At 39.8% G+C, this 144179-nt stretch overlaps 1 protein-coding gene and 2 long non-coding RNA genes across 3 annotated transcripts; 2 read left to right on the top strand and 1 right to left on the bottom strand.

Moving 5' to 3' along the window:
- The first annotated feature begins 7789 nt into the window (after nt 1-7789).
- On the top strand, nt 7790-20829 carry LOC124262246. The gene is made up of 3 exons (XR_006894531.1): nt 7790-7803; nt 18841-18845; nt 20537-20829. It is a non-coding gene; the product is annotated as an uncharacterized LOC124262246 (long non-coding RNA).
- A 66320-nt stretch (nt 20830-87149) lies between these two features.
- Nucleotides 87150-137994, bottom strand: LOC124262261 (myomodulin neuropeptides 1-like). The gene is made up of 2 exons (XM_046696750.1): nt 137675-137994; nt 87150-88452 (listed from the first exon to the last, which is right to left on the bottom strand). The coding sequence occupies exons 1-2, from the start codon at nt 137733-137735 to the stop codon at nt 87620-87622; spliced, it is 894 nt and encodes a 297-aa protein (XP_046552706.1). The 5' UTR covers nt 137736-137994; the 3' UTR covers nt 87150-87619.
- On the top strand, nt 93668-110489 carry LOC124262263. The gene is made up of 3 exons (XR_006894535.1): nt 93668-93771; nt 94774-94775; nt 110478-110489. It is a non-coding gene; the product is annotated as an uncharacterized LOC124262263 (long non-coding RNA).
- Nucleotides 137995-144179: the final 6185 nt, after the last annotated feature.

The following is a 144179-nucleotide window of genomic DNA, read 5'->3' as shown; positions in this document are numbered from 1 at the left end:
ACGTAAAATCATGCTCACTCACTCACCTTGCTAGAAAGGTTCATTGTTATGTTCTAAATAAGGTATTTGCACATCCTTTCTGACTAACAGGATTCTTGCAGGTTTGGCAGCCTGTGTATGTGTTTCTTGATTTTTCTCACACTTGATGTGGGCCGAACACCTGAAAGTTACCTCATAAACTGTTAACGTTCTTGGAGGTTCGGTATTCGGGAATATATGCAATCAGTGTTAATGAACTGCCGCTCTTGCCACAGTACAGGATTATTTACCTTTGCAAGAGTCCTTACTCAATCTCTTATCTCGTGATCAGTGAATTCAACAAAAACTGTTAAAAGTAAGCAAAAACAACGATAGTTAAATTGACAAAATTAAGCTGTAGCTCCGAAATACATTAATCGATTCAAAATATTGCTAAGTGTTCATTGGAAAATTAGACCAAATACATGTGATATAATTAATTGATTAATTAATTAATTGTAACCTAATTTCGTGTAAGTTTATAAGTCAATACACATCAATACTAACGAATTACAACGGCAGTACAAAATGTGCCACTTCAACATTCAAAGTCAGTTTAATATAAAAGCAGTGATTATAGCAATAAAGACCGAGATGGTAAATATCACAGCACTTTAACAGTGGTCGAGCTTCAAAGTAGTCCTTGGATGAAAATCCAGGTTGAAAAGTGGCCTTCACACAACTATTCATCTTCTTGTAAAGTGAGATGTAATGTGAGACCTAAGCTGAGCGGGTTAGGCGGCTGACTTGTGTGCTGGCGATTAGGTGCCTGACTCCCATGTCCCATGCGGGATTCGAACCCAACAAAAGTACTAGAATCTGTACTTTACTAAGAAAGTGTAATCCCAACTATAACCTATGTTACCACATAACATTTAACCACATTCTAAATGGTATTGTTGAATCATTCAAGTGTACAAGTTACCGGCTGGTTGGTATGCTGGCCTTAAGTGGCGACTGAACGTATTTGTTTTTCAGGCTCGCTGACTTGGTTGATGCATGTCATCGTATCAGAATTGTGTAGATCGATTATCATGATGTCAGTCTGGGTAGCCTAGTGGTTAAAGCGTTGGCTCGTCACGCCGAAGACCCGGGTTCGAATCCCCACAAGGGTACAATTTGTGAAGCCCATTTCTGGTGTCCCCTGCCGTGATGTTGCTGGAATATTGCTAAAAGCGGCGTAAAACCAAATTCAGTCAGTCAGTCATGAAGCAGGAACATCGTACCTCATCAATTAACTGCAGCTTTCGATGATTTGTCTCGATCATAGAAGCATTGCCAAAATGTAATTTGCTTGTTATACAAACCAATACAATATGCATTATTATTGAAAGAAAGCATTTTTTCAAAAGAAGACCTGGGTTCGATTCCCCACATGGGTACAATGTTTGATGTCCATTTCTGATGTTCCCCCCGTAATATTGCGTAATATTTCTAAAAGCGGCGTAAAACTAAATTCACTCACTATGTCAAGTAGCACCTACCAAGGGGACATATGATATGATTTGCTCGCTTAGAATATGTATTTGTTATCAGTGGCATTCCACGATCACTCCAGCTATAAACCATTTGAGGAGCATTACTTTACATTCCATGGTTGCTGTGGTTCTTGTTCAATAAAGAGAGACGTGCTGCAGAGATATGACTGATAAACATATTTACCGTCGGTAATGAAGTGTGTAAAGCAGCTCTGTCCTGAAATAACATTCCCGTGGACGCCAGTCTGAGCAATGGCACGTTGGGATAACACGGATATTTGTGGCGACATTTGATTATTTATTTATTGATAATACGTTTACAGAATCAATTGATCATTTATCAAGAATCAAATCAAGCGTTCAGAAACAACGTTCATGGATTTCAATGGAACAGATTCATTGTCCAAAATAAGCTTGGTGTTACACTTAGACCTCTGTGAATGTGTATTCAGCAATGTAGTCTGATTGTTGTTACAGTGAGTGAGTGAATTAGTTTTACGTCGGCAATAATCCAGCTATATGGCGGCGGTCTGTAAATAATCGAGTCTGGACCAGACAATCTAGTGATCAACAGCATGAGCATCGATCTGCACAATTGGGAACCGATGACATGTGTCAACCAAGTCAGCGAGACTGACCACCCGATCCCGTTAGTCGCCTCTTACGACAAGCATGGGTTGCTGAAGGCACATTCTAACCCGGACCTTCACGGGTCGATTGTTCTCACACTGAACACAACTTAATCAAGATGTGTCACAAGCTTGCAGATCTCAATAATTATAACATTACGTCAAAGAGGTTCTTGGCTGAACCTATTTTGAGGTAGTGTTTGTATCAAGTCTCCTTTGAGGTCACTGTCTACTAACATAACAATGGCTATATTTCTTACGCAATTTGGTTCTCTAATTACAGAGAGACTTGAAACACATTACATTGTTAACAAGTTTGATTTTCATTCAACCCGAACGGGACACGTGCTGATTAATGTTAATAATTTATTCTTCTGTGAAATTAAGAGTGAGTGAATGTCTTTGGTCCAAAACTACCACAAACAACATTTCAGTTATATCATGGGTGTTATGGAAATAAGGGAGAAATAACCGACGCGACGGTCCCTCGACACTTGGTATGGCTGGTATACGAGCCTACCGTCCCTTCCGTAGAATGGCCTCGACTCGTCTACATCATCAACGCAGACTGCAATGGGCACGAACTGTGGCAGTCTGTGCAGAAACAATTACAGAGTTCAATTTTTTCGAAGTAAAGGAGAGCGACTGGCGCCAAACAGCGTTCAAGAAATTCATCCGTTCGATGAAGGAGGCGGCATGGTATGGGACAGCATGTCTAGACAGAGAACAACAAGACAGGTTATCATGGAAAAACCTGAATGCCCAGCGATGTAGGGATGAATAATTGTTGAGACCTTTTGTGGTACCCTTTAGCCGACAACAGCCAATAGGAGCGTTTTGCCAACGCAAGGCCTCATTCCGCTAGAATTGTTCGAGAATACCTGCACAACGTTAACGTCAACGTATTGCCTTGGCGCGTTCTCCAGACATGAACCCCTTTGAACATCTCATGGATGAGACAGCGTGTACCACCAGTGAACCGACAGGAACTTGAACAGACTCTCTTGGGCTTATGGAACTGAATTCCTGCTGACGTCATGAGGAGACATGTGTTGGCGTGTATGGATGCCCAGGGTGGTCACACTCGCTATCGATGACGTGTTCCCCACTCCTGTCTCATTATGGGACTCTTTATGCACTTTTTGAATAAAATCATTTGTGTATATTTTTCATTTTGACCCTCTTTCTCAATGAATTGCGGCAAATGCAAGACCATCATTACGATGACTTTTCAGTCAAATTATTGGAAAATATTTCTGTTTGTAAAATAATTATCATAAATCTCAAATATGTCTCTGTTTCTATTTTTGGGTCAAGTGAAGTCGGTGACAACTTTCTTGTGCCTGGTAGTTTGGTTAGGCAGCTTGTCGTAAGATGAGTCTAACGGGATCGGTTGGTCAGGCTTGCTGACTTGGTTGACACATGTCATCGTATCCCATTTGCGTAGATCGATGCTCATGCTGGTGATCGCTGGATTGTCTGGACCAGATTCGATTATTCAAAGACCGCCGTTATATAGCTTGGAATAACGAAACAAAAACAGTGGGGCAGTATACGTTCATCGGTTAGAAACAATATTGAGTTAAAATATAAAATGACATTATATTTACCCACAGTTTATTTTGTCCATCAAATTAGTACACATAGATTTATGGAAGACATTAAAGGTGTGAAACTCAGATATATCTTAAGCAAACTAAGGAAATACAGCAATCCTTGCAAGCTTATTTTGATACAAAAGGTACTCTGTTGAGAGTTTTATAAGCATCTTGTTGACCTTCAATTCTGAGAAAAAGAAGCAAATGCTCCGTGAATCAATTTTCTCGTATCTTATAGAAAATTTGTATTAATGAAGCATAAAAGTATCCGATGAGATTATATAATCTTTAAACCTTTGATTATTATTTTATTACAGAGTACCCGAAATACCTGATCTTGTAACTATTCACTGACAGACTTTGTGCTTCAAGACTGACGTTAAGAGACGAATGAAACTGTATTGGAAATGTACATCAATGTTCGTATAAGCCCATATACATGAATCCCGGGAAAGTGGAGAAGGTGATGAAAATAATGCCAGGTAATGTTCCATGAAATACAAAAACTATTCCTCAGTGCCAGAGTACAGACATATAAGCTGAAGTTAGTAAGTGATGTTGAAGTGATGAAACAAAATGAATATTTTATCTACAAACACATTTGATACATGTCATTACGTTGTATATTCACACCTTGTCTTGTTTATCTTGTTTGCGAAAAGGGTCCCGTAACACCCATATATTGCCTTCTTTAAATTTGGCAAGTGCTCATGATAGTCTGAAACGTATAGATGAGTCTTTGTTTCAGATTTCGCTTGTTTCAAATTATTTTTTCTATAATGGTACTTATGTGTTTAAATGACAAAAGCTAACATGTTATGGACATGTTTCAACATGAATATTTGACAAAAATATTTTATGAATCGAAAACTACCGTTATGTTGTAGATAATTTCCTGGCCATCATTTCCTTGTTCATATTGAATACACAATTGCACAGATCGACGCTGATGCTGTTGAGGGGCGGTGGGGTAGCCTAGTGGTTAAAGCGTTGGCTCGTCACGCCAAAGACCCGGGTTCGAATCCCCATTTCTGGTGTCCCCCGCCGTGATGTTGCTGGAATATTGCTAAAAGCGGCGTAAAACCAAACTCAGTCAGTCAGTCAGTCATGCTGTTGATCACTGGATTGTTTGGTCCAGACTCGATTATTTACAGACCGCCGCCATATAGGTGTAATAGTGCTAGTGCGGCGTAGAACTAAACTCACTAACTCATGTTAAATACATGATGGTGCTTGAAAACCTGTTTCATTGGTTTGCATTCTTTACATATCTTGTTTGCGGAGAGAGCGAATGAGTGAGTGAGTGAGTTAAGTTTTTCGCCGTTTTTAGCAATATTCCAGCAATATCACACCAGAAATGGGCTTCCCACATTGTACCATGTGGGGAATCGAACCCGAGCCTTCGGAGTGATGAGCGAACGCTTTAACTACCAGGCTACCTCACAGCACGTCAGTAACATGCAGGTATTGCCTCCTTTAAAATTTGACAACTGCTCATGATAGAGTCTGAATCGTACAAATGAGTGTTTGTTTCAGATTTCGTTTGTTGTTTTTCTATTATGGTATGTATGTGTTTATGCACATATTTCAACACGAATCTTTGACCAAAACTATTGTTGTCTTGAGATAATTAATACAACAAACATCACTTCCTGGTTCATGTTGAATACATGATTGTACTTGAAAACCTGTTTCGCGTTGTCAGCTCTGAGTGATTCTGAAGTGTCCTAGATGTCTCCTCTGTTTTGATGGATCCATATTTGGAAGGTAATGTCGAATATAAGAGTTTTAAAATCTCGTTTGTAGAATTATGAATACATGAACAGAGGACGATGTTAAGTGCCGAAGGTTTTACAATATCTAACAAGGAAAGGTCTTTGCAATGTATATGTCACTAAACCCATTGGTCACTTTAGAAATAAGATTTTATTGTGTGTAATAAAGCTTCTAGACGTTTTGTTAAACCTGTGTTTTCAATTATGTTTTACCCGTGAAGATACTGTTTTGTTTGACTGTAGTTCCCCAATACCTTTTACACTTAACCATCGTCCTAGATTCATTTTCAAAAATATCGTATGTATTTGTAACATGACGCCTGAAACTGATGTCTCTTTCTTCTCACCCTCGGACTTTTTGATGAAGCCAGATCGCAGAATTAAGTGGTAATGTTTTAGGTCTAAACGAGGTTTCTTATTCTCTCTTTGTCAGCGATCAAAGAGTTCAGTACGTTCTTTCCAATGGCAATATTCATTAATGCTTTGAAGCAGAATTTATTTTTCAATATCTGGTGTCATATTTTAAGCGCTCGAGATTAGCCTTGATGATAAAGTGTAGGAAATATGCAAGGAAGGTACATTGATGGGTATGTGACATAGATAATAGGCATAATGGCTTAACACGTCCTTGAAGAATGAATAAAGAAATTACTTTTTATGAGTGGCTCTATATTTCTTCAAAGAAATGTCATCAACTTTTGTCTTCTAATATGTCTTTAAAGTTTAGTATCATGTCTTCAATCATCGTTGAAAAATATTAGCTTTTGAAACGCTTTTTGCATATCATTCCACACAAGAAGGAGTCTGCGCATACAAGTGTATGCATAAGAATGCATGTTACAGACAGCTAGAAAGGGATGGCTTCTGATTATCCTACATGAACTGAAGAGTTTCATACGTCAAAAGATATGTTTGTTTCTAATTTTGGGCAATGACCTCATAGCTCACAAACGGATAACGTCCATGATTCTCTTTGCAACTTACAAGAATGCAGGTTCTCCAGTCGTGAAAGTTCACACAGTCTCTGTTAATACAAAGAATTACAAGTCTTGCCACTGGGCGAGATTATTCTCCTATGAACTGTGGATGCAACTCCTGAGATAACTGATCTGAGGCATCATTATCCTGCCTCTCAACAAGTGAGAATAGCACAGTTTGAAACATAAAAACTGGATGTCTGCAAACAGCTGTTAATTAGGCTAATGCAACGATGCTGACGAATGTTTAAACGCCGAATTATTGAAAATAAAAATATATTTTGGAAATAGTCATCTGGTTTTGAGTTGCCAAAATAATTATCATTATTTTAGAAATAGTTGATGTGACAATTAATTTTGTTGTGTGAAATACACTTCTGTTATGGTTACATATTCTGGTATATTCGGAACAAGTTCTCTTTTGAAACCCACATGATGAAACACTCCACAGATATCGAAAGTCATCCCCCATACTAGGCGTATAATTTCTTTTGCACGTCGGTTTAAGTGGTTGTGTTGAGGATTCATGTCGTGCATAAACCCAACTGGAATCAACATTGCACATGTCTTTTATGCTGTATTATAATACATCGAGTGCATGGTATTTAAGGTACCGAGTTCTTATTGGCAGTTAGTACTTGTTTGACACTTGTTAATGTGTCATTTCAGATGATTTACAGTTTTTTTATGCATTCGTAGTAAATATTTTGGTAAGATCTTTAGAAGAAATAGGTATCCTGCTGTAAATTATCGAAAAGGACATATATTTTGGAAATAGTCATCTGGTTTGGAGTTACCAAAATAATTTTCATTATTATAGACTGACTGACTGACTCAGTTTGGTTTTACGCCGCTTTTAGCAATATTCCAGAAACATCACGGCAGGGGACACCAGAAATGGGCTTCACAAATTGTACCCATGTGGGGATCGAACCCGTGACTTCGGCGTGACGAGCCAACGCTTTAACCACTAGGCTACCCCACCGCCCCTCATTATTTTAGAAGTAGTTAATGTGACAATTCAACATTTTTAGTGAAATACCTTTCTGTTATGTTTACATATTCTGGTCTAATCGGAGCAAGGACCCGATTTTTCGAAACAAACTAAAGTTTTTACTCAAATCTCAAACTGAGTTTCACAATTTGAAACAGCTAAATTTTTAACTCAACTGCATTTTTAAAATATAAAAGCCCAAACAACTTAAGTAATCTATCCACCAAACTCAAATTGTCTACTATAGTTGGAGTTAAATACCGATTTCAGTTCATTGAGTAAAATGCATTTATTTTCTGCGTTTTCATAAAGTTGAGACAAAGCTCAGACTTACGTTTGTTTCGAGAAATCGAGGCCTGTTCTCTTTTTAAACCCACCCGATTGAGAACCCCACAGATATCGAAAATCATCCACCAAACCAGGTGTATACTTTCTTTTGCACGTCAGTTTAAGTGGTTGTGTTGAGAATTAATGTCGTTCATAAACCAAACTGGAATCAACAGTGTGTGTTATTTAAGGTATCGAGTTCTTAAGATCGGCAATTTTGTGACGGAACAAGCGATTGGACAGGATTATAATTCCGTTTAAGAGATCGCAGATGTTCATTTTCTTGAGAACAATCCATTCGTGGACCACTAGTGTAGGATAGAAGAATTCCAAACGGTGTCTATGAACGTGTTAGGCCATTTCCATTGTAGAACGCATGTTTCTCCCTGGAGAATAGAACAGTCGTACATACCTTCAAACAAGTCTTTCCTTTGTGTATGGTACTGTGAAATTGACCTTTATCGATCAAATTTATGATGCCTTGAAGACGACTTTGTGTTTCCAGCGTAAAAGAACCATTTTCCCTACAAGTGACTGGATTTTACCATGATACCTACCCTGCCACACATTCAAACACACAAAGAGGTCTCTCAATATTTAGTTGAAAAAATAGCGACCCGATATACTTTCGTATGCCTCACAGTGTATCATATCAACATATACTCTCCCAAAAAAGAAACGCATCATGGAAATTGCAATTTCATGTAGCAATGAATTGAAACGTGATTCATTTTACAAAAGGTTTTGCTCTGTTTATGAGTCCTATGGTGTTTATGTTTTGAAACATCACAACAAAACGCACCATCCGAAAAATACCCGTATTTAACAGCATGATTTTCAATTTCGGCGTGTAGTGTCACAGAATACACAATTCACATGCAATGCACGTGAAAGTTGGGGATCAGATAATCTCAATGATGGGTATAAAAGGTTGATCGCTGTCTGTCGATTATTCACTGTATTTGGAATATTGTTGACGAACGCAAAATGCCACGTCGAAGTGAAGCCAACCGTCATATCGCCATTGGTTTGCTTGAAGCTGGCCAGTGTGAACGTGCATTTGCCCGACGCATGAATGTTCACTAAAGCACCATTTCACGGCTCTGGGAGAGATATCGCCGGCAGAATGCGGTAGCAGATGCCCCTCGTAGTGGGCGACCTCTAGCGGCGCAGGATCGCTACATCCGGCTACATCACCTGCGTCATCGAACCGCTACGGCGACCAGTACCGCTCGACAAATACCCGGATTGAGGAGGCTTTCTGCACAGACCGTCAGGAACAGGTTGAGAGAGGCTGGTTTACGTGTCAGAAGACCTTATTTTGGCCCTGTGCTTCGACAACAACATCGTCGACATCCAGTTCAATGGTGCACCAATGTTCAAGCCTGGAACCTACCGAATTGGCGTAGAATCTGGTTCAGTGATGAATCACGATTTCTATTGGAACGACGCGATGGAAGAATGCAGGTGTACAGACGTCGACGTGAACCTTTCGCCGACGCTTGCGTTCCCCAGGTGGACAGATTCGGCCGGGGAAGTGTTATGATGTGGGGGGAGATCACCTGCCGTAGGAGAAGTGATTTGGTGATGATCCAGGGCAACCTGACAGCTCAACGGTACTGTGGAGAAATCCTACGCCCACACCTCCTTCCAATCAGTGATCGCCAGAGGGAGTTGTTTCAACAGGACAATGCCAGGCCCCATACAGCACGTCACACTAGAGACTTCCTCCAGAACCACAACATCAATGTGCTCCCCTGGCCCACAAGATCACCGGACTTAAACCCGATCGAACATCTGTGGGATGCCCTGGACAGACGGGTGCGACGCCGTAACCCTCAGCCCCAGACACTTCAGCAACTCGCACAGGCACTACGCGATTGGGCAACACGAGATACTAAAACTTATTCGTTCGATGCCGAGGCGATGCCGTGCAGTTCTGGATGCCCACGGAGGTCACACGAGGTATTGACTTCGGCGCCACCACACGCCTCCATGTGACACTCAAACTGACTTTTCTCGAGTTGGTGCCAAAGACAGATAAGTCTGCATTCCCAGTGTGCAATTTCGCTATATTCATTGACTCATAAAGCCTACAAGATGTTTCAAAATAAACATAAAAATACAGTTGAAATTCCTATATGCGTTTCTTTTTGGGAGAGTATACTTCTACATCTAGTGGACAATAGATAGATTACTGTCAAACATGATCTTGACTAAATCACATGTATTGTCTCAATTTGTCAACAGCTACGACAAAAAAACCCAAACAGCAACAGCAAAATTTACCATAGAATTGACATCATGTAAAAGAAAACGGAACTTAATTTTATCGTGTTAAGTACATGATGATACATGTACAATTCGTGTTTCTGATCCAGTGGCGTTGTCACCTCTGTGTGATTTGAAGTATTATGAAATAAGACACCGAAGGAATAGCACAGCAGTAAACCGGAATTTTCGATTGATAAAATCTTTTAAAAAACAAATGCATTTGTACATGACATTTATGGCCTTCCCTTGAAGTACATTAAAGCAGAATGCTTAAAAATTTGTTGTTGTAATGGTGAAAGAAAAACGACTAAATGATGTATGCATTTTCGTACAGGAGGAGGAGAAGGCACAATGACGTGTCGTGACGGGACTTTAGAATAACTGATAGTGTGCTTCACATGCTTCATCTCATGGTCGAGATATCGTTAATATTTTTTCTAAAATTAGATTAGTTCAATCTTATTTCCTTTATCGATGAAGGCAGCCATCCAACTATGATCAATGATGTTGAGGATGAAAACTGCACAACAATCTACAACTATGGACTGCCTTAATTGACAGATTCTGTCTCCTTGTAAATGGTTTAGGCCACTGTGACAATTTATGTCTCCTAAGAAGCTGAAATGGGAAAACGTTATTTTATTCCCAATCAGAGCATGTTCTTGCCATGAGGTCAATATTGTTAGTATTGTCAATCAGTTGATGTGTTTTGCCCACCTTTCAAGAGATAATCTGTAAACTGGCAACGGTGGCACTAATGGCGCAAAACAGGGACAATGTGATCACTGTAACATAGGATTGTCATAGCGCCCACAGGAAGTTTTGTCACCATATCAGTCTCCCGATATAGTTGATGAACACTGCTTCCAGATTCCGGATGCTGTTCTTGTTCAGTAAGAGATGAGATGATGCATTGCATAGATACAGCTCATATTTACTGTCTGTAGTCTAATGTGTACAATAGGATGTCTAAACAGTTATATGTATGATACCACAGCTATTTGTAGCTACAGTTACGTCCTTAATGAATCAGTTTGCCATTTATCGGAAACCAATACAATATCACGAAAGTATTCCTTGCCAATGGGTTTCATTTAAGCAGAAGCATTGACCCTTTTAGAAGAAATGAAGTGTCAATGTCAATGACATTCTGTTCTGTTAATTCATTGGGCTAGCAATGGACAATTAAAGGGAAGGCTGTCTCATCAAAGCTGTGAATAACTATAAGCTGAACATGATTATATGAAAAGGGACATCTTGAAACAGGTTCTTGACATCTGCTTGTTGACATGCTCCAGATTATACACTCCTGAACATTGTTAAAAATGTAAAGTTTGCAGCTGAGAAGATGATGTATCGAAATATGGACGATTCTAGTTATAATTGTTAATCACATTGTCTAAATTTACATGCCAGAGCAGGATTGTTTCCTATAGTGGAGTAAGTGAGTGAGTGAGTTGCGTTTTATGCCTCTTTCATCAATATTCCAGCAATATCATGGACACCAGAAATGGGCTTCACACATTGTACCCGGGATCTTCGGGGAATATGGAAAATGCACAGCAAAGATCTATAACAGTTGGTAACAATAAGTAACTAGGGACTGGATTGCTGAATCAGTCGTATGATAAATGATAAATTTCATGACTGATCGTCAGTGATCCTTTCTCATAACTTTCATCTTTACTCTTTATCGTGTCTAATGGAACCTGTTTTGACAGGTAATCGAGACTAATCATTCTCTTTTTTGACGTTTCATATTAAATATTTTGGTTTAAATTCTATGTTTTATCGCTCAAACTAATGTTGAACAAGTAATGGAGCAGGACTTTTTGACATCACCAGTCTCGATTATCTGCCGAAACACATTCCAGTGGGCGCAAGAAGGCAAAGCAGTGGTGAAAACGGATGGTACAGGTCTCACACTTGGTCAATAATCGAGGATAGTCTGTCCGCGTGAATGTTATTCAGTATATTTGAAACATAATTTTTATATTTAAATATAACAATGTCCCCTGGTTTGCAACGGCAATTAAACCTGTTTGAATTTAATTGTTTGTATTTCCAGCTTAAAATGTTGAGGGCATTTTAATGTATTACACATGACACTTTGACAAAAGATATTTTTCAAAACTGACCATTCTCTTACAGCTAACGTTGATATAGTAAGAAAAGCGGCATTCTGCTTAGAAAACCTGCTTTTTCTCTTCTTGGAATACACTGTCAGCTCTATGTACCATAAACTATCATAAACGTCTACCATATTTGTGATGGATTCAATTTGAAGAGAATTTTCTGAATAGGATGCATTTTTTAAAACAGGCATTTACGAGAAACCTGAATACAATATTGCCAAGATACGGCTGGCAAAACATGTTTGCTGTCGCTAATGTTGTGTGTAAAGTAGCTATATCCTGAAATAACATCCCCGACGTATTACGATATCAATGGTGGAGGTATGATAATTCTTGGCATCGTGTCATTGTGGCTACATGTGGTTAAGTATTGATAATGTGTTTCATGGATCAACGCTCGTTTTAATCAGAAACCAACTGAAGCGTATGGAAATGTTCCTGTATGTTTTGTTGTTGTAAAGTAATTGAATCTGTTTCTGGGAATGTTTGCTACTCCAGAAAGTTTTCTCCTCTTAATCAATTGAATGTGTTTTATAGATATAGAGGAGACCAGTAAGACCTGTTCTGTTACATATTTAGATCTGTGCATAAATATTCCGAATAACCAAAATACACTAATTCTCAAGACCGAATGAAAAGAGGGATGACTGTAAATTTCAAATACTTAATTTTCACTTTATGTCTCAATATTCTAGGAGCTCCAGTCTCCTTTCATGTCTATATTTCACAACTTAAGTAAGGTACAATAGTTAGAGAGCATTGAGCATAGATCATTTCGGTGACATATGTAAACAAATTCCAAACAAATTGGAGATTCCACATAATATCAATTCATTTAGTCTGAGATACCTCTTCGGATACTAAGAAAGCCTTTCCTCGAGTGTACAAAAGATTATGGTTAATTTCCGAGGCAATGGTTTGTGCTACCATTACTAAACCCAGCAAGCTACCTCTCTTTGTATGGATTGTACTGGAGCATTTGAATGTACAATTACAGAGGGATGGACATAGGCTTTAGAGTCAAAGCTGTTAATCTAAATTTGATAATATTGATTCGTGATTTTGGCACATCTCTTCCACAGCTAACATGCTCGACGTGTATATAACATTATTTGATATGTCACGTATACGAACTTCTTTGATCAAACATTTATCATTTGAGGCCCTGTCAGCAGGAACAATTACAGACGCTTCATGAGGGCAGCCAGACAACTAGGATGACATTTGGCTAGGTCAGCATACGTTTATTCCAATTCTGTTTCCCCTTTCTCTCTACGAATGACAACATTACCGTTCGATTGAACGGGATGGTTTTCTCTTCTGGCCCAGTTTTTGGCATATGATTGGACAGCATCAGTAATGATTTGAAAGTTGTGATCCCAGTTGGAAGGAGGTTGCCCATGATGTTTGTGTCCAGATTTGAAAATAATCGATGAAGGCCCTTATTTGTCAACGATAGAGAAGACAAAATTTCAAGACACCGACAAGTATGAATACCAAAGTAAGAGATGTGATTACATTTGAAGTTCTGGCAGTTTCGGCTGCACATATTTTAATATATCATGATTGATGCATGTCGTGAAAAGGTGAAGCATGTCCTGTGGCAATAGCCACGCACCCAGTTGTATACAAATGTGTGTTTTACTCTACAGTAATAAGGAATAGCTTACAAAGATATCTGAGGTAATGGTTTTACGAATATCACAAGAATATACTTAATATAATATAGAATAACTTTTGCAAAGGCTCAAACCGCGCTCAGGAAGAATATGGTTAAAAACCGTGGAAATGCACTAAAACGCATCAGCCTGACAAAGAAATACGAAGGCAATAGGTTTTCTGTCTTGAACGGGTGATCAGGCTTCTCGGGTATTCGCAAACAAAATCTCCAATTCTTCAACACCAAGTGACACAACTAACACTCCCAGATCCAGTAGATCACGTTTCATACCCATGGGCCAGGGCCACTACATCCGGGTTAAGAACCATCACAACAATCTGTGGAATATCCTCATCCACATAGGTCTCTCATGCCACTGTTTGAGACTGCTGGCCACACCAGCGCAAGCCTACGTCGCATATGTCAACTTTATGTTGGCACTTTGACAGTAAATGGTCTGCCAAAACATATTCCTTTAGGCGTGAAAGGAACAAAACTATGACGGGGAAAATTATAGGAATGAAAATTATTAATGATACCAGGTGTTCTCGGAAACAGTAAACATCCCCAATTCTCACTAAAAAGAAAAAGTTACTGGATGAAAACGCTTGCCATAAACTTACGACTCTGGTGTATTATATTGTGCCATTCCATTTGTCCGGCAAGACACATTTAGAATTCTTTAATTCACTTTTCGCAATCCCATGCAGTTATCCATTATTTACCTCCAATCACACATATCGCCAGGCTTTAAACAAAAAAAAGTTGGTCACAATTGTGGAAGAACTACCATCCACAACCATCAACCAACCATGAACATCATATTTCTCCCTTCAACAACCACCAGTATCCTACAAGCCCTCTCAATGTAATGTCTCTCCTATCACCCTCGGGCTTTTCGATGAGACCAGATTGCAGAATTAAGTGGCAATTATGCGATGTTTTAGCTCCAGCCGGGGTTTCTTAATCTCCCTTTGTCAGCAATCAAAGACTTCATTATGCTTCTTCCAGTGGCAATATTACCTCATATTTAGAAGTAGGACTTCATTGTTCAATATTTAGTTTCATTATTTTCATCACTCGGGATTAGCCTTGATGGCATGACGACAGATCGAGAGATCCCAAAGTGCAGAAACATGCAGGGAAGAGGCATTGATGGGTACGTGGCACGGTTGGCGTAATGGGTTTTGAATGCCTCCAATGAGGAACAAAGAAACTATAGTTCAATGACTAGCACAACAGTTCCTTCTGAAAAATGTAATTTTGTCTCTCGAAGTATATTTTTTCAAGCGTACATTGTCTTGAATAGCTGTCTGCTTAACATTGTATTATTAAAGACATGACTGATTTGTTTGTTTATTGTTTAACGCCACCCTCAGCAATGTTCTAGCAATTGGGATACGACAGCATGCATCAACCAAGTCAGCGAGTCTGATCACCCGATTCCGTCAGTCGCCTCTTATGACAAGCATGGGTTGCTGAAGACCAGTTCTTATCCAGGTCTTCACATCCAGGTTGTTGGTAAAAAAATACTAAAACCCACCAAAACCCGATGAAAACCAGATGGGAAATAGAGATATATCAACGACACTGAAGGTATGTTAATATTTACGTATCGATTTTCGTATCTTTGAATGAACGTTTTATTAAGTTAATCATATCCAGATATTATCCAAATATCATTGCAACGGTGTATAAAGGCGGTCAAAAGGTTGATTACCCTCAGTGACATTCATCATTGCCATACATAGCCCCGTCCAGCGCTGTAAATTTATGTTAAATAAGATTATATCGATCGAGTCCTGCCCTCAGTTTGATCTTCTTTACGCATTTTCTTGCTGCAAAGGTACTTTGTTATATTCAAAAGAGTCCCGTGTGGCTGGCAGCTGTTCGCACGCCGAATTATTGAGACTGTGACAGAAAATGTTAGGTGCACATGTACTAGAAAATTGAAGAACATTGCATACTAAGAACATGTTTGAGTCAAGGCATTAAAGTAGTTAAACAATTTGTCCTAATAATAAACACATAGCCTTTTATTTTATTCTTTGGAAAAACTGATATAGTCTAATGGTTATAACTGAAATATATGGGACAAAATCCTTTCCACATGCATGAACAATCTCTGCTGAAAACGAGTCGAATGAAAATTCCGACAATATCATGAGCATGTGTTTATGAGTCACTATCAAAAGTAACGATGCCAGGTGCTCAGGACAAAAATGAGTGTATCCTGCGCCACCGGTGTCACCCACCATAAACACATGCAGAGGCTAGTCAATTGTTTATCTGGAAATACACGGGGACGTGCAGTAAATTCAAGATAGGGAATTGCATCGTGCATCAGTTTCGTCAGAGACAGGTCAAATACGGAAATGCCCTCCACATGTCTACCATAAAACGTTTTGAAAGCGTTTCAGTAGTCATGAGTGTATAACCTTGATCGAACAACTGAGAAGTCGGTATATATGACGGTTCTTGTGTAATAAGGGAAGACGGGATTTGCACCAGCGATTTGGCTGATAAACATATGGATGTCGTTAATATAGGATGTAAAACACCTGATCTGAAATAAGATTCTCGTTTAGTCCTGTCTAAACATTAAACACTGGCCTGGTATACCACGGGTGTTTGTGGCTGGATCTGATTCAGTGTATGAAATAAGGCCCGTCCGACCGCCCTGACGGACGGTCTAGATTTACCGCTAGCCAGCCCGATGGTCTGGTAACAATTTTAGATGTTCCATGCATCTGAGTAAATTCACCATATCTTGCTTGGTGTCTGGTCTGGTTAAATCCATTTTGGGCTGGTAACATTTTCAAGTTACCAGCCCTGATGTCTGGCTGGGTGTTTGGCTTATTTCATACACTGATCTGACTATTATTATGCTGAAGCAACTGGAACTTATCAGAAATTATCAAGTGATCCTTATCAGAAACCATCAAGTGACGCTTATCAGAAACCAGCAATTGTAAACCAAAAGACACCGTGTTCTTTAATCTGATTGGTTGAAAACATGATCGAATGGTATTCGATTCCGGAAATTGCAAGACTATTCACTGCGTATTGACACGTACAAGTATCGCACACACCATTGTATTGTTGCGTCGTCAGCAGTGGTGACGTCATTCAAATCATATTGTGACGTAAAGGCGGAATGACGTCACAAATGAGCAGTTCCAGATGCTAACGCCGTCGGTCCCAAATGAATTCCCGTCCTTCAAATACTCAATAACAACAGGAAATTGGCCAACACATGATGATAATCTCGTAACTGATCCTTATCAGAAACCAGCAATTGACCCTTATCAGAAACCAGCAATTGACCCTTATCAGAAGCCAAGAATTATTGACCTGTATGGAGTTACACATCGACCCCTGTTTATTTGGAGGCATGGACGGAGACGGGTTTCTCATACACCACAGCTTTTATCAGTCTGCCTTCATAATGAAATAACTATAGAATTACGTCAAGAGGATCCCGACTCAATTGCCAAGCAGTGTTTAAATCAGCCTCTTATGAGGCCACGTGTCCACTAACAAAACCATTTCAATATTTCTTACACAGTCTGTACTTTAATACTCTAATTACACAGAGAGTGTTCTAGTACATAACATCGTTAACCTGGTTCATTCTCATTCATCAGATCCTGCCAAATTCTTCCATGAAAATTATATACTGCCGATGAAAGTTAGTGAATGGGTTGGGTCAGAATTGCTTTAGTAACAGCACTTGAGTTATTTGTGACGTCATCGAAAGAAGCAGAGAGGAAAGCCCAAAATGTTGCCAAGGAAGACTGGCAGAGTGAGTCAAGTGGTTGTACCAGCAGCAGCAGCAGCAGGGTTTCATCTATATCCTGGGTGTCGCCAAAATGTGGGAGAAGGCTCCCAAATGACGCAGTTTGAAGAACTTTACCACATAGGAAAAACATCCCCATCAATTTCAGTACGCTTATACAATTAACATTTTACAATAGTTTAACGGAAATGACCATGAAGTGATATTAGAATCTCGCTTTGAGTTAAAAATCTGTCTTATAAGTGAGTTATACATGTCAAATAGCTGTATGTTTTAAAATTATCGTGCCATTCATTATTGCCAGCAATGTATAAAGGTTCCAGACTGACGCACACTTATGCCAGAGGCTATATCACCCCGATCATGGTCGCGATTCATCTACATGTAAAACACCTGCTACAAAAGTCTCTATCTATGAATGGGTCATATAAGCTCCGAACGTAACTAACATCCTGCGTTGTAGTAATATCAATAATTTCCACACGTTCTTTCTTAAGGCTTGTAGCAGTTCTTACTGCGGATTACTATCAGTACATGGGAACCAGACTGTCAATTATGTGATATCACTGTCAAATCTAGGAGCAAAAAGTCATCTCTTCAGGCTAACACACTAAAAAAGAGGTCCTTCAAACCTACAGGCTGTCTGATGTTCTCAAACTTTAAATAATCTGTACAAATAACTATCATGGCCAGTTCTCTTGGGGCGAGTGTTACATTCAATCGGAATTTACCCTGTATATTAGAGATTGCAATAGAAATGAAGTCCATGCAGGATAAAGTCCACATTCTTTTGTGTTAGCTACGATTTTGAATGTTTTGAGTAGAAACTGGAAACAGGGAAACACGATTTTAGTTTTCACTCTATATTCAAACTTTGTTTCCAACTCTATGGCCGCGGTCTGTAAATAATCGAGTCTGGACCAGACCATCCAGTGACCAACATCATGAGCATCGATCTAAGCAATTTGATCCGGAGCACCCGATCCCGTTAGTCGCCTCTTACGGCATGCATAGGCTGCTGTAGACCAATTCTAACCCGGATCTTCACGGGATCGACACGGAGAAGCGCCCAATTGCTCAAGTGTCTCAGTTGCCCTAAATCCTGAAACATTCACGCTCTTGGTTATGGCAGAACCTGCGTTAATGCAGCAGTAAAGTGTCACGTTAAGCAGTGAGAGAAAGTCACCTTGGACCAAACCTTTGCAGAGACCCCAAAATATCAGATGTTGGCGAATAACTGACTATGATATTGATAAATAAGGGAAAGGTGTGGATGAAACCTAATTACAAATATAACTTCGTGCTCTTATAAACCTCAGTAGGTATATTTGTCAATATTATGTCGAAAAATACTCCACCCTCACTCGGTAATGAATTATTGATGCATACATATCCATATCGAAATCTCCACAAATAGGACTGTGATTGATGCCTTCTCCAATAGATAATCAGTAAAACCTCCTGACGTATAACTGCCGGGAACGAGATGAAATATTTCAAGATATTTGATAATGATATATGAGGTTTTACCATGTTATAATATATATTTATTGCTCCATGTGACAAGATGTAGATACTATTTCGTTGTTATTAGTTGCATTTTCAGTTTGACCTTATGAAGAATAGTGGGCAATATTGAGAATTGTGAAATCGATTGCAATCTTGAATCCCACACATTCTCACCCGAGCTCAACTCCGAACACAGATGCACTTGAACTGTAATCACAGTAATAACCAAGGGTTGAAATGAAAAAATCTAATTCTAACCTTACTTCACATATTGTACAGAAAGGGTCCTCGAAATACATATGACATCCTTTGTCTTTCTGTGTGTAGGTTTGAAAGCTGCAAATATTATTGACATGTTTTAAAACGAATCTTCGACCTGAAAATAATTCGCCTTACAATATTAAAGCAAACCTTTTCTTAACTGGCATTGAAAAGCTGAAACTATTGGGAATGAATTTTCCTGCTGCATGTTGAATAAATGGTGATGCTTGAAATCCTGTTTTTCAACATCTAGGAATAACCTGTTTTGCAGCTCAGCGTAAAAACATTTCTCTTTTGTATGAATAAATTTGGATCAGCTCAGAGGTTAATTTGGAATATACGATTTTCCAAAAAAGCCTTTTTTGAGAAATATGAACTATTTGTGATGTGTACTCTGCGAAAGCCTTATCTGCAGATTTACAAACGCTGTTTTATCGTGTGCTAGTTGGAAGAAGTAAGTATTCGCTCCCTGACTGGACAGGCATGTGAAGTTGATAAGCCGCCAGTCTGGTGAATATGTAGTCATACTTTTCCAGCGTGAGAACTGCGAGTATCCTCATGTCTCAGCAAAACGTTGTGGGTTCATGACTGATATTACAGCAGTACGTATATGTTAGATCAGTTATATGACCCAATCTTACATACAAATCTTTGTAGCAGGGGTGTTATATGTAGATGAATGGAGAGTATGACCGGAGTGATATAGGCTATGACATATTTCATATAATGCACTTCCAACTTTCTGACTTGTATATATATTTAATGAGATATGAATGCTCACACCATCACAAAATGTCATATTTTACCACATGGTCAGTTTAGTTAACAGTTTAGTAAACGAGCCGATTTTACATCTTGAAGATGATCAAGCGAAACGTAGTCACCATTTGATGTCAAAGTATAGTTTATCAGCAATATTATTTGTGATACAGTTCCAACCAGCACACCCATCCCTATAATATATGGCCAATCCCTAATAAATGAGAATACAGAGTAACTTTCACGGCGCGCAATACTGACAAATAGCGATCCCAAGTCAAATATGACGTCAGGAACTGAAAAGGTCACCTGACCGCTAGTGGAATACGTATAATGGCCGAAGCTGAAACGTTTTCGCGATTAAAATATAAATGATAATACTTTTGCATTAAAAATTGGGGTACACGTTTCTGATGACATTATCTTTAACCCAGTCAGTTATTGCAATTTTCTAATATTCTGTTATAAGTCTGTGGTTATTATTTTCTTCCAGATGGAGACACATCCTGATAAAGTTGTGTTCCATGTAAGGACAGCCAGTCTACGTTTTTGCATATACATTCACTGGGATCGATGTTTAACTCCTTACGTATTTAGGGCAACGATTCTGGTCAATTGAAACCCAAGAACACTTATGTAAGCTTGAGTCAATTTCTGATAAAGCGCCAATTGATTCTGTAAACGTATCATCAATAAAAGAATAATCAGACGTGGCCACAAATATCCGTGGTATCCCAATTCGTCATTTGCCCAGACTGGCGTCTAAGGGAATGTTATTTCAGGATATAACTCCTTTACACATTTCATAACCGAAAGTAAAGATGTTTATCGCCCATACCTCATCAGCAAATCACGCCTCCCCTTATTGAACAACCAAAGGAACCTTATGGAAAGTAACGCTCATCAAATTGTCCATCGGAAGGGTGATCGTGAATGAGACCATTTCTGTAGGGGCTGCGCCTGTATCCTTTTGTGGGACCTGCTTGACAGACAGGCCTATATGGTTCGCGTCATAAGTGCCACAGATTTTAGAACACCTCGTTATGTCCAAAGCAAAGGATAGTCAATAAACATACTTCTCTCATCACCTGTACATGCATTGATTTTCGCATGGAAGTGGAAATGTTTTGTTGCTTTATGTAATGTCCTAACACAGTGTGTTTCAGTTTTCTTTGTACAGCACAGACATGCATTACTCATATCCAAACTGACTGTTTATCAATACTTGGTCATGCTTTAGAACAATTACGGCATAGTCAAACAACAAATCATCGTCAAAGATGTACATCTCCTTGTAACAACCAGCGGTATCCAACAAGTCCTCCTTTCTGATGTTTCCGTTCTCACAACCAGGGGTATCCAACAAGTCCCCTTCCTTTCTCACCCGGGGGAATTTTATGAAGTCAGATTGCAGAATTAAGTGACAATTATGCAATGTTTTAGCAGTCGGAGGTTACTTAATCTCCTTTTGTAATCGATCAAAGACTTCAGTATGCTCCTTCCAGTGGCAATATTCCTCTACACGTTGACGGATGACTTCTTTGGCCAATATTTGGTTTTAACGTTTTGTTTGCTCCGGATAAGCTTTGATGGCACTGCCACCGATGTAAGCGAAATACATTGCTAGTTATGTGACAAAGATAGCTGGCATCATGAATTGAATTTCTCCAGTGATGAATGTAATGTAAATGGGTGGTACAACTTCGGTTAACCTTTTACAATTTTGTTTGCTCCGGATAAGCTTTGATGACACTGTGACAGATGTTGGTTGGTTTGTTGTTTAATGCCGCACTCAGCAATATTTCAGCGGCGATCTGTAAATAATGGACTCTGGACCAGACAATCCAGTGATCAGCATCATGAGCATCGATCTACGTATCAAGTCAGCGTTGTGACAGTTGTTCCTCGAATGCATTGATGGTTATATGGCAGATATGAATGCGTACTGGTTTGAGAACTGTTTAAAATAATGATCGATGACTGATGCAATAGTGAATTGTCCTTACCATGTCTCTTTATTTTATTTCCAAGTGTTCTTTGTTTTTAATCGTGGCGTAGATATGAAAACATAGACACATGCTACGTTTTGAATCTCTTACAGCATATATCAAAAGTCATGGCGGATTTTAAACAAAAATATACATAGTAACTATTGATCGTTTTCACAATTGGAAATGGAATTTGGGGACAATTATTATGATGGGCACTGGAAACACAGAAGAAATGGTTAACTATTTATTTACATGACACACCTTAGCTTCATACTAAATAACATAAATATATCCAAATATTCTCTAAAGTATAACTGTAACACTTTCATCAAGGTCTTCCAAAAAATTGTTTATCCGTTTTGAAATTTTTCAATAACATACAAGCCTTCTAGCGTTTTGAATTTAAATGTCACAAAATTATAACGATCCAGTCTTGCACTCGGTTTGATCTTTTTTACGTTTATTCTTGCTGCAAAAGGGCTTTGTTATGTTCAAAATAGTTCCCTGTGGCCGGCAGCTGTTCTCACGTCGAATTAATGAGTTCTGTGACAGAAAATGTTAGGTGCACACGAACTAGAAACTGGAAGGGCATGAACATTACTCTTGACTTACACGCTATACGAGAATGTGGTCAGTCTATGTTTGTCTCGTTTCTATTCTCAAACTTGATATATATCATTAAACTTACAGTACCCCTTTAGACTATCGCAGGTTTGTGTAAATGAAGTGATTTAGCACTCTTGTACTTGGGCGGGATCATTTATCTCAGAACCGTGGAAGATTTCAACCAACCTGGAAACGGGAACTTTCAATGGTTTGTCTTATTGACGGGTGCCACCTGTGAGGCAGGATACGCTCGCCTTTTCGCCAACACCTGGTATCATCCCTTTATTGTTATACTTTATTATACTAACATTTGTATAGCGCTAATATCCAGCTCAGCTGCCCAAAAGCGCTTTGATTATTCCCTCGATCATTGGAAGTCAAACACAAACGACACATCGTATTATCAATCTCAACTATATCATAGTGATTCATAAACACACGCTCTGTTGCATGACACTGTATGATCACTGGATTGTCTGGTCCAGACTCGACTGTCTACGAACAACATAACACGGCTGTAATACAAAGAAATAGGTTGTAGTTGTGATATTCTAGTTGTTTTACTGTCCTTCGTCGACAGGTTTTTATAATATGCATATATTCCATTTCAATGTCACATATGTTCGCGTCACGATATGGCTGAAATACTGCCGATGTGACGTTAAATAATAACTCACTCACTCACACAAAGAAAAAGATACTGATATAGTCAGAATTGTACAATCGACTCACTTCTATTGATTTTTAGAAGTATTTACTGATTGCAATTTGATTTCTTTGAGACACCAATATTAATGGATTATTGCATGATAATCAATTAAAATGCAATTTGTTGATCACTTACGTCTTCAGTTATAGATTGTCAACCAAATGGTCCTCTTTGTGTTTCAAGGAATTGTCTTTGTTCTACATCTTTCATAATTATGTATTTAAACTTATTTCACATACCACTCTGAATGAATATAGTGAGTATTTGAAATGTTAAAAAATGGTTTTGACATACACCAAACATGATCAGGACATAATCCCTTTCTTTTCCGTTTTCACAGTTTCTCCTCACGACTCTTATGTACAATATACTGTCAGTTGTTTTAAAAGAAACACCACTATGAAGTGTTTAGGCGTGGTGCTAACTTTGCTTGCAGTCTGTGGCAACCCGTGTCATGTCGGTAAAGTACGACCTACAGAAGATATTTATATAGGGTTATTTCTATTACCAAATGTTGTCACTTTACAGGTCGCCTTTCAGTGCAGCCATAAACTTTTCGATGAGCATTGTTTCAAATTCCATATTGGTCCTGTGGTTCAATAAGCGTAGACATGATTTACTGTAGAGCTTTGACTGATAAACATATTAACCGTCGGTAATGAAATGTGTAAAGCAGATCTGTTCTGAAATAACATTCCCGTGGACGCCAGTCTGATCAATAGCACAATTGGGATAACATGGATATTTGTGGCGACAACTGATTATTTAGTTATTGATACTTCGTTTTCTTAACTGACCATTTATCAGGAACTAACTCAAGCTTACAGAATTTTTCGTGGATTTCATTTGAACAAAATTGTTTTTCCTAAATGATTATGGGGTTACAATTAGACCCTTCTGAATGTGTTTGCATAAACGTAGACTGGTTGTCCTTATATATTGAAAGGAACTTTAGCAGGATGAGTCTCAATTTCGCAGAAAATGAATGCAGTAACTATAGAATTAAGTTTAAAAGGATCTTTGCTCTTTTAAGACTCGTCTGAGGTCATTTGTTTACTAACAAAACAAGTGCAATATTTCTTACAGAATCAGTACTTTAGTATTCTACTTACACAGACATTTGGAACACCTTACACCATAAGCACATTTCAGTTACATCGTGGGTGTCATTAAAAGCAGACAGGCAGCTCCCAAAGCCTCTATTCAAAGCATAAGTTTGTACAATATGTTCTCGTATTATATGCTGAACAAATTACTTGACTCTTAGTACTAGTGCTACATGTGTAGCTTAACGCGCAAACCAAACAAATGGTATATGAGATAAACGCTGATAAAAGTATAAAGAAAGAATGCCATCAGTATGCCACGTTTATATATATGTTGGGTATTGAAGGTGTGTAACTCAGACAAAGCAAGCAAGAAACATGACCCAAACTCTGCAAGCCCATTTTTATGCAAAAGATATGACGTCTCCGTCTAGACATTTCAAGCACCTAGTTGCCCCTCAATTCTGAAAGAAATCCCAAACGCTCTGTGATTAGTTTTTGTCCTGATTTATGGCAGAATCTCTGTTAATGCAGCAGTAAATTGTCATTATTTAATGGTCAAATCTTTGATGAAACTTTTGCAGAGTATCCAAAATACCTGATCTTGTAACTATCCAATAACATACTTTATGATTGATGAATGAGGTTAAGGTGAGATTGAACCTAGATTAGAAACATAAATCAGTCTTCAAATAAAGTCATATACATGTATCAGAGAATGGTATCATTTCCGATAGTATCTCTAAAAATACTCTGATCTTTCACGGTTCCGAAAGAAGTATTTGTGGATATTTATTAAGTTCAATAAAAGTCAGAAGCGTGATCATATCCAGTAATGGATAAATTCCACCAAAGCGCCATCTCTAGCAGAGATGGTGATGAAAGAAGTAAAAGTTAATTGTTACATGAACTACAGAACTATTCCTCGCTGCCAAAGTACAGACATTTAAAGTGCAGGTGATTAATGTCATTTTCGTTGCACAATTATGACATTAAAATGGGACAATTTCGGAGATCTTACAACCCTCACATTCGCAATCATGCATGCTCTAATGAATGGATGAACTTCGACTTTAATCACAATTTTGTCATAAATACAAATTCCAAGCATTTCAAAATTAGGTATTGCTTAAACTTAGTAGTGATGAAACAAAAAGAATATAATTCCTCTTCATACGAATACATTTGGTTACTTGAGTACTTGACATATTTTACAGATCTTGTCTGCACAATAGGATCCTTAAAGGTCACATGCAACGTAAAACACAACTTTGCAGATTCTGATACCTTTCGGTATGGACTTACCGAAACAAATCGCCAAAAATGCAAATTCAACTTATAAAGTTGAAAAATAACGCGATGAAAAAAAACGCGCGAAATCTGAGTTCAAACGTTTCACTAATTTCCCCCAGACTTTTCTGGGGAAAACGGGTTTCAACAGCTGGGCTGCGCTCATAGCACGTGCGCAGTGAAATAGGTTCGCGCAGCTTCGAAGCGGGTTGTCCGGTGAATACTCGGTGAAGGCTTTGGTGTGAGCTATTTTTCTAATGTTTTGTTGATATCTCACAGGCGCGAGCTTTTTATATCTTATGACAGTAAATTAACTGTTTATATAATTTCACCACACGTTCTTCTTACCGAGTCACTTTCTCAGTTCGATACTTAAAAGCAATGTCATTATTTAGCGTTGACAGAATTTCTAACTGTGATATATAGATATGTCGTTGTCACAGACAAAACTCAATGTCTTGTTTTATTGACACCTGCGTGTCTGCCTGCCTGTCTGCTAATGACAATATTTAATACACAGCTGCTATCACTGACCACATGCAATTTGAACTTAACCCCAATCAGGCTATACACCATAAACAAAATGCATTGATTTATGGCCCGAGTTCGGTCTCTGTCACATTATGTAATTACACAGACAGGCAGGTGTGATAGTTGAACACTTGACATGTTATGATGTCTGTTGATTGCAAAATGTTATACACAAAAAATGAGCATGTATTTACAAAACCCAACATCTCTACATATACACACACAATAAGCCGTGAGGGCATACGCAAATGAACCAGCCGTTACACTTGAGTGCACAACCACCCGCTCTGACTGGGTTCGGTATCCCGGCTGCTTCGTTTCTTGGGAAGTAAACCGAAGTACACAATATTGCACTTTTGATTTGCGATTGTACGCTTATAATTTTGTTTATATGTTTTTTTCATAACCAGCAATGTATATTATATGTCACGAATAAGTGATACTTGTGTTTGAATTATGTTTGATTTTTTGGTTGCATGTGACCTTTAACATGCACGTAATGTCTCCTTTAACTGTGTTAAGTGCTCATTTTATCGTCGGGATCGTCCAAATGAGTCTTCCTTCTTGAGAGATTTCTTGTGCATGTGGAAAAGGTTGTATCTCTTTTTTGATTTTCGTCTTTACGACTTATATTTTTATAGCTGATATGTCTGCCATAAGAAGCTCCTTGTCGTAACTATAAATGAGTATTTCTAATACATCTCCCTTGTTTTGAACACCCCCGTCTTCTGTGGGTGTGTTGTGAAATGTCCGACTGTGCATGTGGCTATTTGTGATTTGTCAAGTGATTTTGTGTTGAGTGCAATGACTATGGAAACATGCTCATTTACGTTTTCCCTTGGTTTGAACCATATCTACAGCCTTAATTAGGCAAGGATTGACACCACCAATGTCGACTGTTGTGGTTCTTATCACATTCATCCTTCTTTTCGATAGTTAAGCCTCAGGATTTGTCTGTTTCTGGATGGTTGATTCAAACTCCAGAAAAGCGACTAATTAAAAGAGATAATGTAAGAATGTTATTCAAACTTTAAACGTCTTGACCTCAAAGCGTGGTGCCCAATATGCGAGTCATACCTATCTGGCCTTTTTGTCCAGAAAAAACAATTTAGCAAACAGCATCCGTTTTAAATACTTCTAACCGACCACTTTCGCTTTCTGACAAAGAAATATGAATTAAGATTATTTGTAATTTGTACTAGTAAGTTTGAATTAGCCGTGTACTTTTTACGCAAAATATTAGAATGTTTGACATTACAGTTGTTATGTCAAGTTTAATAATGATGTAACTCGTCAACGCGAGAGGATACTCAGTATTGAATGTCTGCGGAAACCATCAACAGTAAGATGCAGATAACACTAATATTCAATAATAACACCAGGTGTTCGGGTATACCTGTCCTGTTCTGTGAGTTGTCCGAGGAACTTACATGCAACCATCGTCATACATCTCCTGGTGAAAACCGTCAGCATCCTACCAGACCTCTTGGTCCAATGTTTCTCTTCTCACCGTCTTGCTCCAATGTTTCTATTCTCACCCCGGGGGCCTTTTGGTGAAGCCAGACTGTAGAAATAAGAGGCAATTGGACAGTGTTTTAGCTGTCGGAGGTTACTTAACCACCCTTTGTCAGCAATCAAAGACTTCAGTATTCTTCTTCCTTCAGTATGCAATATTCCTTTATACTTTGAAGAGGGACTTCACTACTCAATATTTGGTTCCATCAATTTTATTGTTTGGGATTAGCCTTGATGGTACTGTCAACGATGTAGACAAAATACATTTCAACTTATGTGGCAAAATTAGTTGGCGTAATGGTTTGAGAATTTCCCCAGTCATGAATAGAATGTAAATGGGTGGTACAACATTTCTTCCGTGAAGAGTTATTAAGCTTGAAGCAAGACCTTAGTTTATTTGTAGTTCAAAACATATATTGCCTTCTATAAAGAAGATGGATTAATCATATCGATAAAATATATCTGTAAGATACTGACCTATTTCTTAGGAAACTCACATTTCGTTTTCACGATAGGAAATGAAAATGGGAAACAATACGATAGATTCTCGAATGGAATGGTTAACTATTTACAAACACGACATTCTTTGATTTCAATGAAAATTTCGCCAACGTAAATGAATCTAACTTTTATGCGTGGTATAATTGTCAAAACGTTATTCTCTGTAGTGACATTCATTAATAACACACAATCCTAACAGCTCTGTAAAGTTATATGTTTTAAACATTGTATTAATCTGCAGTTTTGCCAACGGTATGATATTCTTTATGCACGCTCTTGCTACAAAGGTACATAGTTGTATTCTAAATAGTCGCCAGAGGGTGGCAGTTGAATAAATGAGTTTGTGGCAGAAACTATTAGGTGCACTTGAATTTGAAACTTGTGGCATATGCACATCATTTCTGACTTACACAATATCCAGGATGTTTGCAGCTTGGGCGGCCTGTGCATGTGTTTTCTCTCACTTGATATTTACCTAACACCTCGGGGTTACCTCATTAACAGTTAACTTTCTTGGAGGATCAGTATTCTGGAATACATGCAATAAGTGTTAATGAACTGCCACTCTTGCCGCAGTACTTAAGAATTGAATGTCAGTTTGTGTGTTTGCACTGAAAAATGAACGATGTCTAAGCGGTGTTCAAACTCGTGTGAACGAGCGAGTTTACGAGCGAGTTCACGCGCGAGTTTGAACAACGCTTTGACATCGTTCATTTTTTTCAGTGCAAACACACAAACTGACATTCAATTCTTATAATTTCGCAATTTGAAGTATACACATACGTTTTCCACCCACTTGTAGATGATCATTGTTTAGTGTGTTTTAATACCTGTAAAATGTTGTAATGCCATTCGGTTCAAGAACGTACGTATTGCAGCGATGTTTGTATACACAGCGATTTTTCTTTTACACATGTATCCCAACCCTTGAAGAAATAGTTCTCAAAGTATTCGATCTTTAAAATATAACAACAAATTCGTTATGAGGTTTGAAACTGCTTTAATAAGTATAATCAATAACAGTATCAAACAGAAACAAATATCAGAAGCAATAACAATACCATTTTAACAAACTGGCATTGTACCTTTTCACTTGTAAATACCTTGTTTGACCGCGTAATAATACACTGACCGACTTCGAAGTTGTGCGGCGTGGCGAATAGGAAACAGATCTTGTTGTATTCTATTTATTTGTGATTGTTTATTGTGAAATTTATTGAGCAGTTGTTAAACAGACCTCGGGGCAGAAAACCGCCGGATGAACCCGCAGACTGCGAGACATTAAACTCCTGTGAAAAGGAACAATGTTCGGCAATCCGTTTGGTAGTGACATTGCCAAACTTGGGGTGACTTGAAACTATTGGGGGTCCTTGGAACCGTAGCGAAAAACGTTCACACACGTATGAACGGTGTTTACACAAGTATGAACGATTAGAGGGGTTCAAGAGTAATGAACCTTGAAATTTAGATCACATGACCGCTCTCTCAACCAACCAGCGTTCGGGAATCTGTGTAAACTTGAAAGCACGAAATTATAAGATTATTAACCTTTGAAAGAGTCCTTACCACATCTCTTGACCAGTGAATATAACAAAAATTGAAACAAGTGAGCAAAAAACAACCAGAGTTAGACTGATAAAATTAGGCTGTGGTACCAAAGTACATTAATCTATCCCAAATGGATACTGTTTTGTATTTATTGGCAAATTAGAACATTAATTAACTGGAAATCAGTCAGTCAAAGAATTCAGTTTGAAACAAACAACAAAGAAATCGGATATAATTAATTAAGTATTGGTATTCTAATTTCATCTAAGTTCATAAGTCAAAACACTTCACTACTTAAGAATTACAACGTCAGTAAAAAATATTGTGCCAATCCAAAATTCACAGGCAATTTAATATAACAGCAGTGATTATAGTAAATAAAGACTGAGATGGTAAAAATTACAGCAATTCAACAGTGGTCGAGCTTCAAAGTAGTGGTCCGTGGATGAAAATCCAGGTTGAAAAGTGGCCTTCACAGAACTAATCGTGTTCTTGTAATGTGAGATGTGAGGTGAGATGGCGAGGGCAAGAGACCTCCCGAACTCTCTCCAGCTCTCTGGGTCAGACAAGACTGGAATATTCCGGAATGCGCCAAGACATTTCCTCACCGATATTGTCTCTTAATATGGAAATCAGCACACTACTGTTCTCTGCATCTCGACAGAAACAATGTAGCACAAGAACCCTATTCCACAATGAATACCACCGCCACAGTAAGCTAACAACATATTTTAACAATGAAATTTCACTTTCTGAAGACTAGGATTCTCTACTTCTGTTAACTTTTCTCTACTATAGTTCGTATCAGCCTTTGTGTGAACGGTTGCAGTGTTTCAAATCAAAGAAACAAGGAGAAACTGCATCCCTGACGGCGACTCCATCAAGTGTACAAGTTACCTGCTGTCTAGCAAGCTGGTCGTAAGTGGCGATCGATTATCATGATATCAATCAGTGCACTTTCTGGTCCAGAATTACTTAGTTACAGTCCGCGGTCATGGGACAGGAGCATACCTCATCGATAAACTGCAACTTGTCTCGATTATAGAAGTATTGCCAAAATGCAATTTAATTTTAAGACAAACCAGTACAATATGTATTATTATCGAAAGGAAGTATATCTTCAAAATTATTTCTTTGGTTTACACTTCCAGTAATTATAGTGATATTAGCATTTTCGAAGGTTCCATATTGGGAGGACTTTGTGATGTGAGTATTGTTTGACAAAGGTGAATGTAACACAAAGAGAAAACATTGTTAATCGTGACTATCGTGACTAAATACGTTATTGCAAAAAACAAGATATAAAATTGGGCCTGTAAAAGTAAATATTATCAGCCTGAACTAAGCTAATACACGTATTTTATGCACAGAGGAAGTAGCCTCGCGCAACTTCAGAATAACTGATAGTGTGGCCCATGTGTTTCTCCTCATTGTTGAAATATCGTGACGGTTATATTTTCCTGAAATATGATTTTTCAAATTTTGTTACATATCACTGTACGCCAAAATATGGTGAGGTTAAACAGAAAAAAAGGACGAAAGGAAAAATAAAACATGTGCACCGCTTTATTTGGAATGCATGTGTCCTTAAAATGTGTCAGGCCTTCAAGCCAAGTTTTTCTTTAAAAAAAGGGTATTGCATTGATTATACCTGTGCCGTCATTTGTCTGGGCCTGAAGGAATAGTTGCTCTGCTTGCCTGACAGTCTGTTTCACTTAAGGCGTGAACCCAAATCATTTATGTCAAGTAGGGGCGGTGGGGTAGCCTAGTGGTCACGCCAAAGACCTGGGTTCGATTCCTCATATGAATACAACGCGTGAAGCCCATTTCTGGTGTCCCCTGCCATGATATTGCTGGAATATTACCAAAGGTGGCGTAAAACTAAACTCACTCACTCACTATGTCAAGTAGGACCTACGGAAGGGCAAAGGATAGGATTATCTCCCTTAGAATATGTAGTTACGTTCCAGGTGGCATTCCATGATCACTCCAGCGATAAGGAGGATTACTTTGCATTGCATAGTTGCTGTGGCTCTCGTTCAATAATGAGAGACGTGCTGCAGAGATATGGCTGATAAACATATTTACCGTCGGTAATGAAGTGTGTAAAGCAGCTCTGTCCTGAAATAATATTCCCGTGGACGCCAGTCTGAGTTATTGGGATAACACAGATATTTGTTGCGACATTTGATTATTTATTTATTGATAATACGTTTACAGAATAAATTGATCATTTATCAAGAATCAAATCAAGCGTACAGAAACAATGTTCATGGATTTCAATGGAATGGATTCATTTTCCTAAATAAGCATGGTGTTACACTTAGACCCCTGTGAATGTGTATTCAGAAATGCAGGCTGATTGTTCTTACACTGAACACAACTTAATCAAGATGTGTCACAAGCTTGCAGTTTCAATAATTATAACCTTACATCAAAGAGGTTCTTGGCTGAACCTGTTTTCAAGGTAGTCTTTGTATCAAGTCTCCTTTCAGGTCACTGTCTACAACGAAACAACTACAATATTTCCTACACAATCTAGTTTTCAAGCAATATAATTCTCTAATTACAGAGAGACTTGAAACACATTGCATTGCTAACAACTTTGATTCTCATTCAACTCGAACGGGACATGCTAGTTAATGTTAAAATTGTATTTTTCTGTGAAATTAATTGGAATTTGGTCGAAAACGTCTGTGAACAGCATTTCAGTTATATTATGAGTGTAATGAACATAAGGGAAAAGGCCCCGTAAAATTTCCTTTTTGATTTGTGTCACAAGTTTTCTTGTTCTTTTTGTGAACCAATGACTTGCCTCGAGTATGTTTGCATTGAAATATGTCCCAGAGCTCCAGATAAGATTTAGCTCATGTGGGTACTGTACCCACTGTATTTTTTGTGGAGTGGGTATTATGAATGTTGAGTGGGTATTTCATTTTCCGTTACCCACTGCTTTCAAATATGAGCGTATTTTACTCACCTAAGTATTATGTCATTGAGTAAGTTTACTAAGCAGGTATGTTCTGCCTTATGTCATACCTAATCAAAACCAACTTAAATATAATGGAAATGATTTCATAAAAAATCACTCATCCAAACTGACAGTACAACACTTGTCCTATACTAACAGTACAACTTGATAGCAATCGATGTCTTTTTCATTACGCCAGCGATTTTTTAAAATATATTCCGTACGCATTTTTTAAAAACTTTTTGCGTATCTAACATTTTAAATGCGTAATTGGTACGCAAAAATTATATTTCAATGCGTAATTGGAAATTTTCTATGCGTATTTTACCCGGATACGCAGCTTATCTGGGCCTCTGTAATGTCCTATATTCTCTCTCGCTATTTCTCTATGTATATACTCCAAAAGTCATCACTTATAAAATAATGGTATAACAAAACAATAATGCTGGTACAGGTTTGAACCCAAGCAGAAAACAATCGGCAAAACGCAACATGGTGCCGATAACACCGCAGCTGTCCGAAAACTTATACGAATAGCGCATTTTTCAAAACGTGAAAATCGTTATTGTGGGACCTTGGTCCATATGCATGTGTATGATTGTGGCATAAACACTAATGTTGGACAGAGCAAGCATGCAGTAACCAAAAAACCACCACGGATATGCCACGAGTGCAACGAGACAGGGCGATCCGTATGGCCAGTATGAGGACTTAACAATAACAGCCGGCAAGAACCTTAAACTGCAACTAGGCCACCATCAGCAAATTGATAACCGCTACCAGCAAACAGGCCAGACCCGAGACAGCCCAAGATCGGGAAGACAAGAATCACGACATCGGCCGAAGACCACTACATCCGGCAGATGCATCTCTGGAACAGATTGGTGACGGCGACGTCAACGGCAGCGACGGCACTAGGACACGCCATCAGTAGACGAACAGTTCTGTAGACATGAACACCACTGAACATCTCTGGGATCATCTTGATCGTCAGCTGAGAACAGCGTGTACCACCTCCAGCAAACCGACAGGAACTTGAACATACTCTCTTTGACTTATGGAACAGGATTCCTTGCTCAAGTCTTCCGTCGATTGACGACGTCAACGAGGAGACATGTGTTGGCGTAGATGGATGCTATTGATGACGTGTCCCCTGACTCCTGTGTCATTAAGTGGCTCTTTATGCACTTTTTGAATGAACTGTTGTGTGTAATCTTTAATTTTGACCATTTGACTCTTTGTTTACGAATTGCGACAAATGCAAGACCAGCATTATAATTTTCAGTCCAGTTATTTGAAAAATTCTGTTGTAAAATAATTATCATTAATTTCGCATACGTCTTTGTTTCTATTTTTTGTCAAGTGGAGTCGGTGATTACTTACTTTTACCTGGTAGTTCGGTTAGGCAGCTTGTCATAAGAAGCGACCAAATGGGTAGGGTGGTGTAGCTCGGTTGATTGGTTGACACATGTCATCGTATCCCAATTGGAAATATACATCAATGTTCGTATAAACCCATGTACATGAATCACGGAAACGTGGAGAAGTGGTTGAAAATAATGCCAGGTATTTGTTCCATGAAATAAGAAACTATTCCTCAGTGCCAAGTACAGACATATGAGCTGCAGTTGTAAAAGTAAGTGGTGTTGAAGTGATCAAACAAAATGAATATTCTGTTTACTAACACATTTCATAACCTTCATTACTTTGCATACTTCACATATCTTGTTTACGGAGAGAGTGAATGAATGAATGAGCCAGTGAGTGATTTTAGTTTTACGCCGTTTTTAGCAATATTCCAGCAATATCACACCAGAAATTGGCTTCACACATTGTACCATGTGGGTATCGAACCCGGGTCTTCGGAGTGACGATCGAACCCTTTATCCACAAGGCTACCTCACCGCCCGTTTGCGAAAGGGTCTAAGTAACATGCATATATTGCCTCCTTTAAATTTGACAAATGCTTATGATAGTCTGAATCGTACAAATGTGTGTTCGTTTCAAATTTCGCTTGTTTCAAAGTTGTTGTTTTTCTTTTATGGTATGTATGTGTTTATGGACATATTTCAACATGAATCTTTGACCAAAACTATTGTTGTCTTGAGATAATTAATACAACAAACATCTTATCCTGGTTCATGTTGAATACATGATGGTACTTGAAAACTTGTTCCGCGTTCTCAGCTCTGACTGAATCTGAAGTGTCCTAGATGTCTCCTCTGTTTTGAGGGATCCATATTTGGAGGATAATGTCGAATATAAGAGTTTTAAAATCTCGTTTGTAGCATTATCAATACATGAACAGAGGACGATGTATAGTCCTGAAAGTTTTAAAATATCCAACAAGGAAAGCTCTTTGTTATGTATTTGTCACTAAACCCACTGGTCACAAATATGATTTCATTGTGTGTAATAAAGCTTCTAGACATGTTTTTTAAGTTTGACTAAACTCTCCCACTTTGTATGGAGGTACATGTGATTATTTGCGTTTTCAATTATACATTGCCCGTGAAGATACTGTTCAATTTGACTGTAGTTCCCCAATACCTTTCACACTTAACCATCGTCCTACATCTATTTGTAAAAATATCGTCATACATGTATTTGTAACAGGACTTCTGGAACTGATCTCTCTCTCCTATCACCCTCGGGCTTTTTGATGAAGCCACATCGCAGAATTAAGTGGTAATTATGCAATGTTTTAGGTCCAAACGAGGTTTCTCATTCTCTCTTTGTCTGCGATCAAAGACCTCAGTACGTTCTTCCAGTGGCAATATTCGTTAATGCTTTGAAGCAGACTTTATTTTTCAATATCTGGTGTCATATTTTAAGCGCTTGAGGAAGGAGCATTGATGGGTATGTGACATAGATAATAGGCGTAATGATTTAACACGTCCTTGAAGAATGAATAAAGAAATTACTTTTTATGAGTGGCGCTATATTTCTTCAAAGAAATGTCATCAACCTTTGCCTTCTAATATGTCTTTAAAGTTTAGTATCATGTCTTCAATCATCGTTGAAAAATATTAGTTTTTGAAACGCTTGTTGCATATCATTGCAGACAAGGAGGAGTCTGCGCATACATTGTATGCATAAGAATGCAAGTTACAGACAGCTAGAAAGGGAAGGCTTCTGATTATCCAACACGAGCTGAAGGGTTTCATACGTCAGTAGATATCCTTTTTTCTAATTACGGGAAGTTCCCTCATAGTTAGCTCGCGAATGGTTAACGTTCATGCAGGTTTTCCAGTCGTGAAAGTCCACGCAATCTCTGCTAATACAGTGAATTACAAGTCTTGCCACTGGGCGAGATTATTCTCCTATGAACCGTGGATGAACTCCTGAGATCTGACGCATCATTATCCTGCATCTTACTAAGTGTATTTATCACAGATTGAAACATGAAAACAGGATGTCTACAAACAGCTGTTAATTAGGTTAATGCAACGATGCTGACGAATGTTTACACGCCGAATTATTGAAAAAAAAAATATATTTTGGAAATAGTCATCTGGTGTCATTATTTTAGAAATAGTTGATGTGACAATTAATTTTGTTGTGTGAAATACCCTTCTGTTATGTTTACATATTCTGGTATATTCGGAACAAGTTCTCTTTTGAAACCCACATGATGGAACACTCCACAGCTATCGAAAATCATCCCCCATACTAGGCGTATAATTTCTTTTGCACGTCGGTTTAAGTGTTTATTATGAAGGATTCATGTCGTGCATAAACCAAACTGGAATCAACATTGCACATGTCTTTTATGCTGTATTATAATACATCGAGGGCATGATATTTAAGGTACCGAGTTCTTAAGACCGGGGATTTTGTAACATAACTCGGCAATTGGACGGGATGATATTTCCTTGACAAAAATCATATGTATTGTCTCAATTTTCCAACAGCTATGATAAAACAACATTTACCATATGAGTGAGATCATGTAAGATAAAAATGGAACTATATTTAATCATGTTAAATACAAGATGATGCATGTACAATCGTGTTTCTGATTCCGTTGGCGTTGTCAGTTCTGTGTGATTTGAAGTATTATCAAACAAAACACCGAAGGAATAGCAAAGCAGTAAAATCGGAATTTTCGATTGATCAAATCTTTTAAGAACCAAATGCATTTGGACATTGCATTTATGGCCTTCCCTTTAAGTACATTAAAGCAGATTGCTTAAAAATTTGGTGTTGTAATGGTGAAAGAAAAACGACTAAATGATGCATACATTTTCATGTAGGATGAGGAGAAGGCACAATGACGTGTCGTGACGGGACTTTAGAATAACTGATTGTGTGCTTCACATGCTTCATCTCATGGTCGACATATCGTTAATATTTTTAAAATAAAATTAGATTAGTTCAATCTTATTTCTTTTATCGATGAAGGCATCCATCCAACTATGAACAATGATGTTGAGGATGAAAACTGCACCACAATTTACAACGATGGACTGCCTTAATTGACAGGTTCTGTCTCCTTGTAAATGGTTTAGGCCACTGTGACAATTTATGTCCCTAAGAAGCAGAAATGGGAAAACGTTATTTTATTCCTAATCACAGCATGTTCTTGCCTTGAGGTCAATATTGTTTGCGTTGTCAATGATTGTGATGTGTTTTGCCTACCTTTCAAGAGCTGCAGATAACCTGTAAACTGAGAACGGTGGCACTAGTGGCGCAAAGCAGGGACACTGTGATCACTGTAACATAGGATTGTCATAGCGCCCACAGGTTTTTTGTCAGGATATCAGTCTCCCGATATAGTTGATGAACACTGCTTCCAGATTCCGTATGGATGCTGTTCTTGCTCAGTAAGAGGTGAGATGATGCATTGCATAGATACAGCTCATATTTACTGTCTGTAGTCTAATGTGTACAATAGCTATATCATGTCTAAACAATGAAAGTTATGATACCACAACTATTTGAAGCTACAGTTAATTCCTTTATGCATCACTTGGCCATTTATCAGAAACCAATACAGGGTCATGAAAGTGTTCCTTGCTAATGGGTTTCATTTAAGCAGATTCATTGACCCTTTTTAGAAGAAGGGCCGGTGGGGTAGCCCAGTGGTTAAAGCGTTCGTTACGCTGAAGACCCGGGTTTGATTCCCCATATGGGTATAATGTGTGAAGTCCATTTCTGGTGTTCCCCCGAAATATTGCTGAAGTATTGCTAAAATCGGCGTAAAACGAAACTCACTCATTCATTTTTGGAAGAAACGAAGTGTCAATATCAATGCCATTAATTCGGTGGACTAACAATGGACACTTAAAGGGAAGGCTTTCTCATCAAAGCTGTGAACAACTGTAAGCTGCCAATGATTAGATGCTGTATCGAAGTATGAACGATTGTTGTTATGATTGTTAACCACATTGTTTAAATGTACATGTACATTATTTAGGATATTTATTTAGGACATTTGGTAACAATACATTAAAAGCTCAAGGTATACGGACTGGTTTGCTGAATCAGCTGCATGATTTAATAATAGGTTTTAGGACTGATTGTCAGTGAAACTTTCTTATAATTTTCATCATAATTCGTCTTTCGTGCTTTATGCAACCTGTGTTGACAGATAAACGAGACTAATCAGTCTCTGGTGTTGACGTTACATATTAAATATTTTAGTTGGAAGTCTCCACAAGGCTGTATGACAATAGGGATGAGTTTAACTTTCCAATGGTCAACTTCCATTTCATGTCGAGCAATATTCAACACCTCCAGCCTTTGGTGTTTACATTTCACAACTTTTGACGTACAATCGAGCGTTTTATCAGGATTTCAAAGAGCGTCATGCCACACTTGCTCAGAAGTCGTTTGATCAAGGTTACAATATTCAAGGTCTCATTGAAGCTTTCAGAAAGTTATAAGACTTATTCAGGGCTTCAGACAGACTGGGGTCACTGTAGACAGACCAAAAATTGAACGTCCACGCATCACAACGTCAGCTGAAGATAGGTACCTACGTCATTAAGGAAGGAGAGTAACGCTTCTTTCGGCGTTTAGTGTATATCGTTAAACTTACAGTACCCTATAAGGATATCGCAGGTTTTCAAGTCGTGGCGTGCATGCACTGTGTTAATGAAGTGATTGACCACTCTTGCAAATGGGCGGGGTCATTAACCTCAGAACCGTTGAAGAACTTAACCAACTTGGAAACGGGAAGGGGGTGCCACCGGTGGGGCGGTATACGCTCACCTTTTCGCGAACACCTGGTATCATCATTATTTCATAGTGATTCAGAAACACATGCTCTGCCATCGTATCGCAAGGTGACAATCACTGGTTTGTCTGGTCCAGACGCTATTTGTTTATAAATAACATCATACAGATGTAATGCTGCTGAAACAATTATCTGCTCATGATATAGTCACAACTACACAATCGACTGTGCTTTTAACAGAGATTTCTTATGAATATGGAAAGGATTTTGTTGCTTCTATTTAACTAAGGTTAACGTTTGGAAATTCACCGTCAAATATACAAACTTGCTCGAAATGACGTCAACAAATGCATACGGAAAGCCAGATCTGATTACTTTAATGCAGAAATCACATCTAATGCTGATAATCCTAAACGCCTGTTTTGCACCCTCAATAAACTCCTTGGGAAGAATTCTGACGTAGTTCTGCCACAGGGAGACGATGTTGCTCTTGCAAATGATTTCCAAAATTACTTCTCTGAAAAAAACCCAAGACTTTGTCATAAGTTGGGTAGTCTCTGCGATGATGTCTCTTATAAAGAGTTCCAAGGACAACGCTTAACATCTTTCACACATGTGTCTGAAAATGACATTATGAAAATCATAACATCATCAAAACCAACATCATGTGAGGCAGATCCACTCTCAACCAAGTTCTTGCTGAAAGTACTAGACACCATTCTGCCTGTTATCACCAGGATTGTCAACCTCAGTCTCTCATCTGGAATAGTGCCCAAGTGCTTTAAACAGGCAGTAATTAAACCTTTGATAAAGAAGCCATCATTGGAACCCGAAAACCTCAGCAGTTACCGACCAGTTTCTAATCTTTCGTTTCTTTCTAAAGTCCTTGAAAAAGTTGTCAAAAGTCAGATGCTTGGGCATTTACAGAACTTCGATCTGATTGATAAGTATCAATCTGCCTACAGGACTGCACATAGCACCGAAACAGCTCTAAATGGTGTTCTGGACAACATCAAGATGTCCGTAGATGACGGAAATATTGCCCTGCTCGTTCTTTTAGACCCCTCAGCTGCCTTTGATACTATTGACCATGCAACATTGTTATCAAGGCTACAGATCGAATATGGACTAAACGGCACAGTCCTAAAATGGTCTTCATCATATCTAGAAGATCGTGTACAGTCTGTTCAAATTAACAAGGCACTGTCAGACAGACATGTCCTTGAATGTGGAGTGCCACAAGGCTCAGTTTTAGGACCAATACTGTACACTATGTACACCAAACCTCTGGGACAACTGATCTCTGATCATTGCATTGGGCGGCACTTTTATGCTGATGACTCCCAATTGGTGGATAGCTTTAAACCAAGTCCAGACAGTCAGCAGAAGGCCAAGGATAACATGGAGTCGTGTCTCAATGATGTCAAGTCATGGATGACAAACAACAAACTGGTCTTAAACGATAGTAAAACAGAAGCCATCATTATTGCCCCACGTCAAAGACAGCAGAAGTGTCAGCTTTCTTCCATTTCCATTGGACAATCCTCAATCCCTTTCTCTCCCTCTGTAAGAAATCTTGGTGTTTATTTGGACTCACATTTGTCTATGAAAAGTCATATCAACCACCTATGCAAAATATGTCACTTCCATCTCCGAAATATTGGTTCCATACGCAACATCCTAACCATGGAAGCAACGGCCACCCTCGTTCGATCTCTAGTTCTATCACGCTTGGACTACTGTAATAGTTTACTAATTGGTATCTCTGATGAACAATTACAGCGCCTCCAGAAAATACAGAATCAGGCTGCTCGCATCGTCACAAGGACAAAGCTATGCTCTCATATTACGCCAGCTCTCAATTCTCTTCACTGGCTCCGGATCCGCGAGAGGATTGAATTTAAACTGCTCTCCCTTGTTTATCAGTCTGTTAATAGCATTGGTCCAGCATACCTCCATGATTTGATAACCTGAAAGATCTCTCCTCTCCAGCGATCAACTCTTGCTAGTTGTTCCTGTGTGCAAACTCAAAACCATTGGTGCAAATTCATTTTCTCATGCTGCTGCCACTCTCTGGAACTCTCTACCATCGGATCTTAAAACCTCTCCATCACTCCCAGTCTTTAAGTCCAAGCTCAAAACTCACCTCTTCAAGAAATATCTATGACGTCAACTTTCCTGTACATAGAACCTGTATATATGTTATGCGCTTAGAGCATGTCCCTGGGTGATGTGGATGAGGCGCTTTAAAAGTACTCTTATTATTATTATTATTATTATTATTAAGGTTGCACAAGTATTGGAGCAGGGCTTTTTGACTTCACCAGTCTCGATTATCTGTCCGCGTGAATGTTCTTCAGTATATATTTACATAATAATATAACAATGCCTTGGTTTGCAACGGCAATTAAAACTGTTTGTCTTTATGTGTTTGCTTCCCTAGCTTAAAATGTTGAGGGCAGTTTTAATGTATTAGACGTGACACTTTGACAAAAGATATTTCTTTCAAAAGTAATCATTCTCTTACAGCTAACATTAATACACCAAGAAGAGCGGCATTCTGTTTAGAAAACCTGCTTTTTCTCTTCTTGGAACTGTTAGCCATTGTCAGCTCTATGTACCGTAAGCTATCATAAACGTCTACTATAGCTGTGATGGATCCAATTAGAAAGGAATTTCTGAACAGGATGCTTTTTGAAAACAGGCATTTACGAGAAACCGGAATACATTGTTTAGTAGAAAAGAAGACGATAATACGAAAGCAAACTGTACGCCCACCAAACCTCTTTATTATGAACGTTATATTATCTGCCTTTACGATTAATGTTCATGTGTCACTAAAACGATTGCTCCCTTCAGAAATTATCTTTCATTCCGCAACATACTCCTACGCCACATTTTGAGAAGAGCTGATAAAGGAAAATCTTATTTTATTCAATATATTCAGTGTTTATGTGTCATAAATGTATAACTTGTTCTGGCCACTATACCACTGAAATGCGACTAAAAATCTGAACTCACTCAATCACAATATTGTTGTGACGTCAGTTGTGATCAGCCGACCTTTAACGGTAGCAAAATGTTGGCAAAATTGCTTGCAATGACACCCGTGGACGCTAACGAGAGGTAAAGCGGTTATGTATTACTTACAATGATAAGGCCTGAGTATGAATATGAATTTGAGGAGCAATGCTTTATATTACAGGCTTGTTACCGTGGGTTTTGTTGGTAAAGGGAGACATGATCTATTGCCAAAATACAACTGGCAAACATGTTTGCTGTCGCTAATGTTGTGTGTAAAGTAGCTATATCCTGAAATAACATCCCGACGTATTACGATATCAATGGTGGAGGTATGATAATTCTTGCCATCGTGTAATTGTAGCTACATGTGGTTAAGTATTGATAATGTGTTTCATGGATCAACGCTCGTTTTAATCAGAAACCAACTGAAGCGTATAGAAATGTTCCTGGACGTTTTGTTGTTGTAAAGTAATTGAATCTGTTTGTGGGAATGTTTGCTACTCCAGAAATATTTCTCCTGTTAATCAATTGAATGTGTTTTATCCTGGGCTAGAGATAGAGGAGACCAGCGAGACCTGTTCTGTTATAAATTTAGATCTGTCCATGAATATTCCGAATAACCAAAACACACTATACTCAAGCCCTAATGAAAAGAGGGATGGCTGTAAATTTCAAATGATTACTTTTCATTTTATGTCTCAATATTGTAGGAGGTCCAGTCTCCTTTCCTGTCTATATTTCACAACTTAAGGTACAACGGTTAGACCGAATTAAGCCTGGATCATTTCGGAGACAGATGTAAACAAATTCCACATGATATCAATTCATTTAGTCTGAGATACTCCTTCTGATACTAAGAAAGCCCTTCCTCGAGTGTACAAAAGATTATAGTTAATTTCCGAGTCAATGGATGTTGCTACCATTACTAAACCCAGAAAGCTACCTCTCTTTGTATGGATTGTACTGTAGCATTTGAACATACAATTACATGGTATGGGCTTTAGAGTCAAACCTAATAATCTAAATTTGATATTACAGCTGATTCGTGATTTTGGCACATCTCTTCAACAGCTAACATGCGGGACGGGTATATAGCATTATTTGATATGTCACATATACGAACTTCTTTGATCAAACATTTATCATTTCAGGCCCTGTGAGCGGGAACAATTACAGACTCTTCCTGAAGGCAGCCAGACAACTTGGGATGACAGTTGGCGAGGACAGCATGCGTATCTTTCCAATTCTGTTTCCCCTTTCTCAGTTTGTGAACTCTACGAATGACAACATAACCGTTTAATTTAACACACTCTGAAAGACATTGAACGGGGTGTTTTTCTCTGTTGGTCCAGTTTTTGGCATATATTGGACAGCGTCAATAATGATTTGAAAGTTGTGGACTCCATTGGAAGGAGGCTGCTCATGATGTTTGTGTCCAGAATTGTAAATGATTGATGAAGGCTCTTATTTGTCAACGATAGAGAAGACAAAATTTCAAGATATCGACAAATATGAATACCAAAGTAAGACATATGATTACAATTGAAGTTGTGGCAGTTTTGGCTGTACACATTTTAATATATCGCTGTTTCATGTCGTGAAAAGGTGAAGCATGTCCTGTGGCAATGGCCACGCATACTTGGCCACTTGCATACAGATATGTGTTTTACTCTGAAGTAATAAGGAATAGCTCACAGATATATTTGCGATAATTGAGAGTATTTTGTTATGAATATTTAGTATTAGGTTTATATACGTTTTGTAACGTCTTTTATGATTGTCGTGGCAGCCAAATACAAACAAATCACACACTTGCAGACGGTTTTCATGTTAGGTACTCATACTCTAATACTCATTCGTCAAAAACACGGACGCTATCTTTAATGACCGTACCTTCCGGGGATGTTTTTGACTGCGCAACACCGACTCCTTAGACTTCAATGGGCAAGGCGAGTTCGAGACTTCAATGGGCAAGGCGACTTCGAGACTTCAATGGAGAAGGCGAGTTCGAGTCTGGCAAGTGAGACAGTGGCGTCGAGTGTTGTTTACAGACGAGAGTCGATTTAAAATATTCCAGAACGATGGCAGAGAACTAGCTCATCCATGCATTCGACAGTTTCATCCTTTCGGTGGGGGAGAGGTTATGGTGTGAGGCGGTAATTGTGAGGAACAGAAGACTGATCTCGTTATTGTGCAGGGAAACCTGAATACTGTGCAGTACAGAGGCCGGGTGCTTCAACAAGTTGTTCTCCCATTCATTCAGAACCAACCACAGGGAACAGTGTTTCAGCACGACAATGCCAGATCCCATACAAGACTGGTACAGGATTTTCTCAACCATCACAACATTGATGTTCTTCCATGGCCTGCCAACTCACCGGATATGAATCCGATAGAGCATCTGTGGGACCATCTACAGAGACAGAGAAGAAATCGTCAACAACCTATTGAGACCAGACAAGAGCTGGAGCGTGCCCTGATGGAGGAGTGGCAGAGGATTCCACCAAACGTCACCAGACGTCTGACGTCATCGATGAGACGACGAGTTACGGCATTCATTTAGGCACGTGGTGGTCATACCGGTACTAAGACTGTAATTGTTTCTTGCATGAACTTGTAGCGAACGTGACAATCATGTTTGACTGTTCACATATCGCAGGAAAACAACATTTTCGAACCCACCAATGTTCAACTACTGCTCACAAGCCACGTCGGTACCTTGTTCCAAATCCGTTGAATGGCCATCTGTAACCATTCTCCATATGAATATTATGCTTGAAGCCAGCATCTTGTTCTGTGTCTTTTTACGCATCATCAAACTGGACGTATACTTTAATTTGCCGCCTAGTTTATTTAAGAGTACCCCAAGGCACGTTTCACCCGTAATAGCGTTTATTGCCTATTTTCTTCTGTAAAATATTTATTTATATCATTCTGTCCTTGCTCCAGATTAGCTGCCTTTGACTTAACAAAGCACGTACACATAAAATGGATGTAAAACTAAATGTAATGCTTCAACGTGTTTTTCGACTGTTCTTGCACTTCATAAGTATTGGACCGCCTCCGTGATGTAGTGGTTAGAGCGTCCGCCCGGAGAGCGGAAGATCGCGGGTTCGATCCCCGGCCGCGTCATACCAAAAGACGTTAAAATATGGTACTTGTTGGGCCCTGCCTGGCGCTCGGCATTAATGGGTACAACAAGGACTGGTCAGCTCGGAGTCAGTATAGTGTGTCTGAGTGGGGTATTCATGCTTCACTGCGGCATGGTGTATCTCAGTGGGCTAGCACTATAAAACCAGCTTAAGTCTGGACTAGTACAAGCAGCTGCACATACACATACACACGCATGCACGTCGTCATATGAGCGAAATATTCTCAAGCACGACGTTAAACCCAATTTCACCTCACCTCATAAGTATTGTACGTTACATTCTCTTCTAGTGGGATTTAACGTTCTAGCGGGTTTACTGCTAGGAAGGTTTACGTTTTTCTGTATTTAAATGGGGAATTGGCACAATTGTCATTTTCCGGCATGGAATTACTCAGAAGCAGCCCTTGCGACTGATTTGTACCTAAATCTTACAAAGTCAGCAGTATTTCAGCTATAAATAACAGAGCCTGGACAAGGACCCTCGCTAACATACTCCAAATTGGAACACGAAAAGGTTGACGACAACATATGGGTGTTTTAAGCGTCATTTTTCAGTCTACGTACCATTCTTTGTGTGCCTCAGGTGATGTCAGAACATAGTCCTGTGTCAACACGCCTGTTTGTTCATTTTCAAAGTCCTGAAACAACATGACTTTTCTTGATTGATTTTAATGCATGATGCCCTTTTCAGTTTTCACCGTTTGTTCCCAGAAAGCGTGGGTCTGTACGTGTGTGACATGACTCAGTATGGTTTTAACACATCTTTTCTATTTCTTAGATTCTTCTGTATTATTTTGCGGTGTATAGTTTCTTTTGAGTGCTAGTTTAGTCGGAATCGTACAGCGGACTATGCTTGCAGAGATATTTTATGATTAGGGAAATTGATTTGTATGATAAAATTAATTTTCCAAGACTGCTCAGAGTATTTAGCGCCTAGACAGGATAACGAATTCAAGCTTATTGTTTCTGCCTTTGGTACCATCCAAGGCGACGGCTGTGCAAAATGACATGCAATGGAACAGTTTCATATAACAATGTTTTATCATATTCCGTGTATATTGTTTTATTACATAGCCAATAAAATCCAAAGGAAATCTGGGTACCAATTTCAGTGGTATTTTTTATCATGATTATTGTTTGAAAATGCTAAATGTGACACGATGTTGAAATAATTGAGTATCTGGAAGTAGTCCATGACTTATGAAACGGTAAAAGTATTTTACGGTGAAGACAATTGCCCACCTGGCTACAATGAGTGAAGCCCATTTTTGGTGTTCCCCTCAGTGATATTGCTCGACTATTTCTAAAAGCGGCGTGAAACTAAACTCACTCACTCACTCATGTGTATACGTGTCTATTTTCAGAGGCGTTAAACATTCTTTATAATGATGATGCTGATAATGATAATGAAGACCATCCATGTGTCCGCTACATTCTCTTCCAACCAGGTTCTATCCATCTATCCATTTGAGAGCTTATGTCTCTTTATCATCAAAGTGGGCATCTCAGTGGGACAAAAATAATTGTGTCCCTCGGCAATTTTCTTCGTTCAAAATCACAGCATGTTGGAACTATGACAGGAATTATATTTCGTCGTCTATGACGTCATTGTGTCGTCTGTGACCATTGCAACAGCTATAAGACACTCCCTGCCCAAAAACTGTATACTTAGGCGTTTGGGATTTTCTCAATGACATAGGATATGAATAGCTGTCACGGTAAAGTATACCACTTTCCAAGGCATCACATCAAGCACTTCCTGATAATCAAGAGAAGGAAGATAACCCATATATCATGCTGCTGTCGTTCTTGACCAGTTTTGTATTTTGTTTACGCCTCATTCAGCAACATTCCAGCCATTGGACACAGTCTAAACCAGACAATCCCGTGACTGAATCATGAGCATCGATCTTCACACCTGAGATACGATAACATGCATCAGCAACATACAAGTATTTCAAACAAAGACGATACCCCCAATATTTAAAGACTGTTTGTCTGTATATAGTGCCCGATGGAAGAATTCTACACCAACACCGAGTGCTGTAATGTAATAAGATGTTGAAACTTTTGTAAACATAATCATCATGGTTGAGTTATTTTGATTTTGATATTTCCAGCAAAAGGGTTGAATGAGTTAAAGCTGTAGAATTCAAGTTCCTTCACGGAAATTCTCCAAAGTCTTGACCAGCAAAACCATACACAGAATACATAACTAACGATCCACGACCGATGTTTCATTCACCAGTCTTAGTGTTTGTAGTAACTGACAATTGCAACAATGTTGAATCACTGGTAAAGATACCACGTTCTGTCCTGGCAAGGTTTGAACCGATGTCATTAAGGGCGAAAAATATAGTTCTCCAGAGTGGTTTTGCCTTACCAGCATTAAAGATATCTACCCCATATAAGGCGAGTTCCTGGGATTTGTGATGATACCAAAACGTTTCCAAATCGATAGCTGGCTGGGAAATAATGCCTCATGGACAGGACAATACAGTGATGCATTGTGGTTGTCCACAAATAATCCAGTGGTTGAAGCGGTCGCTTGTTACGCCGAAAACACTAGTCCAATTCCCCAAATATGTCCAATGAATAAAGCCCATTTCTGGTGTCCCCCACAGTGATACTGCTGGAAGTTATGCCACTTTTATGTGCGTGTTTACCGCAATGCCGGCTTTTGACTAGCCGAATCTACATGATACATCTATGTGTACCAAATATCAACAACTTCCAAAATCAGGACTACCAGAATTGTAAAAGATCTTTAGTCTTGTCTTATCTCCTTCTCCTGCTCCAGGCACTTCCATGAAGCCAGACTACAAATATAGATACCGGTTGAGCAATGGTTTAGCTATGTCGAATGTTCCTTGATTTCCTTGTGTTAGCGATCAAAGACTTCTCTACGATTCGTCCAGCCACAGTAATTTGTTATACGTCCAAGTAGGGCTTCATTATTCAATATTTGGTATCATTGTTTTCATGCTCAGGATTAGCTTTGATGGCAGTTTGATGGACAAGGTGATGGCTTAGAGTAGTATATGTTTTGAGAATCCATTGATGGGATTTTGCACTACGATGAACCATAGTGGACACACATTTCGCAAAACTTCACAGGTTTTCGGTCAGAATTCTACAGGTCTTGAGTGGTTAGGAACCAAGCTGTATGATTGTACATGGATTTAGAAACTGGTTATTGCTTTCACAACGGGCCAACATGGCCGCTGTTGTGTGTTTCAGGATGGCAACGCAAGAGCACACTTGGCTGGTATATATTTTTCCTGAATAACTCCAGCAGGAGAACATTACCACAGTACTAAGACCAGGAGTCACTCAGGACTTGTCAAACATCGAACATGTCTCAAATATTCTTGGACAGCGTGTACGTCACCGTTAACAACCGACCACTTTTAATGAACATGGCCTTCCCTACAGGAAGAGTGCGATGGAATGAACCATATTGACGTTAAACATGAGATTAAGTGTACCCCTCGTCATATATTGATTGTCTTGAGAACAGATATTAATGAGTTTGACATTTCATGGAAATGACATGATGGACAGTTGGGCTATTTTAGCAAGTCATCTAACAACATGTATGGTCATTTGACGTTCAGCGACTAACGTAAAACTCATTCAGATGTCACTGTAATACTGTTAAACTACTTAACTATTTATTGTGTTTCCAATTTTTCAGCTTGCTCTATCCGAAGGACGTCGAATTCGAATGTATTCTGCGTGCGCGCACACACACATCAAAACTTCATTTGATTATTATGTGATGGTATCAATACTACACAAATTGTTTGTGCAATGTTGCTGGAAATATGTTAATATTGTCTTTGAAATACATGTGATCATAATGCGCCACAAGGCTAGTATTTCCAGTAACGTGTGACTGCTGTAAGGAAAATGAATACAAATGTTATCCATTTAAAAATTCTTCAAAACAACACTGAGAGATTGCGCAACTACTTAAGGCATTCCAGTTGTTGTCGTTCAACTAAAAATAGCCCCTGAAATGATTTGTACAGATAAGTAGAATGATGCACATAAAACAAGTACAGGAAAAATGTGTGAATTTCTTAAAGAGTTTAATGAGGGATCGCAACGTGATGACGAAGACTTCTTAAACACAATGAGAGTGACTTCAAAGATTTGAGCGAAGACATCATGTCGGACGTCTGCGAATTGTAAGTAATAAGGGTCGTAGTATTTGTATATTGGTATATTCAATGAATACAACAATGGTTCTGTCCAGTCTGTGTTAAACCATATACATACCCCTGAAGATCCGTGTTAGAATTAGTCTTCAGCAACCCATGCTTGTCGAAAGAGGCGATAACGGCATCGAGCAGTCAGGCTCACTTGCTTGGTGGACACAAGTCATCGGTTCCCAATTACGTAGATAGATGCGCATGCTGCTTTTCACTGGATTATCTGGTCCAGACTAGATTATTTACGGACTGCTGCCATATAGCTGGAGTATTGATGAGTGAGGTTTTAATCAACAAACAAACAATAAGCCACATACAATTATACTGACCATTGTTAGTAAGGTACTCGAACCAACCATACACTCTGAATTGCATCTTCACACAATTTATCAGATTTAGGAAACTGGGAACCAGAACCATTTATATACCTCTTGAGACTATTTCACTCCCGAACTTGGGGCATGTTTTCCACTATACACGGTCATCCTTCGTATAAATTGGACATTGAACAGTACCGTGTAAAGGGTTAACATTCTAGCTGGCTCTACAGTCGCGAGGTTACATTCAATCTGTGTTAATGCTGCAAATTGCCACTCTTGCCGCAGGGTGGGATTATTTTACTTGAAACCGTGGATGCAACTTTTGAGAGTTCTTGACTGATCTAGACCAATATCTTACTTCGTGATCAATGGATCAAGATAACATAGGAAAGAACTGAATATTCAACATGAAGAATACTGTGAAACTGATGAATGTTGAATTACTTCTAAATACACTTCTGGACAAGCACACCCCGAATAATGGAAAATAGTTTCTGATTGGGTAAACTACGAAAATTTAATTATCCTGGAGTGCGTTGCAAGCCATGAATCGCTTAGAGTAAGCAAATAAATCGCCTATCCCGGGCTTGTAACAGCTCGAAGCGCTTGCCGACTCCTCCAAAATGGCGGCGCGATTACCTTTTGCTCATCTTGCCCTAATGAAGAACTTAATAGAAGAGTCTCGATGACAAGCCGATGAGTTTATGACTATTGATGACTACTTTGAAGATGTGGAACAAACTGAAAATGCTGGGATGTGAGAAGCCTTTGTCCACTTCCCAGCAGATCCAGCCAAACATTTCTTGTTCAGCTGTCGGACTTAAATTTCCCTCAGCCGCCATTTTATTTTGAGAAAGGAGCCACCTTAGCCAGTGATTGGTGCGATTGTAAGCGGCTGAAATGTAGCGCCCCGTTATGTGAGGTGAATGTCTGTAAAATTGCTTGCAAGCGATTGGTTGGTTTCACCCCTGCTGTAACTACTGTCGCCAAACCTTCAATAGGTTTTGGCGGAAATTGTCATTGCCTGCATGCCCACTGGTATCATTTGTGAAAATCCATTCGGAACTTTCCCAGGTGCGCTTCTTTCATGTTTGTGGACGATGTTCGTTGTCAGGTTTATTCTGACAAATTGTGCTGTTTCATTATGTATTACGTATAAACTTCTATGCATATATCATTCAGTTCATCTTCGCAGAGGAAAGTTATCTGAAATTGTTTTTGATGAGCCAGCACTGGTCAAGTCAGAATTATATCCTAAACAAAAAAGACAAACTTCACAAGTGTTATTTTGAGAGCTGTGTATCGGTGCCCCAGTGGCGAGACGATATATCATGATACCAGTTTAATGAAGCGAGACGATATATCATGAAAGTATTGGCAAGGAACCTGCGAGACGATTATCATCACGATACAGTGATTGCGATACGATCCGTATCCCGATACTTTACACTATCTAAAAACAGGACATACATGATTAGGTAAAATGACTGAATCTTTATTTGTTATACAGCAGAACATGTGTTACATTCACACACACTTAAGAGGCTGTTCATGTAATAATGTTTCAGCATTTAATGCTTAAGAAAGTACAATCAAACATATTCAGCATACCTTGATCTAGGTTTCCCTTGGAAAGTTGTGTTTCTGCAGCAATGCCTTCACAGACAATTCAATGTAATTTATACCAGAATCACTGAAAAAAACTCTTAAGTATGCTTTCTAAATTGTATCTTCTCTTTCTTAACAAAGCTAAGACAGCGTTCATAGTTGTTAATAAATGGTGTTATTTGTCAAACAACTAAAACATGTTTCAATTACTTAAAGACAAGTCTTTTACAGTTCACAGAGATTGAAAAATGTTCACATTCTTTCACTGAAACACCAACTCCTTTGTTCATGTAACAAGAATGGCAGACACAAACAAATTCCTATAAGGTTCAGTTTATTTTTAAAATAAGTATTTCAAAGAGACTCACTTCCTAATCCTAATGCAATATTCCTTACAACTTTAAGTAGTATTTAAGTAGTATCGGGATATATCGCCTCTTGTGGCGATACATGGATGTATCATGGACCCCTGCGATATAAATATCCTGATATATTGCCCAAATGTGTTTTGTATCGATGCACGTAATTGACGATGCAAACATCGATACTATCGATGACTCGTTACACCACTAGTTATTTTATGTCCCAAACTTACACATACAGAACCATCTGTGTTGCTGGTGGATAAATCTGTTTTATGGACGTACCCTAAATTCGGATTAGGCATTATTAGCACAGTCAACAGTAGCACGATGGGGTCACTTATATATTTCACAGGGACCACCCATCTGTGTTGGAGTATGTCCCCCTCGCAAGGCACGTTGTGGTTTTGACAGCCTAACACCCGTGAACACAGCATTAGATAACCTGCGCCATTGCTGAACATTCTGGGGTTGGCGTCTCAAGGCACGAAGACTTCTTCCAAGAGCATCCTATGCGTTTTCGATGAGATTGAGGTCAGGTGATTTCGATGGAGCCTCCATGATATCAATACCCGCATTTTGCAAGAGATTTAGTCTGCAGGTACAGTTGTGCCTAGCGAAGTCGAGCATGCAGTTTACCTGTATCAGAGGAAAGGGACGTTGCCCACGAAGATGGGCAGCTAGTCTGGGGAGTTACGCGACTCCTAAACAATGCGTTACTGGTTGACGTTGTGGTCGTAAATCGATTACGCAAATGACGTAGCCGAATTTGAATGTCCTCCTCGGCATGTGATGTCACCCGTGGCTGTCCAGATCAGATGTCGTCCCATATGATGCATACGTGTCCTCAGGTTGTAAATTGTCCTCTCCTGCATCTCATGACAGGTGCAACAGCCACAGTAGACTGGCCAGCCTGGAGCATCCCAGTTGCACTTTCGTGTTCAACATTTGTAAGGCGGGGTATGGGGATTACTTTATCTCTTAAGGATAGTTAACGTGCAAATTCTACACATGTGTTGGTGGTTAGGCACAAGAAATTGAGGTCACGTGACCCCTTTCACAAGAGAGCGTGTTGTATATACACTGTAGTTCACCACAGTTGAACTGGGCGGATGCGTCAGGCTCGACCTGGACTTTATCGTATTCGCCCATTTTAACTACCTTGTACTAACCATTTTCAAGATACTTCTTTTCTCCAAGTGTGACGTTTCTTTTTTGTTCAGTATATAAGCATTAAATGCGTGATTTTAAGCTGTCATGAGTCATACAATTACAGTATATTTGGAATCACCACACTGTGAAAATATACAACGCCAATACAAAATAACCAGTTTTACCCATCTTTTGGTACAGAAACAGATAACAGGATATCATCCTCAACTATTAACGTTCTCCTGACTTATTTACAAACAGTAAACATGTCAAACCGATTTTAAGATTCTAATAATGCAGGTTTCTCATACCCTAAAATATCACGCTTCTGTTATTTTGTTTTGCTAACGTTTTAAACATCAGTCGTTCTCAGTTATCTGATATTCAGTTTTAATCACACTAAGGATTCTGGTTGGAAGCTATGGCGAGCTTTGTCGTTTTGTAAGGTTTCCGGCAAGTCTGCAATGTGGTCCGAGGTTTGGGTATTCGAAGTATACAATAGCGTAGACAGATAATTTCTTTACAAGGCAATCCAATCGACTGTAAGCTTGATGTTACTCTCCATGCAAAGTTGCCGACATATAATTCTGAGGTATTGATTCATTTTGAATCCTTGAACACGTACTGCCGACACTGTCACTGAAATAACTGCTTTCCTTGTAAGTGGAACGAGGATGTCTTAAAAAGTAATCAGATATTCCTCGAGTCAGAAGTTAAATCATAAATGTATTACGATTTGTTTACGATTGACGCGCAAATGCCATGGAAATGTTGACATGTCATTGAATCTCAACGGAATCATCTCTCCAACTTTTGGAAACTTTTTTCCACAGCTCGAGCCAATTAACGTCAAACAAGTTTTCTCTTACAACACAATGAATCGTTACACTAATGATTGATAATATCAGCCATCTGAACCCGAATTGACAGTGACTAATACGGGAATTCGTTGATTAAGTCTTCAGAGACTTGGTTTCTTCCTAATCAAGAATTAATAAAACATTCTAATTCTTTAGACTGTACATAGCCCGGATAAAGGTGGACAAAAGTAGATATGCATTTGGTAATGTATACGGTTTATAGGCAACATACAACAATGTGATGAATGGGTGAAAGGATGAGGTTGAAATCAGGTTGGAATGTGGTTGTTATATTTACATTCTTTGTCAGCGATGTACATTGTACATAAAACAGACAAAACCTTTTCCTTGACCATAAGAAATCTTAGCTAAAAGCACGTGTTTTATGAGTCACTATCAAATGGTGACGATAGCAGGTGTTCGTGTAAGTATAAGAGTATCCTGTCTATCCGGTGGGACCCATCAAAAACACATGAAAAGGCGAGTCAATTGCTCAGCCGAAAAACTGTACACGAGAATGCATTGGATATGTCAAAATACGGATTCTCATCAGACATGATTTTCTTGTTACGGCTATGTCCATGTTGGAAATAACTTCCATGTCACGCACACTTCTTTCCTGAGGTCTCGAAAGTTGTAACCTTGCTAGAACAGAAAAACCTTTGCACATAAGTCGCATGGCGTATTTATAGGAAGAGGATTCTAGATAACGATAGTAAGTCAAGAGTTGGCTAGGTCTGCTGGAATATTGTTTGACATGAAATGAAAAGTTGACTAGTAGAATGTTGAAGTCATCCCTCAAATCATTCAGTACTGCATAGTGCCAGTAGTTGTTACGAATATCTTATGTCATATTCCATCCGGGTTATCCGCGTCCTCCTTCCGGTGCGTGTCATGTAATAAACTTGTCGCTGGTCAAGAAAGCTTTGACTGTTTGTGCTTCCTACTGGCGTAGTGTTCTGGTACCCTGAATCTTCAGGCACATAACTTACTGACTGACTGAGTTTAGTTTTACGCCGCTTTTAGCAATATTCCAGCAATATCACGGCGGGGTACACCAGAAATGGGCTTCACACATTGTGCCCATGTGGGGAATCGAACCCGGGTCTTCGGCGTGACGAGCCAACGCTTTAACCACTAGGCTACCCCACCGCCCTGGCACATATCTATATATGAAACAGAAGATGCTCATCACCGATCTTTTCTACTTTCCCTAACTCGGGTTAGTAAATCAGTGCAAGGGAGTAGGATATTTGGCGTTGTTGAACGATATCAGACATCGATATACCTGGAGCTATCTTCCAACTATATTGACGCGTAACTTCTTTGAGAGGCATTTGGAAGTTGGAACACGAAGGAAGGATAACAATATATGGATGAACAACTTCTTTATTACAGTGACATCGTCATTTCGGTGTAGGTTCTAAAACCGTATTCACCTCACTTGCCTCACTATATATCCAAACTAGATACGTGTACATTTAGGCTTTACACAGGCTGAAGCTGCAATTTTTCATGGAATATTGACCTAATCAGTGTCAAAAACCTACTCTTCTGTCATTTCATGTCAAAAATGATTTTTTAAATCTTTCAAGTCTTCATTGCTACCTTTTAAAAAATATTCATAGAGAAACACAAATTAAAATTGCTATCAGTCTAGGACTGAGTTCTGTCTCCAAAGAAGTTATAGGATTCGTAAAGAACGCTCCAAGGAACATAATGTTCGGCCGGTAGAGGACCCGAGAGTCGAATTAATGCAACGTTGTATTAATTTATTCGAACTTCTTAATTTAATATTGTAATCTGAATACGTATTTTATGGAATAAATTATATAGTAGCTTCCATGAGGACTGATAGTTAGTATCATTGAGAGAAATGCATTTATTTACTTACTCTTAGAGAAGTGTGGTGTGAAATTGTACCTTTAAAGCTGGTATTCCAATAGAATGAAGGCTGTTTACGGTAGCTTGTGTAATATGGTATGACTGACAGGTAGATGACATGCTATTGTATTAACAACAGTATTGCAGCAGGGTATAATGTATCTTGACTGCAACAAGTAGTGGGCTTAACATCATGAACTGCCATGTACTGCAACACGTTCCTGCAACAGAACACCTTGGACGAGAAGGTGCTCGTAAAGGGATTGAAACTGTTCGGGTTCCCGAAATGTCAAAAATTGTCGAACGTGAAGGTAAACTGATCTGAGAATATTGCTGAACCTTAAAGCATGAATTCCCTAATCTGCAAATCACAAGTGCAGGGGCGTATGGTCTCTTGTCTTATTTAGTAGAGTCTGTTCTGGTTTGGCCAAATGTTTCAAAGCAGCATCAGGAACTCTACTATCTAGTCGATACCCTGGGCACTTTAATACAATTTGTAGACCAATCCATCAGCAAACGTTGGTGGAGCCGTTTGATTTCTTTCAACGACACGAGCACAGTTTTGTTCAGAATGTACCAAATCAATGGTATCATTTGGCCTTCGTCCTCTGGTGTGAGTATGGCTGTGGTGGTGCCTTTGGGATGACGGACATGGATTCAATACATTGTAGACTTGAACGTATATTAGTAATTACATCCATATGTCATTGTTGCACACAACAGTCGAATCCAGTTATCTACTCTTGGCATCTCATTATGTCGACTGCATTTAAGGGGATGAGATGGATGATGTATTTGTTTCCAATACAACAACTTTCATGCAAAACTGATTCTCATAATAGAAACGTTGGTACACAATTGGAAAGATGTCCATAATGTCTGACCTTGTTGGCTCACCGGTGTCGATGTTTCTGGTTTGCCTCTCCAACAGAAATTATTCCATGAAGTATACGTTCAATGAAATACATGGCATCTTTAGTTTTAATGCCACGTTTGTAAAAGTTTTTTTCTGCAGTATGTTTTACCTGTAACGCTAAATCTGAATTCAGGGCAAGTTTTGCAATGTGTTGTGCCACATGAAGTGATACTGCCTCGAGATGGGTTCGAATGAAAAATGGTTCAAGCTTTACTGAACAGGTCTTCATAATACCAGTAAAGTAGTCCCTTCTGCAGCATAGTAGGTCAGCTTCTCTTGGTCTCCCTAATTCAACAGTGTTGATAGAGCTAAATATGATGTCACCATGTGCGAAATCGATCCACTATATTGGTGGATGTTGAATGATTGTATACATCGATATATTATAATGTTGGTTGTTTATGGATGATTCAGATGGATGTACCATGTTTGTGTTTTTGACAGTCGGTGGAGGTAGATATATTACACAAGAGGCTGAAGACGAAGAATTGGTGGATGGACAACTTCTTTATTTCAATATGTTCATCTCTTATCGGGGCGGTGGGGTAGCCTAGTGGTTAAAGCGTTCGCTCATCACACCAATTCGATTCCCCACATGGGTACAATGTGTGAAGCCCATTTCTGGTGTCCCTAGCCGTGATATTGCTGGAATATTTCTAAAAACCGGCGTAAAACTAAACGCACTCACTCACTCATCTCTTATCCTATCTCCACCTATCTATCCATATAAACTGAAGCGTGTCATTACTGATTTCCAGTGATCCATTCATATAAGTTTCACAGCTATTTTGTCCTTCACACCAAAACAAAATTTACTTCTAAGGATAGTCAAGATTGGGTATACCTTTGTACTGGCGTTCTATATTTCAGCAGCAGGGGCAAGCTCAGTCAATATACTCTGTGTTACATAGAAAAAAGAAAGAGTACAGATCAAAGTCTCCCTTTGCAAGAAAAAGCAAAATAAGACACAGGGACAGAAACATCATTAGATCTACTAGTAGTGTGGCCTAGTACTAAACACACGGACAGCAAAACCATTTGCTAACTTGAGTTTTACCCTGAGTTTCTTACCAGCCAGTTCAACAACCGTATTCAAGGCTGTTTGCTCCCCGCCACAGGCCACCGGGCTTCCGAAGGTAGACGAGTTGTACCTGTGATAATATGTTAACACAATTCACCAAATTAGACAAGAGTCTTGTCTGCGTGAGCTAAATGGTGGGAGAGAGTCACTAGAGACAAAGTTGAAGACACCGAGGTCTACAACACTGTGTTTTGAAGAGAGTGGCCTGGTCAAGGAACACGGATAGTCCGAGATAACGAACGCCATTATCTCCAATACCAAACAAATTTAGGAACTGAAGACACAGCTTGCCGGAGTAAGAATAAAACGATATCGAAACAAGTGGGAGAGGAGATAAGTGTCCTGTGTGAGATACTTCTGGATGTGCAATCTCATGTAAGGAGAGACAATTATGTATCGGTAGGTTTACAGTATAACAGGGAAGAGGATGCGGAGGCTCGGGTCGAGAGGAAAACAAACATCGGGAGAGTCTGCCGCATTGGAAATACCTATTTAACCAGAGACAGTCATCCCACGACAGTAGTACTAAAGTTTTCTGTCTATAGGGACAGAGAAAGACCCTGTCGAACATCTAAAATCACAAGCTAATACGTCAATGTACAGTTCCGAAGGATACAGAAGAGGGGAAGACCCTTGTATCCCGGGCATCGTGATGTAAAGAGTTTGAGTCACGGCAATATTCAAGATAGGTTACTGTGTATCAACGAATAGTTACACATACCTTGATAGTATGTTCTGAAACGAAGATATTTCCTAGAGGAACTCCAGTCTTCATCTCCAACGACAGCAGCAACGACGAATACAGCATAGGAAGAGGAGGAGCACGCGTTTATCTCTGGAAATGAAAGAATGCTCACATTCAATCTCTGAATGTATGTGGTATAAGGTTAGAATTGTTGAATCTAAATTTTGTAAACGTGTTAAATATTCAATTGAGAGTGAGTGAGACTAAGACTTGTGATGTGGATGATGATAGTCATGTGAGAGGGTATTCTAATGAACAACAGAAATACATCTACAAAAGCAAACAAAATCATATGGCGGTGTAGAATAACCCAGGTTTCAAGTAACGGATTATCTTTTCTTGGAGCGGTATATGTTCCAACAGGACAAAGGAGACCCAGTCGACTGAAGCGTTCACTGCCTTTAATAAAGACGTCAGTCGCCTGTCAAATTATTCAAACTATATAAACGTAGATATGAACTCACAAAGAATCTACCAGACTATATCATATTGGGTAAATTGTTGTGTGACATATATAACATTGGTGATTATGTGATATTTTCCAGTGTGCATATACTGACAGACACATTTGTATGCATGCCTACATGTTTGGACAAAGAATCGAACTGAAATGCACTCCTGGATGCACTCTTCAGAAAAGAAACGCATAAGAGATAGTCAGAAGTTTGAGTTTCTTTATCCCATCATCATTCCAAATTCAGTGTTCGTTAACTGGTGTTGTGCACAAACACAACCGTTTTAAACATTAAAGAGCAGTTTTTCTAAGACTGTGCTAAAAATTAGAAATTAGAAGTTGAATGCACGTTAAAGTTATATCCTACACACGAAGATTGAACATGGCAATGGTTCAGGGTATATGACATCAACTAGCTGCATCGACCAAATTCCTCAGCGCCGCGTTCTTCCGTTTATCAACCGATAGATAGCTGATTCAACATGAGAACGCCACACCGTGTAGATGGACTACACTTGACCTATAATTCTAACGTTTATGGCTTGCCGTAGATGTCCATGTCTCCGTATTTGAACCCGATAAATGATATATGTAATGACCTTGGTAGACGTGTGAGTCATCGCCAGAGTACCCGTGAAGATCCGACTTAGCATTAGAATCTTAAGCAAGCCATACTAGTTATAAGAAGCGACTAACGGGATTGGGTGGTCAGGCTCGGTGACTTGGTTGGTATGTCATTGCATATTGATGCTCATGCTGTTGATCACTGGATTGTTTGATCCAGACACACTTATTTACAGATCGCCGCCATATAGCTGGGATATTGGTGAGTGCGGCGATACACAACTAACGAAACAAAACACGCCCCAGATACTTACACAACTGGCCAAAGCATTGCAGAAGAATGGTCAATAAGTATTCAATTGGCATTATATCTACCGAACACGTGAATATCACCATGCGAAGTTTCATCCTTGTATCAAGCAAATGAAGTGAATAATGCACATTTTACTTAACACAATACATGGTTAGCCAGTGCGTGTGTGTGTGACATTCGTTTGAGGTAAATGCATTTAAACTGACTTGAAGAAATGCAAGTATTGTCGATTTTTGTGTTGTCTCCGCTGAAGACTACAATTGTTGCATGATTTGGAAGTACGGGAGATCCGATATCTTGAGATGTGTTTTTGTTATCCTTGAATGTACCCTACAACATGCGATGAAGTAACAAGTAATAAATATAACAAGCAATGTGAAAAGATGGGTTTCCGATAAGAGAGGGTGAAACAGTGGCAGAGTTGCGTCCCTTAGATGGCCATCCGTGTGATCATCACTACACCCGTGCTGGTGGGTTTCACCACTAATCACTTCTGGCACCTTAATTATAGAGGACATTGCTCCCGCATTACTCTCACACGCCGTTGTTTGGCTAAAATATATTGTTCCAAGTCACGTTACACAAAATTCACTCCCTCTCATAGTAACCTCGTGTTACAGAAACTTACGGTTGCCTCGCTTGTTCCCTACATATCCGTTCTGTACTTTTGTTTTTTTTGCGGTTGTATCGAACCTCGGATAACTCGAAGAATATTACTTATGTCCCATCAAATTTGAAACAACGGTATTTGTATGCATCTTTAGGTTGGACTGGAGGGAATGGCTACAGCCATGATGCCATATCAAATTAGAATATTTACTTACTTTGCATATTCTGCAGATAACTATTTAGCAACTATAAAATCACCAGATATATTTCCTGAGTATCAGAAGAAAGAATTTATTACAAACGTTGAGAGACATGAAGGGATGAATATTCGGTAAACTAAATCGCCTTGATGGCACGCATCAGAAACATTAAAGGATCCCTCAGTCGACACAAATGACTGACATGTCGCGTTAGTTTTTGCTGATGAGTATACAACAAGGAGTGCGTGTAATTAGACACTTGCGACATCGGCGTGACATCGCATGTCAGTCGGTGTATTGACGCAATCATCTCAAATGTGATCTTCATAACCCCTGTTTAATTCAATCTGCTTTGAGGAATTCCAACGTGTGTTTTAGAACGACGGGGAATCGATCGACAACGCGCCATGTAAATTAGATTGCTCCTACAGTGAACACTATTGGGGTGAGGCCGTGAGGAGATCAAATTGACTGGAATAGGATATTATTGTCTGAATTATGCCTACTTAAAGCAGGACCGTTCGTTTCTTGCAACAATATTAGATTTTAGAACAGCTTCATGAATCTCGAGCAGCCACTGTTTTCTCTTGTTATTACAGCACAGAGATGAACTAACAGACGCACTTTCGTCTGTGTACCATACTGTCAAATAGTGCCTATAGCATGAAATGTAATTTCGGAAGTGATAAAAGCTACATACTGTGCACTTTTCAACCAATTTGCTGAGTCTGTGATAAAGCAGTATCAGTGAAAGAGATCGTAACTTCAGATTTCTTGCGTACTTTAGAAACCATAACGTTTAACAGAATCCCTTATATCAGTCAGATTATTAAAATACCATAATGTGAAATGTAAATGAGACAGTCCTGCCTCGTATAGCAGTAAAGAAGGAATAGAACCGAAAACGGAAAACGTCGACACATTGTGAACAGTCATTACAAGACAACATGCATGAAATGAGACGAACATTACTGTAATTACACTCACTCACGCACGCACACACACGCACACACATACTTGTGGGTGTTCTGTCTATTTTGTGAATGAACGAATGAATTTTTGTCTCGATGAGTCATTTCAACGACTGGGCCAAGTCTGCTGTAAATGAAGTTTATCGTAACATGGGTCATTTTCTGTCTGCTTATCGCTACGATAACTGTTTCGACTATTCTTGCCAATAGTTAATTACACAACAGAAGATGCTTTTCATTGTCTACCCATTGGAATAGTTGTGACGATTCAGCAGGATCTGAATCATACACATGTAAGTAATCAATTCAGAAAATGGTAAAATGTATTGTGATTTTGATTAGTCACAATGTCGTGATCAACGTTCGGTTTACACACTCAACAGTCTACACCATTTCTTAGGATTAACAGAAATAGCTATAGCCTTAGATTTGCATGCATATATGCATGCATCCATCAAAACACACACACACACACACACGCACACACACACACACACACACACACACACACACACACACACACATACTCTCAAGTTTACGTCACACATTAACTAACCGTTGTCTACAAACTGACTAGTTGTACAGTTTATTTGTCTTTCCAAATTTGAAGTCACCGTGTTTTTGTTCAGGTGAATATTTGATTTGACTGGCTTGCGATTAATACATCCCTGCTCTTGTTACCTACTCCTTTTGCTGAACATTTCCGTCCTTCCATTATCCTTCAGCTGACCAGAGATGTTATGTATGAACAGCCCACGTGTACAAATCGCAGAAATTCTGCATTATGGTAGCGACTGTGTGAATTTACGATTACGGCGGTTTGGACAGTATTGCAGCCATCCAGTATGGAGGTCATTAAGTATAGGCTGTGAGCGAGAGGTTTCAAGTTTGAAAGCATTACTTGTATCGAATTCTACCATGACAAATATTTGGTCGGTTGGTTGTTGTTTAACGCCGCACTCAGCAATAATCCACATATATGGCGGCGGTACCAGATAATCCAGTGATCAACAGCATGAACATCGATCTACGCAACAGGGATACGATGACATGTGTCAACCAAGTCAGCGAGCCTGACCACCCGATCCCGTTAGACGCCTTTTACGACAAGCATGGGTTGTAAACAGTAAGCATTCCGCACAGAAATTTGTATTTCATCACAGTTTGTAAACTGGGCCAAGAGTCCTCCAATACTGAATAAAGACTGCAAGACTTTTAGACTTTCAGTACTCCAAAGGTTCTCATACAAAACTGCTAAGCGATACCAAGCACATTTATACGTACGTAAATGCACTATTGCAAGTAAAGAGTCATATGAGTGTCAGTGGCATCAGGGAACACACACTAACCTTTATGCAAACTAAAATTTGATCAACACAGTTGCCTGTAACTGGGCATAATACTGGTTCCCCGGTTAGTTACCGTGAATGTTAACCTATACGTCTACTCCTATTCCACACTGAAGTAAAGTTCGCTCAAATTGTTCTGTGTACAAATCAGATAAACAAAGTGTACGTGTACACTGTACTCAGTATATACATCCAGTGATTTATCGTGGGAGCTGTGTTAATGGAATCTGGAACATGTATCCTGTCTTCTCGAATATCATTACACCCAGGAAATGGGAGGAAGGTCGATCTGCCGTAACCACGCCATAACACGCTTACTACTATCTGTCATCAATGTCATCACTAGTATTCATTCAACTTAAATGGCAAAATCGTGTTGAAATATGTTGATGCAAGGAACAAATATCCATATCACACGGCAAAGGCCGCTTTAGCGTGATTTCTTTAAACAAAGATTATATTCCATAACAATTTCAAATGAGGGCAAACGTTGACAAACCTTCACGGTAGGTTCTTGCTCTTTGGACATTAATACTTGATCACACGTAACCTTTGCTATATTGTGTTATGCAAACGTCAGTGTTAAATATTCATTAATTACAGACTCATTTGCTTCCAGACACTTGTTTGTTTTTCTCTTTTTGAAGTGACCAGTTTATAAATTGTTATCTGACAAGATGATATGGGCTTCGGTGCAGTCTTTTTAAACACTTTGTTTTTGTAAAGACATTCCTTTTGATGCCATCCGTTAGCTCATTCGGGGCAGGCTATTGTATTCGTCTTCATCTGTAACCGTCATCTTTCAAACTGTAGGGTTGATGAAGCTGATACGTTGATGTACTTTTTACAAATGGCACGTTACCTTAGCACTGCCACTCCTCCGTCAAAAAAATGGTGTAGAAGTTGTCTTCAGTCCCCTAAATCGCAAGACGCCGCTAACAAGGTGAGGCGTACGGGTTCCGCACTAGGTTGATGCATTACGCCCTGAACATGTCCCAATTTCTCTGGGTATGTATTCAGAAATTAGTGCATAGTTTTATTGAACTGGTATTTTAGAAAATATTACTATTTGTCCCCCAAATTTCTCGTATTTGATGTACTTGTGAGTTGCTGGTTTTTAAACAGAAATTTCGTAACTATATATTTTACCTGCCACTTACAACGAAGAGGTTATTCCAACAGTTCAATTACTGAGCAATTACATTTCACAGAAGGTCAGCGTATTCATGTCAGGTGATATTTCGGGAATAAAATAGTACAACACTGGATCTTGACGAGTCCTTTGATCTTACATGTACTGTGTAAAGCAATGTCTTAAGCCTATTTCTGGTGTCCTCCGCCGTAATATTGCTAGAGTATTGCTAAATGCGGCGTAAAACCACACTCACGCATTTACTCGTTCTATATCCAATCTCTTACTGAGCCACTGAAGAATACGTATTCAATATGAACTGTTCTTATGTGACCCTCATTGAAATCATCGTGGAAATATCGTGCCCGATTGACTTTCAAAGTTTGTGGGGGCGGTGGGGTAGCCTAGTGGTTAAAGCGTTCGCTCGTCACGCTGAAGACCCGGGTTCGATTACCCTCATGGGTACAATGTGTGAAGCCCATTTCTGGTGTCTCCCGCCGTGATATGGAAGGAATATTGCTAAAAGCGGCGTACAACAAAACTCACTCACTCTTCCTATTACTGGGCAAGTAAAAAATTCCGACACTCGTCACAAGTTGTTTAAAGGTGTCTGTATGAGGATCCACTGTACATCCACTCACTCTTCAAAGACATGAGGTCATGGTCCTCTAGAGTGAGTGAGTATGGTTTTATGCCGTTTTTAAGCAATATTCCAGCAATATCACGGCGGGGGACACCAGAAATGGGCTTCACACATTGTACCCATGTAGGGAATCGAAGCCCCGGGTCTTTGGCGTGACGAGCGAACGCTTTAACCACCGCTACCTCATCTCCCCCTATGAATGCATATGGACCAACACAAAGAATATGTCATGCAGATCGCCTTTCAAAGAATCCATTAACCTCTTTCCCTAACATCAGCTGAGGAACCTATCTTATAAAGACATATTTTCTCAGTACGTCTTCATCCCAAACTATTGAAGTCAAGGGTTTAAATTACCCGTGTGACGAGGCTCACTCTTTTGACCTTAGTAATTATTTCTCTTAGATTACACAAGGCAATGAGCCCCCTATTGTAACGTCCAAATCGTCAACTGACCTTCCAGTACAGATTGAGGGCGGTAGTATTGTCAAGAGGCATTCGAACACGTACAGTAGTACTAAAGTTTTCTGTCTATAGGGACAGAGAAAGACCCTGTCGAACATCTAAAATCACAAGCTAATACGTCAATGTACAGTTCCGAAGGATACAGAAGAGGGGAAGACCCTTGTATCCCGTGCATCGTGATGTAAAGAGTTTGAGTCACGGCAATATTCAAGATAGGTATACTGTGTATCAACGAATAGTTACACATACCTAGATAGTATGTTCTGAAACGAAGATATTTCCTAGAGGAACTCCAGTCTTCACCTCCAACGACAGCAGCAACGACGGATACAGCATAGGAAGAGGAGGAGCACGCGCTTATCTCTGGAAATGAAAGAATGCTCACATTCCATCTCTGAATGTATGTGGTATAAGGTTAGAATTGTTGAATCCAAATTTTGTAAAACGTGTTAAATATTCAATTGAGAGTGAGTGAGACTAAGACTTGTGATGTGGATGATGATATTCATGTGAGAGGATATTTTAATGAACAACAGAAATACATCTACAAAAGCAAACAAATCATATGGCGGTGTAGAATAACTCAGGATCGGTTTCAAGTAACGGATTATCTTTTCTTGGAGCGGTATATGTTCCAACAGGACAAAGGAGACCCAGTCGACTGAAGCGTGCACTGCCTTTAATAAAGACGTCAGTCGCCTGTCAAATTATTCAAACTATATAAACGTAGATATGAACTCACAAAGAATCTACCAGACTAAAATCATATTGAGTTGAGGTGAGGTGAAATTGGATTTAACGTCGTGCTTGAGAATATTTCGCTCATATGACGACGTGCATGCGCGTGTGTGTGTATGTGCGGCTGCTGTTCTAGCCCAGACTGAAGCTGGTTTTAAAGTGCTAGCCCACTGAGATACCATGCCGCAGTGAAGCATGGATACCCCACTCAGACACATTATACTGACCCCGAGCCGACCAGTCCTTGTTGTACCCATTAATGCCGAGCGCCAGGCAGGGACCAACAAGTACCATATTTTAACGTCTTTTGGTATGACGCGGTCGGGGATCGAACCCGCGAGCTTCCGCTCTCCGGGCGGACGCTTATCATATTGAGTCAATTGTTGTGTGACATATATAACATTGATGATTATGTGTTTTTTCCTGTGTACTGACAGACACATTTGTATGCATGCCTACATGTTTGGACAAAGAATCGAACTGAAATGCTCTCCTGGATGCACTCTTCAGAAAAGAAACGCATAAGAGATAGTCAGAAGTTTGAGTTTCTTTATCCCTTCATCATTCCAAATTCAGTGTTTGTTAACTGGTATTGTGCACAAACACAACCGTTTTAAACATTAAAAAGCAGTTTTTCTAAGACTGTGCTAAAAATTAGAAATTTGAAGTTGAATGCACTTTAAAGTAATATCCTACACACGAAGATTGAACATGACAATGGTTCAGGGGATATGACATCAACTAGCTGCATCGACCAAATTCCTCAGCGCCGCGTTCTTCCGTTTATCAACCGAAAGAAAGCTGATTCAACATGACAACGCCACACCATGTAGTGGGACTACATTTGACCTATAATTCTAAAGTTTATGGCTTGCCGTAGATGTCCATGTCTCCGTATCTGAACCCGATAAATGATATATTTAATGACCTTGGTAGACGTGTGAGTCATCGCCAGAGTACCCGTGAAGATCCGACTTAGCATTAGAATCTTAAGCAAGCCATACTAGTTATAAGAAACGACTAACGGGATCGGGTGGTCAGGCTCGGTGACTTGGTTGGCATGTCATTGCATATTGATGCTCATGCTGTTCTTAGTCTTAGTCTTTATCGATATGGCTGCAATATTGCCGATGTGACGTTAAATAATAACTCACTCACTCACTCTTAGTCTTTATTCATGTGAATGTAGGCCATCGGCCCATGGTACAACGTTATACGTTGGCAGCCTTCAAGCTGTAGCGACGACGATTGTTAGCATAGAAGATAAACAAGGCAAGATGTCTTAAAACCAGAGGAGTAGCATTACTCATCAGTCGATTAAATTTACACAAGGTTGGATAGGTGAAAACATCGACAGGGATAAAACGTTTACGTAGATCATCATAGGCAATACAAATCAGTAAAAAGTGGTACTCATTTTCTACATAGTTACAGGAACACATTTCACACAATCATGAGTTTTTTGGTTTCTTTATATATCTACCAGTTTCTATATTCAGTTGATGTGAACTACACCTGAACCTCGCTAAGGCAATACGAAATTTCTTGATAGTTATGCAATGGAGATATGGCTCAACACCAAAACTGAATTTAAATTGAGAATATAGGTAAGTTTTTGAGCCATTAGACAACCAGGAATGGCATTCCTGTAAATATGTGTTTTGGGCTCTTGATATGAATTCAGAAATAGAAAGGTTTATATTAGGAATAAATTGATTTTCCCATACGTATCCAAAACCCATTGTATACAATAGGTTTTTTAATTTTGATGTTGATCACTGGATAGTTTGATCCAGACACACTTATTTACAGATCGCCGCCATATAGCTGGGATATTGGTGAGTGCGACGGTACACAACTAACGAAACAAAACACGCCCCAGATACTTACACAACTGGCCAAAGCATTGCAGAAGAATGGTCAATAAGTATTTAATTGGCATTATATCTACCGAACACGTGAATATCACCATGCGAAGTTTCATCCTTGTATCAAGCAAATGAAATGAATAATGCACATTTTACTTAACACAATACATTGTTAGCCAGTGCGTGTGTGTGTCAAATCCGTTTGAGGTAAATGCATTGGTAAACTGACTTGAAGAAATGCAAGTATTGTCGATTTTTGTGTTGTCTCCGCAGAAGACTACACATTGTTGCATGATTTGGAAGCACGGGAGATCCGATATCTTGAGATGTGTTTTTGTTATCCTTGAATATACCCTACAACATGCGATGAAGTAACAAGTAATAAATGTAACAAGCAATGTGAAAAGATGGGTTTCCGATAAGAGAGGGTGAAACAGTGGCAGAGTTGCGTCCCTTAGATGGCCATCCGTGTGATCATCACTACACCCGTGCTGGTGGGTTTCACCACTAATCACTTCTGGCACCTTAATTATAGAGGACATTGCTCCCGCATTACTCTCACACGCCGTTGTTTGGCTAAAATATACTGTTCCAAGTCACGTTACACAAAATTCACTCCCTCTCATAGAAACCTCGTGTTACAGAAACTTACGGTTGCCTCGAAGCTTGTTCCCTACATATCCGTTCTGTACTTTTTGTTTTTTTGCGGTTGTATCGAACCTCGGATAACTCGACGAATATTACTTACGTCCCATCAAATTTGAAACAACGGTATTTGTATGCATCTTTAGGTTGGACTGGAGGGAATGGCTACAGCCATGATGCCATATCAAATTAGAATATTTACTTACTTTGCAGATAACTATTTAACAACTATAAAATCACCAGATATATTTCCTGAGTATCAGAAGAAAGAATTTATTACAAACGTTGAGAGACATGAAGGGATGAATATTCGGTAAACTAAATCGCCTTGATGGCACGCATCAGAAACATTAAAGGATCCCTCAGTCGACACAAATGACTGACATGTCGCGTTAGTTTTTGCTGATGAGTATACAACAAGGAGTGCGTGTAATTAGACACTTGCGACATCGGCGTGACATCGCATGTCAGTCGGTGTATTGACGCAATCATCTCAAATGTGATCTTCATAACCCTGTTTAATTCAATCTGCTTTGAGGAATTCCAACGTGTGTTTTAGAACGACGGGGAATCGATCGACAACGCGCCATGTAAATTAGATTGCTCCTACAGTGAACACTATTGGGGTGAGGCCGTGAGGAGATCAAATTGACTGGAATAGGATATTATTGTCTGAATTATGCCTACTTAAAGCAGGACCGTTCGTTTCTTGCAACAATATTAGATTTTAGAACAGCTTCATGAATCTCGAGCAGCCACTGTTTTCTCTTGTTATTACAGCACAGAGATGAACTAACAGACGCACTTTCGTCTGTGTACCATACTGTCAAATACTGCCTATAGCATGAAATGTAATTTCGGAAGTGATAAAAGCTACATACTGTGCACCTTTCCACCAATTTGCTGAGTCTGTGTCTGTGATAAAGCAGTATCAGTGAAAGAGATCGTAACTTCAGATTTCTTGCGTACTTTAGAAAACACAACGTTTAACAGAATCCCTTAAATCATCCAGATTATTAAAATACCATAATGTGAAATGTAATAAAACAGCCTTGCCTCGTGTAGCAGTAAAGAAGGCATAGAACCGAAAACGGAAAACGTCGACACATTGTGAACAGTCATTACAAGACAGCATGCATGAAATGAGACGAACATTACTGTAATTACACTCACTCACGCACGCAGACACACACGCCCACACATACTTGTGGGTGTTCTGTCTATTTTGTGAATGAACGAATGAATTTTCGATGAGTCATTTCAACGACTGGGCCAAGTCTGCTGTAAGTGAAGGTTATTTTCTGTCTGCTTATCGCTACGATAACTGTTTCGACTATCCTTGCCAACAGTTACTTACACAACAGATGATGCTTTTCATTGTCTACCCATTGGAATAGTTGCGAAGATTCAGCCGGATCTGAATCATACACATCAAAGTTATCAATTGTGAAAATGGTAAAATGTATTGTGATTTTGATTAGTCACAATGTCATGATCAACGTTTGGTTTACACACTCAACAGTCAAAACACCAAACCCCCCACACCCCCCCACACCCCCCCACATACACATACTCCCAAGTTTACTTCACACATTAACTAACCGTTGTTTGCAAACTGACTAGTTGTACAGTTTATTTGTCTTTCCAAATTTGAGGTCACCGTGTTTTTGTTCAGGTGAATATTTGATTTGACTGGCTTGCGATTAATTCATCCCTGCTCTTGTTACCTACTCCTTTTGCTGAACATTTCCGTCCTTCCATTATCCTTCAGCTGGCCAGAGATGTTATGATGTATGAACAGCCCACGTGTACAAATCGCAGAAATTCTGCATTATGGTAGCGACTGTGTGAATTTACGATTACGGCGGTTTGGACAGTATTGCAGCCATCCAGTACGGAGTTATTAAGTAAAGGCTCTGAGCGAGAGGTTTCAAGTTTGAAAACATTACTGGTATCGAATTCTACCATGACAAAATATTTGGTTGGTTGGTTGGTGTTTAACGCACTCAGCAATAATCCACATATATGGCGGCGGTATGTAAATCTGGACCAGACAAGCCAGTGATCAACAGCATGAACATCGATCTACGCAACAGGGATACGATGACATGTGTCAACCAAGTCAGCGAGCCTGACCACCCGATCCCGTTAGACGCCTTTTACGACAAGCATGGGTTACAGAAGACCAATTCCACCACGGATCTTCATGGGTGATAAAATGACAATATACACTCAAACATTTGTGAATCGTTGGCATGTAGTGTCCGAGTTCGTTACGACATTATATTACATGCGTTGTTGTGTCACTGGACTTTCTGATCTGGTTTGTTTACAGGCCGCTGTCGCATGACAGGAGTACTCCAAACGTTCTCATAAACAAACTGCTAATTATGTCGAAGATGAATTTCATTTCATTTTGGGTTGTCCTTACTTATATTAGCAGAAATAAATATTTTCATCACTATCCTTCCCGGGAAAAACGACAACAACTTATGTCTTCAACAAATGTTAATATTTTGAAAGGACTCGCATTGTATTTGAAAGGAAATCTTTATGCAAAATGATTATCATATTTTGCAGTAAGATGTTTTCATGTGTAATATAAACTGAATTATCATTTCCTGTACAACATAACTATTTCTACATGTGTTATCATTGTACTTATCAGGAATAACTTGTAAGCAGTAAGCATTCCGCACAGAAATTTGTATTTCAACACAGTTTGTAATCTAAGCCAAGAGGCCTCCAAAGGTTGTTATACAAAACACCTTAATGTTATACCAAGCACATTTATACGTACGTAAATGCACTCTTGCAAGTAAAGAGTCATATATGTGTTTGTGGCATCAGGGAACACACACTAACCTTTATGCAAACTAAAATTTGATCAACACAGTTGCCTGTAACTGGGCATAATACTGGTTCCCCGGTTAGTTACCGTGAATGTTAACCTATACGTCTACTCCTATTCCACACTGAAGTAAAGTTCGCTCAAATTGTTCTGTGTACAAATCACATAAATAAAGTGTACGTGTACACTATGCTCAGTATATCCATCCAGAGATTTATCGTGGGAGCTGTGTTAATGGAATCTGGAACATGTATCCTGTCTTCTCGAATATCATTACACCCAGGAAATGGGAGGAAGGTCGATCTGCCGTAACCACGCCATAACACGCTTACTACTATCTGTTATCAATGTCATCACTAGTATTCATTCAACTTAAATGGCAAAATCGTGTTGAAATATGTTGATGCAAGGAACAAATATCCATATCACACGGCAAAGGCCGCTTTAGCGTGATTTCTTTAAACAAAGATTATATTCCATAACAATTTCAAATGAGGGCAAACGTTGACAAACCTTCACGGTAGGTTCTTGCTCTTTGGACATTAATACTTGATCACACGTAACCTTTGCTATATTGTGTTATGCAAACGTCAGTGTTAAATATTCATTAATTACAGACTCATTTGCTTCCAGACACTTGTTTGTTTTTCTGTCTTTGAAGTGACCAGTTTATAAATTGTTATCTGACAAGATGATATGGGCTTCGGTGCAGTCTTTTTAAACACTTTGTTTTTGTAAAGACATTCCTTGTGATGCCATCCGTTAGCTCATTCGGGGCAGGCTATTGTATTCGTCTTCATCTGTAACCGTCATCTTTCAAACTGTAGGGTTGATGAAGCTGATACGTTGATGTACTTTTACAAATGGCACGTTACCTTAGCACTGCCACTCCTCCGTCAAAAAATGGTTTAGAATTTGTCTTCAGTTCCCCAAGTCGCAAGAGGCCGCTAACAGGGTCAGGCGCACGGGTTCCGCACTAGGTTGATGCATTACGTCCTGAACATGTCCCAATTTCTCTGGGTATGTATTCAGAAATTAGTGCATAGTTTTATTGAACTGGTATTTTAGAAAATATTACTATTTGTCCCCCAAATTTCTCGTATTTGATGTACTGGTAAGTTGCTGGTTTTTAAAGAGAAATTTCGTAACTATATATTTTACCTGCCACTTACAACGAAGAGGCTATTCCAACAGTTCAATTACTGAGCAATTACATTTCACAGAAGGTCAGCGTATTCATGTCAGGTGATATTTCGGGAATAAAATAGTACACCACAGGATCTTGACGAGTCCTTTGATCTTACATTTACCTGTGATAGTGCTTTATGTTTGATCAAGATAAGCTTTCCTTCGGCATTTAGAATGGGTGCCTCATCAAATTTATTACCAAAGAACGTAATTTCTGACAATGAGGCATTGGAATATTTGAAACGTCTTTCTATGTCCATATCTCCTTGGTGAGGAACTGGATATATGTCAATAAGAAGACTACACGGGTTTTAATTATTTCAATCTCGCTACACCTTTGCTGACATCATTGTTGACGTCATACAAACGCATTCGTGAACGTAGTTCATAATGACGTCACAGTAGATGACGATGTTCATTTTATGATTTTTGCCACAATGAACACAATACTCTTCCTCTTACTGGGGCGGTGGGGTAGCCTATTGGTTAAGGTGTTCGATTCCAGACATTTCATAATGTTTAAAGCCCATTTCTGGTGTCTCCCGCCGTGATATTGAAGGATTATTGCTAAAAGCGGCGTAAAACAAACTCACTCACTCTTCCTATTACTGGGCAAGTAAAACATTCCGACACTCGTCACAATTCGTTTAATGGTATCTGTATGAGGATCCACTGTACATCCACTCACTCTTCAAAGACATGATATCATGGTCCTCTAGAGTGAGTGAGTATGGTTTTATGCCGCTTTTAGCAATATTCCAGCAATATCACGGCGGGGGACACCAGAAGTGGGCTTCACACATTGTACCCATGTAGGGAACCGAACCCCCGGGTCTTTGGCGTGACGAGCGAACGCTTTAACCACTAGGCTAGCCCAACGCCCCCTATGATCCGCTTGATGCGTATGAACCAACACAAAGAATATGTCATGCAGATCGCCTTTCAAAGAACCAATTAACCTCTTTCCTAACATCAGCTGAGGAACTTATCTTATAAAGATATATTTTCTCAGTACGTCTTCATCCCAAACTATTGAAGTCAAGGGTTTAAATTACCTGTGTGACGAGGCTCACTTTTTTTACCTTAGTAATTATTTCTCTCAGATTACACAAGGCAATGAGCCCCTTATTGTAACGTCCAAATCGTCAACTGACCTTCCAGTACAGATTGAGGGCGGTATTATTGTCAAGAGGCATTCGACCACGTACTTCATTGTTCACCATTGTGTTGTGAATATGGGAAAACGGGTTATTTGGCTCTTTAAGTAATTTGTCCAGATCCGGACCATCGATCGAGAGGTTTTGTTTTAACTTTTGTTATGTCAGTTTATATGGCAACATCTTTGATATCCAGCAAGTGTGCTTTGTGTTCTTGCTGTGCCATAAATATCATATGCAGTGACAGTGACAAAAGAGATGCATATATCAAATTGAACAAACTATCAATAATATTTAATAATATTTCTTAAGATGCAAGATGATAAGACGCATTGCATATTGGTTGATGCGAGAAATAAGGGTGGTCAAATATTAATTGAGGATGAAGGGACCAACAAATTATAGGTTACAAACGAAACCTGCATCTATGTTCGTCGAAAGAAATCGTAATGATAAATTCGGTGTCCTGATGTAACAGTGAGTTACCGAGCGAGTGAGTGTATTTGGTTTATATCGCTTTTAGAAATATTCCTGCAAAACGACGACAGTGGGTAAACGGGGCTGGCACATTTTACCCATGTTGTGAGTTAAACCTAATTAAACGGCGTGACGATTTAACGACGAAACCTATTAGTGCATGGCAGGGTTGATACTGGGTCATCTTACCCCAGCTTCATGGGATGATGCTCCTTGCATCAACTACTGGTTTGTTGGCCTAGGTTCTCGTGATATAGCGGGACTATTTCAGACAGCCGAATGGAACGTCATATTGGTACTTGCCTCGTTACTGAGATATAAATGACATATTTTCTTTCATTTCATCCATTTACTGAGCTCATGGTATGAGTGAGTGCGTTTTAGCAATATTCCAGTAAAATCACTGACAGGTACAACGAAAATATACTTCACACACTGTACCCATGTGGGGATTCGAACCCAGGTCTTTGGCGTGATGAACGAACGCTTGAATCACAAGACTGCCTCACCGCTCCAGTGAGTGAGTGTCATTGCTGATGGAAGTCTCTACAGAAAGGACATCGATTGGTTCTGTTACCTCTCCCTTTCTGTTGTTCTGTGTCCAGCACTCAACGGGAGGCAATGCACGGGGCTTTCTATAATGTACAAGGCTTGGTTATGCATGAAATCTCTTCTCTTGTGGCAGCTTGATGCTCTCTGAGGCGACGAGCGCCTGGCAGTGTTTGCTGTATCTTATAAACCTCGTTATTTACTGGAATTTGTCGACAGGCAATCTCAGGGACATTGTAGTTGGACAAATGAAATCACTTGCCGAAAGCCATTCGTTTGATTCAACAACTGACTGGTTGAAGTGCCCCCAGTGAAACCCTTCGGTGGTAATGTGTATGAGCAGGAATTGAGAGTCTAAGTTACACATATCATACTGAAAATAATTTTATCTGTATCTGATATTCTTTTTAAAAATATGAATATCACCGTGCTTGTGATATAATTAAATTATCAAAATATGCTGTACTAATTTAATATATGCATGTAAAAATGAGTTAGTGTGGGTTATTAGAAAGTTATACTTGCCTTTATATGTGGAATGTGGAATATATTTTTGAAATATATATATGTATTATCTCGTGTATTATTGAAATGTATCACTACATTAGGTATTAGTATAGGAATTTGTCAGCAGTATCATGCAGGCGGAGAGTCCAGAATGTGTCCATACCGGAAATCGAACTCGGATTTTCGATATAACGAGAAGACTCCCTAAGTATCATCAACCATATCCATCCGTACGTGATTGATTAATTGTGGGTTAATTTATACATATTTTTATCTGTGTGATATATTTTTAAATCTATGTATATTCGTGTATGATTAAAATATAACACATTAGGTAAAGACATGACGAGGGTCACTGTAACAGTTTCTCAGCAATATGTCGTGGGGAGTCCAGAGTGTGTCCTTACTGAGAACGAACCCGGACTTTCGCTATAACGAGAAATCTCTAGAATCATCAACCATTTCCATACATGTAGATACATTGATCTAATACTTTTAGTGAAGGAAGAAAAATGCAACAAATCATTCAATCATTTTACACTGATGTCAGTTAAGGGTGATCATTTCGCACTGTGTCAGCAGTGTCATGAAGGAGACACCGGAAATGGGCTTTACACGGCATGCCCACGTGGGGCATCAAACCGAGGCTATTGAGCGAACTGTTTAAAAACTGGACCAATCGTATCCATATATGAAATTGATGGCATTGATAACAAACAGAAGCATGATAATTTTGTCGTTATGGGGATGGTCATGTCATGAACGACCCTGTCTGGATTACTGAAGAAGCAGTGACCTAGGGTTCGTTTGTAGGAAAGCGGGAAAAGAGAACATCAAAAACTCATGAAGGTTTGGTTGCCCTGATGGATGACCAACTGGTCAATTGAATGGACGGTAATCAGGGTTTACCATGTTCAGAGAAGTTGTGTTGTCATCCCAACGGACAGGATATCCTTGAGAATATAGTGTCAAGGTTTGTGTGCTCCACGCTCTCTTACCGATGTATCCTTCAAACCACCCTTAAAATGGTCTTACCTTTAACTTTCAAACCGGTCGAACAGGGGCAAAGTTGCGTCCTTCAGCCATGACAGGATTCGATGGAGATGGATTCAATCCAATCCAAAGGAATATTTACAGTATGTGTTAGGTATTGTTGGATGTGTTTTCTGAGTACGTCAGTGATCAAGGTTTGGTCGCCCTACTGGATGTCTGGCTGGCCAATGGGATGGTCAGTAATTTTGTCCACCGTGTAAAGCGAAGTTGTGTGATCCCCCCCACGTCAGCCACATCCGGGCTTCAGACAGAAGGCTACTTCCGGTAGTTCTTGCACTTGCTACTTCCCTCCTAAACTAAGAACTATGTTGTCAAACAGCCGCTTTAGCGCGTCGCTATAATGGTTCTTATTGCTGTGCGTGACGTAATGATGCAATGCAGTCGATTGAAATATACTTATTAAACAATTGATATAAGGGATTCGTGTATGATTAAAATGTATCACTACATTAGGTAAATAAAGTGTTAGTGTAGGAATTGTCGGCAATATCATGGTGGGGTATCCAGAATGTGTCCATACCGGAAATCGATTTCGGATTCTCGATATAACTCCTCAAGAATCATCAACCATATGCATCCGTACGTGAAGAGACATTGATTAAATGTGGGTTACTTTACACATATTTTTATGTGTGATAAACTGAGAGTTGGTGACAGAAACAACTTACGTAGTTTCATTGCAAGGAATACATACTTCCCTAGACATCCAATGGTACATACATTATCTGATGTTAAAAGTAAATATAGCTTATGTTCTAATGCAAATTGCCAATGATTTCTTGGTAAGAATGATTGTCTTAATTCGTTATAAAATGGGCACTGTAGAACAAAATGTAATTCTGTTTCTACAGCTGGAACAATACATAGCGACATAGGCGTTCCACTCTCTTTAACCCCAGTTTCCGCCCCATTTCAAATCATTAAGCATTAAATAGAACATCTGAGAAAACAAAGTGCAGAGCGATAGATTTTCACTGATATACTAGATAGATAACTTTCAAAACTCACAGCAGTGTTAACTGACGGATATAAAGATATTTTAGAGCACTGATTTAAACTTTTGAACCACCGCTGGTTATCAATATCAACATACATTAAATGCATTATTGCAAAACTAAAAGATTTATGTAAGTAAACAATGCATTTCACTCTCTATCAACATTTTTTCCCTGTCGGCAGTGTTTAATATTCTTTCACTGTATTAGTAAAATATGTATATGACATGGGGAGGGCAATCTAAGTTGGAAGCACTTAACATCTGATTCCGTTCAGAATGTTTTAATCAAATAATGATGCACTCTGAACCATGACTGTCTTCGTGTGAAAGCCATGCGCTGCCTTGGTGGAGGAAACCCTTGACGTTCTGTTTGAATACTGTGAAGGTAGAGAAGCTCGTTGACCTGAAATGCTGATTGTCATTCAGGTATAATGAAGTATCAGAAGAAGATCTTGAAGTATCTTGAAGAATCAAGTTATCAGAAAGAGTGTTCATATCCTAGTTCAATGGCAATTTATCCAGAATCCTCTACGTCATCGGCCTGAGGCTGAGACGGCTGGAAAGAATCAGCACTGATCTGATGTTTGACGACTCCGAGAGCCTCTGGAAGTTCGAACTCAATCTACTGCGAATCCCCAATGTCACGTCAGCTTCTGACTCATGCATACACTTAATACATTCGAATTTTATTACTGAGACGCCCTATATTGTAATGTCTAAATTAAGAGGTATACCTTGTATAAATTCTACCATGTGTTTAGAATCCTGCATTCAAGTTGCACCGAATCTGCGTTAGGTCATGATTGAGCTGATGGCCACATTACGGCAAACGAATGGGGGAATTTGTGTTTGTTTCCTTTTGGGCAATTCGAACACAGATCATACTTCATTAACGTTGCTAAATGACATGTTGCAGTTCCTGCATGACTGACACGATATTTCGGGTGGGAACCTTGACAAACAACTACTTAGAGCGTGTATCATGAAATAGTAACATCAGCTCGTCTTGGCGTTTGCCACTCCTCTGTCACGTACAGTTACAAAACGTCTATCTCTAGCACTTTGTGACGTCATGAAAAGGCGTGAACTAAACATTTTGTTTAAGAACGTCAATTTGAATAATGCTTACAGATTATCTTTATTGGGTATTTATTTGAGGTGTTTCAAGTAATACTGTGAAAATGGTGCTTTGGGTACATAAAACTAACATTTATACCAATGTTCACTGATCACCGAATTTGGCCTTTCAACATACTGATAATATTCGGTTTGTTGAATCATTCTGTCATGATATCAGTTATGTCATGGTTCGAACAAAATTTACGAATTTCTAATTTACTTTCCAAACTTCTATATTGATAAGACAGTAAGGTGTTTAACTTCTCTGAGTGGCATTTTAGAAGTTGGGAGGTACAATTTACAACAAACTTTATGGATAACAACTTCTTTTTATTCGTGAGTGCGACGTTTCGATACAGATTCTTGTACCGTTGTCAAGCATAATGGAACATGAAGAAGGGGGAAGTATATATATACTGGATGTAACAATGTTACATTGTCGCACTCACGAATAAAAAGAAGTTGTTATCCATAAAGGTTGTTCTATATAGTAAGGTGTTTAGTTAGTCCTTCGTATAATGAGATGACTACACACTATGTAACCCATAACTCAACTAACAGACAGTATTAGGTTATGAAAGCAATGCTTATCAATAACAGTTCATGAACACAATGACCTTCACGTCAGTCTAGGTTGGAGCAAACGTATCGGTCTCCATTAGTGGGCTGGGACGTCTAATGCAGCGAAGACATGCACTCACGTGTGTAAACTGAGTTACTTAAGTATATGATGTGTAATCGACATGCGAATGTATTTGTTCACGTAAATGAAAGCCTTCCAAAAACATGAGAAATCTTCAATAAAAGAAGAGTCAGTTGTATGATTCCTCCTGTGTCAAAGGTAATATTACCTCAGAAGTACTTATCGCCCGGTAAATGGGTGATCCAAAGATGTATTTGCATCAACGCACGCACGCCTATATGTAAACTTGTCATGCCAAAGTTTTGCGATATTACTCTCGTGAGTATTATATTTTCCTTCGAAAACTGTTTCGCCATATTCATTTTAGTAGCATTCCATAAGGACCGTGTTCAGAGCGTAGATAGCATCATGCACACATCTATATGCTTGCCCAACACCAAACGCTGCGGCCAATGTCCATTTGACGTTCAAGTAATGAAAACCTAATTCAAACACATTTCTGTTCATTTCAAAATTGTCATAAAATTAACTGCCCATTGTAAAATTCATACAACCATGTTAATTTCCTATTTTATAAGAACATTCCTTCGAAGCAACCACAGATACAGGACATGTATTATTTAAAAGAAGTTTAAGAAATTTTCTTTCATATCACAATAGTTACTGTGCCATGACTGGATTGTCCTTAGTTCCTTTTGAGTAGTATATGTCTTCATTTGCAGTTAGTTCAAATCATGACCAGAATCGAAAGATATTTTTGGTGTGGAAAATCTGTTGTCAGAACAAAACCTTTCAAACTTCAGATATACTGTAAACTACTACAGAACTATTGTTGATACCGATCACTTGCCGTATGTTTAGTCGAAATGCGCTTAAAGAACCATGGCCCTTTGAGGTCGTTCCTAACCACCGTTTACTGTAAAGCAAAACTAGAAGATTTCAAACGTAATTGCTCATATACATGCGCAAATACAATAAACACACACTGAGAGCAAGTTTACTTTACCTACTAAGTAACTTTACTAACAGACTTGTAGTAAGCTCTGTACAATTTCCACAAACATAGCTTCCTATACAATTTCCTAAGTGTATCCATCCAGTGATTTATCGAGAGACGTGTTAATAGGATCTGTAACATGTATCCTGTCTTCTCGAATATCACTATACCCAGGAAATGGGAGGAAGGTCGATCTGCCATAATCACGCCACCATACGTTTACTACAATCTGTTAACAATATCATCACATTATTATTATTCATTCAGTTTAAATGGCAAATTCGTGTTGAAATATGTTGTTGCAAGAAACATATATTCATATCACACCATGAAGGCCACTTTGAAATTATGTCTTTAAACAAAGACTTTTTCCATATCAATTTCAAGGAAGGGCAAACGCTGACACATTTATGCTCTTTGGGCATTAATGCTTGATTACACTTAACCTCCGCTTTATTGTGAAGGCAAACGCCAGTGTCCCCAAATATTCATTAATCACCGGCACATTTGCTTCCAGAAACTTGTTTGTTTTTCTCACTTTGAAGTGACCAGTTTATAAATTGTTATCTGACATGACGCTAATGCTTTCTTTTTAAACACTCTGTTTTCGTAAAGACATTTCTTGTGGTATCATTCGTTTGTTCACGCGTGTAGCTTTTGTATTCGTCCTCATCTGTCAACGTCATCTTTCAAACTGAAGGGTTGATGAAGCGTAAACGTTGATGCATTTTCACAAATGACACCTTACCTTAAAGGGGTACTGGCATTCCTCCGTAAAGATTACGTTTACAATTTGTCTTCAGCCCTCCATGCTTGTCGTGAGAGGCGACTAATATTATCAGATGCTTGGATGGAATGAATCTTATCGCACCCGACGCTGAATATTTCTCAATTTCTCAGTGCATGTGGTATTATTACATATTATTATTTGGCTGGTATTTTGGAACAAATAAGACAATTTTGTCTCCCGAATTTCAAATACTTTTGAGTAGTACTTTAGAGAAGCTTAGTGTTTATTTCACCTGGCATTTACAATGAAGAGTCTGTTCAAATTGCTCATTTGCTTAACAATTACTTGGGTACATTTTCCGCAAAGTTAGAGTGTATATGTTAGGTGTTATTTCTGGAATGAAGTGGTCGCCCACCTCTGAAACTACACATTTCTTTTAACTTACATTTACCTATGATTGTGTTTGATCACTTGTATCGTTTTCCTTCAAGATTTAGAGTAGGTGGATTCAGCCAATCTATCACCTTAAAACCTAATTATTCAATAACGAGGCATTCCAAAATTTGAAACGACTTTCTATGTTGATGTTTTTATACAGAGCAAGTACTATGAATCAATGAAAAACAAACAAGTTTGAATTAATTTACTCTCGCTAAAGATTTGCTGACATCACTGTTGACGTCATGCAGACGCCTTTGAGAATGTAGTTCATAATGACGTCACAGTAGGTGACGATGTTCACTTTTTACATTGTTGACACAATTAACAATATTCTCTTCCCATTACTGGGTAAGTAAAAAATTCCAACACTCATCACAATTAGTGATGTGGAAATGGATATAAATCAATAAAAAAATCGCGTGTTTTAATTATTAAAGTAAATTAGATTCAAGCAATAAAAAGAGACTCGCTGCAGCTTTGCTGACACCATTGTTGACGTCATATAGACGTGTATGTGGACGTAAATCAAAATGGCGTCACAATAGATGACGGTATTCACTTTCGACATTGTTGACAGTTAACTTCTCTTCCTCTTGCAGGGCAAGTAAACAATTCCGACATTCATCACCATTAGTTTTATGATGTCTGTAATAACATCCTTCGTTTATCCACCCATTCCAAGATATGCTGGCCGTTCTCATGGCCCTCTTGATGCATATGAACCAACAAAAAGAATAAGTTATGTCGATCTTCTGTCAAAAACACCTAAAACAATTTACCGTCTTGCCTAATCTGAGCTGTATTTGAAAGTACCTATTTAAAGAAGACATATTTTCTCATTACGTCTTTATCTAAAATCTTTAAAGTTAAGGGTTTAAATTACTTGTGTGACAAGAGTCAGTCTTTAGACCACAACGATGTTTTCCCTCTCAGCTTAAGTAATGCACCCTGTCGTAACGCGGGAACACCTGTCCACTGACCTTCCGGTTCAGATTCAGGCGGTATTACTGTCAACAGATCATTCAAGATGAAGATGACTACTTACTTCATATATTTCATTGTAATGTAAATAATGTATTAGAATATTCAGCTCTGAATAGGAAATTCATTCATGGACTCACTTACGAGTAAACATCTATCTTCTTATCGTGCCATAGATATCATCGGCAGGAACGAAATGTTTACATGAACAAGATGTGCGAATATCAAAGTGAACAAACTATTAATAATTGAGATGCCAGATGGTAAGATGCATTGTATATTGCGGTGTCAAATAATGATGGATGATGGTGCCTGTAGGGATCATCATTTACTATTGTCGAAATGTTGGAATTCAAGGTTAGAAGCGGTGCTCTGGTATCCTGCATCTCGGTGACCTGGTTCTTAAAGTGAGTGATAGGGCGAGTGTCTTTGGTTTTTATAAATATTCCTGCAAAATCACGACAAGGAACGCCACAAACTGGCAGTTGTACATATTGTGAGAATAAATAAATTCCGGGTGTACGGCGTGACGATAAAACGCTTTTACGTCGAAGCTACCTCAAAGCAGGGTTGATACTTGGTCATCGTGCCACTGCTTCGTGTGATGTTGCTCTTAGTATCAATCACTGGTTTGTTGACTCAGGTTCTTGTGATATAGCGGGACCATTACAGACTGTCTCGAGGAACATCACATTGAAAGTTACTTTGGTTAAACTGCAATTTTCTTCATGTGATCCATGGAAAAGTGAGTGAGCTTTAGCAATATTCCAGCAACATCGCTGACAGGAACACATCACACATTGTGCCCATATTGGGATTCGAACCCGGGTCTTCGGCGTGATTCACAAAACTACCCCACCGCTCCAGTGATGGAAGTCTCTACAGATAGGACATCGATTGGTTCTGTTACCTCTCCCTTTCTGTTGTTCTGTGTCCAGCACTCAACGGGAGGCAATGCATGGGGCTTTCTATAATGTACAAGGTTTGGTTATGCATGAAATCTCTTCTCTTGTGGCAGCTTGATGCTCTCTGAGGCGACGAGCGCCTGGCAGTGTTTGCTGTATCTTATAAACCTCGTTATTTACTGGTATTTGTCGACAGGCAATCTAAGGGTCATTGTAGTTGGACAAATGAAATCACTTGCCGAAAGCCATTCGTTTGATTCAACATCTGACTGGTTGAAGTGCCCTCAGTCAAATACCTCAGTGAAACACTTCGGTGGTAGAGTGTCTGGACAGGAACGGAAGTCGAAGTTACGGACATCTTACCTTATAAAATAATGATTTTATCTCTCTCTGATAATTCAAACAAATCTATAAATATTATTGCAGGTATGATATAATTTAACCGATAAAAATATACTATTAAAAAGGTAAATACATGTAAAATTCTGGTTTAGTGGAAAATTGTCAGCAATATTTGTCAGTCCAGAAAGTGTCCATATGGGAATTCGAACCCGTACTTCCGATGTGAACTCTGCTAGAGTCATCAGCCATACATGAAGAGACATGGGTCTAATGACATCAATGCCGGAAGGAAAATGCAATGTATCAGAATATAAAAAGGATAAATTAGTCGGGATGATGATGGTCATTTCTCCGTTGGGGATGCCATTTTGATTAACGGGCATCACTGGACAGGTAATCGTGGTTGAAAAAAGGCAAATGAAAATTGCCCAATCCTTGCATCCCTTCCCTTTGCCGCCATGTCGCTCCCGGATTGGCATGTCTGTGTTCATGGGCTCAACACACCCGAGGACTCCTTGGACACGGGGATGCAGGTGGCAAAGGTTATTATTTAAGTGTTATTCGGATGCGGATGTTTATTCTAAAGATTTTCCTTTACATACGTTTCTTTACATACGTATATACATGTTCTTGTTTGTTTCAAGTGATGGAGAGTTGCCTCCCCTAGCCATGTCAGGATTCCTAGACATCGGTTTGAATTTAAACCAGATTCCTTCACCCATTTCGGGATCTTTGCTCTGCCGGGAAGATACATGTATAACAATCCATGATGTCTATGCCAATTTGGTCGTCCCGGCATCATTACACTTGGCGGTAGGATCAAACTGGATCAAACTTAAATACTTTTCCCAGCGCCTCGTATCAGTCTCTGGATGAGTGAGTGTGTGATGTACGCAGCTTTGAACAGTGTACAAGTAAAATCAATACGTGTGAACATTAAATATAAGGACATTTTAGTACAGGTTGAAGGCGCTTACCCCGTTGGTGAAACTCACGGTATATGTATGACTGTATATATAATGCTGACAAAAGGGATCACAGTTGGAACCGTTACGAATCTGAGTCTCGAACCCATGATCAGCAGACTCGGTGACACAAGTTCGGCTATTCGTCTTTCAACCTCAGTAAGCGGTGAAGAGCCACTTTAAATTAATTAACCTGTGTAAACATTGAACGTATTCAGTACGATGTCTTCGGTGTTTTACACTGTTGGGCTTTGGAAAACACTACATGACCATTAGAAACTGATTCTCCACAATACGTTTAAGCATTGTGTGCAGTGTTTGCCCTTAACCCTGAAATGATGCAGGCCCTAAGGACCCAGAACCGTAAGAAGTTGTGGGTCCTGATCAGAATGTGTAGGCCCTATATTTTAGCTACAATATAAATCATTCTCAGCAAATAAATGTGACAACTAACAAACTGAGTTAAAGACTTTGATTTAACTCTAGTGACTGACTAGTCTTCATTTACAACAACATCCACATCCATGTCAAGATCCAAGTCTTCTGAAAAGTCGGAATCTGAGTGTAACAGTGTTCTTCAAGCTGTGGTCGTCCTTACTCCAATGAACCAATAATATTGTAACAACTGATGCGTTTTGTGAGACATCTTGCAAGGTTTATACCTCATCCAATGAACTTTTGACAATCTTTATGACCATTATAAACTCATTCTTTTCAGTCTGTTTTAAGTATTGTCGCACATAAAGTCTATATTTGGTCATCACAGTGAAGCTTGACCAGCTGGTCAGTGGTATCGAGCAGTAATTTGATAAAGACTGGACGCCAACCTACCATATGTAGCGCCGTTGTGTTACATACAGTGTCATCGTTCCAACGTCAACCACACCTGGGCCTCAGACAGCAGACGACTTCCGGCATTTCTTGCACTTGCGTGTTTGGTGCTAAGCTAAGAACTTTGTACTTAAACTTCCTCTTTAGAGCGCCGTTGTACTGGTCGTAATTGTTGTGCGTGACGTAATGATGTCCTGTTAATCATGGCTTCGTTTGTGAGCACTTGGCTTGATTGAGGAAACTCTTTACGTTCTCTTTGGATAAAGTGCAGGTAGGTAAAGAAGGCACGCAACTCATTACCTGAAAACTAAACTGTTAATCAAGTACGCACATTGATGTATACTTGACTCGAAGTCTGAGGATAAATCGGGACTGTATCGAGATATCTGTATTAGATCCTAGTTCGGATGACAAGTCTACCAACATCACGGGCGTCACCGGTCATGACTGGTATGGTGATAATATGATCCTGAGTGTATAATGATGTGAATGAGAGGCATTGCAGTTGGTAGTGCGTGTTTAATTCCGCACTCACGGGTGAGTGAGGTTAGGTTTACGCCGCGTTTAGCAATATTCCAGCAATATTACGGAAGTGACACCAGAAATTGGCTTCACACATTGTACCCATTTTGGGAACTGAACCCGTGTGACGAAAGAACACAAGGCTACATTTAACAATTACCGTTTAACTGAAACATGTTTCCATGAGAGAAACATTAGTTTGATATGGAATTAAATTTTGGAGAATATTCTCATTTTGACGCATCAGTGATATGTCCTATTCATTTCGTTATTTTGACTTGTATGTTTGCATGTTTTGTCAGGTGAATACTTGCCTTGATTTTGCATGTGTTTGTGACAGCGGAATCATACGATTAAAATATTGCGAACACCTGGTATCATTACTATTTGATAGTGGCTTATAAACACATGCTTATGATGTAATTGGTGTCGTACAATGGAGTATGGATATTTTTGGTCGCTTTATTCGAGTATCGTGAGTGGAAATTCGTGATGTAAGACAGACAACATATATGGAAGGCATGGGTACTTTGTGTTATCTTTGATGGAAGCCACCTAGATTGCCTGGTCTTGATTTGACGAACCATTTCTATTGAGATAGTAAAGATTGTAGCATAAAACATTATTCAATAAGATAACTATCAGTTCTCACAATCCATAATTATTAGTTCATGTAGAATTCAATTTCAAGTCTGAAGTAGCAGGCAAACCCAGTACAGATTCTTCATTGATATTGTAGAGTTATGCATTCAGGTGGAATCTAGGATAGATCATTAATTTGCTGACATTACAGCAAAAAGATGTTTAAGAAGCACTTCTTTTTCAGCAATATAAAAAAACCCAGAATTTACTTCGGCAGTGATGCTGAATAACGAGTGGAAACACGTTTCAAGTGGAAAAAATGAAAAACAGATACTTAAAGTTGGAGAGTATATTATCTTAAAATTTTGTAACATCAGCACGACTTGACCTTTGGCCTTTCTCTGTCATGTTAGACGTCCATCTGTTGACCTTTAGGACGTCATAATGGCGGTGTGCTCTTTTGAAAACAAATGACTAAGGGCGATTAATTTACTCTCGGGTGTCAGTTGAATAATGTGTTCAGTATACCTGCATACTACTTCATCGGAGCGGATCAAGTATGTTGGTGACATGTATGGTTTGGAGACAATAGCAATGTAGATTGTCCCCTTTCCAATGTCCTCAATGAAAATGCTCTTTTGAAAATGTCCTTCACGTCGAATAAAAACCAAAGAATTCCATGTTTGTTATGAAGCCGTGTAAAGTTGGAACGAAGATATCTACAGTGGTTTCACGTTAAAGGGTTTTAAACTTAAATGTTATGGGTATAGGTTTCGATTACATTTGTTCAGGTATCAAATCTACTGAAAGGTCAGTAGTCCTATCTTCCAATTTCATTCTACTGGCGGACCAATCAGAATGCAGAATTCTAAAAATGCCCTTAGTGCTATATTGCAATCACATGGAGGATAAAGTACGGTTATAGTTAGCAGATTGTAATAAATCCAAAAATAAACATATAAACAACATATTTTATTTCTCTTTCAGCCCCTGTTTGGTAAAAACGAATATGATATAACACGAAATAATACATCTGTATTTGATACTGTACATTATAGATATTTTCATTCGTGATATTAACAGTAGTGTTGAAATCAAGATTACCACAGCATTCATCTGAAGCATATTTTTTATTTTGTCCACCGTCACATCGTTTCAATGCAGGTGCAAGAACCTGTATCAAGTCCCGTGTGAGGGCACGGTATTTGAACAGGTATACAAAACCTTGAACTATTTTAATAGTCCTGAGTGTACTCAAGTTTATAGGGTGTTATTATGTTCAGTAAGTTCTTTGTATTTGAAACACATATGACCACGATTTCGGCATTCACATGATGGATAGCTGACTGATTGATTCCATGAAGCGGTTTTGATGGGTTTGTTGGGAGGGATGGAAACTACCGAAAGTTCCCGATTATTGCTTACAGCATCACTGTTGCGTGGAAACACCAGCGTCTCCATCAACTTTCTCGTCCGACCGTTTACCAAGGCGGAGCATACCAAGAGCTCTCTTTTCTTCACCCTCTGTTTCATCTTCACGTTTTCCCAAACGGAGCATGTTCACTGGTCGTTTTCCAAGACGAAGCATATTCATTGGTCGCTTTCCCAAACGAAGCATGTTCATTGGTCGTTTTCCAAGACGAAGCATGTTCATTGGTCGCTTTCCCAAACGGAGCATATTCATTGGTCGCTTTCCAAGACGAAGCATATTCATTGGTCGCTTTCCCAAACGGAGCATATTCATTGGTCGCTTTCCAAGACGAAGCATATTCATTGGTCGCTTTCCGAGACGGAGCATACCAAGAGCTCTCTTCTCCTCCTCTTCTTCTGGTTCCAAGCCTACTGCTTCCTCTTCCAGTCCTTCTCCAGAGCGCCCAAGACGCAGCATTGACAATGCTCTCTTCTCATAGTCATCCCCGTATTCTTCGTCCTCGAGTTCTTTCCCTATCCTTGGTAGGGCAACAGCTCTGACACCGTCAGCTGACCGCCTGTAGCGACTAGAATCGGGGTACATCATATCGTCTTCTCCGTTTAATACTTCAGGATTAACCAGATATTCATTTTGCAATAGATCATATAAATAGTCCGATAGCTCTTCAGAACTGGGTGAGGATCTACCGAGACGCAGCATGTTCAATCCCCCGCGCTTCCCCAGGCGCAACATCTGTAGTCCCCGTCCTAGACGTAACATGTTGAGGCCTCTCTTCTCCCGAGATGCAGGTTCATCTTGAGTCTCGGACTGTGTCTGTTCTTCTGAGGAGCCTGAAGCAGAAAGAAAGCAAAAAAATTAATCATCATCATCACCATCATCATCACCACCACCACACCATCATCATCATCATCATCATCATCATCATCATCAACATCATCATCATTATCAACATCACCATCATCATCATCATCTTTAGCAGCAGTATTAACACCATCATCATTATCGTCGTCGTCACTACCACCATCACCATAATCATCACCGTCGTCATCGTCATCATCGTCGCAGTCACCATCTTACACAATATTGCATCATGCATAACTAATCGATGATGATGCTTTAAATGAAAATACGGAATATACCGCCCAGACGCACAAAATACAGCCTATGTTGTATAAAGTGCAAATTAAAGGTTCAATGTGTATGTCTGTGTAAGGGCGCCTCCAGTAAATATGCTAGATTTGATGTCAAATCATAATGATTGATTCAAACATCCACAACGATCTAAATATCATCTTCACATAACCAACCCTATCGGTTAAGACTATGAATAAACAGTGTAGCCTCACTGTCTCAGTGCTTTAACAAAACGGTGCAACGAGAATCTGATTGATTATCAGCTGTTGCCTTTATAAACATCACCTCACGTGCTAAACTAACACAACTTCTCCGTGCTATAAGTTCTGCGTTACAGATCACTAATACTAACGCAAAGTCTCATTCTTAGTTCGTTTTCGTATTTGCTGGAATGGCGATCCTGAATTTAACACTCCCGAAGCATGCGTGTGTTTTGATGACACATTGTTCTCACACACAAACATAGTGGAGGAGACCGCACGGTCTATCAGGAATGGACAATACGGGTTGTAATGAGGTAACAACGGTGCTTGATACACGTTATGAGGCACGAATACCGATTTTAGTTCCTATACTTTTTGCCCTGACATGGCCGGAAATAATAGCGTTGATTCTTAGCGGCTCAACTACTATAGAGTTCCAACACAGGATGCACCAGGATGACGACGGCAGTCAAACACAGCATGGTATATAGTATTATCGCTGATCATAGCTCCTAGTGAAACCAGTCTTTATTATGACTTAAAGTTTGGTTTATACAAAATAACAGAGATAAAATGAGAATTGAACATACAATATGTGTATCGCATGTGTAGTGAGTGAGTGAGTATGGTTTCACGTCACGTTCAGCAATATTCAAGCAATATCACGGCATGGAACACCAGACATTGGCTTCACACATTTGTACCCATGTGGGGAATCGAACCCGGGACGAGCGAGCGCTTTAGCCACTAGGCTACCCCTCCGCTCCTATATCATGGGCGAGTCGAGCTTGTGAATTTGAACTGATTGTCACATTTACAAGGGTGACCCATGTCAAGGAAGTATGATTTTATTAGATTTGTGTCGTAGGGCAGGCTGGAATTTTGTATATTGTTGTTTTTCAACATTGAAACAATGCAACTTTGAACCTAGGCATATTTTCATTTTATCTTGCAACAATCTGAAGGATTTTTATTCTTTTTTTTTTTCATAGAGACAGATTGGTTTCTCACCCAAACCCTACACAATATCAAATGGTGTGTTAAATGATCTACAACTTCTCACGAATGTAACGGCGGACTTTGTGAACGTGTATTGTGATCAGGAATGGAAATCGGGAACAGTTTTAAGAAAGCTTCCAAAAAGAACCGTTTTGTCAAGTCTTAACGAGAGTGTGTGATTTAGGAGAACATACTCGCAACTGTAGGCTCCTGAATATGAATGGCCTCCTGTCTGCGGGGACCGACGTTTCTTAACGAACCGCCAGTTAGTCTCTTCTGTAACTGAAACATTTTGACCGCTGTTCTCCAACTACTACTATCAAATGTTAACCACAAAACACAGTAATTTCTAATCCAGTCTTTTCCAATTTTCCTACGTAGCTTGTATTATAAAGACGCCTTGGATATGAGATGAAGTATTTTCTCTATTGCTCGAGGTCGAGCATGGATCAACAGGGATGAGAGTTCAGTTATCTCAGTCAGACAGACTTTGTTTATCTGCACCATGTGTTGATCCGTCTGCTACTGATTGGAAGATGATCTGGGGGCTACCGCCATTTTGATTCAGCGACAGCACAGAGGCAAGGAACCGCCAACAAACGTTCAATGATCAGCGTTCGGAATTGTGAGTTTAATCTAGACTGATATTAAATATTTTACTTTCGAACGATGTCAGTTCTCGCGGTTCTAAGATTGTTACGGCAATTAAATCGTGTGTAGGCAGTTAGCTATTTCATCAAAACTGACCCCGTTCCTCGTGGCTATGTTCCAACACGAAGGAACCAATTACAGGACGTGGACTTTGTAATTGGGCATTTTCGACATGTTCCCTGCGGTGACTTGTCTTGTAAGCACGAACAATGAATCAAGGCTGAGACAGAACATGAGTTACGCTCAACAAAGCTGTCGTTTCGGGGGCCAAAACAGACTTAAAAAACTCATCCTTGAAAGCATTTGAGTAATTAATTTCTAACTATAATGGAGTTGTAAACGAACACTCTGTGTCAACAAAGTCTCCCAATAGAACTGTCAACGTTGACTCAATGGGCGTTTGACGCAATCCGGTAAACACACAACGTGTAAAACTCGCTCTTAACCCACACCTAGGCGCTGCAGTTACTCTGGATAAGGATGATAGAGAATGAGGTACTGGGGTAATCAGATCATGGACCAACCGTCCAGATTGGATGGGGAAACTGCGTGTCCCAGAAAACAAACTATGTTATCCCACAGTGTTGGATAACTTACTGAAACACCATTACAGGCTGAGACGATTAAATCTCCCTTGATTGAACTGGAGAGACAGTCACTTTGTGATAAATCATTCGGCATATTTTGTTCCTAGGTTCTGGTCTATATGCTCAACACTAAAGCATGGTTAATTCACTTGATTGATAGACGTTCAGATGTATATGCATATAAAACTCGATTTGCGAAAATAGGCACTCGAGTGATATCGTCTTCATAGATTCATTTACATCTTACATCAGAATATTATATACTAAGGTATTTGGTTCGAACTATGGCGACGAAATTATATGCGGAGTTGCGTCGCTTCGACATTCCGTGCTCCGATAATGATAGGAGCCAGAATCCAAACTTCATGGTTTCGAACCCAGATTTCCCCATATTTTAATGCTAAGTTTGTGACCAACCTACGTCATCGAAATGGTACATGACTGAGATGTGCATAATCTTTAGTTTCCTTCCATATTTGCTGACACGCAATGATATATTTGTAACGAATGCAGTTTTAAACCCAATTCACTCACTCGCTCACTCACTCACTCGAAACTCACTCCATCTCTTGCTCAAGCAATCATTCACTCACTCACTCGTCCAATCACCCTCTAACCCTCTCATCACACGTATAATTAACGATCGAACTTCGTTCTGGAACACAAGTTCCACAAAACTCTCCATCTTCAATATAATCTTTTAATAATCTCCACATGCTACTTAACACAGCGCTAAGCCATTCAAATAATGCGTTGTCGTAAAAACGTTTATGCTGTTCCAAGGACTACGTATACAAAGGTCACAATGGCACGTGCTCATGCGAATAGTATAGCATAAATACCGTCCTCAGACTGGGAGGGCTGTGTCACCTTAGCTCATACAACCGCTTTGTAATCTCAAGAGGTCAACAGACACGTGAACGAAATACCACACCAGTTACAGAGACAAGGACATCACATGTGCTGTACATACTGATGGACTTTGGTTGAGTTCCTGTTAATTAGAAAAAATCAACCACTATGTGCTGATACAGGGACTCTTAACAACACTCCCCGATTGGTAATAACTGTCTCAAAGCTCTTCACTCAAGCGGTACATTACTTTCTTGAAATTGAGAAGTAGCTATTTTACAAAAGTAGATTCAAAACCCATTTACTAAATCAGACTTTCTGTCTGACAGAGAAGTAGTCATGAAATCAAATCGAGCCTGCTTTCAAGAGCTGGGTACCCTGTCATCAACTTCGCCCATGCCTAAACTGAGCTGTGTTAGAGGACCACCGACTGTCATTTGGAGGAGTCAAGAGATGTTTAATTAGAGGCCTCACAAGGGCGCTAGAGAATTGCTCGTTAGCCGCCTCAATGCAGGCTGTGCTGGGATACCTACTGAGCCGAAACTGGTTCCATCAAGAAGGCATTGCTTGTGACACAGCTACGATCATGCGTAGGTTGTTCATTAAGCCGTGTTTGTCGTAAATCCCAAAGGATAGTGGCACATACGCTGACAATCGTAAGCAACATAATACAACATGGTCAATGGGTGTTCGGAGTACTCCAGGGAGATGCTCTTTGTCCCGCTCTATTAATTACTTTGGTATTGTTGTAAACGAAATCCGGGGTCAAGGCGGATGCTACTATATGTATGCTTGATAATCAGCTGCTATACTGTTTGGATTATCCGGAAAGGGGATTAGCGTTGTTAAATTATGAGAGCACGGTCGTGAATCTGTACTTAACAATCCTTACACAGGGGAACGGTCAACTCCACTTTGGATCTTGATTTCTGGACTTCGGCTTCATCACATGTGTAATGTACTGTAGGATCCGTTCTCATTGGGGTCAATGTGGTGTGTCGCTGTACTTGCAGCATTTGCGTGTATTTCTATCACGTTAAATTACAGGGAAACTGGGCGTAATTAACCCGCATTTACAAAAACATTAACAAAGCTAAATCGCTTTATGTTCCAGTCTTTGATGGACAACAGTACTTAATATTGAATATAAACCGGTACCAATTAGTCGCTACATGGAAACAATTCTGGATGTGACTTTTACAGTTTGAAAGTTCCCAAAGGACATCTAATTCAAACTGCATCCTAAAATAGACCTCGGCTTCTCACTTCATTCAAACAATTTCCGATGAAGACTGTATTATCTCTAAGAATGGTAAAAGTCCGAGTTCATTTTTTGTGTGTGTTTAACTTTGCATTCTCCATTTCTCCATTCAATTATATTAACTCAAATATCTCAAATTCCTATCAGAACAATATAGACTCGTTGGCGAGGACACCAGGCTCCGATTTCTGGAAACAAACTTAAATAATTAGTCAAATTTGAAACTGAGTGTGACAATTTGAAACAGCTGAATTTCTAACTCAACTGTATCTCTAAAATCAAAAAGCCAAAACAACTTAAGTAACCTGTCTACCAAACATAACTTGTCTACTATATTTCAGTTAAATATCAATTCAGTTTATTCAGGGAAATGGTTTTTCTTGCATTTTCTCAAAGTTGAGTTAAAAACTTTAACTTAAGTAAAACCTCAAACTTAAGTTTGTTTTGAGAAATCGGGGCCAGGTTTGGGGCAATTCATCATTGCGTCATCTACAGCCTTCTTGAGCACAGCCTACCCGAAGCACGCTTATCCATGGCACTATTTATTGATGGCAACTGACCACCATCCAAGTACCGGAGACCATACAGAGAGCTACCAACATGGCATCGCCGCTGGCCCATGTTCCTGTGATGTATCGTGTTGCTACAGATCTTATTGTACAAACATGGGGTGATGGATGCGCCATTGGAGTGTGCCGACGACATTGTCTGACACATGATCTCTGCAGCAGAAATTAACTGACACAATTTCCGTCATTGACAGAGATAGTAGCGCTTGTATTGACTGTCAGCTTATCGCGATGAACATGCACCAGATGATGCCAAGGTCAAATGCAAATACAGCATACTTGTTGATACAGAAGGAATACAATATTTGCGATTTCTGTTCCAAGTGAATACATTTTTTGTGTGAGCGAAACAGATTTACCAACAATGCATGTCGGAAAGAATATTTAATTTAACTCATATTTAACTAATATTTGCTCATGATTTCTTTGTTTGTTGTTTAACGCCAAACTCAGCAATATGCAACTATTTGCGAAGGCCTGTAAAAAAATGAGTCTGGACTAGTCAATCCAGTGATCAACAGCATGAGCATCGATCTACGCAACTGAGATTCGTTGGCATGTGTCAACGAACTTGACCACCCGATCCGATCGCCTGTTACGACAAGCATGGGTTGCCGCTGCTGATTACTGTCACCCTGTAGATATAGTATAGAGGTACAATAATTGGGTATATGTACTTGTAAACGTTATGCATGTTCCTTTTGTTGAAGAATATATGAAATATTCAGGATCCCATAACGCGCCAACGTCATAGAACTGCCACAAATACCACGGAATAGATAGACGATGTTCTTTGGCTGAAGCATTCATTGGTGCGATGCGTGAACTTTGGTATAACCAGAGTCTTGCTAAAGTTTCAATATCTACATATATATCGGCTTACTGAGATTTGCAGTTGTACAAAGTCAGTACTTGTCCGTACATGTGTTGGCAAGATAATTTGTTGATGACAACTTAATATACCAGGGAAGTTGTCATCCATAAATTATCCTGCCTACATTGTCAGTCACCAGCTTATGATACGCCAATCAAACAGATTGTACACATACAACACTCTCGTGAGTTGTACAATGTGAATACTTGTACATATATAGCTGCAGTGTAATGTCAATACCCTTACACATGTCTCTCTGAGACTGAGACTTGTAGTTGTATAATGTCAATACATGTACATATATCACTGATATGTAATGTGCAATACCCTTACACATGTCTGTCTACTGAGACTTGTAGTTGTATAATGTCAATACATATATAGCTGCAGTGTATGGCTGTCTCCTGAGACCTACAGTTGGACATAGTCAGAGCTGCCGTGATCTAATCATATCTCGCTACCGCTCCAGTGGACGTCTAGATGTAAAGTTTGGGTCAGAGTGACCAGGAACCTCTTCACGGCACGGCCACGTATGACCCATACATACATCGTGGGAATTGGTTGATGCGGTTTGAGTGCTTTCACTAAGTGAATCGCTTGCATCATTTCAGGTATTAGTGACGGGGTCAATACAAGATGGACCCATCTCTTTATTCTCTCATAGCCTAGTCAAAAGGTTAAACGAATAATGAACGTAGCATCCCCGTTAACTCCTATCCCATGGTCTATATTGCTGATGGTGTATCTCAAACTGAAGAGGCTGCTGGAAGGAACGAGGACGGGCAGTAATGTTCCATTAAACGTCAACAGAAACATAACCATCTACGTCTACTGGAGACCAAAGAAGTAATTCCAATTCCAGAGAGTCAGCCAGAAGAGTAAGGTTCCACCCCGTTTGGCTCACTCCTCGGTTAACACTGTTTGTGTAGTTTGTTGTCGGTGCGGAATATTCCTTCTTTATGGCGACAGCCTATAACTGATTAAATCTGGACCAGACAAACCAACGATTATTATTGTAAACGAAGGTCAATGCTGTCTTAGTATGATGAAACGCTACCATCCTCACGGTCGTGTCTGACTACACGATCCTATGACAACGAGTGTAAGTTCCTGGGGACCGGTAACTGGATTCCTTGACTGGAACTGGGTGTAGTAGGTTCATACATATCTACAGTAAAACACCATTGTGTCGAACATTGATGTGTCGAACCTAAGGTTTTCTTGAAGTAAAAGCTTGGCCTCCGCGTGTTCCTTATTTAGTCATCATTTTGCGGTTGTATCGGATATCTCGAAGTATTAACGTAGTTCCTTAAAGTTCGACACACCGGTGTTTGTAATTCCATTTTGACTGTTATCGTGGTACAATCTCCTAAGAATCATAGCGAGGACACTCGTGTCTTCTAACATGATTCCTGGTTGTACACTAAACATAGCTTATATCGGACACGCTTATGTCGAACTGACGGATGTTACGAACCGTTTGTTTTGTCCCGTCCACATATAGTATATCTTACTTAGTCGCAATGCGTAAAACGAACTGCGGTTATAACGAACCAAACTTAGTGCTTACTTTTAATTCGTATATTGTGATAGAAGTTCATAAACACGAACAAAGAGTATGCAGAAATATATATTTAGTATATATTAACAGACAGTATAGTCCAAAGAGAACGTTTGGGTTCAAACCCAAACTCAACGGAAGGATTCCTCTCCTAGGGTCATGCATCGACAACCTTTCATCATGTTACCGGTAGGCAACACTCTAGTACCAATCTCGTGTATGAGAGACAAGTCAACATTAACTTGGTTGCAAATGATAGTACGTGATTGAGAATAAATCAATCTTGTCAACGAGGGATCCTTATCCTCCACTCTCAGTCGCCGCGGACCTTAGTCGTTATCAGGAGAATGGACATTGGTCAAGGAACCCGTCCGGCCGAGATAGCGCTGGTCTGGACATCACGAATTTCCTTGTTCTCAGACAACGGTATATGATGTTAACAGCACTCGTTATTTTGCATCTGAAGGGGTTCTACCTAAAGGACAACAGACATTAAACAAGTTTCTTGTCAAAGATTTATGTATTAATTACAAGTCACTTGAAGCAGTGACTTGAAACTAGCTGACAAATACAACCATCAATTTGCTATTCCGAAACCAAGCAGTCTTGATACCGTCATCGTTAACTCCATCCAGACCAGAAAATCTAATATCCGTCATAATTGCCCATGTAATGTTGTTTGCCAACTGTTCTACAGCCATTAACTGTGATAGTTTCAATGGTAGTCATAAAACATGTCTGGTTATTGTGGACACGTTCGGAAAAAGATTGATATTTATCATCATCTACCCTTAAGGAACGACCCTTCAATTGGTGGCTCTTATAGGTGGAACAAATTATGTTGATTCAATGTCTGAGAGGAATATAATTGGGTGAAAATGTAATCTTGAAGAATTTGTCTCGAGGTAGCTTCACAACTGTGAACACGTTGGGTTTGGTTAAGATATATAAGAAATTATAACTCTAAAAGGTCGGGGATTTACATTTTCGTTGGGAGTTCTTTGATGACTTTTTAACTTCTTGTTACTTAGAAGCCCACGTTTTCTGTCTGATGGAGTGGGTGCAGTTGTTTTGAGACTGATCAATGGACAGTTTGCAAAGCTTCAACAAACCGTGGGAAAATCAAAAACGCCAATATCAGAGAGTGATATGTCTCTAATAGCCCTCAAACTCCACGGTGCGTGAAAGGCAAAGTAGAGATGACAATATAATAACTCAGTCCATGAGTCAGTGATGACACCAGTTGTTCATGAAAGGCGAGGCGTGTCCGGTTCTAACCAAGTAACGTTAAGATGATACCACGCCTTGTTCTTGAAGCTTCAAATTATCAGAAATGAAATATACAAAGAAGATTAATTTTAATTAGCATTCTAAGTGATATTATCACAGCAATAAATCGATATCCATTTAAGTTGGTCAGAACGAATTTATTCACGGATCCCCATATTCACTGAATGCTGTTCAGTGATTTCACATGTATTTTGACCGAATCACGTGTCTTTTTCAATACGAAGTATTAGAAAGTAAACATATTTTATCAACGTTACCATATTTGAAGGTGTTCATATTGCGTAAACTATGCACACGTTGAAGATGTGAAAAACGATTCTCTGACACCCACACAAGGGGGTTGAAGAACAAGATTTTGTGAAGTATCTCAAACATAATATCATCTGGACTAATATATATATATCAACAACCATACGAAGTCTTCTAAAATCAGAGTCCACTTCATGATTACGACTCTATGATTACTAACCAAACCAAGTGTTTACTATCAAATGGTGATGATATATGCTCTCAACAAGGTGAGTGTTTCTGTCGTATGATGGTAGCAGTGCCCAGACACATGCGCAGGAAAGCCATGTACTGACCTGAACCAACCCTAGATGATATAATACAAGTCAAGATAGGGAATCGGACGTCATTGTGGCAATTGATGCGTCACATCTGCGACCAAGAACACCATGTTTGAGTGGAGGTTATCATACTAGACGTCATTTGTTAATTCTTGCCTATTGTATGTGCCACAAGAAATGCATTCTCTGCATGTCAGTTCAGATGTACGAGTTCTCAACATGAATATTATACACTCCGTGCACCCATACAAGCCGCACAGCCATAAATCATGTTCGACATATTTGGCAGTGGTCGTTTAAGCCAATTTCAAAGCATATGACTCCCAGTGTTCTTCTTGAAAATCTGCGATAAGGAAATATTGCTGAATCCCATTGATGGGCTCTGTATGCAGTGATAGAAGCACAAATTGTCCAGGCAAAGTCTTGGTGTTAATGCCTCGTTTATTATCTCCATCAGATATCGCCTTTCCATCTTTCCAAAGTGACTTTAGCCAATATTGGTTTTACTACTCAAGATCAAAGACGTGACAGTAAGAGCCGAACAGGTTATGACCACGACAAAGGTACAGTTCCAATAGGCATCTGACGCCATGTCTTTCATTCAGCGGATGAAGCCTTTCAATGGTTAATTGGATGGCGATATTTGTGGCAGGATTTCTGTGATTATAAGGGCCAAATCGCAGGAATATGGTGACTTCTTAGACAAACTGTGCTCTAAGAAGCAATGCAATAAGTTAAGAAGGCTGACAAGCAGTTGGAGATGTTCCTGCGCCAATAAAAGAAAAGAGGCTTGTCTCGCTGTCTACGCGATATAATATTATTGCAAATATGACAGGTATCGGTTGAAAGGTTCTGTCTCTTGTTCCGCGTATATTAGGTATATGCCTCGTATATAGCGATAGGAACGCTGCGCCCGTGAAGATATCGTAATTGCAGTCCCTATACCCCCATAAGACACCTCACTGTTATAAAGCTCAGACTGACTGACTGAGTTTGGTTTTACGCCGCTTTTAGCAATATTCCAGCAACATAACGGCAGGGGACACCAGAAATGGGCTTCACGCTATAAAACTCAGAGGAACGTCCTGGAAGAATATGTTTTTCAGTCTCTCGCACGCATCTAGATTAAGCTACAATCAATTATTCCAATAAGCATTAGCATACATTTTCACTATATTTTCTATCCAAGATATTGCAAAGTGAACTAGATGGAAACTGAAGTAGACTTGCATAGTAGTATATATCACTGGGTCAATTGGCAATGTGCGCGTTAATTTCTGTGCCCATTCAAATATAAATATTAGGCAACTGATGGTCAGTAAAAACATCTAGTATTTATAATATTTATTAACCGTTATTCAAATAAACACAGCATCCTTTCCTCTAACAGTAATATGGAAGGCAATAAAGTAGATTTAGATGGTAGTACTTCGGCTTGTACGTAAGGGTAAACTCGCGAACAAGCATATATTCAATGTGATACGTCTTAATGATTACTCAAAAGCTTATTACAAAAAACATAATCTAATATCACTTTATGTATCAAGTGTACAACACTGGAGATTCTGAATGCAGATAAGTTAAAAAAGAACCAGCAGATCTCTTAATGGGATGAAAATTGGCTCAAAGTAGTTGTCTGGTAGTAGTTTTTTACATCCCATGTGAAAACACAAGTTAGATCGGCCAGCAATAATTGTTTTTCGCAATGTCCCTACGGGAATTGATTTCTTGGTCAGAGGATCGACTGCCATGAACAAGAAGCATGATTCACATTGCCGATTCTAAAATGTCTACAAGTTTACCAGTACAAGCTATAATTATTGCATCAGATTCTAGGAATGTGTTCCTTCATGTCTTTCTTATTGCATTTCCTTGGTCACCGATACGCGAGTTCTGCATGTGCCATGAGGTCATTCCGTTGTGAAAAACAAACACAATTCATTGTAACGATCCAATGTCGCAATCCGAGCAGAAAGCATAATTGACTTTTTTATCATAATTGTAACCAGACAGTCTTAACACACTGTAAGTATTAATGTTATTTTAGAAAATAAATATTACGTACATTGACATTTAGTATCAATATATCTACAGAAATGATTATATCTGCAAGTTTATTTTTTCATTTTTATCTTTTGTTGAAAAATAGCAATTTCTGTTGAACGAAAATGAAATTTATGTTTTTGAAGTTCAGATGAAACGTCTCGGAAAAGAGAATCCGAGTTTTACGATTTTTTCCCGTGAAAATAGCTCGAATGGACCAGACTAGATATCATCGTCTTAGTGTAAGGATGGATTGAATCTTCTTAGACTAATTAACTTATTTTCTGACTTTAAATAAGTTTGAGATTAAATAGCCGTAAACGTTTGAAAAAATCACGAACAAATGCCAGCGATTTGTCAATTCGTGCTCACAATCATTGATGATCTTTGGGAAGATGTGAGGCTCGCAGCGACGCCTAGATTATTACTCAATGTTAGCGTCGATTTCAGAAAATCAAAACCTTTGGAATTGCTCCTGTAAGCCGCAGTGAGACAAATGCCCCAACAATAAACGCAGTTTGTTTGGGAAACAGATCGCTGTGCAATTAAGTTGCGGAAAGTCCTGGTGGAGAAAAATATCGTCATGCTAAATACGTCTATTCCTCATTCAAATTTGTTGTGTGGGGGCGTACATGCATGCATTGAAGCGATGTTTCGCTGTTTGCAACATAAAATGGCCCCTTATCAAGTTAGAGAGATGTGTGGTTGTCGGACTGGTGATACTGTTAACTGAAACACGTCATCCAACAATGGATGCTTTTCAAACAAGATCTATCAGCTGTGTTCCATACGGGTTTTCGCCAGTGTGCATCCTCCAAGGCTCAGTACGTGTACTTCCTACATACTCGTTATTAGATAACGGAGGATCACAAACGACGAATTGAGTGCATCTATTATTAAGATTACCATCTGTTGTTAAATTAGCCGATGCACAAAGAATGATTCACAAATGTTTTTTCAAAGGATCAACTCTAGGATATATTACTTAAGGATTAAGGTCTACAGAAAACAAGAGCTCATTGCCTTGTGAAGTAAGTTAAGAGTATCAAGTCTGTCCGGTTCCTGTACTGAATGGACTGTCTAATCATCAAATGTAATGCTTCTTATGATATAATGTGTAGGCGGTTAAATTCTGAATGGTACAGAAGGTTCATCCAGGGCAGGCAAGTCTTGAAATACTGTTTTTGTAGTTTATGATGAAATAATATTATTTATACACATTACACACAGGCATTTGGATTTAGTATCGATATTTTGACTTCGACAACTTTGGACTTAGTTATTGATTGCCTCTCTTATAGCCTAAAATTTAAATTGCAATTTCATCAGCAAAATTGTAACAAACTATTGCTGAGATCCTAGTGTTGAATACAGTGTCGAGAAAACGGCATCAAAAAGAGGGGTAGTTTAAATAGAACGCTGCATAAAATGCATAGAAATGTGCACAAATGTAGAGTTGGTAAAATATTGTTTGAGAAGGGAAACTATCAGGAAGCTTAAATTTCGTCATGTGCTCAAATCGAGAGATATCTTGAATAGAAATGTGCACAAATGTCGAGTTGATTGAAATTATTTGAGAAGGGAAACTATCAGGAAGCTTAGATTTTGTCATGTGATCTAATAGAGGATAACTTGAACAGATATGTGCACAAATGTAGAGTTGATTGAAATTATTTGGGAAGGCAAAATATCAGGAAGCTTAGATTTCGTCATGTGATCTAATCGAGGGATATCTAGAATAGAAATGTGCACAAATGTAGAGTTGGTAAAATATTATTTGAGAAGGGAAACTATCAGGAAGCTTAAATTTCATCATGTGATCTAATAGAGGATAGCTTGAATAGAAATGTGCACAAATGTAGAGTTGATTGAAATTATTTGAGAAAGGAAAATACCAGGAAGGTTCCATTGCGTCAAGGTGTGATGATTAACATATGGCGACGTGCCAACATGACTGCGATGACCCGCAGAGTACCTGAGAAACCACTCAGATTCAGCAGGTGTTAGCTGATGGTAATGCTGTATATCAATACAAGACCCACACAGGCAACGCTTGGGCAATGAAAAGGTATACATTGACCACGGCTGCCATTGAAGAATGACAATGTGCTGCTATTTGCACAGTCGTGGGGATGTGTATATCACACGCACCTGTTAATGATTGACACACTGTGTAAACACACTAATTGCAATGTTTGTGTGGCCTTTCTGTGACATTTGATTTGTTAATTATGCGATCAGAATTGTATCGATTAATGAAGGCTAATTCAGAAGTGTATAGAATTTGTGTAATGCTCATGTTTCCGGTCATTACGTGACAGGTTTTCGTTGAGGACATTGTGACAATGGGGTATTTCATGTGCATGTCTTTTTAGATTGATGGCAACAAAAAGTAGATGTCAGTGAGAAATGGATTACTCTGCTTATCATGACCTTTAACTATTTATTTTTTGTACAGAATTTCTAAACCGCAAGTGAATTGATGCCTCAAATAACTCAATGATTGTTTCTCCGTTGGGATTAACGGACATATGTTCCAGTATGCTTATCTCAGGAGTTGAGGCTGTGAGTGAGTATAGTTTAAAGTTACATTCTTGAGATATCAAACAACATTTAAAAATACATCAAAGAGCGTTTGATCAAAGGTTCAACATTCAAGGCTGCACTAAAGCTTACAAAACGTTTTATGGCAGAATTGTCCGAATTTTACACACCAGTGACAAAAATGATTCCGATGCAATTCCGTACGCAAATTAGTACGATTTGTTCCTGTGAATGTTTCACGAAATAATTGACGTGTATTGCATGTGTTTGGTACATGCATCACCCACCGAGCAGGATACGCTTACTTGTTCGCGAACACTTGGCGTCATCCATATTTGATAGTGATTCATAAACACATGATTATGTTACAGTCAGATTGATATACACGACACTGTTTCAGCAGATTTTACTTATGAATATGGAAAGTTTTTTTCGTATTTGTAGTAAATAGTCGAGACTAGGAAAGACTTACCAATGACTGATATCATTAGCAACCATTCCTGCTATCAGGGACCGACGTTGGTTGTTGGAAACAGTATGAACGAAGTTGCCATGCCTGACCAGGCTATTCTCTTAGTAAGTTCTTACTTCAGATAGCGGGAGTCGGATGGTCGGGGATGGTATATGTGTGTGTGAGTTTGGTTTTACGCCACTTTTAGCAATATTTCAGCAATATCACGGCGGGGGACACCAGAAATGGGCTTCACACATTGTACCCATGTGGGGAGTCGAACCCGGGCCATCGGCGTGACGAGCGAACGCTTTAACCACTAGGCTACCCCACCGCCCCTCGGGGATGGTATATGGTACGGGTGACTATTGAGGGGAAAACAACTATTGCGATGGCGATAGTCTATTGCAACATATTACTGCGATAGTGATAGTGTATTGCCAACAACTATTGCAATACTATAGTTTTTTTCTTCCTTGAAGTGTCTCATTTGAAGGCATTTCCAAAATGAATGTATAGTTTATATGAAATAAAAAGAAGCTGAAGTAGTGTCAGTCTCTTTTAATAACTGACAAGAAACTTGAAACTCAGATCAAGATTGTTTAAGAGGAAACAGGGAGGATAACTCTAAATCAAAGTGAACGAAGCTGGTCCTTCCTGTATTTTGCGCTGCGCATTTACCAACGGAAGTCAATCACTAAACTTTCGATAGTCACACATACTATCGATGCATCGATAGTTTTTCGTTTCTCCTATCGATTAATTGCTATCGGAGACTCAAAAATTGCAATCCATCGATAGTTCTTTGCTGCCCTAGTTTATGGAGAGGTCACCTGATGAATCTTCCGTCGGCAAACAGACTGACTTCCTTTAAGTTATTTCTTTGAATTGTATATGTCGTTTGTTGTTGTCGCACTCAACAATATTCCAGCTACATGACGGCGGTATGCAAATAATGGAGTCTGGACCAGACAATCCAGTGTTTGACATCACGAGCATCGATCCACACAATTTGGTTTACTACGACATGCATCAACCAAGTAAGCGAGCCAGGGTCAGGATTCACAAAACGTTCGTAGCACAAAGACATTTGTAAGAGTATGATAAACTATAGAGTTATGCAGGTCGTAACGTTACAAACGGTGGTTCTGACCACCCGATCCAGGTAGTCCTCTCAGAATAAACATGTTGTGCTCAAGACTAATTCTAACGTGGTTCTTCACGTGTCTGTCGGTTAACAGAACGACTTAAAATACACTTGAAAATTGCATTTGACCAATAAAGTACAAACTGTTATCAAAACGTAATCGGACTGACTACAATCGCTGAGACACTGCAGTCTCAAGATCCAAAATATAAGTACTATACTATGTGAGTGACTGAATTTAGTTTTACGCCGCATTTAGCAATATTCCAGCAATATCGCGGCGGCGGACACCAGAAATGGGCTTCAAATTGTACCCATGTGGGGAATCGAACCAAGGTCTTCGGCGTGACGAGCGAACGCTTTAACCACTAGGCTACCCCGCCGCCCCTACGATACTATGTCAAATGCATCAGCATCGAACTGATGTTCATGTTTGTTTCATTGCAGCTACCATGAGTAGCTGAGTACTACATGAGTATTACGTTCGTGTCCGACCAGCCTATTATATTGGAAGCGATAGACCCTTTTCCACATCCATAAGAAATCTCTGCTAAAAGCAGAGTCGATTGTATAATTGTGACTAAATCATGAGTTTATATTTGTTTCAGCAGTAGTACAGCTGTACAATGTTGTTTGTAAACAAAGCGAATCTGGACTAGACAATCCTGTGATTGTCATCATGCAATACGATGACAAGAGCTTGTGTTTGATAATAAAAGGTGTTCGCGACAAGGTGAGCGTATCCTGCCCCACCGGTGGCACCCGTCATAAACATACGCTAAGTCTTGTCATTTGTTCGCCTGAAATAATTCGGGAACGTAAGTCAAATATGGAAATGCGTCGGACATCATACTTACATAGACATACTTACTAGTACCTCTGGACTCAGAAAAACACGAACGAGGCGACCTGAGGTTGATCTCAATATCTTTTCCTGGCACTATTGCAGACAGAGTTAAAGACTCGAAGCGAATTTTCAGGCTGAATTGACGCTGACCGTTATTGCTAGCGGAATTATTCTCAGCCTGGTTACTTTAGTTGGAAGCATCTCAACTTCAAAATCACAACACACGTTTACTGTTCTATTTTAAACCTCTTTGCTGAGACAGATGAAGAAATTGGATTTAAATTTTCTTTGCAAGGATGCAGCTTTGATTCTTCAATGAAACGGGCTTTCACTGCGGAAATAACAGGAGGTTAGACCTGAGTGCTATCTGAGGTGGATAATGACCTGGCATACGGTAACAAGGGTCAAAGCATTCACACCAGAAAGTGTATTGTTCCTGAATGCAATGAGCCAAACAAGGCACCCTCACAGCCTCCTCTCAACCTTTAACCAGCAACGCCGCCCACGATACGAATTTTCCTGCCGCGCAATAGAAAGAATCACACTTTCATATTGGCTTGGATCAAAATGTTTATCAAAATGTCTTGCGATCACTGACTTTGTGTGCTGCCGTTTAGGTGCCCTACTTTGAGGGTGGGGGTTCGAATCCCGGATTGGACTCAGCCCCCAACAAGTACTAGAATCTGTATTTTACTGAGAAAGAGTAATCCTAAATATATCATGTTGCATTGACCAAGTTCTTCAAGGCATTGGGCTTTCAAAACGTTACTCCTCACGAAAACAGCCTCGAAAAACGCCCAAAACACAATTTCGATACTTCAAACTTCTAATAACCATTTATTAATCCTTTCAGTTATAGCCGCAATCAAGATTTATTGTAGACTTTCTTTACCCGACTATATATACCCGTTTTTCTATAACAATGGCAACGGCAGATAGACGATGGCCTTGGTAGAAATGAGATGGTTACAGACATTCTTAAATGTACAACGCAACAATGGCTTACTTAGGGCTGGAAAGGCTTGCGAAGTATACGGAATTCGAGACAACCAACAAAGTAAAATTCCGAGAACCAAACATTAGTTATGAAAGATTATCACATGTAATATTGTCCTTGGATCATAATACCATTGATATATGCTTATACATACGAATAATACATTCACTAATCCCTGCTCTGATCGAGTAATCAAGGGAATGCTTGCTTTATACAGACATGTGGAGCTTCCTATACGTTTGAAACAACCGGAAATTAGACACATCTTGTTGGACACGATGATGTTACACTGTCTATAGCAAGTATATCATATCACTATAACGACAGAAAAATCATCAAATATATATCCATATCCATCAACTAGTAGACAGTCGAAGATCCGGGTTAGAATTTATCTTCAGTAACCCATGCTTGTCGTAAGAGGCGACAAAGGGGATCGGATGGTCAGGCTCGCTGACTTGGTTGACACACGTCAACGCATCCCAAATGCGTAGATCGATGCTCATGCTATTGCTCACTGGATTGTCTGGTCCAGACTCGAGTATTTACAGACCGCCGCCATATACCTGGAATATTGCTGAGTGCAGCGTTAAACAACAAACCAACCAACCATCAACTTTACTCCGATTTGCACAAATTTGAACATGAATCGGAGCTAGACACACCTGGACTCTGAAATATGTGTGTAACGAATGGTGAGTAGGATTTCTATACTGCACATTAGGCAATGAATATCATGGACGGCATTTGCCCCACCGCAATGAAAAGACATTTGTGCATTAGGAAAAACAACAACAAAAAACATGTGCCTCGTCAGGAAACGATTCTTCTTACTGCAAAGTAGCATCTGATGACCAGTAGCCATACTGTTTAATGCGTCTCCACCATATGGCATCAAAGTTACAGAACTGCGTCTTTCAAGTGCGTGTGATCATGTATATGGAAGATGGTCTCAGGAATGACTGTAAATCTAGCGGAAATTGCTGGGCGGGTTTGACTTTATGGGATGTGACCTTTGGTCGCGGATTGTAATCTAAGTACACTTCTTGGCCAAGACAAGATTTAGGAAAAGCTGCTTTTACTGGGGAGCTTAGACAAAGCAATCCACTATTAGTCACTTAATTGCACTATATTTCTGCCGCGGAAGGAACAATAAGTAGTTTTCGAATGCAGTTAACGGCGGCATGAGACAAATCTCACGAGATCTCGTTGAAGAAACGTGAGTTCATCAACCACTGCGTCTTCCTTAAAACGCATTCTGGGGTTAACTACATTAAAATGCTTTTAAATTTCTGGCCGTCTTTGAAAGTACTAATTACCCTCCAACCCTACTTGTTTTCCCGGCCTTCATCAGTTTGCAGACTTCCGTTCTTAAGGCATATCCGACACGATTAAAAGACGAGTTAGTGCCAGATTAATTATTATCAGTTTGAGAAGAGATTATTTTCTCGAGGCGATGTCCGCAAGAAGTGCTGGCACACCAAGGCTAATTAAAGGCGTCAGTCTGACAAGAAACCCAGTTTCCCGCCAGCAGTGGAAATAACTTGCTTCACATGAAGTCACAACGTTACCGATACGTTTGAGATTTCACTCGGAGATTCTGTTGACTTAATCAGTCGCTAGGAAGGTAGTATCACATCGTGATAGGGCTTGTGAACAGCGTCGACAACAGAGGAGTACCTCGGAGGAGGATCAAGTGATGACACCTCTACAAAGCGGGACTGGAGGCATTCTGAAGGTCATACAACCATACAAGAAGATCATCTCTAATAAATGCGAGGACTGTATAAACAAATTAACACAGATAATATCATGGAAGCTTGCGATGTTTTGCGCTTTCGTCAACTTTGTTTGAAGATTTCATTTTCTTGGAAGGCGTATTATCACTGTGATGATAAGAGACAGTAAGAGCATTCGCTTTGCGTTGGGAAAGAGCAGCTAGACCTTTTTCAGATGGAATCTTCGCATTGATGTTCGGTGTTTATTGTTGATATTTTCTGAGGACGTAGCTTTGGGGATTTTCGAAAGTAATCGTCAAACTGTGAATTGGTTTGAGCGTTTTTCAGCTTTGGTCTTTAAGGAAGCAAACACGATCAGTCAACGGATTTATGAATTTCTTTCAAAAATCTCTTATGATATCACCGTCAGCGACTCTCGTAAGATGACAAAATTGCGTTTCTCATTACGAGGCGATACATGCGTATTAAAATACACTGTGGGAGATTTTAGTTGAAACATCGATAATGCAAAAGAAATGTGATGTGAAATAATACAGAATTTACTTGATTCGGACGCATGGATTATGGATCATGAAAATACAGACAAATTATGAATCATTCTGTTGCTAAACGCATGCCATTTTGTAGCTATCGAATCTTTGAATTATTTACCATGAGAAAATATTGTTCTGTAACACAAAGTGAGGGAGTAGCCTGGAACTGTACGTATAGGTAATATAGGTCCTTGATTAGAGCGTCTCTTGTTTTATGCCGCAGTGAGAAATAATCCAGGTGTTTGGAACAGTGAGTGAGTGAGTATGGTTTTGCGCCACTTTTAGCAATATTCCAGCAATATCACCGCGGGGAACACCAGAAATGGGCTTCACACATTGTACCCATGTGGGGAATCGAGCCCGGGTCTTCGGCGTGACGAACGGACGCTTTAACCACTAGGCTACCCCACCGCCCCTGTCTGGAACAGACACACAAGAGTGAGTATTGTTTTACGCCGCTTTTAGCAATATTTCAGCAATATTACGGTCTCACACATTGTACACATGTTGGAAATCGAACCCAGGTCTTCGGGTGACGAGCGAAAGCTTTAACCACTAGGCTAACTCAGTTTTAGATCTAGAACAATAAATCACAACACAATTGTCAGTTGCTGGGTCAGAGAGGTGATAGGACGTCTCCGTCGAACCACTGGTCACTCCATGCCAAAACACGTTAAAAGATACAACTTGTTGTTACCGTTCCTGGTGTTGGGAGACAAGTATTGTTCTGTTTGGGTATAGTATATTGTGTGTGAGTTGGTTAAACATGTAAAACTGGGGTATGGTACCTCAGTAGTATGCGGACAGTATGAAACCGGCACAATCAACCACACAGAGACACAGATACACGCACAGACAATGGCAGAGGGGTGGTGAGGTAGCCTAGTGGTTAAAGCGTTCGCTTGTCACGGAGAAGACCCGGGTTCGATTCCCCACATGGGTACACTGTGCGTAGCCCATTTCTGGTGTCCCCGCTGTGATATTGCTGGAATATTGCTAAAAGCGGCGTAAAACCAAACTCACAAAGGCAGATACACAAATAGACGGACACAAAGGCACACACTAACACACAAACACACACTAACACACAAACACACACATACACAGTATTGTAATTGCACCTTTCCAGTTATATCATCTCGTCAGAATGTTCCCGAAAAAGAGATTTTGGTTTTCGTCCCCTCGCCCTTTAAGAATCAAGGTATGTGATATACAATCTCAAATTACCAGAAGCCATATCCTTCTCCCTTGCACTTCAGAATTACCTCAAATGCGATTTGTAGCAACACAGCGGAAATGGGACCGGAAAGACGCTATGATGTCACTGTAGGGAGCTTGCGTGTAACACTACTATTACCTTACACGTAGCACGCACTGCTTAGAGTTCAAATCGATCACTTGCACTTCAAGAAATACACTCATATAGACACTTTCTCCTGAGACACATGGCGCAATACGATAAACACTCTCAATACAGAAAACAAACAACAAGCATTGTCAGTGGCCGTTGAAACATCCGGTTGCCCACGGGGATGAGCCAGTAATTAATCCATATTCTACGCTGGACCATCGCTGCAGATGTGCATCAATGCCACTGAGAAAACCCCACTTAGACAAGGGAATAGACATACATATATTTATTGAAATATAGTTATCTATGAGTGAGTATGATTTTACGCCGCTTTGAGCAATATTCAAGCAATGGCAGAAATGGGCTTCACATATTTTACCAATGTGGGAAATCGAACCCGGGTCTTCGGCGTGACGAGCGAACGCTCTAACCACTAGGCTACCCCACGGCCCCTATAATTATTTATGAGGTAACTCAATATTATGTTGTGTATAATGTTTGAATAAATGGGTATAGGTGTGCTGTTGAAGCTGTGAGCCTTTAGCTCAGTCACAAACTTTACCTCAGTCACAAACTTTACCTCAGTCACAAACTTTACCTCAGTCACAAACCACGTATAATGTCATATAATCCAGCACTATGGGTTCATAAAGAAACTAGTGAGTGAGTGGGTTTCATACTAAGAAAGGTAGGATACTCTATAGATAACAACGTCTTTATTATATTATAATAATAACAAAGAATTTGTTATCCAGTATCATAAAGTATCATATCTTTCTTATTGTTCATGAACTTCTAAAATGCCAATTAAATAGATATAACTCAGTCTGGAAGCAGTAGTATTGACTGACTGAGTATGGTTTTACGCCGCTTTTAGCAATATTCCAGCAATATCACGGCGGGGGACACCAGAAATGGGCTTCACTCATTGTACCAATGTTGGGAATCGAACCCGGGTCCTCGGTGTGACGAGCGAACGCTTTAACCACTAGGCTACCCCACCGCCCGGGGAGTGACAGTAAGTCTATTCTCGCCAAAACTCGCTGCCCAGTCGTCTATGGTAATCATCAGAGAGAATGACTTTCGGGCTTTGCTCCCACATTAAACAGGCACACCGTGATATAACTCAGTCTGGAAGCAGTATGAGGCAGTATGAAGCAGTATAAAAATGTCATTCGCAACAGCACAGTTGTGTAAGACACGTTGTTTCTGTCTGGCTTTAGGTAGTGGTATCAGCATCGCTGGTTGTGTCCCGAGGTTACGCACAAATCGTGTGGTAGTGGGTGCGAATCCTGGTTAGTCACGATTATGTTTCTACATTTTTGGTTTCCTTGCTTTTGATTTTCATCTGAGTGGTCAACGCCTGCTACCGACATCACATCGGCCTTTCCTCACACATTAAACTGACGCGTCGTGTTATAACTGGAATACTGTTATTTTAACATTCACTATCTTTACATTTGCTAACAACTGGCATAAAAATATCCATAAATCTAAAGCGTCTTTCGGGTTCGATTCCCCATGGGTACAATGTGGGCGGTTTCTGATGGTAGCCTAGTGGTTAAAAAGCTGGAATATTCACTACTTTCCCTTTGCTTCAGCAAGAAATACCGAAATTTGTAAGCCCAGATCTGTGAAATAGACCAAATGTGTTATTTATCTGTTAAAAAGCCGACCGGATTGATTTTTTCGCGTTTGATGCTGATTTCATTACGTTAAATGTGAGAGATATATACGATTATGGGAAATGAGAGCCAGCAAGAAAATTTATGATTATTTTTTTTAAAAATCGATCTTTGTTTATTGGAATTAAATACAAGAGAGGCTTCAACAGATTACTTTAATTACAGTTAATTTCCTGGTTTCCATAACAACGGAAACGTACTCTCATAATAGTCAAATATGGGCGCCATATTTCCTGATTTATTTGTCTGACACTAAATGTCTCCACGCTCACCGACAGATGGCGTGGTAAAGTTATTGCGAATGTCAGATGGCAGGGCGGGTAATGGGACAATATTTTATTCGTGGAGAGTGTTTCTGAACTGTCGTTGGATACGTTACTACACACTTCACGCTACCTGTAGTGCTCGAGCTGTCCTGGAATAATTCAATGAACAGGTTAACAATGATTTAACTGATAACAGATGGGATTGAACATTTAAGTTACACCAGGTTACATCAGCGAGTGAACGCGATGATAGCGTTCGTTCTAGTGCGATGTCAATGATGATGAAACCCACGAGTAAAAGAAAGTATACACTCGAAAACTGGTTTTGACGGATAATTTGAAAATCCCATCCAAGTGAGTGAGTGACTTTAGTTTTACGCCGCACTCAGCAATATTCCAGCTATATGGCGGCCGTCTGTAAATAATCGAGTGATCCAGTGATTAACAGCATGAACATCGATCTACGAAATTGGGATACGATAACAAGTGTCAACCAAGTCAGCGAGTCTGACCCTCCGATCCCGTTAGTCGATTCTTACGACAAGCATTGGTTACTGAAGACCAATTCTTACCAGGAAAATCTCACCCATACGTTACTTGGAAACTATCAAACTGGAGGTTCAACACATAGATTTGATGACCGTGTTAAATACATGACCATTGAGGAACCATTTCTTGTTTCTTGTTTATACTTTCATTTGATGAAAGTGGAGACAAAATAATATCGTTAACTACTTTTATAACGAACACGCTTACCGGTATATCGAACGGACGTATTTAACGAACTAGGTTTGGTCCCTCCTACTAGCGGTATTCATAGTCGCAACTACGAACTACGCTGGTAACGAACTAAAGTTCGTGGTCATTTTAAGTTCGTTATAACCGTAATTCACTGTTGGTAAGTTTATCAGCTTTCAGCAATGTGTTTCAAATACGTTGAGCGCTTTCCGAATGTGTGTGGAAGTCAGCTGGACAGCTGACTGTGCACCTTTGGTGTCCGGCTAAACGTATAATTCTCTCGAAGTGAAAAGTGGACCATGCGTATTCCTCTCTTGGTCATTATTTTGCTTTTGTGTCGAACTTCGGATAACTCGAAGTATTTACGTAGGTGCCTTCAAGTTCGACACAACGCTGTGACTGTTATGAAGTAGATTTACATCTTTTTCTCGTATTTTCTTTGTACATGTATGTTAACTCAGATTCATCTTCCAGAGCACTGAGTCAGTATAGAAGTTACTGTGCACGCCCAATCACAGTTTTACTTTGGTGAATTTCGGCTTTTACCATTATTGATAACCCGAATTCGTATTCAATGTATATTCAAACATGTTCCATAGAATTCAGAAGTTTAAATGCCCATTTTGTTATAAATGATCTGAATCAGACAATACGGTTGTTTTTTTCCGAAGAGATAATCGTTATTGATGCTGATTCACGAACAACGACGAATACGTGCCTAAGGTGGACTCTACTTAATTCAATTTCGGACATGTATCATTGAGAATATAAACAGAAAGACCCAACGATCAATGACGTGTACAACGTCATCAATCAATGCAGCAACTGTACCAAAACCATTCTGAATCAACGATTTGTCAACATTTTTTTCATTTTTAAAAATACACCGTTATCCGTACATTCCCGTTGATAACACGTGTGTCAATGCGATTAGTTGACTCACTTTATTTTCTGCTTTTTACCGTTATAGACATCGAATTAATAGCGTAAGTAATCACTGTAAGCCTTTAACATCGTGTTCATTTTCAATGAGAGCCGTTCCCACGTGTCCAGACTGCTAGACGCCAAACGTTCTCCTGGCAAGAAAATCAGTTACGGAGAGACGAAAATAATTATAGAAATCGACAGAGGTGAAGTAAGCGCACTATATCTTAATTTAACTACTTAAGAGATTAGGTATAATCGTTGCTGCAACCAAATTGTTTCCTTTTACAGTTAAAGGATCATTTCCTATAGAAAAAGACAAATATTGATATTCCTGCAGTGTTTAACGTAAACGATTGGCATGTTCTATTCGTAATTAGGCTGAAATAGCAATCCCCTTTTCTGAAATTGACATGTAATCAGTGAAATGTATATCTTGCCTCGTTCTGATCTCAGACGTCGGAAGTGTTCGTTACGACGTTAGTAGACCATTTATCTCAATACAAGCAGAAGATAGGGACTAAATGGCGAATATATTTTGGAATCACTCGCTCGTACACCTGTTGCTGGAAAACACGATCCCATTGTTTTGAGAAATAAATATGTGTGTTTTGATGTGTCAGCATTCTTCAACGATCCTAACTGCTAATGTCTGACTTAGTAGAGTAAATGACATTTCAAAGAATCGCCTGAAGTAGCTGAATTAAATGTGTTGAGACGCCACGTCCTCATTGACCGCTGATGACATTAAAGATCACCGTGTCTATTTTTGAAAGCTGTGTTGTCAAACAAAATATGACATGAACAAACTACAAGTAATAAAACCCGTTTCATATTTATTATTAATATTTCTTGTCGAGGGCAGAGTGGATTGTACAACAAATATTCAGAGACCATATGCGTTAAGGAATCAATATCAAATATTGATAATACCCGATGACCGCGGCAAGGTAATTGTATCTTACCCATTTCTTCTCATCTCGCTTTTGGAAACGTGTATTTGTTTGACTATTATAGGGAAACGAAGGATGTCTTTTTAAATTTAAATAACAATGCAACATTTGTGTTTACCCCACTCACTCACACTAATGAAATGAATTGAAATTCTCTTTTTCAATATGTACATTTTAATTTCATTATCCCTTTAATATTTGAATACATCTAGCATTACGATGAAATGGATGGTTAACGAAGCCTATAAATCCATGTGATTTACCGTTCGCCCCAAAATCAGAATTTCATATAATTCCCAAAATGTTATATTAAATGTTTTTAAGATGGCCATCTTGTAATCCTAATGATGGAACTAATCGCCAAACAAAAACGAATTACAATATTTCTCCAATTTGTTTCAGTTATACATTCTAATCTTTGCTTGGGGCAACATGCAGGGTCCCTGATTCAGCAGTGGAACAAATCACTACGATAATGAAGAATCGTGATAAAATTTAAAATTAAAATTGAGAACCCTGTGATAGTTTGTATGCACGCCACGGGCAAAGCGATACTAACACGCACTTCATGGGATTGTGCTTCCGAATTGAGAAATAGCTCCAGCTAATAGATCGGCCAGTGAAATCCATTAATTCTTCGGCTGCCACTGCTTGTGCAGTGGTGTAGGGTCGTCTAAAGATTGTGTGGGCACATTGTTTAATGTATTGCTCGTCGGGTGTAACGTATAGGTAAATCGTGGTCGGGGGATGGACCTATGATCTGAGTAGATACATTCGCCTGAACCACCGCTGGTACTTTTAATTTTTCATCTTACAATGGAGTCAAAGTTAATTTCTTTGTGGTCAGTCATCAGTTGCTTTTAAGCTCTCAGTGAAACAGTTTTGGTGATGAAAAGGTGACCCATATCACGGTGACTGTCTGGGGAAGTAGTGAAGGTTTAGGGTTAGCTCACGGTTTGAGTGAATATTGCTTAACATTGCTTCAAGAAGTTTGCACCTATTCACAGCTATTCGCCGCAAACTCTCGGTCGGAGACTCCCTTGGACACGTTTTCTGTATAGGTGAGGTGAGGTGAGGTGAGGTGAGGTGAGGTGAAATTGGGTTTAACGTCATGCTTGAGAATATTTCGCTCATATGATGACGTGCATGCGTGTGTATGTGTATGTGCGGCTGCTTGTACTAGCCCAGACTTAAGCTGGTTTTATAGTGCTAACCCACTGAGATACCATGCCGCAGTGAAGCATGAATACCTCACTCAGACACATTATACTGACTCCGAGCCGACCAGTCCTTGTTGTAGCCATTAATGCCGAGCGCCAGACAGGGACCAACAAGTACCATATTTTAACGTCTTTTGGTATGACGCGGTCGGGGATCGAACCCGCGACCTTCCGCTCTCCGGGCGGACGCTCTAACCACTACACCACGGAGGCGGTCTTTTCTGTATAGAGTGAGTGAGCTGGGTATTATGCCTCTTCCAACAGTATCACAGTGTTTATGCTTAATAGGGGAGGAAGGCCAATAGTTAAGATCTTAGACGTTAACCAAGTTGGTGCCACAAACGAGGGAGGGGGGGTCGTTGTTGTAGAAACGTACGGAATCAATACGTATTTTTACGGGCTATGCTGTTGACGCGTTTTCTTTATGAGTGAGTGAGTTTAGTTTTACGCAGTACTCAGCAATATTCAAGCTATATGGCGGCAGTATGTTAATAATCGAGTCTGGAACAGGCAATTCAGTGATCAACAGCATGAGCATCGATCTGCGCAAATGGGAACCGATGACATGTGTCAACCAAGTCAGCGAGCCTGACCACCCGATCCCGTTAGTCGTCTCTTACGACAAGCATGGGTGACTGAAGATCAATATTCTAACCCGGACCTTCACGGGTATTTTTCTTTATGGAGTGAGTGAGTGAGTGAGTTGGGTTTAACGTCGAGTTAACAGTGTTCCTGTTATATCACATTGCGGATATTTTATGTCAATATTTTATGTCTTTGAGGTTGACAATGTTGATGAAAGCCACGACTGCGGTTATAGTTATTGCAGAACAGAACGGAATCGATACGTATGGTTAAAGGCTATGATGGTGACATAGCTTATGCAGCGTTAAGCAATGCTTTCTCTCTATTGGTATTGTGAATAAGTCCATGGAGCTAGGAAAGATACGAGTCTTGAGGAATTAATGCGTTTATTGCTAAACGGGATGTTCGGACCGTCTCGTAATGCGAAGTGCGTGAACATTTCAGGAAATACCAAAAATGTGGGTCATACGTGCTGAATGACGTTTACGAAGTTCACAAGGTGACTCGGGTTTAATGGCTGATAACGAGTTGATCTCCGCATTTGGGATCTGCATGAACCATCTGCAAGTTACCCATACAAGTGAGGTCTTCATAGTTATAACTCTCCACGAACACATGTCACAGTTAAAACCCCTCGGATTTAACAATGGTGGAATATTTAAGGTCATGTCACATTTTTCCATCTGACTGATAATCTAGTCAAGAGCAAACTGATATATAATCTACATAGTGTAGCTGCATTATGTGTCAATCGGATTCGAGAGAAAGAAAATGTCAAGGTTGCTGTCCATCAGTCAAAACCAGATATCACCATGATAATATGCAATAATTTACCAAAATGATATGCTTTCTGCACATAGAAATCACAGTTATTAGAGGGGCCTATTTCATTTCTTTACGTAAAATTCCCTGTTAGAGGATGTTCAATGAATGTTTGAATCCTATTGTAATTATCGTGATGGGGAGGTCACTCTTGTAATTATTTGGCGACACGACTCTCCACTCGCTCGCGGCGAGAGTGGGCCATTCAAAACCAACGTCATATTCTCTGTAGTATTATCCATAGCCTTGGGATAAAGAATTAAACGAAATGTGTGTAAGCAAATGGAAGTGGTGTTTTTCCTTCTGTTTAAACATTCCTTTGATTTGACACAGAAAAATCCCCTTCTAATCCTTTTAAAAACAAGCTTATCCTCATAATGCATCGACAAATTATACGTGTCTTTGAAATGGTAACGAAGTGCACTTTTTCTTCAAAATGTTTTACCATCGATCTATTGGTCAATTCATCAATGTTGGATAAAGGTATTTGTCTTTCTCAGTTCACGCGTACGTACCTTTCAGTGCAACTGATGGGCAAGAGAAGAATAGGCTGAACAATTGGATTTGAGAAAGAATTGCAAACGTTATCAAAACGTTACTACCTCGTCTATCGTATTGCGAGATATCAGATGTATGTTATTTAGGTTTGATATTGTATCGAACAGAATCACCATTTCCTGGTTTCATGTTTAGCCTCAGTCAAACATGGGTATATAAGTTTTTGGACCAGCATTTTAATAACGGAATATTTTTCAACACAATTCGCTATCAGTTAGAGATAAAATATTTTTTCCAGGATTCTTCCAAAAGAGATTTTTCAAATGATGGCATTGAATGAGTGGGATGAGTTTATCGACGCTTCAAACAATATTTCTGTATTAAAGGCATGTGATTGTGCAGATTAAATATGACGTGAGTGAGTGTGTGAGTGAGTGAGTGAGTGAGTGAGTGTGGTTTTATGCAACTTTTAACAATATTCCAGCAATATTACGGCCGGGGACTCTAGAAATGGGCTTCACACATTGTACCTATGTGGGGAATCGATCCCAGGTCTTCGGCAAGACAAGCAAATTCTGGAACAAATAGGCTACCCCTAAACACCTCAAAATAATGTTCACATCTAACCAAATTAGTTAAACCACACACGCTGCAGGCAAGTCAAGTGTTTTATTATTTATTTATTTATTTATAGGCTACATTTTAAACATATTTACCTAATATCGCAATTCCCCATTTCGATTGTTGGGATATTTGAGATCTGTGCTCATAGTTAGAACGGATTCAAATCGATGATTCCCGGATCCTGTATCTCCTGAGGTCCGCAACTCTTGAGAATATAGGAATGCACTGTCGTAACCATGATTTTCCCTTCCTCAAACAGATTAGTTTTTCCTGTTTATTTCAGGATTCAAAGTCAACATGACATCCATACAGTTGTACATGTCTGTATATGAAGTTTTTTTGTCACTTTATAGCTGAGATAATTCTGATGAGATGTAAAATTCTCCACTGAGGACTGAAGTGGTACAAACGATACGCCTTAACAATGACTGTTCCATGCTGTATGACAAAGTGGAAATAAAGTACAATGTATAACACTACTTATGTCTGATGACGGGTGACAGGCCTTTGGGAGAATCAACGTAACCAGACGCCATTTTGTTGTGTTCTCCGAGGTCCGCGCCACTTTGAATATCTCGACATGAAAAAGATGTTTGTTTTATTTCAGTTACCAAGGAAAATTGCGTTATGTGTGTGTCCTGATTATAACTTTTATATTGGAACTGGAGCAATTGTTCGCATGAAGAAAGTGATAGTCTAAGTTTCAATCGTTTCTTTTAAATAAAATATCCTTGATTAAAATTTCCGACGCCATCAAATATTACCCTCTGGCGGTGAGAGAGGCCCTGCTTGAAGACTGAAGAACATTTCACGTCAATCATGATGAGGACTACATCTCGTCCTTAGTTCCGTCCTGAACAAGATTACTTCAATCAATAGATATTCGCCAACCTTGGAATGACACATCCATATTCAAAAGAAAAGGAAATAACAAAAGGGGAACATGTCCTTGTTCATCCCGTTCATACTGTTAAAACTACCGGATGAATATCTGTCCGAAAAGTCCAGTGCCTCCCGGCAGAACTTAAAATCTTGAATGGTGGAATTATAAAAGTATTAATTCCTGTGGAGTTACATGACATTCTTGCAGTAAAGAAATCGTGTTAACTTAACGCCATTCAGACTGACATTGGGGAACACTGTGGTCTAGTTACATTTCTCAGTAGTAGACAACTAAATGATTTACGACATAAGGAACAGGAAATTATGAAAGTTGTTGCAAGACGTGTTTTCCTGTCAATAAATTTATATTACGCCATTGTTTGAAAGAAATTGCTTGGAATTTTCGTAAATCACGATATATAGATCGATAGAATACACAAGAACTTTACGTGATAAATTTCCATCCATAAATACGGCGAAGTTATTACATGAAAACAAATAAATAATCTAGTTAGTGTTTTTTGAACGATGCTGTTGGCCATTGTGTGAAATAACAACATTTATTGAAGCTGATATCGAAGTCGTTGTTGTAATACACAACATCCCAACAGAAGTATGACTCCAAAATGGGAGCATCTCTCGCGGCCAGTCACTACAAGAAAGGCGTCCAAAGATCTGATCCCTGGAGATGAAAAGTAAAAAGGGTATGTCTGTTTCCTCCAGAATATCAAATTCATCCCAAATATTGTTCCGTGAATCTTAATAGCAAGGAGGAAATGTGTGATCATTGCTTTGGTTCACATTCGACGTGATGCTATTGCGGTTCGAGGGTATGGCGATGAGTTTCGCCTTCAGCAGCCATAGGGAATACAGACATCACCTCCAATTAAGTCTCATGCAGATCTGCAAGAGGACCCCCTGTTTTCATATGAGGCAGTAAGTCGTGAATGCTGTAGAAGGGAATGGACCTCGTTCTGTTGAAAGAAGATGATATGCGATGCCTGCGACTAAAGGATTAACGTCTCTTGCAATTTGTTTGCCGAGGAGTCGAATAATGGCACCATGACGATGGAGATGCAGACTGAAATAGAAATACTCTTTATCATATGAATATCCATTTCTCATTCTCCCATTCAATGTGTCTCTACATGTGGACAAAAATCCCATTATGACATGTGTCATTGAGAGTCTTTGTATTACTATGGAGTCAGATCAGATCAGATCAGCTGCTTTTAAGCGTTCACTGAAACAGCTTGGATGATAAAAAGGTAACCCGTGTCACGACGAATGTCTGGTTAGGTATTAAGAGTGCACCGTTAGCCACTGTATTGAAGGCAAGCAGTGGAGGGCTTCCTGCCTGGCGTGAGAAGGGTTTAAGGACGCTCCCAGCAGTATTCCACTTACATCACCCTATGTGTTGCTGAATGAGGGTACTGGAGGTCTGGTAAATTATTCCCACAAAGACAAAAAATTCAAAACACCATCCATTCCTTTTGAGAACACCTGGTGTCATCACTATTTCATAAACACAAGTTATAGCTGGAATCGCAATGTCGACTGTACTTGGGAGGCTTCTTATGAATACCGGACCCGTGAAGATCCGGGTTAGAATTGGTCATCAAGAACACATGTCATCGCATCCCAATTGCTCATGCTGTTGATCACTTGATTGTCTGGCTCAGACTCGATTATATACAGACCGCCATATATCTGGAATATTGCTGAGTATGGCGTAAAACTAAACTCAATTACTCATTCATGAATTTATAAATACCGGGAGGCTTTTGTCGCGTATATCTGTTTTTTGGTGAACAAGAGATTCTGAATGAAATGAGAATTAATGCGCCTGTTGTCAGTTTTCACCACGTCATGAATAATTACAAACCAACGTTTTCAGTGATTCCTATAGAAGCAACTCTATCATTTTCAGTAGTTAACGATACAAAGCGGCAGTACAAAACTATACCCTACACTCAGATGGAAAGCGTGGACAGTTACTCATTCTATCAACCACTTGTTTGGTTGGCATCAAACACAACATTCTTGTTGAATTAAATTCAATATCAATTCATCATTAATTTACTAATCATCGGCATCCTGGGTACAAAGTGGGAAACCCATTTCTTGTGTGCCCTGCTGCGATATAGCTGGAATATTGTAAAAAGCGGAGCAAAACTCACTCACTCACTCATCACCATACACTCGGGTTAGCATGTTGATAAGTGTATTGAATAATCACGAATGAAAGTTCAAAGCCTTCTTCGTCCCAGTCGCATGATCCCACTATTCACGACTATTTCCAAAGTCAACACATTCAAATGATGTCAATCGATAAACGTAATTGTATTACTTCTAACCTTCATAGTTTTTGCTTATCTGACGTAAAAGATTTACAGCGCAAAAAAATGATTGCTAACTTCCAGTCATAAATTTTCTTCGATTTGACAGACCAGACTGGGTTAAAGACAGGCGTATGACAAGAACCCTCGGCTCTAATTTCCAGGGATGTGTCTTTAACTTAGACAGAAGAAAGTGCAATTCAGTCTTATGTCTGTCAAATGTGTCTTCTGAGACGACACGGTGTGCCTGCAACATTGAGACCAGTTGTCTAAGCCTTTCTCATCACATCGTCAGCACAACAGTTAAAGACTTCAATGAGTGCATTGCAATATTGTCCCTTCTTTGATGTCTTCACTACCAAGGTGCTTCCAAATGCTCGCAGATGCATTACCGTAAAAGCCGTATGTCACCGTATCTCTTATCTTAATTTCCAATGCTTAAAATATCTTCCCCGTTCGGATATAAGGAAGGGATTTACAATCCCAAGTGAATGGGGGTTTGGCGTGACGGAGGTGAAAATGTCTTCATTACCATTAGGGAAATTTCTATCTTTTTCATGCTTCTCTAAACCAGGAGTGCAAGGCCTCTTATAAGATCGGTCATACATGTGTAAAGACACTAGTTATTGTTTTAAGAGCTATAAAGACAGATTAGGTAATCTGGATGAATGGCAGGTTGCTACGGAAAGCCAATCAACGAAGTTTATGTCGTGGTGGGGATGGTGTGTGTGTATTAAGGGCTCGCCATCGATGACTAGCGTCTGATAACGCAGTGCACTGCAAAATTAAGAAGCACGTGCTTCATAAATGAATTGTCTTCTATCTGTGTCGTCCCAGAACAGGAGATTGGGCACTTACAGATTAAATCAGAATCTTTGATGTTGAACAAACATTGGACTCTTTGTCGCTGCAAGTCTACTATAACCGTCCCGATTTCAATCATGAGATTTGATTGTGGTCTCTTCTCTGGGCATGAATCATGCGAACTGTTTCTGTATCAATGAGTGGTAGTTTTGTGTCAGCAATTATGTTCCTCATTGTTGCAAAACTAGCCATGATGTAATACTGATAGTCTGCAATCTTACCGTCATCGGGATATACGGCATGTGTTCAGACGCACTGGAATGGTGGGATCCTCATGAACTGCTTGTATGGTGGGATGCACTGGTTTCATTTCGGGATGTGGGATTCATTGGTTGTGTGATGAACGGGTTGTATTGCGGAATGGTGGGATGGTGGAATGGTGGGCTGTTTGTTGGGATGAACGGCTTGTATTGTGGAATGGTGGGGTGCAGCGGCTGTATGGTGGGCTGTTTGTTGGGATGAAGTGGTTGTATGTGGGATTGCAGTGTGGAATGGTGGGATGTAGTGGTTGTATGTTGGGATGAACGGGTTGAAGTGTGAAATGGTGGGATGGAGTGGTTGTATGTTGGGATGAACGGGTTGTTGGGATGAACGGGTTGAAGTGTGGGATGGAGTGGTTGTATGTCGGGATGAACGGGTTGAATGGTGGGATGAAGTGGTTGTATGTTGGGATGAACGGGTTGAAGTGTGAAATGGTGGGATGGAGTGGTTGTATGTTGGGATGAACGGGTTGAAGTGTGAAATGGTGGGATGGAGTGGTTGTATGTTGGGATGAACGGGTTGCAGTGTGGAATGGTGGGATAAACGGGTTGTATGGTGGGGTGAACGGATTGTATGGTGGGCTTAACGGGTTGTATGGTGCGATGAACGGGTTGTAGTGTGGAGTGGTAGAATGGAGTGGTTGTATGGTGGGGTAAACAGGTTGTATGGTGGGATGGCGGGATCCAAATGGGATGAACGGGTTATATTGCGGAGTGGTAGGATTGAGTGGTTGTACGGTGGGATGAACGGGTTGTGTAGTGAGTTGAACGGGTTGTATACTGGGGTGCAATGTTTGCATGGTGAGATGTACCGGGGGTATGGTAGTGTGCTATGGCTGTGTGGGCGATGAGATTTATCTTGGTCACTGCTTGTTACCATAACTCAAAGAATCCTGATTATTCTAGTGGAGGGGTTCGAGGAATACACTATCAAACAACTGGGAATCCTTGGTGACCCAGAGGATTCTGGGAAAGAATATATGTCCCTGAAAAAGCATTCTTCTTGTAAGGGGCAACCAAATAAACGGGGCGATCAGGCTTGGCGAATTGATTGATTGCATAGTATCGCGTCTCAAATGCTACTCAAAGCCATTTTGTCAATGAACGATATTATCTCCCTCATCATCGAATCAGTTACTGACAATGTGACAAAATGTCCGATGCAATTCCCTACTCTGAACGGATCCATATGCTTCCGTGTTTGTTCAGGTGAACGCTAGACCTGCCTTTGCGTGTGTTTGTGACGTGTGGTACAGGTGGAGAAGGATACGTACATAAGCATGTAGCAGGTACCAATAGTTTATCCTTGCAGAGATGTAGGGTGATTATGGAAATCGCTTTTATTCACCAACTTAGGAAATGAAAGTAGTAGTAGGTATAATTAAAAGTAGCAAATCGTCTCATAAGGTCGGAAAACTAAAACCTTTTTAACTTTAGAAACCGAGGGTTTAGCTTCTAGACGTTTCAGGAGTTTAGTAATTGTTGCTCCATAGGTCTCCCATCTCGGAAATTCAGTACCAGGTATTTTATGATCGTTGTCATTTCAGTGCTCCTTGTGTCTAAACTACTGTACCGATAAGTGTTTAACGCGGCTTTGAGCAATATTAAACTCATATGTTCTTCTTAAGTATACTTACCCGTGAAGGTCCGGGTTAGAATATTGAACTTCAGTAACCCATGCTTGTCGTAAGAGGCGACTAACGGGATCGGGTGGTCAGGCTCGCTGACTTGGTTGACACATGTCATCGGTTCCCAATTGCGCAGATCGATGCTCATGCTGCTGATCACTGGATTGTGTGGTCCAGAGTCGATTATTTACAGACCGCCGCCATATAGCTTGAATATTGCTGAGTGTGGCGTAAAACTAAACTCACTCACTCACTTACTCTTAAGTATACTACGCGACAGAGGGATTTCGACTCCATGGCTTTAAAAGCTGGAGTTCATCAATTACTGGAAATTCCTCCCACCAACTAGTAACGTAATAACGATAACTTGATCAGTGGTTTGTTTACATTACTTTGTGACACTTGTATGACAACTCGAATTCGCCGTCACGTTTGTGATATCCGATCTGATTTAAACTAATTACCAGATAAAGCAGCATTTTGTGATAACGTTCTGTACTGCACGTAACACGCAGGATAAGTGACGTCCCGCATGGCCCGAAAACAATTTATTTTGTTTTTGTAACTAAATGCAAATAGAAAAGAAAGAAAGAGAACAGAGACTTGTGTGATAATTGTCATGCCAACATTTTAAGGTGTGACGAAACATTAAAGAATAACAGTTGGGCCAGAGTGACTTCTTATTCTATCTCGCCCTCGCGTCGAACCAAAAGCGACAAGACGTTTTCATAATCATCAGTAACCACTGTACGGAATATATAATAATATCATATGCATGTATTTGCGAATCATATTCGCATAGTGATTACATCTGGTGTTCGTGAAAGGGTCAGAGTATCCTGGCTTCTGTCACAAACACACGTATCGCCAAGTCAATTGTTCGCCTGAACAAAATTGGGGACATATGGTACATGAAAGAGAAAGAATTGCACAGATCTTCATAAAGATCGCTTGGAAAACTTAAATATGTTTACCATGGTTTTGGAAGATGTATTTGGCTTTTAAATGCATCGTCGGGGTAGCTCAGACGTTAAAGCCTTGGCTTGCCACATCGAAGACCCGGGTTCGATTCCCCATTTCTGTATACCCCTGGAATGTATTAATGGAATATTACAAAGCGGGGAGAAAAATATAATCACTTTCCTCCTCTTTTGAATGCTGTAAACTTGATAAAGTGGAAAAAGGTATGAGTTATTGGAACAAATATGCTTTCGAAAAAGGCATACATCACTCCAAATACCAAAAGTCGTCCCCTAAGAACTGTAGCGTGGTACATGAAACAGGAATATAAATTACACAAATGTCGTACATCTATTTCGAACTATTATTCTAATTCAAATGTATGGCAATTAGAAACTCTTAGAAATGCCCATCGGCTGATCGGAACATGTCCCCGTTGAGGAAACGGAAACAGATATGATGTCGTGCATGCCCAAGTTAATGGGTGGTTGCTGAAGTCGTCGCCTCTTTAAACCAACATAAAACCAACCCACTCTAATCCTATAACGCTGACAAATGTGCCGCGATCCGTTCACTGCGACGACTGATAGTCCCTAATCTTCCTGATAACACAGCTGATAATTCTTGAATGAAGTCTCGCTGATGTATCGCGAGAAGGAACGAGATCTGAGATGTTATGGCAACTCAGAGAATACTGGGAATACAGGCTCTCTGTTGCAAAGGTAGTCAGAGCTGGTGTACCAGGACACTTTTGATATATGATACTATTTCTTAGCAATAATACTCTTAATTGAATCTTTCTTCTGCGTTTGGTACTTCACTTGTATCTGGAACGTTTTTAATGTGTAGTTAAATGCTATGCTAAATGTTTTAAACAAATAAATCTTGTCATTTCCTATTGACATGAATCAATTACATGTTTTGTTCAGGGTGACTTCTATACATGAAAATAAATAAAATATAATGTTTGACGGGGTTTTACAAGTTAACCATAAACGTATGTCACTTTTATGGCAACATCTTCTTCATTGTTTGACACGATGTACCTCGTCTGCTTTTGTTCCATAGTCACGTGATATTTGTTACGAAGCAATAAAGAAGTTGTTGTCAATTAACGTGTCACAAACAAACAGACTCCAGTTTTCGATAACAAAAAAGACTCGATGAACCAGGTCCACGTGCAGCATTCGAAATTAACGTTTCCCCTTAGCCGACTGAAAACCACTCAGACCCACAGCTTTTGTTTTCTACAGGTCCTTATGGCGACAGTCTTTTCATCCCCACTAACTGACATATCCCTGTCTCAACATTCTGATTCAGACGTTTCAGAAGACTTGGATCTTGACATAGATGTGGATGTTGTTGTAAATGAAGACTAATAATAATAATAATAATAATAATAATAACAATCTACTTCTATAGCGCCGAGTTCCAGCAATTAAACTAACTCTTTAACTTAGTTTTTGTAGAATTAAAATCAAGGAATTATTTATATTGTAGCTAAAATAAAGGCCTTACACTTTCTGATCAGGACCCAAAACATTTTATGGTTCTGGGTCCATAGGGCCTGCAGCTTTTCAAGGTTAAGGGCAAACACTGATCACGTATGTTCCAAGAGGATCCGTGTGGTAAGGGCAATGGCGTATGTTCACTCTGGACCAAGACGTTGCTATCAATCATCTACACAGAACAGAGACACTGGTAATATTCTACAGGGTAAAAATCAATATACTTTTGAAAAGTTTACTTGATCCAATGTGATCAAACGTTGCAAGACAGAAAGCAGTCGTTACTGTTAACCCGTATCAAATTCGTCAGCATGGAATACTTCTCGTTTGTTACATATCTCACTTTCATCAAACATGTGTTTGATATATTTTATTTTACAGTTTAATTAATTGTTGCAGTATGTACATAATGCTCTTACATTAACAAACCGTTTAAAGCTACAGCCTTTGGTGTTTACATTTCACAACTTTCGAGGTACAATCGAGCGTGGTCCTGTCATCAGGATTTCAAAGAGCTTCATGTCACACTTGCTCAGAAGTTGTTTGATCAAGGTTACAACATTCAAGGCCCCAGTATAGTTTTCAAGAAGTTCCATGGTAGACATGTGGGGGCATTTCTAAATTTGATGAATCAATGACAAAAATGATGTCCGATGCAATTCCCTATTTTGACTTATACCATACGTTCCCGAATTATTTCAGGTGAACAAATGACTACACTTAGCATATGTTTATGACGGGTGCCACCGACGGGGCAGGATACGCTCACCTTTTCACGAACACCTGGTATCATCACTATTTCAAAGTGATTCATAAACACATGCTCTGTCATCGTATCTCATCGTGACAATCACTGGATTGTCTGGTCCAGACTCGGTTTGTTTACAAACAGCATCATACAGCTGTAATACTGCTGTAACAAGTATATACTCCTGATATAGTCACAATTGTACAATCGACTCTGCTGTTAGCAGAGACTTCATATGGACTTGGAAAGGGTTTGGTCGTTTCTATTCTATTTGAACGACTTCAATCAAATTTGCTGTGACTGGCCGTTTTAATGGTAATGTGATTCAGAAGAAATACACCATTGGCAGCACCGACAAATGTATTGACTTGTACGAAGGGTCTCAGTGTTAAAACAACTAAAAAAGAGCACTTTGCCGATTACAGCAATGCATATATTACTTGCCAATTCAGTAGGACTTCCTAAACAGAGCGACAATTTCTACTGGGACATTTGGCTGTCGTTAATGGACACTGGGGTGTTGTTTCCACTCTCGCGAACAAATGTCCTCAAATTGCCGTGTCACTTTAATTCCCTTCATGAATAACAGTCTTCATAAAGTGGAATGTGTTCCCTAACACTGATATAACGAAACTGATCCTGTGTCGTGCAAGTAAATCACAAATATTGAATTGTTCTTCTTTCGGATTGATTTGTCAACAGAGTGTACGAACATTGTCCAGCGAACTAACGCACAATCACGTACAATCTCGCGTGGTATCTTGTTAAGCGCGCAGGCGCTACGTGGAATTTGCCATGCTGGATTAATTTAGAAACACGATCGCTCCGATTGTGTATTATCTCAACTGTGTGTCAGAGATGGGCTAATCGTTAACCGTAAAAATTTATTGTATAATCTTTTTGTTTTGTAATCCGTAATTTGTTTCACTTCGTCGCAGAGTAATTAGAATTAATTTCAAGTAATTACATGATGTCAACGTCAATAGTAATTTGGTCGTGTCATCAGGATTGATATAAAGCTCTCTCTGTTAAAGCTGTACATGATAATTTATAATGATTATGATTGATATAATATATAACGTCAATGCCAGAAATAACCAGTCTCGAGTTTCCGCATAAACATATTTCTTTGGCTGGAAAAGGGAAAATTATATGAATGGACTACGAAAGTCTTTGATTCAGGAAAAGGTTAAGCATTTCCTGTATTGTTTTCTACACGGCTGTTTTCTTTCATAAATATATCACACGATGTGTCACCAGGAATGAGTGAAGTATTTTATGTTGAACGCCGATCTAAACAGTATTTCGGTTATCCTAGTGCTTGCCAGTTGAGTGATTGAGTGGGATAGAATTTTGTTAACAGCTTTTTGCAATATCTCAGTAATACAACGAAATTGTCTTCACACGTTGAATCGAACTGGTTTCGGCTGTACAAGTGAACTCTTTCGCTACTAGACTGACGAATCGCCTCGTTGAATGCAGGAGGAAGGAACAAGATGGCGCCAATCGCAGACCTTTACCACTTGCCAGAAAAAGGTCATGCTCTTGAATTGACTCGGATTCGAACCCATAAATCATGGATCACGAACCCAGGGGCACAACACTGTGTCACTTGGTATTCACGGCCAGATATAGACTGACAAACATCCACAGAGATTCCTTGAAATAGCCAATACTTTCTTTACGATGATTACGTGAGTGTGTAGTGTGGTTTTACGCCGCCTTTAGCGTAATATCATGGTAGCTATGTCATGGAGTGCTACATTATCGGTAGCTATATCATGGAGTGCTACATTAGGAATGGGCTTTACACATTGTATCTGTGGGGAAATCGAACCCGGGTTTTCGACAAGACTAGCGAACACTTTAGCCGCTTGGCTACCCACCCAACCCCATAATGGATGATAATGTTGTACTAACGCCCATATACAAGTATAAGCTCGAGTTTAAGTGCTTTATATTCTCGATCATGTTTCGAATTGGCAAAGTGTACGTGAGTAAGTGAGTGAGTGAGTTTAGTTTTACGCCGCTTTCAGTAATATTCCAGCTATATCCCGGCGAGGGACACCGGAAAACCGCTTCACACAATGTACCCATGTGGGGAATTGAACCCGGCGTGACGAGTGAATGCTTTAACCATTAGATTACCCAACCGCCCCGTCGGTACAAGACCTGGAACAACACCAGTTTATCATATAATGACTGGTTCTAAACGACACGCGTGCGCAATATCGGGAACGATGCTGTTGCAAGAGCAGTATGGAGACAAAGAACATACCTCACGAAGCGATCATAGAGCTGAGGTGATCGTAACTCCCATACTTTAACTTTTTCTTTCGACTGCACTGTGTTAAGATGGGTTTTTTTGGAAGGGAGGTAAGACACTTGTTTTAACTGTTACCAAGGCGTCATCGTGACGCACTCAGCGCTATCGCATCCTAAACAACGCCCGAACTCTAAATATGAAACATATCCTCATCTGCAAAATATACCAGTTTCAGGTTATATTCTGCAATATCTAAAGACATAACCCTTCCGAAGCTTATAAATTATAAGTTGTTTACGAACTATTTCTTCCTGGGGTGTGGGAAATTTAGGGTTGTCATGCCAACGTATGTAATTCATCTTCATAACCTCAATCATTGCAAGACGGCGGTTATTAAACATTTCGTAATGTCTCCGGCATTTGAACTTTCTCATATGATGTAGTTAGTTCCGTGGGGTCACTTAAAAGCAATATACAAGTCGGGGATTGATTCCGTCTTCAGACTTTGGTTAGTCCCAATAGGAAATCAGAAATTGGTATTAACCTTTAACATGCGATCGCTTAAACAAACAGCTCCGCAAAGGAATAGAATTAATTCGTCAGGGTGGACAGAGTCTTAGGATAAACTATCAGCCAGAATGGCTGATGGGATAGTTCTCGGTTGTGAGATATAGAGAACCTAGCGGAAGAGGCAGAAGCTGGGGAGGAAGTGGTTTTCATTCTGCTTTCTCGTTGGCGTCAATCGGTATCGATGAGCTATATATCTATGTCTGACGTCTTGGCTGTTGATGCGATTTTGCGTCCACATTAAAGGGTCTTTCCTTATACAATCCAATAGAAGTTGATACATGTTCTTTAATCAGTGTTCTTAGGACAGCATTGTGGTATGAGTATCGGCGTTAAATAGATCTAGGTAAATTGGCAGTCCTTGTAAATTTCATTTAAATTAATTTGGAACGTCTTCGTCTGTAGCTCACGTTGCAGGATGCGTCAAGGTAACCGTTACCACGTTGTCTGATTGCTGCCAGATGATGTCTACGTTTCACCGTGGCATTAACACGAGTCTAGACGGAAACTGGAACGGGCCAGAGACGGCGAGCATAGTCTCACAGAAGGTTTTTACATTCCCTTGAACCAATTGTACTGGGGATGGAGGTGCTGTTTAACATTGTTAGGGATGTAAGTCAAACATGACCTCTGCCACAAACCACCTTTCATGTCATATAATTTAGACAGTCAAGGAACATGCTTCCATAAAGGAACGAGTGAGTGAGTGAGTTCGGTTTAACACCGCTTTGAACAGCATTTCAATACCACGGCGTGCCATCTTGATGAAGGAGGACAACTTGAAGTGATACAAGCTTCTGAACCCGCCATCCCAGAAACATAATCGGGGAGAACTGGGATTCGAATCAACGATCATCGGCTTCTGGTGTGCCCAAGGGACGTAACCCCGAATCGCTTCGCTTAAGACAGCTGGGTCACCCGTTCCCCAAATAGAAACAGCAACAGTAACTTCAAGTGGATATTTAGGCTTGCTCTGAGTGTAAATACTAGACAAGAGAGTGATGCCTTTGTTTAATATTCACGACAGTCTTCTTCTTGAGGATCAAACACCAAGAGTACCTTTTTTTCGTAATTGAGGTACAAAGGGATCGATTTCAAGATTTACCGCTGCCAATTTCAGGAAATACCTATCTCAGCAATACAAATCTTTTATCGATGCATCATTTAAAGAAACCACTTAAATGCATATAATTCTTCCAGACAGTCTCGAAGCTAACACAGAACCACATTTGGCGTGATATTAGATATAAAAGTCTGCAGAAATAACAATTTTCCTATCACAATAATTGGTACGCTGCATGTAAATTCACTCCAGTTCACGTTTATATATATTTAATACGATGATAAATACACTAAGTGTATTCCTTCCAGTCATAGTGTACGAACCTATCGGAATTGGCGGCCTGTGATTATAGCTCAGTGTCATGCAATGGTGGGTATATAGATACATAGCGTGCTCCTTATTCCGGTAATGGAATACCGATGATTAGGTATCTAAGGTGCGTTGAAGTTTTGCCTAAAAACATTATTTGTGCACATAAGGGTACAACTCTAATTGCCATCGTTTCAATACCACTCTTGCACTATGAATTATGTCATCAGACAATATGTGGTTCTTTCTTATAACTAATAACGATGGGAAGTAAAAAGCTTTTAGCTAGATCAATAGATTTATCCACGAGGAACACTGGCAGCGTACATTTATATGTGGCAAGCAATACTATCATTCTTCTGATGACTTGGAGTGACAAAAATCTAAAACCAACAAACAGGTCATGATGTTAATGTTTCCTTGCACTTTCCTTTATGGGAGACTGAATGTGTTTACTAATCAGTTACTCACGAAGTTAGTGTCAGGATGGCATGGGCTTTCTTTAGAATAAATTATATTTTTGGGTTGATGTTTCTATAGCCTATGATCTAGTCCATTTCCGAATTACAGGTTCCATTTTGCTGTGAATAACATGTGCGGCTGAAGGTAAGATATTTCAGTGTATTTTGGAGCATATTATTCCGTCTTCCCATGGAGTATGTATTTCGTGCCAGGGAGATCTTAGCTTACCATACCCTCCGCCATCCTATTCACACCCCCCCTTCTCCTCCCCCATTGTCATTAACCACCCCACCGTCCTACATCACCCCATCATCCAACCGCCTTGCATCACCCAACCCTCTTAAACAACCCTACCGCAATACATCACCCCACCTCCCTAAACCAACCCACTGTCCTACATCACAACACTACCTAAAACCATCCCACCACCCCTAATATCACCCCACCGTCCTAGATCGTCACAACATCCAGTACCACCCCACCGCCCCAAACCACACAGCAGGTCTCAACCACCCCACCCTCCTAAACCCACACGCCGTCCTCTATCACCCAACCTTCCTGAACCACTCGACCTAACCTAACAGTCTATTCACTATTCCACCCAATGCATGAAAAACAACAACCAGGAAATATGTCCTCTACCAATTCCAAGACATTATCTATCTTAAAGTCTGACTTAACATGTCCCATTCTTAAACCCGTCTCTTCCCATATGATGCAACAATGTCGAACATGCATATCGAAAGCTGGCCCGCTATACAATCCACATGTTACAAGCGCACAGACCTTTTAAAATCTCTACATTTTTCGCAGATCTATCGTGTAATTCAACCAAAGCCAACAGTCCATTTTCCATTTAACAGCCTCTACTAAAGACCCTCGGCGTCCACTCCGCTTATGCTCCCAATCAAGACACACAACAAGATTTACAACTGCCAATTCTTCGTGGATACATTTCCTCATCAGGAAACAATTAATCAATTAGAAGGGCGAACATAATGACTTTTTTTCGTCCGTAGGGAGTCTTCTGGATCATCAATGACCTTGAACTGGGTATCTTGTGGGTTTCAAATGGGCTCAAAGAAGGTGCTTTATCTGCTCATCAATATCTCTTACGTTCTGACAGTCTTCAGATCCCTTGTGCATTGCTGCTGTGGTTTAAGTGACAAGGCTGTCTACCTACATGTACGAGACTGGTAGTAAAGCGGAAATCAATGTGACACGATATTTGAGGATACCGCATAACATCTTCAAAGAAGGCAAATGCTTTTTTATATTCCAGATGAAACCATTTTACGATACGAGAATATGAACTATAAGGGTTTTGCACTTAAATATGATTCACAAGTACAGAAGATATTTTGAGTTATGTTTACAGAAACCAATAACTTTTTGTAGATGACATATAAGCTGTTGGCTTCTCTAACCTCACATTAATATTGTCAAAACCTAAGAAGGCAATATGCCGCCTTATAATCTATCATATTAAATGATGTTACATCAGGTCGTTAATGAAACGAGTCAAAATCTGCTTTTAATCTCATGACAACCTTTATGTTCCAGTTATATTACTACAAATTACAAAATTTCAACATTTATATGACACCTGATTTGAAATGCTATCGATATTCAAAGGAAGTGAGTGAGTTAAAATTGAACTTCACATCGACAACATTTATGCCATATAGTGGCAATCGATATTTAAGAGAACAGTATCCTCTTATGTATTTTCGGGGGCGGTCGGGTAGCCTAGTGGTTAAAGTGTTTGCTCGTCACGCCGAAGACCCGGGTTCGATTCCCCACATGGGTACAATGTGTGAAGCCCATTTCTGGTGTCCCCCGCCGTGATATTGCTGGAATATTGCTAAAAGCGGCGTAAAACCATACTCACTCACTCACTCTTATGTATTTTCAGTCGATGCAACAGAAAGTTCATCCATCGTGGCAGCTGAATCAGGAACGTCAGAGACATCCATGACCGTTTGTGTTGGCACTGTTTCTTTACACAAACGATTATTTTTCTCAAAGACCCGTAATCACCTCTCTGATTAACCGAGTTTGCATTTCAACCAGACCTATCTGTTTTTAATTTACAGTTGTCGCTCAAATCAAAAGGATTGCGGCCATAAACTGGACAAAAAACATCTCCACTAATTTACCGAAGACTTTCATCCAACAGGTTTGGTATTTGGCATAGTGTAGTGATCCCTTTATCCCCAAACATCACAAGTACCTTCATCTTTCAACTCTTCATCATTATCAATCAACCCCAAGGGTCGCGTTTTACGGCGGTAATGAAATATGGTAAAGTTGAATGCGATGACTTCCAGGAATACATCTGTCATGGACGTCCGTCAGTGGAATCAGAATGAAGGATTCTTCAGATATACGTCCATGATGGATGGCACTCGGCTTCATCTTTCCATATGATGCAGTTTGTCAAGGGATGTGCGTGTTTGCTTTTATACTCACTGATATTTACAGAGCTTCATTAATACGGTTTGTACACATCAAATCTGTGGGATTAGGGTTCCAAAATGCTAAATGTGGGTCAATCGTTATGAAATCTTGCCAGTAGTATTCTGTGTGTGTACGATTTCATTGGTAAATCGTGTTCTGGTTGATTTGACGTTTTAATTAAAAGATTAACCTCGAGTATCTGAAGAAACAGGTTCCATTGGTCGTAAATGGCAAAATAATGGTGAAAATTATATGAGTGAGTGAGTATGGTTTTACGCCGCTTTCAGCAATATTCCAGCTTTATCACGGCGAGGGACACCAGAAATGGGCTTCACACATTGTACCCATATGGGGAATCGAACACACAAACTTACTTTTTTTAGGACCAATCAAACCATGGATTAAATCGAGTATTGTTAGTAAGCAAGGGTTTTACGAAGTTAAATCGTTATAACGTAGTCGTTTCCCAGTCGATTAGGACAGCATACGCCTATTTATGTGTTTGAGACCAGCTGACAGATTGTAGTTATCGTGTTACAACCGAGGTGTTAGAGACTCAGCCTGGATAACTGACAGATTGCTGTCATGGTGTTTAATAAAGTGATAAAGAATTAACGTGAATAACTGGCAGGTGTCAAACTTGTCAAGCTGTTTTAACAAGGTATTAATCAGACACAAGGTGAATAGCGGACAAATTTGAGACTTCATGCTAGGAGTGAGTGAGGTTTTACGCCGCTTTTACCAATATTCCAGCAATTATATCACGTCGGGAACACCAGAAGTTGGCTTCACACATTGTATTATGCTAGGAAGTCTTAAGTAAGACTCACAGCGAACAAAGGATGGATTCGTGTATACTGTTATAATAAAGGTGTTCAGAACATATGGTGAATAGATGACAGATTAGTGTTATACAATTGTATTCAAGGTGTTAAGACGCAGGTGAATAGCGGACAAATTTGGGACTTCACTCTATAACTGAGGTATTAAGACTTACATTGATGGATGCGTTTGTACGGTTACAATATGTATTAGGGACGTGAAGCAGATATTTATTTTGGCATTATACTGTTGAAATCTAGGTGTTGAGACTCAAGGTGAATAACTGACAGATTTGGGACTTCACGCTGTAACTGAGGTATTAAGACTCTGTGAACAGACGACGGATGCGTGTGTACTGTTACAATATGTGTTCAGAATAAAGTGAATAGATGATAGATTAGTATGATACTGTTGCAATCAAGGTGTTAAGACTAAAAGTCATCAGCTGACAGAGTTGTGTTGTACTGTTATACAAAAGGCATAGCTGAAAGCCATGTTCGTGGCTGTTGATGCCTTGCCATTTGTTTAACTCCACGCTACAACGGTGACATTCCTTCTTGCACAAAACCAGACATGTACAACTTCAGGGCACATCAAAATTAGGATGCCTAGAGCGGCAGCGCGAATAGCAATGACACAGAATTCTGAGATGAAGATATCTAGTGCGACAAGCCTAAAGTTCCAGTACGTTTACTAGTCTAGTCTTAGACCAGTGGTTACAGCGCTTGTCCACAAGGCTTCTATTTACCGGGTTCTAGTCTCCAACATAATAACATTTGTAAAAGCAATGCTTGTCGAATTATGTTCTGACTTAAGTTTGTATTTCTATGTCGAATTTGAAAGTTGTCAGGCTCCTTTGACCGTCCATTACATAGGTTTTGCGTAATTCGAAAATAGCTTATTCAAACGTAGGCATACGGTTATGTTATTAAATATATTTGAAATTGATCCCAATAGTGGTGGTGTGTACGTGCTTGTGGCAGTGAATGAAGAAGCGGAAAATATTATTCACACATTGAAACAAGGGGAATGTTGCCTGGAACACTGCGTGCTATAGAAAGCGTTCATCACCAGTCATTCGGCAGTAGGACATAACTTCTACTGTACGGACCTCAGTACGTATGTCAATTATGTATGTTTTTTTGTTATACAAAGATTTGGACACAACATCAACCTGATGCTATTGGTTAAAAGATAATAGATATTCCCAAGTGTCGATTAACACTATCTCGTATATCAGATATATATCGCGATGCAATGATACTTCTATATCAGCTGAATCCAGAATGAGATTTTAGCTGAGATTGCTTAATATGAATATGGAACAGGTCTTGCCGCTTATATTCTGATAGAGATTCACAAAACCTGCTCATGATATAGTTCTAACCGCACGATTGACCTGCCTATAGGAGAGATTGTTTCTGAATATGTTTGAGGAGAGATTTTGCCTGAATACGGAAACATTTCCCCTTTCGCAAAGAAACGTCTTGCATGTCATGTCAGAAGAAACTGTTGTGAAGTTCTATGATATAGTCGAGGCCTCTTCACGAGCATTGGGAATAATCACTGTACATGTCTAGGAAGTAAGCGATTCATATTTAATGGAACTTCGCAGCAAATGGATATAGCACTTTCTGTCATGCCATGACGTTAACAATGTATGAAGATTCCATGCTCACACGGCATCATCAGACCGGTGTATCTGTATGCTTCTCGATAGTTTCTCCATTCCTAATCAGTGAATTTTACATAGTCGTAATCTTGGTACTTTTTTAAATGTATTGTTTTACAACAGCTGAATTCCTAGTAGTCGGGCCATGTTAATAAAACATATCTCAAAATGGACAAGATCGTTTCATTATCAAAACAAATCTCTTATAGAGCCGTCTTTGTTACGTCACTCATTTCTTACAGCTACTTGACGGAATGTGCTTTAAAGGTTTCACTAAGGTGCACTTGATAATAAAACATGCTGAAACGTACTGCGTTGAACTAAGAAGCATCTTCTCGTTTAGCCGTACAAGTGTAGGTTCATTTGTGCACTGGGCGATTTAAAGGCGCTTCAGTCTAGCGAACGTAAATATATTGATTAAATTAGCAGTAGTTTTACATTGAAAACGTAGACAGTCTAACATTTCTTGTTAGTGACATTAGGCGGAATAAATCAAAGTTAAACTCGTGTTTCATTCTAATACGTATTTAGTAAACGATGTCTGTCATATACGATCAACCTTTAAGAATTTTAACACATTTATAACGAATATATAATCGAACTCTCTCTCCGGTAATGTTTGTCTAATATAACTACATGGGTACACTCTGTGGAATTTTAGAAAAATATAAAATTCAAATAATAAACGCAAAGATGACTAAGAAACTACTGAGAAATTGGCTTACCTTGTTTGCATATAACGAGTAAGAGGACCGTAACAGCTTTGGCAAAGAGAGCAGCGTTCATGTTGAGGGTAGTAAAGTTCCCGTAGCTAGATGTGTCTCCTTGCTTGTCTCCGCTCTCTCTGCGACGTGGCTCGGTGGTGGGTGCTTTTTAATCTTCACTTCACTTCTGGTTTCAGAAAAAACTTGGCGTTCTTTTGAATATTAAAAATAGTTTTAATTCCCCCTTTCTGTCAAGTCCAAGTTATCCCTGAAGTCTCGGACAGGCTGGAGCGTCTATTGACAAAATGGAAGGGAAGTTTCAAGTGTGTGGTCCTTCCCCACGCGCTGCCATACAACTTAGCCAAATCCTGTAATAGATTCAGCTGCTGACTCCTCCCCCTCCCAGAAACGCCGTGTTTGTGGGGGCTGCGTGGGGCCGTGGGGAGGGTCTTCGTCCTCGTCCGTGTATTTACCATCCACGTCCGATGGACCGCTTGACATTATAGAACCGTAGCCTCATATCGGGTTAGGCGATCGAATTCCTTAAATTGACTGCATCAATATAATATTGACAGAAATGAGGGATCGGGCGATATGCCATGTTTCTACAACAATCAACCAACGGCAATGAGATAACGGGATTTGTCCGAAAGCCACTGCTAGTATGAAATAGCATAAAGGTTACCCTGCGTTCAAGCAAAGCCTACGATTTAAGGAAATCAGAAAGATTGAATCCGGCGACCACATCTCCACAGCATCGTTGATAACATACAGCATATGAATTGTAGGTCCCCTGATTTTTCTTGTTCAAAGATCTGCTGGTGTAGACTTTTCAGAGCAAATACACACACTGTCTGGACGTAGAAACGTCAACTAGGTCTGAACATATAGCTATTCCTCTGACGCTGTTATAGTCATGTCTATTTGATGTACACTCTAGTGAAGGTGCAGTGTTATGGCTTGAAGCAAAACTATAGACAGTTGTGTTTAAGTCCTGTACGTACGTGTCGAGATCTATCAGTATGTTGTTGTATCTAGGCGCACGAGTAGCGGAAAAACATAAAGCAGCTTTTAGTGTTCACGTGTTTAAAAGTGAACTGGTACTCTGCTTGTGTTAACAACCCAGCAGTGAACGTATCACTGCCATTACCCTTCATTTGGGGACGATTTACTCTCCAGAATCACTCATGGCTCTCTAGGCTGAAATGACGAAAAGGGGCCTAGTAATGTAGTTGTGGATATAGAGATAGTAAATGTAATTGTAGTAGAAGTAGTAGTAGAAAGAGCGGAAGCAGATGTTGACTTTGATGGTAGAAGGATCCTGTAGACGCCACTGGTGGAGGATATATTACATAGTATCTGTAGTAGACGTAGTAATGGTAGCAGCAGTTGTAGTACGAGTAGTATTAGGAGTGAGTATAGTGTGTGTAAAGAGAGAGTTTAGTTTTACGCCGCTTTAGCAATATTCCAGCAATATCACGGCGGGGGACACCAGAAATTGGTTCCACACATTGTACCCATGTGGGGAATCGAGCCCTGGTATTCGCTGTGAATCAAATGCTTTACCCAAACGCCCTATTAACAGTAGAAGGTTTTATAGTAATGGTAGATACATAAGTAGTGACGGTAGTGGTAATGATACTGCTACTACTCCAACTACTACTATACTACTACTACTCCAACTACTACTACCACCACTACCACTACTACTACTACTACTGCTGCTACTACTACTACTACTACGACTACGACTACTACTGCTACTACAACTACTACCGCTACTACTACCACTACTGCTGCTGGTACTGCTACCTGCTGCTGCTGCTGCTGCTGTTCCAGCTGCTGCTGCTACTGCTGCTGCTGCTGCTGCTGCTGCTGCTGCTGCTGCTGCTGCTGCTGCTGCCTGCTGCTGCCGCTGCTGCTGCCACTGCTGCCGCTGGCTGCTGCTGCTGCTGCTGCTGCTGCTGCTGCTGCTATGCTGCTGCCTGCTGCTGCTGCTGCTGCTGCTGCTGCTGCTGCTGCTGCTGCTGCTACTGCTGCTGCTGCTACTGCTGCTGCTGCTGCTCCTGCTGCTGCTGCTGCTGCTGCTGCTGCTGCTGCTGCTGCTGCTGCTGCTGCTGCTGCTGCTGCTGCTGCTGCTGCTGCTGCTGCTGCTATTGCTGTCTGGCTTGCTGCTGCTGCTGCTGCTGCTGCTGCTGCCACTACCACTGCCACAACCACCACCCCACCACCACTGTTGCTACTATGATTGGACGGGGGGCGGTTTGATGAAGGTGGATTTTCTTCATGATATAACTTTATTGTGAAAATGGTCTGATGGCTCTTTTATGTATCATGTCAAGGATCATGATGAAAACAAGGCATACTGCGGTTTTCTTAAACGAAATATGAAGGATATAATCGCAGTGTCAATGTTGATGGTTCTGTATTGCTGAACGGTACGGGCATGAGTGTCAACCAAGCCAAAGCGCACATTAAATAGGCCCAGGCACCGGTCAAGGTTCTCTGGACGAATATTGTATATTAAGTTAACGTGCGAGAGTAACTCTGCAGAGTCCTTCGCTAGGATGAAGTCGGCTAGACTGAAAGGTGAAGCAGAAGGCTGACTTCCAATGTTACAAGTGTGATTTTGCATTAAAAAGTAAATATGAAAAGTAAGATTACGCAAGTATTGGATGTGGGTGTCAGTGGCACCAACACGGCATCTTGACCGACATGCTGAAGTGGCTCGATCCTTTCATTCTCACCGTACCCATGTGTCTGGTTTGAGTCAGAAATTCATCCATAGCACGGCTCAGAATATATAAACGGATTCCCTGGAAATAATAATTATAAGAGTCTGTGGAATATGCCCATATATAGCCCCAAAGCGTCTTAGATCAATAATGTAATGAATATATATGTTTCTAACATAAAACTGTTTGACTTTGTGCTTAAAATGCTTATGAATGAAGACTTGACCTCGTCACTATATGGCTGAAATAATGCCGATGTGACGTAAAGCCCAACTCAACTCCACTCATTCTGAGATCAAGAAACCTGATCTTGTCCTTTGTGAGAAATCCAATGAAATCACACATATTTGAATTTTCTGTCCTTTTTGACAGTAATGTGACTGACAAGATTCCGGAAAAAACATAGCATATATATACGGACCTCGCTTACGAATTGTCGCCATTGCATCCCAAGTACCAGGCTGCTTGAACCCCATTGTTTGGTTTGGTACATGTGTCTTCTATTTTACAGCTTGGATTTTGGGGACAACCTATAGAAATTCAGATATTGACAATTTTCCTACACCTAAAAAATAAAACGTGCTCACCTCTCGCGTGATAAGTCGTTCACTTCCTGCGATGAACTATTTCCTGCCGTTCACCGTTCCTACGGTGTGATCTTGGGTGGCAATGCAGAAGACTGCAGTGCTTGGTCTTCACATTCTCCGGAAAAGGTCTTTGGAGGATTGAATTGGCAGCGCTTCATGGGAGAAGTTGCAATCGCTATCTACGCGTAAATTGGGCATACGACGTGAGTGAGTGAGTTTAGTTCTACGTCGCACTCAGCAATATTCCAGGCATATGGCGGCGGTCTGTAAATAATCGAGTCTGGACCAGACAATGTAGTGATCAACCTTATGAGCATCGATTTACGCAGTTGGGATTCGATGACACGTGCCAACCGTGTCAGCGAGCCTGACCACCCGATCCCGTTAGTCACCTCTTACGACAAGCATGGGTTACTGAAGATCAATTCTAACCTGGATTGTCACAGGTCACACGACTTGAGCTGTTGATGAACCTAACCAGCATGACTGGGCCAAATCCTCTTTATTTATTTTGACTTCTTCTTTTTGTAAAGGGATAATGCTGTCTATATGGTGCGATACCAAAGACATTCTTGAATAGATAATCAATTGTAATAGTCAAAGGGTTTGGGATTTAGTCTTGACTTGAAGGATAACATGTGGAAACCAATATGAGCCTGAGTGGAAGGGGGTTCTATGGTGAAGCTGCGCATATTGAAAATATCGAGAACTGAAAAGACTTGAGTTCGTCACTTGATCGCGGTAATAGTGGAGATTGTTGTATTGGTGGTACACGTCACAGTAATAGCAGTAGTAGTGGTAGCATTGATAGAAGTAGCAGTGGTAGTAGCAGTAGTAGTGGTGAAGCATTGAAAGAAGTAGCAGTGGAAGTAGCAGTAGTAGTGGTGATGGTAGCATTGAAAGAAGTAGCAGTGGTAGTAGCAGTAGTAGTGGTGAAGCATTGATAGAAGTAGCAGTGGTAGTAGCAGTAGTAGTGGTGAAGCATTGATAGAAGTAGCAGTGGTAGTAGCAGTAGTGGTGGTGGTAGCATTGACAGAAGTAGCAGTGGTAGTAGCAGTAGTAGTGGTGGTAGCATTGACAAAAGTAGCAGTGGTAGTAGCAGTAGCAGTGGTGGTAGCATTGACAGAAGTAGCAGTGGTAGTAGCAGTAGTAGTGGTGAAGCGATGACAGAGTAGCAGTGTGGTGGTAGCAGTAGTAGCAGTGGTGGTGGACGATTGTAATTGGTGAAGTAGCAGTGGTAGTAGCAGTGAAAGTAGTGGTGGAAGCATTGACGTGAAGAAGACAGTGGTAGTAGTGGTAGTAGTGGTGGTTGGTAGCATTGAAAGAGTAGCAAGTGGTAGTGGCAGTGGTAGTGGTGAAGCATTGATAGAAGTAGCGGTGGTAGTAGCAGCGGTAGTAGTGGTGAAGCATTGATAAGAAGTAGCAGTGGTAGTAGCAGTAGTAGTGGTGTAGCATTGACAGAAGTAGCAGTGGTAGTAGCAGTAGTAGTGGTGTAGCATTGACAGAAGTAGCAGTGGTAGTAGCAGTAGTGGTGGTGGTAGCATTGACAGAAGTAGCAGTGGTAGTAGCAGTAGTAGTGGTGGTAGCATTGACAGAAGTAGCAGTGGTAGTAGCAGTAGTAGTGGTGGTAGCATTGACAAAAGTAAGCAGTGGTGAAATTGTAGCAGTAGCAGTGGTGGTAGCATTGACGGAAGTAGCGGTGGTAGTAGCAGTAGTAGTGGTGAAGCATTGACAGAAGTAGCAGTGGTAGTAGCAGTAGTAGTGGTGATGGTAGCATTGAAAGAAGTAGCAGTGGTAGTAGCAGTAGGTGAAGTAGTGGTGGTGAAGCATTGATAGAAGTAGCAGTGGTAGTAGCAGTGGTAGTGGTGAAGTAGCATTGATAGAAGTAGCAGTGGTGGTAGCAGTGAGTAGTGGTGGTGTAGCATTGACAGAAGTAGCAGTGGTAGTAGCAGAGTAGTGGTGGAAGCATTGACAGAAGTAGCAGTGGTAGTAGCAGTAGTAGTGGTGGTAGCGATGACAGAGTAGAAGTAGCAGTAGTGGTGGTGAAGCATTGTGGAAGTAGCAGTGGTAGTAGCAGTAGTGGTGGTAGCATTGACAGAAGTAGCAGTGGTAGTAGCAGTAGTGGTGGTGGTAGCATTGACAGAAGTAACAGTGGTAGTAGCAGTAGTGGTGGTGGTAGCATTGACAGAAGTGGCAGTGGTAGTAGCGGTGGAGTGGTGGTAGCATTGACAAGAGTAGCAGTGGTAGTAGCGGTAGTGGTGGTGGTAGCATTGACGGAAGTAGTGGTAGTAGCGGTAGTGTGCATTGTAGCATTGAGAAGTAGTGGTGGTGGCAGTAGTGGTGGTAGCATTGACAGAAGTAGCAGTGGTAGTAGCAGTAGTAGTGGTGGTAGCATTGACAGAAGTAGCAGTGGTAGTAGCAGTAGTGGTGGTGGTAGCATTGACAGAAGTAGCAGTGGTAGTAGCAGTAGTAGTGGTGGTAGCATTGACAAAGTAGCAGTGGTAGTAGCAGTAGTAGTGGTGGTAGCATTGACTGAAAGTAGCAGTGGTAGTAGCAGTGGTAGTGAAGTAGTGGGTGGTAGCATTGACAGAAGAGTAGCAGTGGTAGTAGCAGTAGTGAGTGGTGGTAGCATTGACAGAAGTAGCGGTGGTAGTAGCGGTAGTAGTGGTGGTAGCATTGACAGAAGTAGCAGTGGTAGTAGCAGTAGTGGTGGTGGTAGCATTGACAAAGTAGCAGTGGTAGTAGCAGTAGTAGTGGTGGTAGCATTGACAAAAGTAGCAGTGGTAGTAGCAGTAGTAGTGGTGGTAGCATTGACAGAAGTAGCAGTGGTAGTAGCAGTAGTAGTGGTGGTAGCATTGACAGAAGTAGCAGTGGTAGTAGCAGTAGCAGTGGTGGTAGCATTGACAGAAGTAGCAGTGGTAGTAGCAGTAGTAGTGGTGGTAGCATTGACAGAAGTAGCAGTGGTAGTAGCAGTAGTAGTGGTGGTAGCATTGACAGAAGTAGCAGTGGTAGTAGCAGTAGTAGTGGTGGTAGCATTGACAGAAGTAGCAGTGGTAGTAGCAGTAGTAGTGGTGGTAGCATTGACAGAAGTAGCAGTGGTAGTAGCAGTAGAAGTGGTGGTAGCATTGACAGAAGAAGCAGTGGTAGTAGCAGCAGTAGTGGTGGTGGTAGCATTGACAGAAGTAGCAGTGGTAGTAGCAGTAG

The sequence above is a fragment of the Haliotis rubra genome, unplaced genomic scaffold (assembly GCF_003918875.1).
Source record: "Haliotis rubra isolate DU_JTF1 unplaced genomic scaffold, ASM391887v1 Scf83, whole genome shotgun sequence".
NCBI lineage: Eukaryota > Metazoa > Mollusca > Gastropoda > Lepetellida > Haliotidae > Haliotis > Haliotis rubra.
This window is presented reverse-complemented; position numbering and strand designations above follow the sequence as displayed.

Bases quoted from the DNA above. Each gene is read 5' to 3' on its own strand.
- LOC124262261 (XM_046696750.1), bottom strand. From the start codon at position 137,735: ATGAACGCTGCTCTCTTTGCCAAAGCTGTTACGGTCCTCTTACTCGTT. The intron at 88,453-137,674 runs GTAAGCCAATTT...TTTCTGCTTCAG, and splicing joins ACTCGTTATATGCAAACAAG to GCTCCTCAGAAGAACAGACA.